Below are 140045 nucleotides of genomic sequence, written 5' to 3' on the forward strand. Positions count from 1 at the left end.
TTCATTACCTCCTTCACTTAATCTCTTTATCTTAATCTCTTGTCATCTCCTACCAACACAGAGGTCAGCTCTGAGTACATCCACATCCCCTCATTAGTCCACCACGGTACTGAAGGGAAGCCCCTGCTCCTGCCTGTTGAGACTCACTTCCAGTTGGATGAGGTGGAGATCCAGGGAACATGGTCTCACACCACGACGAGCGGCACCAGGACCACATTGGTGACATTCACCAAAAATGCCACGATCACTGACATGATGTATCGCAACCATATCCTCTTCCGGGAACCCAATGTTTCTTTGCTAATTCGGAAATTAAACCGGGATGATGAAGGCAATTATCACCTAAACCTCAACATACAGTTTCATAACAAGAAAGAACCGGTTATCAAAGAGAAAAGAACAGTGCAAGTAATGGTGGATGGTGAGTGTTTTAAAAGGTCTTTCCTCATGTGTCCATACTGACCTGTTGATGACACTTACATGACAAAATCCTAAACTTACCAATCCTTTTTTTCTCCTTAGTTCCAGTGTCCACTCCGGTCATTGAGAAGTACCCATCGTATGCAGTTGTTGAGGACAAGGGGAACGTTACTTGGACTTGTTCTGTTGAAAGAGGAACACGAGTTGTGTTTCAGTGGCTGAGGGACAATGTCCCTCTGGGTCCCCGTGAAAGATACCAATTCTCCCACAACAACTCCATGCTGTTTATCAGTCCTGTGAGAAAAGAGGACAAGGGAACTTATCGGTGTGTGGTCAGCAACCGAATCAGCCGAGCCCAGTCAAGCAAGGCCATGGAGCTCATTGTCTACTGTGAGTATATATCTGTGTTCTCATTCTTCCTCTCGTCCATCTTACCAATAAGATACATAAACCATATGGAAAATGTATGTAAACTTAGGACACATTCACACCATATATTTATCAAGCAGGATATTTAAACTATACAATTTCTTTAGCTCAGAACTGTCAAATTCCATGCCATTTGACTGAGGTGGCACTATATAACTACACCACCAACACCACCTGAAAAAGCATTTCTCAGAGCCAGCCGCTCCTGGAGATAAGAATGTCTGGCATAAAAAATGTATGCAAAATTGACCACTAAAGTTTTAAGTAACCACTGTGGACACCAGAGGTGATAAAAAACTGCAAATACTAGTCCAAAACACAGAGCACAAATTGGGACTGTACTGGATTAAAAAAGAAAATGCTCACTGGTTTCATGGTCTTTACATGCAAGGATCTGGACAACAAAGAGTATGAGGTACAGTGCTTTTGAGTCTATGCTACCTTTATTCACAAGTTACTGTCAACTTGTAATGAGGCAGGAGGAACCTCAATGAACCAAATACAGAAATGCCATAAAATCAAAAACACAATTTAGGAAAATCAACTGCTGGTATGATTGCTCTAATACAGGATTCTTCATATGGCACACATTGGACCAAGATACTATTACAAGGTCAGACTTTTCCTGCCCGTGAAGTTCAATTAGAATACCTCCTGCCCCCCACCCACCACCCCCAAATAATGCAGAGGCAGGGTGTAACTTTTTAATCAAATTAGTCAAAGAGGTCCTCCACTAATAACAATACATAGAATTCATGTTTTTTAAATTTTCTCTTTCACACTGGAAAGATTAGGTCATATGTAAATTCATGAGATCAGACTACATACTGACAACTGAAAACACACGTGGGTGCTATGGGGAGGTATTTGCATGGGAGGAGACTTATCTGACAGAGTGCCTCTGTTCTACCATAAAGGGTGTAGATATACTGATAAATCGGCTTAACGTTGTGAGCTGGAAGTTACACTGAGAACGTACCTATAATCTTTCCATGAATTAATTTGAATGTGTGGGTGTGGGTCATTTGAAGGCACATGTGTGTAACTTTCTTAATGTTTTTAGATCACTTAGAAAAGAGTGTTAAAAGAGTTGGTGTGTTAATACAATAACTGAGACACACACCTCTTGTAAATTTAAGATTGTCATAATTTGTGTTTGCACAGAAAGGGCATGTTTGTATTGGCACTTAGTGGGATCCTCCAGATCAACAGTTAAAATACGTCCTGCTCAGTTTCTACTGCAACTGATCTTTATTCATTCTGTTGAGTGTATGACTGACAATGATGCATACCTTTTCTCATTGTCATGTTTCCAGTATAAAACATGTCACATACACACATAAAAAAATATTGATGCCACTCACAGCACTAACCATCCTCATGGAGAGACTCATTTTAGGAGCAAAGTGTTCCATAAAAACTGAAATATTTGTGTTACCACATTGGTAGGAAATATTAGGTATGGTAGCATATTCCTGCCACCATGAAAACAATCTCATCTCAAGGGAAAAATCTTGTGAATACAGTTAAGGTTTTGAAGTTCCCAGGGAACATCTTAAAAGTAAGTTTTTTTCTCATTGATCATCTGAGCTGGGTTGTGCTGATTGAGGTCTTAATCTCACATTGAAGCACACAGTCTATGGTTGTAAAGCAAACAAAGAGCTTATATAAATGCAATGTGGTATCACCCTGGTATTATTAAAACCAGTTACCACTTACCAGTTCATTTTCAGTTTACTTTAATGACAAGTAATATGTTTGCTGAACATGAACACCCATTCAGCACTGCCCCATTTCACACTCAAAGCTACCCTCACTGTCATTGCTAAAGTTATTCAGTGCTACTGCTAGCTTTCTAAACTTCTGGCCACAGCACATATCCATTGGAGCTGTTTGGTTGGTTAAATGTCTTGTTCAAGGGCATCCAAACTCTAATTCAGGAGGGATTGCTGTTTCTATATAATGACTTATTCTGCTAGACTGTGGTTTGAACCTGTGACCTTTAAGCCCATGATGCATTAATATGAGACAACTCACATTAAACCATTCTCTATAATAAAGCACTCTATTACCAGCAAACTGTCATGTTTCCCTGACCCACTATTGGCCTCTGCAGATGGCCCCTACAACCTGGAGGTGAACTCGGGCCAAGGCCTGCGGACAGGGGAGGTGTTCACCATCAACCCTGGAGAACTGGTCTTCTTTGAGTGCCAGGCTGATTCCAACCCACCCAACAGCTACGTCTGGATCTCCAAGAGCCACAACACGACCCAGGTCATCAATGAGGGCCCGCGGCTTGAGGTGCTCTCCTACAGACTGGCCCAGGCTGAGGAGTACATGTGCCGCGCCTTCAACAACGTGACACAGAAGCAGGACGAGACCCAGTTTACTCTGGTGGTGGCCAGCTTAGGAACAGGTGGGTAGAGGGTGGATCGTGGCAACAAGGAGCAGAGCGTGGGTAGATTTTGGGAATCCTATGAGATAAACACTGTGTAAACAATGTGTCATGCCAAAAGCAGAATGAGCTAAGTGAGATATTGCTTGAAAGTGGCCAGCGTTTAGTAGAGTAGTTGCAGCAGTGTGTGCACAGCAGGCGAGAAGTGAAAACCAGATTATGGACATAGCATGAAATATACATGACTACTATGAAACTCACGTTTTATCTCTGTTGCTAGGTTCCAGCGCCTGCTGCCAGTATTAAAGATCAGTGGCTGGGAAAGTAAACAGAGGATAACAGCTGTTGTATTTGTTGACTAAGTTTTATAGCATGTTCGGTTTCTGTGTGACGAATGGGACATTGATATGTTGTCTTGGTGATACTGCGAAAGGCTGCTGATACTGGTTATGATTTAAGATGCTGTTTATTGAGTGAACAGAAAGTCGTGACAGCATTAATTTTCCTTTGACATCAAAAACTCAATTCAAACTTGACGACTAACCTTTTAAAAATGACTATAAATATCAATGTCCCTCCTGTGTTTGTTTACAGGGAAAGAGAAGCACATGCAGGAGGGCAGCTCTGTATCCCCCCTGGCAGCCATTACTGTCTGCTCTTTGTTCATCATCGGCTGCATGCTGCTCTTCTTATTCAAGAGAACCTGTCATCCAAAGAGAGGTTAGATGATTTGTTCTTTCTGCTGCTTTGAGCGCAAAGTCAGTCCTGCAACCAGTTTACTCTAATATGTCCTTTAGTTTAAATCTGGATGTTTGAATAGCCAACATCTGAATATTGTGCCTGTTAAATGATCAACCTTTTCTGGCATAAGATAACACCAACGGCTTGCTGCACCAAGCTCTCACATGTTGAAGGTAATCATAAATGTAAATCACTTGCAAATGTCAGTCATGTTGACGGTAACCAGTGCAAAGAGCACATATGAGGAAGTTAGGCTAATGAATATTGTCCATTTCTGCATCAGTGAATCATTATTTCCGTATGTCTCTTTCTTTTCATTATCAACAGTGCTGATGAGCATTTACAAAAGGTAAGAGCCTTGATTATGAAATTAAAACAGACACTAATAACCACAGTATTAACACACATATAAGCTTTAACTAACAATCTTTATTTGCCTGTTTTTTGTTTTTGTTTTTTTTTCTTCGGCAGACCGCTAGCAGAGCAGAAACAACCACATCGCTCAGGTAAGCTGCTGCTTGTTCACAGATATTTCTACCTGATTATGCCATCAAATGCTGCAGCCTAAAGTAGAAAGGTAAACAAAGTCAGCGTATTTCCATGTACTAGAGCTGAAAAGCAGGTCTTGGGTTTATGATGTCATTACATTCATGGTGTTACAATGAAATCTGTCAGAGAGTATACCTTATGTAAGTGTTGGTCTGATACTAACACCTCTGCATCAACAGGTCATGAGGATGCTTCAGAAGACTTTGGCATCTATGAGTTTGTCTCCATACCTGGGAAAATGGAATCGGCACAGGTATTTTTCTGACATAAATTCAGTGGAAAAAGTAGCAAGATTTTGAAACTTTTGTTCACCGTTGAGCAGTTTAGCATATTGTTTTCATTTTCTTTTTACGACTGTCCCTGCAGGCATCGTGCAGATCTCTGGCTCGCTTTGAGTCAGTTCAGGATATGCACACCACCATCTACGATGTGATCAGACATGTTCCTGAAACCCCCAGCCACAGTTTGCTCAAGTAACTTCAAACTGGAGGTTTGAGATGTTAACTTGCAGCTGTTTCACTTGAAGACTTATGTGTAGCTTTATTCTCTTCAGTCTCAGTTGTCAAAGCCCTGACTTTTTTGCACAAGGGATGGCAGAGACCTGGTCATGCACTGTTATTGTCAAGAGTTCAGGACAGATGTTTTTGAAATGAAAGTTTATGTATGGCTTGATATTTTTATGTGAAAGTTAAACTGAAGTTGAAACTGTGTCGTTTTTTTTTTTCTGTTCAAAAATGAAGTTGGATGATATGAAACCAAGCAAAATGGTAGTAGCTTTACTCACAAAACTCCCATTCCCACATCTTGATTGCTATTTAAAAACAGTTGAATTTAAATTAAGGTCTTAGTTGCCATCTCCATGTAGATTGATCTATATAATATAACTGGAATTTAAGAAACCCCCCCCCTCCAAAAAAAGAAAGCCTGTTTTGTGAAGAGACAAGTGTTATGATGAATGCATTATCCTTTATAAAATATACTGTGTTTAGTTCAAGGTTTTGATGAGCATCAAGTGTAAATATTATACATGAATTATATTGCAGATTCTTTATACATATTATTCTATTTCTATGTTTTACTCAAATCTATTTATTCCTATACAAACACTTAACCCTGTTTCCTGAAATGTAGCATTTTTCTGCTTGACATGGATATCATGAAATGCTGAAACAAAGAAAATTATTAATGATTCTTAAATTATTGTACAGTTTGCATTCAGATGTTTTTTTGTACTTTATTAAATATATAACTGTTTACTATTTTGGGCCATTTCTGAATACTTGTTTGTACAATTTATTGGGTCCTGCAAGAAATCTCTTTATATTTCGGGTGTTGGTAATAGTTTAATTCTTCTTCATAGAATACCAATAGCACAAAGCCTAAAGCCAGCAAAGATGGCAGTTGTTATGCCACATCATTTAATCTCTCACAAGTGTATGAGCTGTCGGAAAATTGCTGCAGAGTGCTTGTTCCCCTCAGCCTTGTTGTACTGGCATGCGGTGTACCTGGTGTGATACTGAGACAGGCAGCAACAGACGGATGGTTCAGCATGTGGCAGAGTGCCCTCCACCTGCTCCTGCTGGGACCTTGTCACTGGTAGATAAGAACCTGTGCGCTTGCTCCTAAACAGGCATGGAGAGAAGCAGACACAAAGACGTTTTGTTAAGAAAATAGAGGTCAAACTTTATCTGCAATTTGCAAAAGTGGTTATAGTTATTTTCCCACCTTGAACACTGTATTGCTGAAAAAGCTTTCTGTTGTGATTCAGCTTGTTATCAAAACATTGTTTTGTCTCCATTACGTCTCTTTTATGCCACTTCAATTTAAATTCATGACAAAGGCTGCTGCACAAAAATGTTCTAATTAACAAGCTAGTTTAAGGATTTTATATTAAAACTCCTGAACACTTTGTATCACTGTATATATGTTATATATCAGTATTTCTTTACCACATTATACATTTATAACTATGTAATTAAAGTAAAAAATTCTTAATCAAACGCTGAATCCTGATTGGTGCACGGATGTCTATGACATCACCTTTTTACAACTGACCCACTTCAAACCACTGACAGTCCCTGTGTGATCAAGTAAGAAAGCATTGATTACTGTATATTATGATGCTGATCGAGAAAACAGGTTTTCAGGTTGAAACAAGCAAATAGATTTAACACTTACGTGGAGTGTTTCCAAAGAGAATATTCAAATTTGGAGGATATTCAAAAAATAAAACATTATGATGAAACTACTGTTATAGTGATGATCTTAATTTTACAGTACTATTAGTTTTCCAAGGGCTCTTTTAAAAGATGAGAAAGTATATGGTATATCGTTACTCATTCCCTTGTTAAGGAAAACAATACTCTGAATTCCTACCCTTGGTCAAAGCTATGAAGTGCTGCTTATCAAGATGCCCACCTGCATAACAACAAGCAGTTTATTGAATAGAGCTCTAATTATAGCTTATGAACTGACCAGGTGAGTGTGCTGTGTCTTTGTGGTGGCATCTCCGGGTAGGGGCTGCCATCTGTTCCGTCTCAGTGTATGCTTTAAGGGAGGCTCCACACTGTGGATGAATGCCTAACAACAGTAAAGAAAATTCACCTAAGGAGAGCAACCTCACCTTCATTTGACTGGGAAATAGCCTGAAGCACCATTAACCAGGAACTAGAGCTCACAGTGCCCGCTGTCTGCTGCATGCTGCCTGCATTTTACCAAGTGCTGCTCAAAATAACACCTAAGGGAGCAATTACAAAGCAGGCACGGTGGATCTGCGTGAACCATTTTTGTAATGATTTGGAACAGTTTACAGTGTTTAGCCAGTTGTAATTGCTTGGCAGAGATAAAGCTACATGGCAGTGAGTCATGCACGGCATGACATGATAACATGATCACTCTGGCTCATGAAAACAAATGTGTTCTACTAATGGAGCCACATAAAGAATAAGGTCATAACTTGTTGACAGACCAGATGACATGTATGCTAAAAAGTCTATAAACAACAAAATATCATATATACAGGGAGCTGTCAGTGGTGGAAGTAAACTCATATGGTTTATTTTAGTGAAAGTTGCAATAATACAATGTGGAAATACTCCATGACAAGTGAAAATCTTAGTTTAGTTGTATTATCAGTGATATGCATGATATATTATTAGATGTTTCATATTATATGTATTGGATAATTATTTTCAGCACATCAAATCTAAGCAGATTTTTTATTTATTACTGTTAAAAGGTTTTATCAGTAACCATGCATCATATTGTATAAGAATATTTTTAAAAATAACTGCAAAGCAACTCATAAATAGCTCTCAGATAAATGTAGTGGAGTACAATATGTCCCTCTAAAATATGGTGAGTATGAGCAGGGAGTAGCATTAAAAGTAAATAATCGTGTGAAGTACACAAGAGTACACTATTGAGTCAATGTACTGTTTTATCACACCACTATAAAGACACAGCTATGTAATGGGGTGAATTAAGGTCACTGCAGTATATCCTGATTGGAGGTGGGTTGTCAGGCATGACATATGTGTTGTATTTGCTACGATAGGCCTTTTTCACAAAAGACAGTTTGACTTGAAATGAACTGAAATGAAAGTAGCTACACACCTGTGGTTCCCCTACCGTGTGTTGAACTTATGTCTCACCTAACACCTAGTGACACAACAAATACAGATCAAATTAAAGCCGCAAGCGGCGATGGCGGGCCCTCGCTCACCCATGCCACCGCGGGGCCTGAGGCATGGCGGGGCTGTGGCGTGAAGCAGAAAGTGAGAAAAAACCTGGAAGGAGGCCAAAAATGCAATGTTTCGTTCATCCAGTAGGGGGCAGTCACAGGTAGTTACACACATGGTCTGGTGTGGTCTGGTGTGTTCAGGGCGGCCACTCATCAGTCATGTGAAGTTTGGAGTGAATTGGACAAAGCATGAAGGAATTATGAGCAGTTAATGGTTCATCCACCAGGGGGCAGTCACCAAATGTGGTGTGGTGCGTTCAGGGGCAGCCCCTCATCACTCATGTGAAGTTTGGAGTGAATTGGACAAAGCATGAGGGAGTTATGAGCAGTTAATGATTCATCCACCAGGGGGCAGTCAGCACATGTGGTGTGGTGCGTTCAGGGGCGGCCCCTCATCACTCATGTGAAGTTTGGTGTGAATCAGACAAAGCAAGAGGGAGTTATGAGCATTTGATGGTTCATCCACCAGGGGGCAGTAATGGGATGCGTGCAGGTGTGTTCAGGGTCAGTCCCTCATCACACATGTGAAGTTTCGTGGAAATCAGACAATGTTGATGCAAAAAATGGCACTTCCTGTTTCCACTAGGGGGCGACATGAGCGACACCCCTATCAGATGGAAGAGGTCTCCACCCTGGACCTGTGTATCAATTTTCATGATGATACGTGTTCAATAAAGCCATCAAAAAGCCAAACGTATTTTCATGGCGAGGAATTGATGGTAGCCACGCCCCCACAGGGACGCCATTACTCGTAGCTTCACAGTGTTCATAATGTAGCTTCACCAACTGGTTCTGCATGTTTTAGAAGTGGAATGAGGTTGATGGGGTCAACTATGTATTTTTCATGAATTTAAGTTCACTTCCTGTTACCACCGGGGGGCGCTATGAGTTACGTGGGAAGTTAATATATCGGGACGTTCAGGGCGGAGCCATCATTGTGTCGAGCAAGTTTGAAGCTGATTGGATGAAGTATGTGGGCGTGAGAGCCACTCGTATGTACATGGCGAGCACGCCAAAGTTAGTTGAGCCCTGGCAGACACGCCCTTTGACCTACGGATGCGCAGAGCACAACTTAAGCTCAGCTAGGTCTGGAGATGTTGCGTACCTAATTTGAACTTGATCGGGCGAACGCTGTGGGAGGAGTTAATTTTAGGCGGGAAAAATCAAAACCAAAATGGCCGACTTCCTGTTGGGTTGAGGTCATGAGGTCAAGAGGCTTTTTTGCATATGTGGGTATAATACATATGTGTACCGAATTTTGTGAGCATAGGACAAAGTTAGCAAAATTCCCTATGGGCATTTTTGGACTTTGTAGGGGGCGCTATTCCGCCATTCTGCGTCGACCATGTGCGACCACCCAAAAATATTGAATTTCGGATGAGGCCGGACGTCCGTGCAAAAGTATAAGCATTTTCGCATTTGGGAAAGGGGCGAAATTGGGGCACGAAATGTCGGAATAATAATAATAATAATAATAATTAAAGCCGCAAGCGGCGATGGCGGGCCCTCGCTCACCCATGCCACCGCTGGGCCTGAGGCATGGCGGGGCTGTGGCGTGAAGCAGAAAGTGAGAAAAAACCTGGAAGGAGGCCAAAAATGCAATGTTTCGTTCATCCAGTAGGGGGCAGTCAAGGTAGTTACACATATGGTCTGGTGTGGTCTGGTGTGTTCAGGGCGGCCACTCATCAGTCATGTGAAGTTTGGAGTGAATTGGACAAAGCATGAGGGAGTTATGAGCAGTTAATGGTTCATCGACCAGGGGGCAGTCAGCACATGTGGTGTGGTGCGTTCAGGGGCGGCTCCTCATCACTCATGTGAAGTTTGGAGTGAATCGGACAAAGCAAGAGGGAGTTATGAGCATTTGATGGTTCATCCACCAGGGGGCAGTAATGGGATGCATTCAGGTGTGTTCAGGGTCAGTCCCTCATCACACATGTGAAGTTTCGTGGAAATCGGACAATGTTGATGCAAAAAATGGCAGTTCCTCTTTCCACTAGGGGGCGACATGAGCGACACCCCTATCAGATGGAAGAGGTCTCCACCCTGGACCTGTGTATCAATTTTCATGATGATACGTGTTCAATAAAGCCATCAAAAAGCCAAACGTATTTTCATGGCGAGGAATTGATGGTAGCCACGCCCCCACAGGGACGCCATTACTCGTAGCTTCACAGTGTTCATAATGTAGCTTCACCAACTGGTTCTGCATGTTTTAGAAGTGGAATGAAGTTGATGGGGTCAACTATGTATTTTTCATGAATTTAAGTTCACTTCCTGTTACCTGCGGGGGGCGCTATGAGTTACGTGGGAAGTCAATATATCGGGACGTTCAGGGCGGAGCCATCATCACGTCCAGCACGTTTGAAGCTGATTGGATGAAGTATGTGGGCGTGAGAGCCACTCCTATGTACATGGCGAGCACGCCAAAGTTAGTTGAGCCCTGGCAGACACGCCCTTTGACCTACGGATGCGCAGAGCACAACTTAAGCTCAGCTAGGTCTGGAGATGTTGCGTACCTAATTTGAACTTGATCGGGCGAACGCTGTGGGAGGAGTTAATTTTAGGCAGGAAAAATCAAAACCAAAATGGCCGACTTCCTGTTGGGTTGAGGTCATGAGGTCAAGAGGCTTTTTTGCATATGTGGGTATAATACATATGTGTACCGAATTTTGTGAGCATAGGACAAAGTTAGCAAAATTCCCTATGGGCATTTTTGGACTTTGTAGGGGGCGCTATTCCGCCATTCTGCGTCGACCATGTGCGACCACCCAAAAAAATCGAATTTCGGATGAGACCGGACGTCCGTGCAAAAGTATAAGCATTTTCGCATTTGGGAAAGGGGCGAAATTGGGGCACGAAATGTCGGAAGAATAATAATAATAATAAACATTACAATTTCAATAGGGCTTTCGCCAGGCGACTTGCAGTCGCCGCTCGGGCCCTAATAATAATAATAATAAACATTACAATTTCAATAGGGCTTTCGCTAGGCGACTTGCAGTCGCCGCTCGGGTCCTAATTACATCTTTTTATGAAGTCAAACCAACCACTGCTATTCAGTGATGTTAACACTACCATCCAGTGGTGTGTGATAGCAATACACGGATCACATTGTTCATTGCTTTACACTACTTTAAAACACACACACACGCACGCACGCACGCACACACACACACACACACACACACACACACACACACACACACACACACACACACACACACACACACACACACACACACACACACTATTATGTGTGTATGATAATAATACGAATAATAAGAATAATAAGAATTAAAAATGATAAAACACAACATTAAGAAAATTAGGTGGCGTTAAGATGAAGAAGCCTTTATAAATTCAAAAGTTTTTGCCCTTGTTTAAAAAAAAAAATCATGCAATCATAGAATATCTGAGTATAATATACTGTATACTCAGAACAACATATAGCCTACTTTCATGTTATATTTTAAGTTTAAAAAAAATGAGAGAGTCCCACAAATAAATAAAGAGCCTAATGATAAAAAAGCAAAACAGCAACTACATATCCCAGGATACTTTGGGATTCTTCGTCTCCTGGTTTACCGGTCACGTGACGATCAACTATGGCGTCCCTCTCGTAGTGATGGAGCCGCGTCGTTGTCATCAAAACACAGTTGTAGTTTAAAGTCATTCATTTGCCCATTGGACATATTTTGAACTGACGATGCAGAAGATCAAGTCTCTGATGGCCCGGCAGGTGAGCGAAGCGGCTCCACAGAAACTGCAGACTGCCTGTCTCTTGTATCTGACAGCTAGCTAAGCTAACTGGCTAATTTGACAGCTCATCGTGTAGTTAGCTCACCAAAAGGCTCATTTAGCAGATGTTGCAGCTGGTTTTTAAAGGCTACGTCGTTAGCTAAGACCTTTGTTTTTACTTCATGAAAAGAAAACACATGGGTATGGGCAGCTGTTTTCACGCCCTAGTAGAAAGAGTTTACTATTAAACAACCACAACAACAGGGCTCAACAGTGGAAAGTGGGCGTTTAGGGAAGTTGTGAGTTTGCAGAGCAGTAATGTTAGACTGAGTGGTTCCTCAATGAACACTACAAACACTATCGCTGTCACAGATCTCTCTGTCATTTCCACTTTTTGATGTATGCAGGAGTATAGCGGGGACAGGTTGCAACTTGGCCTAATTTTACATGAGTTTTGGGCTCTATTGAAGTCTGACAGTGGGTCTTATCTTGACAGGGTCTGAAAAGCCCCCAAGAGAGCATGGCAGACCTCAGTCCTGTGGAGAACCTGAGGATCCCGAGCAAGGTAAACTTCATGAAGCTGTTTATTTTACTGTGCATTTGGGCTGTTTGTAATTGTCACTGTAATACAACTTCATCAGACACAAGTAGTTCAAATAGGAGATGACAGTAAGTTGACACTAACTGTCCTATGTTTGTCTGTTTTGATTGTGTCGCAAGGTGTGTGTAGTTAGTAGCTATTCCATGCAAGCTATTCAAATGAAAAACCAACAAACTTTCTTCAGAAGTGTTATCTTCTTTGTAATAAAAGTGACACAGTAGGGTTGAATTATGTCAGGATGGTTTTAGAATCGAACCAAACTTATCGCATCATTTCTGGGTCATTGCGTCATCCACCGGGCATTATATTACATTTTTTAAATGGCATATGTATTTTTTGTTCTCAACTGTGTGCAGCACTTTTTGCGTTGGTGCACCACTGCATTGTCAGTTATGTATAATCGACTATGTATTGTATTGTCATGTATTGTTTGACTGCAGCTCTGTGTAGCACTTCTGCCCAAGACAAATTTCCCTCAAAACATTAAAGTATATCTTATCTTGTCTTAAAGATGGAATTACAGTAAAAAAAAAAAAATTCCCCTTGACCAATTGTTCAAGGACCCCACTAGAGAACCACTGACTTAAGGACTCACTTCACATCAGTCCTAACACCCCGACTGTGAAATACAGTTTGCTGTAATGGTATCTTAGCAGTTTGGCATTGCCGTGTTAGAAAATACAATCAGTCATGCTTAGTCACAGGGAAACAGTTGTCGTTCTCCGCTTGTACAACTTCAATTTGACAATAGCGGATGGAGCGGCTCAGCAGAGTATCTCTATATAACGTATAGTCACTTACTCACACCGCAATGCTCTGCTAGTTGCTGGCTTTGCTGTGACTTTGCCTCTTAGTGGTGACCTTCTACTAATATGTCTGAGTACAATTTGGAAGGCGGCCAACTCTATTTATTCACCGTGATATCAGCCAGGTTGATACAACCAGGCATTTTAATTTCTCTCTTTTCTTTCACGATTGACGTTCTTTTGATTAGTTTGGCCTGAACACTGAGTGAACTTTACTGTTGTGGCTTTTCTTCGCTTATTTTATCATATGAGTATTTGCCAGGCAGGTTGAAAAATACAGTAAAAGATAAGACTGAAAGCGTAAGTGCTTTTCTGTCAGTTGTGAAACATGAACCTGACAGAATTTTTAAATAATATCTTTCAATCTGCTGTTTATTTCAAAAGGTAACCCTCCCCCAAAAAACAAAACAAAACAAAACAGGCAGCAGCGTCTGATGAACACAGGCTCTTTCTCTCAAAATCAGAGCCAGTGCTTGGTATTGGTGTAACAATATACACTAAATACAGCCTCATAATAACCATAACAGTGGCATTATATAACAACCTTAATAATTTGAGGTCAGTCATTGTATCATATTGGTTATCGTACGGTTGTTGTCAGAGCTGTTATTCCAGAAAATCAGGCTTAGATATGATAAGGAGGCATGTATTCTCCTGGTGCAGTTGGAGCGTGAAAGAAAGATTAGTCTCTTTTCTCTGGATGAAGGTCTCCCTCTAGCTTTCAGATTGGTATCAGTCGATATGGCCAAACTGGATATACAGTAATCAAACACCCAACCTTTGTCCATGCTGGAGTTTTGCCCCCTGAGCATTACTGTGAATCCTGTCACATCTGTTGTTTTAGGCTCATGGCTCATGAGGCAGTATAGTTTAGAAAGATGGAAAAGTTTTAAGAGAGTATGGATTTAAAGTGTCTACATTATCTACACATCACCCATGAATTGAGTCTCCTGTGTGTGTTTGTGTGTGTGTGTACTGCAAACACCTGCCTATTGTGTGTTCAATCAAAACACAGGGCTTATTATTTGATGATATTGTGCTTTGACTTTATTTACTTTTCTGCTTGGGTACTTTCAGCTTTCAGGAAACCCACACAGGCCAGGCGTTATATACACTGAAACCTAAAGTCCATGTTGATTAAATGTGAATCATCCTCTCCATATGCCATGCCCAGTGCCACTGTGAAGGAACACTGCGTGACTTTAACACGCCGCTCCGTGTAAGAGAGTGAGACCGATGTGCTCGACTGTTCGTGCGTATCATTATACATACTTACTGCTTCATTTGTTAGCAACTGCATTAGGCGTGATTCGAACCATTTATCATCCTCCAGCAGCTGTCAGTAACATCTGGCTCACTGCAGGGGGGAGAACTGATTGACAAATGATGCTGTCGTGTCAACACATGGACACGACTTGAGGGTTTGATAGTGTTTGAGTAATAATAAGCTGGGAAAGATGAGCTTTTGTAGATTTGTGAGTGTGTGAGAAGGACAGCGGAATCACAGCAGGTTCAGTTAAGATCAAATCTCAATGTAGTGATGAAGCAGTAAATCAATTAGCTGATTGACCTGAAATTAATCAGCAACCATTTTGATAATGGAGTAATCATTTAAGTAATTATTATTAAAGTCCACCTCTACAAAAAAAAAAAGTGTTTTGCTTTTTGTTTCTTCACTTCGATGTTTGACCTTCACTACACAGAGTTTGACACTATAAAGCTGTTTTCACATCTGTTGAAAGTGGAAATTTTTTCTCTGTGCTCGCCTTAAATCGTACCTGGCAGCATGATTCGTGACATCACAAAGAGCTAGGAGCCGATCGTGGCCCGTTGTAGAAATTACACACGTGTGATGTGGAAAGTTGAAGCCTCCAGTGCACCAACACTGAGACGAAGTCTTTTCAGTGAAGTGAAAAACATTTCATTCAATTAGGAAGAAGGAGCAGACTATTTGAACAATTTCTAACCAGTAAATTGAACTTTGCTGTAGTAAAAATTATAGTGGAATATAAACATGTGTGCAGTGGACTTTTTGAAGAAATTTTTGCTGGTTCAAACATCCTAATTCCCATTTCATAATGTCACTCATCCATAAAACACAGACTCTATTTCACAAACTGTTTGGCATGCTACCATGCTCTGACTTTTAACAGAACAAGTTTACACCTGTTCTCTGCTGGTTTTCACAATCAGGCTGCAACCTTGTGCTTATAGAGGCAGCTTCGGTAGATCTACCTGCTTGCCCTGGCCGTGTGATTGACATTTAAATGACCGGAGTAAAATGTGCAGCAGGGTCTCTTGTTATGTAGCGCTACTCTATATAGCTGCTCAGGTGGAACATTTGATTTCACTCCTCCCACAGATGTCAGGCTGGTTATGTGTGCATCCAGAGATCAGACTCTTGGCTGAGGCAGCAGTTTACCCCTCAGGAGAAACCATAAAATCCTGCTGCTGTGTACCTCTAGACATTAAAATGCAAATCTGTGCCGCAATGGGCCAGGTCCTAAATTGAATGTAAGTTTGACCTTCAAGATGTCAAAGTGATTTCATCTCAAATATTCTGATAAAAAACGAGGTTGGCATCATTCAAACTTTGGATATTGATGGAAATATATAGAAACTGTTTATATCTTTCATGTCAAACCTAATTATGAAATATTAAACTAATTTTCACCAAAGCTTTTAATAAACTGCAATATTGGCAGATTTATTTATTTTCATTCAAATGGCTCCAAACGGCTTCAGGCTATTTTGGATGTTTTTGTTCCTTTTGTTAATCTCTCTGGGTTCCTGAGATGGTATAAGCTACTTTGTGGGTTCCCCACTATACACACACAAACAGACAAACCTTTTTCCCCCTTCCAGTTTTTGTTCAGAGCTGTTGTCTCTGTGAGTCAGTTCAATGATTTCCTCTGTAGGTGTTTTCGTGCGGTTATCTCACTAAACCTGTCAACACTACACAGAGCTTCCATCCTTATTGTCAAATGTCTGGCAAAGAATTGCTCAAATATACAAGACTTTATCTTTTTCTGGATGTGGAATATGTCACACTGACTTCCAGTGAACAGTATATAAACTGTTTGAGGCACAAAAATGAACCTGACCTGAATATAATAGAAACCGCATGATTTATTAATTTTGTAACTAAATCTAAGAGTGGTACAGGTTTAGTGATGCTTCGGAACCAGCTGGTACATAGTGTGTGTGTGTGTGTGTGTGTGTGTGTGTGTGTGTGTGTGTGTGTGTGTGTGTGTGTGTGTATGTGTATGTGTGTGTGTGAGAGACACTGAAGAAAAATGTCTTATTTAACTTAAACTCTTGAGGGAAATGTTTGGCACATCAGGTTGTGTTTTTTTCCTGGAGGCTACTCTTTCCCCGAGGCTCACAGTCTATAATACACATGCTGCTGAAGCTTCAGGCCAGCGCAGTTACCTTTTCCCACCAGCAGGGGTCACCCTCACTTTACCCATCACATAGATTTGAATATCTCCAGTAATATATGTTTATTGAAGATAGAGACTGAGGTCAAAGCTGCCATGCGTTTATATTAGCTCATGTGTTATGACCTAAGATGGCAGGTTTTTTTCCTCATATGATGATTATCTGAGCAATGTATACTATTTTACAAGATTGTTGTCACTATAGATCACAACATCCACATGTTATCACAGCCACAGAGAGCCTATACACTTTCCATTTTCGCATACTAAAAAGCTTGAAATTCAACTCAGCAGCTGACAGCAAGTAGCCTGGTTATTGCTGTTGGATGTGATTGTGTCCAAATGTTCCAGAAAACAGCAGCGTTAAACCCGTGTTTAGGAAGAGTGAGGCTTGCATACATATTCAACACTTGATTACAATGAGAAGGTTTTCATTCGTTCTTCTAATGAATGATCCCACAGTGGAAATAATTGGGCCCTTCGTCTCAGTCTCCTCACAACACTGTCTCTCTCTCTCTCTCTCTCTCTCTCTCTCTCTCTCTCTCTCTCTCTCTCTCTCTCTCTCTCTCTCTCTCTCTCTCTCTCTCTCTCTCTCTCTCTCTCAGGATTTTTCCACAAACCTCCTGTTGTTTATTCAGCCTTTTGTTTTACCAGGGCCCCCTTGCTGTCGAGCACCTTTTTTTCCCCTTCTCTTGCGCTTGATTTTCCACATTCAATGAGCACTACAGACCGATATCCACTTTGATTGTCTGATAAGGCTCGTTCAACGTTCACTTTGGATGCAAATAGATCTCTAATTTCCTGCAACGAGATGAGAAATTCATTAATTTGCACAGGGGATGAAGGGTTGTATGTTTGTCCCTCCATCCTTCAAAGTGAAATTTGATCAAAGCCCTCACAGTGGTTGATATTGGGTTTCACACGTGGGGCGCAGGGGGCGTCTGTTTTTGTTTTTGTGCCTGCGCAGCGGCAAGCAGGCAGAGGAGGGAATTAACCTAGCAAGTAGCCTCTCAATGATTCATTTCGCTTGAAGACGTTTGAGAGTTTTGCGTGTCCACTACAGGGGGAATTGCTCCAACAACGCACAACAACAAGTGGCTCTACAGGAGAGAGGAGAGACGCATCGTTCTCTTCCGCTTTGCTCTTTCCTCCGTCTTTTTCTGTTCTCCTCTAACTTTTACTATACCAATGAGTCATCCACCTCACTCCCCCTCCTCCTCCTTCTTTCGCTTTCCCTTTCATTTGACCTGATTTCCCACCCACCCTTTTTTGATGGCAGAGCTTGATCTCCTACCTCCACCCCTCCTTTTCAATCTCACGCATCCACCCACACTTTTCCCTCAGGGTGGGGGGTTGCCAGTCACTCCCTTACCTGATTCAAACATGGCAACATGCGCCTGAAGGATCTGTGCACGGAAGACGCATGCATTCAGACACATTTTAATGCCTTATTTACATCCAGCCAATTGCATTTTTATGAATTTTATGTAGAGTATAAAAGGGATTCTGCTGGTGTAATTGAATTAAACGAGGCTATATTTTACCCCCAACTCACAGCAGCGTCGCCTCATAAATGCCACTCAGCAAGACACGCTCGCAAACCCACAGATGCAGATTCAGATACACGGCTGGCACACTTTGTTGCCTTCCTGCACTTTTCTTGCTGATGGTAGATGGGAGAATATCTGTGGCCAGGCAGGTGTGTAACAAGGTTTTCTTGATCAGCGTCTGCTATCTAATGAAGTCTGTATGAGATGATCTGTGGAGATTTCTACACATTTTTTAATAGGATATGGATGAACAGGGTGAGATGGGTGGGGTGGGATGGGGTGGTAGGGGTCTATGGATTGCATTTATCCCATAATTCCTCATCCATCCTCATTGCCATGCCTTCGGTCTATTTTTAGCGCCATTATACTTGAATGTGCTGATGCCTCAATGTATTGATCCCACATAAGCAAAAAGTTGGACACAGTCAGCATTAACTTTTAAAAGGACTTTGACTCATGACATCTATAAATTGAAGCCCCTCGACATGAGAAGTTTCCTTTTTACTGGATGTCATTTTGATATATAAGATAGGATTTTGATAGGAGGAATTTTAAAGAGTAGAATAGGATTTTTAGCCGTACTAACGGCTTAGCTCTAGGAATGGAAATGTCACATCTGTCCACTATCTTTTATCAAAATATCTCATCAGCTATTGGATGGATTGCCATGTAATTCTATGCAGACATTCATGGTCCCCAGAGGATAAATCCCTCTGACTTTGATGATTCTCTGACCCTACCTTTAGCCATGATTTGCCATGATGATTGGTACAGATATTCCTAGTGCCCAAAGGATCGATCCTAATAATTTTGACCTTTCATCTAGAATATAGGTATATATCTCAACTTATACCTAATGGTTTGGCACAAACTTTGGTTGATATTCATAGTTCCCAGATTATGTATCATAACAACTTTGACTTCAGTGTAGTGCTACCAAAAATTAGATCTATTGCTTTAAAAGTTGGTGCACACATTCATATTCCCATGATAATGACATAGGATCCCCTGACTTTTCATCTAGTGCATTCATCAGGCCACAATTTGAATTTGTCCAGTACTTTATCAGAACAGTGGTTTATGTTGTTTACTCTCTTTATTGTTATTTTGCGTCAACACGGGCTGGTGTCCCACAACTCTAACTATGGGATTGTTAGCAGAAAGCAGAAGTAGTTTTTTTTGCTCCATAAATTTGTCAGGATAAATTTGACACCCAAATAAAACAGCGGAGGGTGAATATGGTGTACCGTAAACTAAATAGGAAGGCATATGGACACAGTTTTAGTCCTGTTATATTTATAATTTATTGCTCACCAACTTTTCCGAGTTGTAAACCGCTGTCAGAGTCATGACATCACACTCTGTTATTGACCTGTGACTACGTCTCGGCTCATTAAGGTGGTCAGATGGGATGTGGGCTTAAAACTCTTCATCTAAAAGACTCATTGCAGCAATAAGCCTCGAAGGACGCAGCACACGTTAATCAATATGGCTCTGATGTTTCTCAGAGATGCTCTGAAGGGGAATCTCTGTTGTATTTCTTTTTTTTCTTTCTTTCAGTCATTCATTTCTTCTCTTCTTTCCTCTTAAGACTCCTTGCCATCCCTCATGACAACCCTCCAACGAAACAAGCTGCAATCCTCTCCCAAACTCTGCGATTAATGTTTTCTCCTCTTTTCGTTCCCACTCCACTCATCAACCCCCCCTCCAGTTCCCCTCTTTTTGCCCCTCGTTCTCTATCTCATTTTTATTCTGTCCTCTCCTCACTTTGTCCTTCACCCTTGCCCTTGTGTTGAAACTTCTCTTCACTTCTTGTTCATCTAATCTTATCTCTCCTCCCTTTGTTGTTCCTCCCCCTGTCATCTCTCCTCTTTATTTTTTTCTCTGTCTCTTCAGGCTGATGTTTTTCTCTTGATGGTTTTTTTGTTTGTTTGTTGTTTTCATGACTTTGGAAGTGATGAAATTTGCTTTTTTGGACCTTTTCTGTTTATGTCCCAGTAACTTTCTGAATCGCTTACACGAAGAACATCTTTAAATGTCTTTCAATCTCTGTTTGTCGCTGTCTGTCTCTGTCTCACCATCATTTCAGGAGGAGCTGCGGGAGATGAGGGAGCAGCCCATTGACCCTCAGGCGGAGCAGGAGATTATCGACAGCATCGAGGAAGTCTACTTCTCTAACGACTCTTTCGACATGGTGCAGCACGAACTGGAGGTCAGATACTCTCTGTTTAAATGAGCGAATGCTTGCGTCGTCGACTGAACGAGCACCACTCACCTGTAAAATGATGACAAGAGCCTCAATCCCGAGTTCCCACGCCCCCTCTCCTGATATAATAATAATTCCATCAAACCCATCGCGTTTCGAGTATTTCTGATAACAGCAATATTGAATTCCTTGTGCGAATAAATATGGTTTCCTGCTCTTTGAAGCTCATCTGACTGGCAGAGTTAAATCTTTTTCTCACCTGAGCAGCGGTCTCTGATGCTGCTGCTGAGCCGTACGCACACCACGGACGTCCAGATTGATGGATTGCATGCGCTCGACAGGAGAAGGGTGTGAAATCTCATTAGATTTATCTTGGTTTTGCTACACCATCTTAAATGAGACTCTCAGTCAAGAGGAAAGTAATTACCTATAATCCTTTGGGCCATGGATTTGCAATATCTTCTTTCCTTTGCAGAGTTTGTTTGCTGTTTACTAAATAACGTCCTTCACCTTCTTCACCTATCTGACTTATGATCTGGCGATGTGTATTTATCGAGCCAATTCTTTTTTGTTTGTTTGTTTTTTTTTTGAATGGAGGAAGAGTTAGCTATCTTCAGTCACACCAGCTTAATCTGATATGTTTGAAAAACGAAGATGCTCAGGTAGAGCCCTATGAAATCTCTTTTTCCGGATTCCGTTTTTTTACCCACCCAAAATCCTATTTTTTCCATTTAAATTTTTCTGAATTCCGTGCTTTATGATTTAAGCACATTTTGTCATCACTAATAGTGTCTCAATCATGCGGTGGATGAATAAGATTTCAACAATTCAGTGAAGAAGTATTTAAAATGGAATTATACACTGAATGAAATTAATATATATCAATGAATGTCATGATACAACAGAACATTTTTTAACATATATAATATATCATACTCTCAGACACCTGCATGAAGAAGTGAAACAGATACATGTAAAGGCTACAGCCTGAAGTGAGTGATGGCACTGTGAGCCAAATTATTATTAACAAATAATGAGGCTTATGGTAAAGAGATTTGAACAGTGATTTGATCATCCTATCAAAGTCGGAGTGAAGCCACTAGCCAACTGTAAAGATGGATGTTTTAGGAATAGGATTTAACTTTATCTTATTAGTCTGGTTCATACTTTTACTGGTTCTTTTTCATTACTAAAGAAATGGAGTTTTGAATCATTATTTAAAAAAATAAATACATTCAGAGCAAGATTAGAGTTGATTTATATTTTAAATATAACTAAATATTGTTTCTAGACCAGTAACAGTTAATTTTACTACAGCAAAGTCACCATATATAGTCAATAATATCTAAACAAATCTAAAATATCAATGAAATAGATAACATTCCTGACATCAATCCAGCGAGTGAAGTTTAGAAAGAGTGAAGAACACAGACATCATCTGTCAGTGTCAGTGCTTCCTCCCTCTTCTCCTGTTGGAGGGAGGTGGGGCTGGTTTAGATGAGGGGGCTGCCATCTCAGCCAGCGGTTAAGTTTACAAGAATTTGACACATTCTAAGCTTCGTGGCAAGCTAAGCTAAACAGTTCGGCTACATACAGACAGCTTTTGTTTTAGCTTGTTAATAACAATTCGCTACGGACGAAGCAGCTGAAAATGTGGCTTCTCTACATGTTTATGCTTGTTGAACAGGTGTTTTGATAAATTACCCCTATTTACTTTTACTCATGAAGCTTTTATTTCATTTTGAGTAATGAACACCGTTGTCATCACTTCACCTGGTTCACTTTATCCACCGCGGTAGTGTGTGTGTGTGTGAGAGAGGATCTGAGCATGCCATCGATGAAACACCAACAGAGAGCAGAGAACAGAAGCAGCGCGCCCATGAATGACAGCAAAACAAGACTCTCAGCATGTTTTTTTTTCTGTTTATTTGGATGAGGCGCTGTGAAAAAACACTTAGGGGAAACTCAGATTTTTATAAAATGCATGCACATTTTGGCAAATTCAAATTTTACAGCTGGTTCCATTTTTATTATCATATTCTGCGATTCTGTCTGTGTTTTCTTCACTGTTGAATTCAAAGGACCCTACTGAGAAGTGAAGATTAGCTCTCTCAAGATAAACGAAATCCCTCTTATAGCCCTGAGCGCCAGAACTTCCATAGTTTTACTTCAAATACTATTCTGTCTGACACACACCCAGCAGGGACTTTTACTACTGTTGGGGAAGCAGCATGCAGCTGTATAAAATAGGAAGGTCTTAAAGACTGTGTGTTTGCAGATGTGCCTGAAAAAGTCTCGGGCACTCTCACCTGGGTAGGAGGATGTGTTGTAAACAAACAATAAGGTTGCATGTCTGCATCTGTGTGTGTGATTATAGAAACTCCCACCTGAGCTGAACCTGCAGGAGCTGGAGGAGTACAGAGACAAGCTGAAGAAACAGCAGGCAGCTGTAAGTATCTGTCACACACACACACACACACACCCACACACACACACACACACACACACACACACACACACACACACACACACACACACACACACACACACACACACACACACACACACTCTGGTGTTAGACCGTGCCAATGTATTTTAATCTCATTTCATGTATTGAAAAACTAAGTTGTCAAAAGAAGCCTTTCAAAAGTATTTATTTGAAAGTTAATGTGACCATGAAAACAGATGTTTGATGGAAAAATCAACTCACCAGCATTCAACCGTATCACATGGTCCTCATCTCCCTGGAGTTTGCTCCATTATCATTGGGATGGATATGTTTTTTATGTAGATAAAAAACTTTTTATATATTTCTTCATGCTTAAATATTTTTTGTGAGGCGTAATTTTACAACGAATTTAAGTCTGGTCTCCACATATCCGGAGTTTTTTGGTGCACTACCTGTGACAGGACAGCAGGCTCTTGAGACATCAGCGAGTGTTTTGCTCCTCTGACCACAGGAGGTGCATTTCCACAGTGGCAGTCATTCAGAGGTCAGCCAGGTACTGGCGGTTCCAGACCAGAGGGCTGGCCTGTCAACAAATTCTATTTATAGAAAGAGAAAGAGAAAAAAAAGCAGCTTTTTGAGAAAGCAGCTTTTTGCTCCCTAGGTCCCCACAGTCCCCTGCAGATTTCACCCATTTACGTTCCTTCTTGACATGCTTCTGTACTTTCACACACCTGTTTGTGTCCATCGCTCCCGCAGCTCGACATTTTGTTTATACTTTTCCACATCAATTCCCCCCATGCCTCCTTTTAGCCTTCTTTTTTCATACACGTCCCTCTTTCCCAACGTCCCTCCCTCTGAAAGTTATGCAGTTGCCCACAGAGCTGTCTGTTAAGTTGAGAGGATGTTCTAGACTTGGCATGGCAAGTGGCATGGTGAGATCTATTAGTTTGCAAAGCCTACGAGTACACATATGTACTCCCCCTATCCCTCTCTCTCTCTCTCTCTCTCTGGCTGTGAGCCTGCAGGCATCTCGTGGGAATAGCCATGGTAATTGCTCTAATGTGCCGTCAGGCAGAAAATCTGCAGCTATGTTTCTCAGCAAGCTTATCAATGCAAACCTGTAAGCCTGAGCCTATATGAACGCACTCTCTACCCGTTTGTCAAATTTAGTGCCCCGAGGCTTTTGGAAGTTCAATATGCTCATCTTTGATTTGTTTATATTTATTTTTTCAACCAATATTTGCTTTTTTTCAAGTCTCGTATCCTTGTTATGTGACCTGTGGTCTGCTGTTGTTGCAGTTGTACATATTAAATTGCGCACCATCATCCATCAACAAGAGAGCTGAGACAGGAAGTGAAATGTAAAGATAAGATCAAATCAAATAAAATACTAACACTAATTAGTACTGGCAATTAAAAGACAAAAGAGTGAAAAATGCACACGCCCCGTTTACAGTATCCTTTCCATGGGTTTACAAATATACTGTATAGCACAAAAATAGCACACATTAAACAGCTGTACTTATATGTACATATGATATGGGAGAAGCCAAAAACCACAAAACAAAGCAGATATTCTGAATTTGTGTTATTCCAGTTTCTCCCAAGACATCCTGCTGTTGAGTGAGATATTTCCAGTCTAATTAAATGGAGGCATGCATTACACTTGGTAGCCATTCATGAAAAATGACTTTCTTCTGCTTTTACTATTTCTGACCAGTAACCATGACTCCCATCCCTGCCAGATACTACAGACTTCGATTTTTTTTAATGATGACATAAGATTGTTGCCTTAATTGCTTTCATGCTGAAGCTTGATATCCAGTAGAATCAGTGTTTTCCTTCACATTACAAACGAAATACAGGAGGATGTTTGAAATATTCAAGTAGAGCACGGTTCAATGGGGCGGCTAATTTGACTATGTGCTGGAAAAAAATTTCAGTACACCTCATATACAGTGAAGTAAACATCATGTGAGATGCTTTGACTATATGGGGGAAGTCCTAGATGTTGAATGACTGGGTACGTGATGTGATGCTCATCTCCTGCTGTCACTGATTGAAAGACCATCTCCACAGGTGGGCAATTTATTCCTATGTATCTTCACTGTACACATACCTCCCCCACACACACACATCAGCGCCTACTGAGACACGCAGTTAGCCATGTGTGAAATAGAGCATAGCCCTTCGAAGAAGCGATAATAGTATTTTCACTTTCTCACCATGGGGCAGTCCTGTGACAGCCGTTCCTCCGCTCGGATGATGCGGAGGGGTCTCCACACACTTTATCTGTGACGCCATTAGTTAAACTGTAAATCAGTTTGACTTTAGTGTGTGTGTGTTCCTGTGTATGTATGTGTGTGTACCGTAGTGGGGGTATACGTACATGAGATGAAAGTGAAGAAGATGCAATATTGTGTGCTGTCTCTTTTCCATCCTTTTTTCACTCCTTCTGTGTGTATGTGTGATCTGGTGTGTCGACATAAAAACATCCCCTCTATTTCTTTATTTTGCTCTCTTTCTCCCCTACTCACCTGAATCATCTGTATCAGAGAAAACAATACTTTTTTTTGGTGGTATCACAGAGGAAAACAATTACTCCGTCTCTCTGCGACAGTATCCGAGCTTATTTGACATCCCTGACACACGCCTGGCTGAGGCTCATATCATGGCTAATTGCCTTTTCGTGCTGTGAGAGTTGTGCTCATGAAAAATGTCAGGACCTAGAGGCACAGTTTGGCTATGCGTGTACCCACGTAACCTCACAAATGCTAGAAAGTCTTAATTAATGTGGACCCTAACCCTAACCCTTCATTGATATTATTCGTCACCTGTTCCAAAACCTAAACTTCTATCTTCATTAACACTTTGCCCAGCCTAAACCTAATCCTAGTTCTAGTTTTAAAGAACTTACAATAAATTAACCCTATATTCAGTGATGATCCTCACATTGCTTCACACCTGATTTTTTTTTAAGTACAAGCCAGCAGCAGGTATTACAACATATTGCATTACGGCTCATCCATCTGAAGGTGACTTTCAATCACAGGCTGCAGAGATGTTGGAAGATGCGATGTTAATAATGCGATTGAACATATTTAATTTTTAATGAAACTTGAAAGCTCAGGATGACTATCCCTCCTGGAGCCGTAATGAATTCTCTCCCCTCTCTTAGTTTGCTTATGCAACCTTTTGCCTAAACCCTGCCTGGCTGCTCAGTCTCTGCCCATGTGTAAATCAGGCTGAAACAATGTCACGCTGTGCACGGGGAGTTTCAGGTAGAAAGTGTGTGTGTGTGTGTGTGTATGTGTGTATGTGTCTGAGTGTAAAAATGGAGTAGCACATCATCTCATGAACACAGACACGCACAGATAGCTTCAAAGCGGGGGTGCAGTGGTGTTCTGAAAAGAAGGGAAATGCCTCACTCCCGATTTAGAAGTCAGTCCGACAGCATATCCCACATACGAACCGCTTGAAATGCATTTTTTGTTTTCATCGGGCAATTTGGATCCTTTTCGGCAGCATCACAAACAAAATGACCTCTCCTTCGACGTGAAGAACTAGCACATTACACCACTGCTTCACAGTAAATATGGGTTACACTGCTCTGTTTTAGCAGTGGAAACCTTCGCTGTTGAGTTCATTGTGTCTCCCTGCTGAGCTCTGTTAATCAGGAGGACTGACCCTTACGATTAGTTAGCTACTCAATACTTTTTACCGCTACCGACCTTAATTAACATGAGCTAATTTAGCCCTAATTGACTCATACATCTTAATAAAAACCCTCAAGGAGTCTCAAATATGCTCTTTTTCAGACACATTTATTATAAGCCTAACATATCTATAGCTTTCAGCCCTTTTGCTAATGAGACTAATCTAAACACTATATATGTTCACATTCTGTGAGTATATTTTTCATTTCTTCTTGATAATGTGTGTGAGCTGCAGAGTGCTATCCGTCTTCTCCTGTGACAGTAATTCCTTCCCTCATTTTTCTCTCATTTTTTTATTCTCTATTCATGGCACTTGTCAGCATCCCCATGAGAAAACATGCATTCTTTTTCCTGCTGTGTGTCTCAGCTAATTATTGTTCATCGTGGGTTATTAATTTTGGATAACATTTACTCCATCTGCAGTTCAAGTTTTACATGAACTGTGCTCACTTTGCAACAGTATCACTGCATAATCAGTCTCCATTTGTGTGTGTGTGAAGGCGAGCTGAGAACTAATGACTTTGGCCTTGTGGCTCAGGTAAGAGGGTTTGATTGCTCTCTCACCTTTAAAAAAAAAAAAAAAAAAAAAAGTATGTTTTATATTCAGTAGGTTGCCAATAGGTGGCGTTATGACCTTATTTTGGGGCAGTTTGGTGACTAGTTGAGTGTCTATGAGGTCTTCTTTAATGTGATTCCACCCTATTTTCTTTTTCTCCACCATTCCATTTCCCAATCCCCCTTTTTTTCCCCCCCAGTGCAGAATACGTTTGTCTCTTTGACCATCTTATTCATGTTTATTATTCACTGTTCAGACGGACCCTGTGGAATGAACGATTTCAGCTGACCTGCATTCACCATCTGTTCAGGTCTCCAGTTGGCCACCATGCATACTTAACAAATGCTGAAATGTCATCCCCACCCTCTAGACTCGTCTACTGCATACAAGCAGATATGAACTCCTCCTCACTGCTCTGAATATACTTAAAACATACACATACTTTGTGTGTGTGTGTGTGTGTGTGTGTGTGTGTGTGTGTGTGTGTGTGTGTGTGTGTGTGTGTGTGTGTGTGTGTGTGTGTGTGTGTGTGTGTGTGTGTGTGTGTGTGTGTGTGTGTGTGTAGTTACACAGTAATGAGACCGCTCAGTGACAGCGGAAGAAAGAGGGTTGATCTCCTGGATTTGTTCTTACTGTAGCTGCTGGAGGCTTATCCTTCACTTTTATGATAGTGCTCTTGAGTGTAGTGTCATTATATATTGAGCAGCATATTGATTTTCATCTCATGTATTGGCTGTAAAATTTGAAAGGCTCATGCTTGACATTGAAACTGAAATTGATTTTTCGTCTTGCCCATGAGCGCTAGAAAAGAGCTCTTAATGAACAACCATTAGGATGTAAATTCTTTTTATTTAAAAAAAAAAAAGAAGTACCCCTTCATGTTACACTGGGGATCCTGTTTTTAAAGAGGCACTCTCACGCAACTTAGTTTACTCCTCATCGTTAGTACCATTCAGCCTGTGAAAGTTATGGTGTTATGTCCTCTGTGGCTCTGGAGGTGCTTTGTCAAATGATGCAATCATGATGTCACCATGATTATCTCAGTTTGGGTTAGAAAGTCTGCATTACGACCCGTGGGTGTGAAGTTTGAAAGATGTGGGCGTTTAACAGACAGGAAAGGTTCTGATGAAAGATGCCTGTTTGAGCTGCAGTATGGGAAAATACAGCCTTTTTGACTCATGCTAGGGACTATTATGTAGATAGATAGATAGATAACAGCTTTATTGATCTCGAGGGAAATGATGTGTATAGAATGTCAGAATATGAAATTTGCCGTTTTGAGATCACAGTAGGTCAGATTTGAGGAGAATTGGTTAACTTTAACCTTAGCAAAACAAATCTTTGGTTTGGAGCATTGAAATGACACTTGTGACCATGACAACAGCAAAACAACAAACGAGCAAAATGAGAAACAGCTGGATTTCTATTGTTTCCTCCTTTGCAATAGCATTCTTTTTTCATAGTTTTATTGTAGTATTATTATAGTAAACAAAGTCAAATGTTGGAATTCATGTTTGCATGTATGTTACATGCCACATGTAATTATGCATATAGACTAAATGTAACATTTTTATGAATATTACCAATTACATGCCTGATAGTGGAAAAGTGTTAATAAAGAAGCTATAAGCAGACTTTCAGCATACTTTAAAAATAAAATCTTGTTGTTGTCATCTTGTTTTTGTCTTGTTGATGTATTCAGCTCCTGCATCTTTTATGTATTTTATATAGGGTTGATTTACCCCATACTGGCTTTTAGAATTAGTTTTGAGGCAGATGCAAATATACTTCAAAATGAGAATGTAATGAGAATGGGAACATGACCTTGGCCCCCTAGTTGTGGCAGGTTTTCTTTATTTATGCAACGTTCTCACGCTTTTTTTTACCCCTTTTAATGGTCGTATGAACAGGATGAATGATTACAGTGAGAAAAACCTGTTTTGGTGTTCATATGGGCACCTGACTTTTAGACAGACTTGAAATATTCTGTACATTAGCCTTCATTTAGATTACTGCCACCACTTGATATTCATTTCCAGATTAGAATGTGAACTGGAAAGCGATCACTAACTCACTGTTCAATTTAGATTTCCGTATGCACATTTAGTATAATCGTATAGGATGGAGTAGAGGAAAAAAAACATAGCACCCCTTCCATGTCCTGTTTCACCTTGTGTGTGTGTGTGTGGTCTTTCACCTTGTGTGGCAACGATGCACTTAATTCCCAATGACCCTCAGCGTTCTTGAGCTTTTTCCCTCTTCACTAAAAGCAGCAGTGGGCTACACTCATGACAGAGTGTCACACTGATGTCATGGCCCTACTCAATATAATGCCTAATGCCATAAGAAGGGCACATACTTTTCAAATAATTGCAATTTCACCTCAGCTATGAGTAAAATTGGTAAAAAGGTACAAAAGAGGGGACAGAACACAATACAATAGGAGCAGACAGAATAGAGATTGTCTGAAATAAACAAGAGTGGTATTGAGAAAGACGTTGAATGAAATGAAACTGAGAAAGGGAGACATTCTTAAAAGGCTTTGGCTATATTGTGTTTTAGATACAGACATACTGTGTGTGATTGTTCTTCTCGTTCCATTTTCCAAAGCAAATTTACACTGCTCAAGCTGTTTTGTAGGAAGAGCATCAAAAATGCCGTTTCACTTTTTTTCCCTTTTTTTTCCTATCCCATTTCTCATCTTTGCTCTTTCTCTGTCTCTCTGTAGGTTTCTAAAAAGGTCGCCGATCTCATTCTGGAAAAACAGCCTGCTTATGTCAAGGTAAGCTTCCAGTGTCAACTGAAGACAACATCAAACAAATGTTTTTGTCTTTTCTTGTCCCACACAGTCAATTTCATTGCCTGTGTGTTTTCTTTTTTTTTTTTGGCATCTCAAATTATGATATGTTGTTATTGGGAATCAGGTTAGTTTGATGCTTTGTCAACTGTTGACGGCCATCCAGACAAGGTAGAATTTTCATAACCATTGCAATAGGAAAAGAAGGAAGATGGGGCGATTGTGAATTAAAGTCCATAAAATCCATCCTTTGATTCTGTAGTGATGTTGCAATGAACTGAAATGAACCTGTGTGTGTGTGTGTGTGTGTGTGTGTGTGTGTGTGTGTGTGTGTGTGTGTGTGTGTGTGTGTGTGTGTGTGTGTGTGTGTGTGTGTGTGTGTGTGTGTGTGTGTGTGTGTGTGTGTGTGTGTGTGTGTGTGTGTGTGTGTGTGTGTGTGTGTGTGTGTGTGTGTGACTGTCTTTTTTATCAAGTAAGCTCTTATTCAGTCCATTTGGGTCAGATCCAGTAGGGACTAGAGATTACAGGAGACCATATTTGCTGTAGTGATGAATCAGAATGATTCTTTGAACTGATTTTTTAAATCTGAGTAAGTAATGAAATGCTCTAAACCAATACACCTCATTCTGTTTAGAAATAAATCTCACAGCAAAAGCAATTTTCTTGACCTTTCAAAACATTAAAGTCATGGGTAGTTTGCTAAACCCAACGCCACACAGAAAAGGCGAGAAATGCAGTGCAGTGTTAGTGTCTGCCAGGACTAGGTAAACATGTCTGTGTGTTAGTGTGCTGTACGTAATTTGTAGCTGCATGAAATGAACTTCAAAATCACTTTGGAATGAAAGCACCAAATAGTTGCGCATATGCCAAAATCTCTATGTGTGTGTATGCTTTTATTTTTTTATTTTATATAAATGAGTTGGTCTTCTGACTTTTTTTGATAAAGGAATTAAACATAACTGGTCCCATCAGATATATTCTTCGCGCTTAGTCAGTGAAGCTTTGATCCCAGCGACATGCAGCAGGCGAGTGACAGCTTTAACAAATTTGGTATGAAGTGAAATTGCAGTTAAATTATTGCCATTGTTAAGCCATTTGAAGGTTAGTCTATGAATAGTAAATTGATCATTATTTCTGACCTTCCCTGTGACTCTGGGAGTCAAAATGACAGCAGGGCTTATTAGTAGACTTTGCCGGGGATTTCAGGGCATTTCCATTGACCTATCTCCGCCCATATTCTGTTGGTCTACAAATGCCCAGTGGAGTTCAGAGGGCACTTCAGTTTCTACATAAACTGCATTAATGTCACAATTGGCTGCAAGACACATTTGTATTAGTTTTACTGCTTACTACTACAATGATATTACTTTCTCCACTATTTTTCTTCCCAAACTCCCCTTATCTTCTCTTTGTGATATTTCATCAAACATGTACACAGAAACACACACTGCCACAGAAATGCACAGTCGCAGGGCCCAATGCTGCCTTTCTGCAGTGCTCGGGCGTTGTGTGTAACACATCATTGGACACATAAATTGTGTAGACGCATATGCTCCTCCTGGCTTAGAGCCTGCGAAGCATCTGATGTGATTCATAGCTATGTAGTGACTAACCTCTCTTCTGTTGGGGCCTGTGTCTGATCACTGTTGTTGCCCTCTAGTGACTCATGGCCTCCCCTTGCACTCAGAAAGGGTAAAAAGTGTGATCAAGATACCTCGTGGAAGGTTACACAGAGGCCAGAGTCATTATTATCTTTTGATTCATTTACAACGGTTGGTTATTAAATGTATTTTTTTCTGGTGCCCCCATTTTGCTGGTCTTGTCTTTTATTTGTCAAACTGTGTTTGAGTTTGATATTTTAAGGTTCACAGACGTAACATTATTGTCCATGACTTGCTGGAATGAAGCAATAAAACAGGTAGTGGGGTGATTTAAAAAATAAGTGCCCTCTCTTATCTCCCCAGTTTGAAAGAGGCAGTTTAGAATTGAGTGGCGAAACTGCATGGCCCTTCAACTTGTCAGGAAAGAGAGATCACCTTGCAGTAGTCCAAGCTGTAATGAATTTGTAGCAGGTAGCCCTGACTAGGTCACTTAATACCTTTGAAAAGGAATGGACTTGGACTGGTATTCAATTATTTTCCACTGGAAACACTTATTCATCACAGTCACTGCTCGCACCTTTGTTTGTGTTCCCTAGTTCCTTTTAAAAGAGATTGGTAATTTTTCCAACCTTGGTGGTCATAGCCGCCAATTACAAGGAGGTCTTGAGGTTGTTTCATTGGGGAGACTAGAAATTGACAGGAAATGGATGTGGCAGGGAGGCTAATATGTGTAGAGATGTGCGGATAAGCTCACATATGCTTTAGGTAATTGTGTGTGAATGTGGAGGCACAAAACTACCATTCATGAAACAATGTAAACTCCAGGCATGTGTCCATGCATTCCTAAATACTATCCAACTTTTTTCCCATTCCCCTTACTGTACAAAGTGATTCGGGCAGGGTTCAACCCATTAGAGTGTGTAGGCGGGATGTGGAACAGGGAGCCAGTGCATAGTCAATGTGCTTGGGGGGTCGCATGGAAGACCTTTTATGAATATATGAATAAAAAAGCCTTAAAAAAGTCTCCTTTGCCACTAAACATCTCTTCCTCTTTGGCCTTCACTTCCCACACCAGGGCTTGTGTTTGTGGGCATTGTAAGAGTTGGGTTATATTGTTTAATTGCACTACAGAAGGTTCACCTTTCCTGTATGTGTACAGAACATACTAGCCCATATATGTATTTGGGTTTTCATTGTGGACTAGAGCCTCTGTTTACTTGAAGTCTTGCTCGATGTAGCGTTTTGCATGCTAACTGTTTAACCTCTTTTATCCACCGGAACCCGATTGACCAAATGTTCAACAGTTTGGGTATTTCCTATTACACAAACTGATTGAGCCATCCGTCTGTCAGGTTAACTGTAACTTACAGACAGATCAGACAACTCATAGCTGTGGTATAACAACAAATTGGAGCCTCAGGCTACATATTGAGCGCTCAGCATGGTGAGCATGTGATTCTGTTTGAAGCTGCATGTGTGTATTAAGGCCAAAGTGTATTGCTTTCTGTTGGATGCAGGGTAGAAAAGGCTCCTTCCTCGACTGGGTTTGCTCCTGAGTGCATGTTTTTTTTGTAATGACACTGAATGTTACTGACTATTACTGTAGACTAATGAGTCTGGCTTCAATGAATTTTGCTCTATTACGAAGTCTATACATAGTAGTGGTCTACAATTGTTAACAGTGTAGGTGCTAAAGATGCTGCACTGTTCTCGAAGTGTAAATCAATCTGGTGGATTTAGTGTCCAAATTATTCCTCAGCTGAACCCCGTGAGTCAGCCCAGTCTCAGCCAGTTCCTGCTGTTTAGCGAACAAGGGCATACTCTGAGGACACATTTTAATGCACGTCTGAATGCACAGAGGCCACTGTGGCACTTTTATGCATTAATAAACTCTGTCGACTAGTAAAAAATGAGTGGAAAAAGCATCAATGTGAGTGTTTTATCAAGTCCATGTGTACCTTGACCATGTGAAATCAAACTACTGATGAAGATGTTCATAGTATTGGCTCTACTAACACGTGGTACCAATACCAGCACATTAACAGAACATACAGATTTGGTTAACAAAAACTATATGGACATCAAAATTTGCTTAAGATTTTAGTCCCGGACGATTTGGCAATATCTGTGGTTACCGTGGTGACAGCAAGTATGATATAATACTACAGCAAACTCGCTGAGCAGCTAATTTGACAGAAATGCAACAAAAAACAACTGATGTAGCATTTTTAGTGAACGTACATTGACGGGAAGCTATTGCCCCAAAGGATTACATTGCATCCTGTTTCAAGTATGCTGGCTGAAACGCTCTCTCTCAATACTGGACCAGTTTCAAAAATCATTGTCCCCAATTTAAAGTACATTCAGGTGTAAGGAGTTTCTTTCTGCTACTATTAACCTGTTTGATTGGATAAAACATCTGTAAAAGTCTTCATGGAATAATTTCTCTGGATAAACATGGTAATGTTGTCTAACAGACCCAATTTCATAGTTGCTGAGCAGAAACGCATCAGAGTCTCATGGTAAATGTCCCCTCAGAGAAAACCTTTTCTATTGAATAAACCTTTACAACTGTTCTGAGGACTTGTCAAGGCCTTCGACAACACTCAACATCATGAGGGGAGATTGGTTTGAATGGGATCATTGATCTCGTACCCACAGCTGAAGTGCCACTTTGAGGTTGTTGTTGTTTTTTTTATTACCGTTGAAAATTAATTTCCCCAGACCATATTCTGTTGGTAAATGGTTGTTTTATATCTGACAGTGTTATGAGGTCATATTTGTGAATGCTGGAACAAGCCTGTCCCACCTCAGGCATGACATCTGGTAGATCAAGAAAATAAAAACTAAAAGAGGAAAAGTTGTAAATATAACAGCAGTGCAATTTGTCCCTTGGATCTGCGATGGATGAGGGTGTATTTGTTCTCTGCGGAGGTCATTGGAGTGGCTTAATAACGGAACTCTGGGAGCTAAGTGCTCATTGATCCTTTTATAAATGTCAAAGCTCTGAAGAAATGAAGGTTTTTTTCTGAGAATTTTTGTGTTTTTTTTGTTCTCTTGAACTACAGTTCATTGCCTTTTGGCACTGATGATTCATGCATACCCTAAACCATCTCTGATATCTAACTTCATTAAATGTTCACAGCAGGATGCACCTCTCAGAGGAGTGCCCTCATATACAGTATGCGTGCCTGCGTGAGCATTGCTGTTAATGTGTATATGGAGTGCTCAGAGGGGAAAGTGATTTGCTTGGTAAATGGCATCATTAGAGACATTTCTCACTGACAGCATTGAACCAATTGAACAATGTCTTTGTGTCCTACAGATATTACAAGAACTGGATATGGTTTCTTAGCACAAAATTCCTGGGAAAAAATACTTTTAAAATGTCTTGGTATTTATACATATCCTGTGCTGTCTTTTACAGTCATTTTTACTGCTAACTTGTTCCTTGTTCACAGGAACTGGAGAGAGTGACGGCGTTGCAGACCAACCTGCAGCTGGCAGCTGTCATTTGCACTAATGCGAGGAGGTAATAGTGTTCTATTCTACACTTTGTTTAAATGAAATAGCGGTTGAAACAGGCTATTCACACTGCATCTGCATACAAAGTGTTTTTCTCAGACCCGAGATAACAGTTTCTTCCCTTCATATATTTTCAGTCTGTCAGAGATGTCACAAATGACAAATTGTATTGTTTTGTTTACCTGTGAAATGAACTTACTGCTACACATGATAGGATCCGTCCTAACTCTGATAACACGTTATTTCTCTTGTATTAGGATTGTTGTGGGCAATATTACAGGAAACTTTGCATAGTAACACTAAACTATATATTGCAGTTCCATTTCTTTAGCTCAATTACTTACATATTTATAATTACAGACAGCATGAACTTCCCCTGTAGGTGGAGCTGGCATATTAAAAGATTAAAATATTCATGCTGCAACTAGGTTTTGCCTTTGGGTGATAAAATAGGTTTCTGGTACATTAATTGCAACAATGACTCTAATGAAAAACAGTGCTACAATGTTATAATTTTGTTTAGTAATATAGATATAGTTACATCAGTTCTGGACCCATTCTGTACTTAACACATAGGTGTTTTCTTCACCACAATGTATTGGGCTTCTAACTGCCCAACTGTGAATATTTTTAAATCCAGGTTAAAAACACTTCTTTTCTCCTGTGCTTATGATTGAGCTCTTTCAAAGCACTTTAAATTTTAATCTTTCATTTGCACTCTATGTCCTTTTAATGATTTTAAAGCAAATCATTATTTTATGCTGCAATCTTATTTTTAATACTCAATATTATAGTATTTTATTCTCTCTTTCTATGTTTCTGTACTTTGTTTTTATTATTAGTGTGTGTGTGTGTGTGTGTGTGGGGGGGGGGGGGGGTATGTATGTGTTGGATGATTGGGTTTTATTTTTATTTCTCAAATTCCATGTTTTTTCAATTTTTTCTGTTAAATGTTTCTTTTATGTAAAGCACATTGAGTTGCCACTGTGTATGAAATGCGCTATATAAATAAAACTGCCTTGCCTTGCCTTGCCTAAATGCTTGTTAACCATAGTATAATCAACCTGTATTGAGCGCTATGTACTCTCTGCTCTCTGACTTCTTTTGTAAAGGCAACTGAGCGTGTCAAAGGAAGGATTCACAGAGGCCAGCCTGGGCCTATTGGCCAATCAGAGAAGACGACAATTGCTGACAAGCCTGCTCAAGTCGCTGAGGACCATCAAGACGCTGGTAAAGTTAACACACAAAAACACAAACAGGTTCCTGTTCTGAACGGCTTCTAATGATACTGAAACATTAGACCAACTTTAAACCACAAGTAGTAAAGAAACAGCTTCTCCTGTTTGAGTGTTTAATTAAGATGCTGAATCCATACAAGCTCGAGGTGGGTTTCTTTCTCAGTTAGTCTAACCTCTGACCTCATATTGTTTCAGCATCCTCCAGCAACCATGGCAATTCAATTAAATAAAAGTTGTATCAATTACAGAAGGACATAATTCATGTAGTAATCTCCAGACTATCCTTTAATAAAATAATTGTGTAAAAGTTGGCTATGTAATGAACAAATCAGTAACCTGACTTCAACATAATGTAAGTATGCAATACGTAATGCAATTCTTTTTGCTTTCAGAATTAGCTTGTACACTTATTGTTATGATACAGAAAATACATTTAACAACATGCACATAGCTGAAAAGCCAATAACTAGTGTTGAGCTAATTATCACTCAATATTTTGACTTGTTTGTGATTATATTCCATGTTCACGTCTCGCTGTTGTAATTCTTCCTCTTGCAGCAAAGAACAGATGTAAGACTGAGCGAGATGCTTGAGGTAATCTCCCCTACACACACACACACACACACACACACAGACACACACACACACACACACACACACACACACACACACACACACACACACACACACACACACACACACACACACACACACACACACACACACACACACAACACACACACACACGCACGCACGCGTGGCAATATGTTTATAATTGACTTCAAAGGTCAAACTTCAGTATGAATTCAACATTGAAAGCTATTTATAAAGTGTTCACAGACTGTACTGCACATCATGAAATGCCAGTGAATATGCTGTTTTTTTTAAATTTATTTTTTTAACATACTATTAAATGATGTCACCTTTGTGTTGCTACAGGAGGAAGACTATCCAGGTGCTATCCAGCTCTGTCTGGAATGCCAGAAGGCTGCCAGCACCTTCAAACACTACAGCTGCATCAGGTAGAGCATGAACAGACTGATTGAGTGATATTTAGACATATCCAAATGGGAGAAAGCATGGTCTGCATTTTGTACAGGTGGAAGATGTTTTAATCTTCATAGATTAAAGTATGATTTAGATATAATCAGTAAGACTGGTCTGAAATCATCTGTAAAACTCTTCAGTACGGGAACAAGAAAAATTAGTCTCCTTTAAAGTGTTGAAGCTGTCTTGTTCTCTAAATGCAGATAGAAGAATGCCATCAGTGTTTTCTCACAAGGTTGGAGCTGAATTGCTTTGTTCTGAGAATTCTTATTAAGAGTCTTTTAGTTGCCTCTGATTTAGTTGACTCATTTCCTTGTGCAGTGCCATTATACTGGCTATGATGTCAAAGTAGTTTTTACCATCTGCTGATATTGGGCTTTTTTTAGAAAAGTCTCAGTGTGAGCTAGCGAACACTGTTGTATTTAATAAGTTTGGGGCTCGAGTGATTGGAATATGTTTGAATGCAGCTGCCAGCTTGAAGCATATTGCTTATCTCCTATCGCAAAGGCCTTTAGTTTTAAAGTAGCCGATGGATCAAAAGGTATCCATTCACAAGATAACGAGAGACATGCAAGCAGCTGGCGAGTCATGCCATACACACGGTTAAGCAGAAAAAAAAAGCGGACAACAGGCAGTCAAAATCACTTAAAAATGCTTTGCTGTGTTGTTTTTTAAGCACAGCAGGGTGTTTGTCTGTTTGTGGAGCAGGCACTGGCATCACAAAACAATGTGTTTGTCCATGCAAACAGAGCGCCTTGTAAACGCCTGACCTTGCCAACATTGTCAACATTTCCTGCAGTGGTTTCACAGTAAAAGCTAGAACACTGCCTTCATGCTAAAGCACATTTATAGTGACGTACGTGCAAGAAGTATATAGGGCTTACGCTGTCTTTCAGTTTGAGAGTATGATTTATTGATTTCACATTCCGATTTTGTGGTTTTTCTTCCCCTCGAACCTTGCAATCGCACTCATATAACCTCTGCTTGCACTTAGGTTTGCTCTACTGCCAATCAAACTGTTTGCTTACACTCAGATATATCGTTGCTTGCACAGATTTCCTGCTCCAGCTTCGGCTCTTCTCCTTGTATCCTGGCTGTTTCTATGCATATATGAAACCTCTGCTCTCAGTTTTCTGCTCTGCTCTCTGTTATTTTTTTTATACCACAACCTTGTCAAAATCCTAATCATAGAATGCCAGGTGTAATGTTGACCAATGAAATGAGGTCATCCTCCTCAGTGGTTCGCTTTACTTCTTGATCGTCCTTGTACAGGAGGTTACTCTTTAATCAGGTTCATTCACATTCTCCCTCCAAGACTTTTATTAAGTGTACTTCTCTTGCTTTCTTGTATGACTTTTGGAATAAAAGGACAGTTACTATATACACCAGCTCATACCTTTCACTATAATAGCTACACATAATAGTACCTGTATGGGTGTGCTAGAGGGGAAAAAGACATCACCTTTTTTATTTGAGTGCGATGAGCAGGACTTTGGGGGAAAGAATTACAGAATCCGAACATGAAATCAATCAATCAATCAATCCATCTGAATAATGATCTCAAATTGAAAGGCTGTGCTATTGAATATAGGAAAAAAGCAGTTAGTATCACCAGTAACATTAACAGCACTCGCATACCACAGAATATTAACAGAGCAAAAAGGACAACAATGGGACTCTGGCTGTTACGATGCTGTTTGAGTGACAGATTGACTGCTGTGAAATGCTGATCAGTAAGGAAAATTCCTCCCATTTCTCACTCCCACTTGCAGCTGCTGTTTATTTGTGTGGATATCACTTGTCTTCATTTATCATTAATGTTGCAGCTGAATGACAGCAGAGTGTGGCTACGTCCAGAATAGACCCGTTTAGTTTTCCCACCAATGGTACCTCCCACTGTGACGAGCCAATCAGCAAGGAAATGCGACGGTCATAAAATGTTATAGCCATCAGTGTGGCTGCTATGCACACGCGATCCAGATGTGTAATCGAACCTGTGTCGGTGGCAGCTGGATAGAAAGTCGATTGCCCTCCTCACCTATGCTTTCCTTTGCATTATGCTAATACCAATTGCTGAATTTTGCAGTAGTTTTTAACATTAGTGCATTGATCACGCATCTGTCACACCTCACATTAGCATGCATGCACACTGTGCTCCAGCTTTCCCAAAAATTGCTAGAACCTTGACTGCAGCATTGCCGCCTTGTAAGCAGCTAGTTGACGGTCTGATGCACTCTGATTTAATCTTGTAGCAATGTTTTTCCACGCACTGCTGAATGTCCGACATGGAGGCTTTGTTTTATTCCTGCCCTTCCTGTCTTACTGTCACTAACCTCTTAAAAGTCAATAACATTTTCCCAAGAAGGCAGTTACACAGCGTCATGCCCTGTCTCAGTGCATTTTCATCCGGCAGTCCACATGGGTAGCCGTTAGGCAGATTAAGACCCCTCACCGGGAAAAGGGTTAGGGTTAGAAAAAAAATGCATGTTTCAATTACTTGAAGCTCAAGGTGAGATCTTCAGATGTCTTGTTTCGTCTGATCGACATTTGAGAAGCTACAACGACTGAATATTTGGTATTTTTGCTTTAAAAAATTACTAATACGATTATTAGATTATCTGAATTAGAATCGACTAATCGATGATTTGACTCATTGTTGCAGCTCTACCACCAACTCTTGCTCCTCACTTTCACTATGATAATAAATGAGAGGTTGTTCTTTGCAAGGATTTTGGATATGAAGATGCAATATGTGCTGTAATTTTCTATCTATGTAATCATTTGAATTTACTGTCAATCCTTATAAATAAATATGCTACATGTAGCTTTTATACAGAAATGTTCTTAAATTATAATGATAATCTAATTTCTGTGTGAGGAAAATCCATGTTTGTAGGATTTAATCATGATGTACAAGTAAAGTAGTATAGCTATATATATATATATACTAGTTATTTCATATAACTATGAAAAGTTATTTCATATATATATATAAGATATATATGAAATAACTAGTATATATATATATATATATATATATACATACTAGTTATTTCATACAGTTGTCATACAAACTGTCAATGGGTTATTCTAGGTGAAACTCCTCTAGATCTCCACTTCAGCTAATTGGCTCCTTAGTATTGAGGCAGGTAGTTCATTTTAATTTATGCACAGGGTAGTGTGGATCAAGAGGTGCAAAGTGCAGAAAGCAGGCCACAGGGCTGCTCCATTAATTTCTGTGTCACCATCTCAAACACACAAACAATTTTGGGCAGGCAGCCCTAACATGACACTGTAAGAGCTGCAGCAGTTCACAAAGTTATTCTGAACCATGGTACCATCCTTCTCCACTTTGTAATTGTAGTATATTCTTTCTTTTGGAAGAGGTGTGGGTGATCGTGCACCACTGCAGATTTCCATATTTATCAGCTGGATCTTAAGATTTATTCAAAGTCAACTATATGCTGTTTTGGGGGTGTTCTTTTTTCACTCTGGCAGATTGCTTTCATAAATACAAATCGGGTGAACCAGTGTGCATTTGTTTATCACCAATTAGGTTTTTTTTCAGTCATGCTTGGAAGAAAGCAGACATTTTATATATATTTGTTTTTAATTGCCGCCACACTTTTTTTCATTTTTTTTTTCACGATAAGCTCCGAGTCATGCTGGGTTGCAATCATTTCTCCAGGTATCCCGCTTTAGTCAGACATGTTATCTTCTTGGAATTAATTTCTTCATTAAATTGCAATTAATTTCAAAATGCAAACTAATTGGACATTCACATAAACTACTAAATTAGAAAGTCACTGTAACAGCAGACCCGCACGCTATTCTATTAGTAGACCAGCAATTATTACACATAACGGTATTGAGACTGAACAGAGTGTATTTCTATAATAAGAAATTACCTGAAATATTCTAATTGGCTAATGTTGATTGGACTGTTATGTTTGATGGAACTGGCACAAAGCCGGCAACAGGCGCCAGTTGTCTTGTGAATTACAATCAAACAAACAAAAACAGATGGAGCGATGGGAACCTAACAGAATGGATTTTTAAGTGTCCTTCGAGAGATGTCAGTTTTACAGCCCATGTAAAACTGGGGCCTGTAAATGAGAGTTGTATAGATAAAGAAATAACCACAACACCACTAGAGATGCCAGAACTAAAAGTCTAAATATCACACAAGATCTTGCACTTCAAGAAAACAAGAAAATAATCCAACATTCCCACAGCATCCTCCCCAGACTTTCTTCTTTGAATAGTTCTCTTAGTACCATGTCCCTTTTTTAACTCTGCTTTCCAACCTGCATAATTATAGCTGCAGTTGTCCCTCCTTGCTGTGTTTCACTCTTCAAAGCCTTTCCCCTGCCACTCTGTTGCTTCTCCGCCTGCCTTGTAACAGCAGGTTTCATGTCTCTGGCAAAAACAGCATTTTCACAAAATCTGAGCATCCGGCCGGACCCTCGAAGCCACACATTGCCTATTTATCGAGTCAGCGAGCCACTGTGGAGGGACTTGCCTCAAGGCCCCATGGACACCTATTGCCAGTGATAATTGAAAACCAGCTGAACTTCACACACACCCCCCCCCCCCCCCCACTTTCCACGTACCCACGTACTACTTTAATCCTTGCTTTACCTGCAGGAAACAGATTTTGTGTTTTTTTTAAAACACATGTTTTTGGGTATTATTTGCCTGTATTGGGTAAGCAGACAGGAATCAAGGGAAGAGAGTGGGGCATGACATGCAGCAGGGCCCCCAAGCTGGACTCAAACCAGGGACATTGCGGTTGTGTGGGATGCGTTGTAACCATTCAGCTATCAGGGCGCCTCGGGAACAGATTGTTAATTAGGTTTTTCTTCTCATCTGTTATTTATGTATTCTGTCTGATCATGGAAGGGTGCCAGTATGGGAGGATCTGCATGTGTACACAAATGCACAATCACTGGACAGTGCCATTTCGTAACAAGGATAAAATAACAGGAGGACTGGATGATATGCACCTGGATGACTTGGAGTTGACTTCAGGTGCATTAATACTCTGCAACCGAAGTGTTTGCAGGGTAACTAACGCCTTTAGTCTCTTTTTTTTTTCTTTCGTATGCTTTTCCAGTACTGTTCAGTTTGCAGGTTAGCTCTCGTTACACTACCAAGCTATGGCGTGGGAGTGCACAAGAATGTTCTAAAGATGAAGCGAGCGTTTATCCTGTTGACCTCTGGCCCGCTAGTGCATCTCCTAGACTAGCTGCCAGAACTGCTAGCCTTTATTTAGCACTCTCCTGGGGTCTTGCATATGGACAATCCATGTATTTCTCCAGAAGTCAGGATCTCTCATTGATCATTGCACCCTTCTGTAGCTGAGCCGAGTTACTTTGTATGCTTTCTTTATCTTGACCTCCAATTTTTGTTCCCACTGAGAATACGGTCTATGACTTTTCCTCAATGATCTTACAGCGTACAATTTCTGGTATTACTATTTCTGAAGCAACTCAGTCATTTTTACATTGTAGTAATGGAGAATGTAAGTGATCTGGTGGTATCTCTTTTTGTTTTAAAGGTAAACTCTCACAGCTGTTTTGCTCATATGTTAATAGTAAAGTCAGCATTTTGGCGTTTGTGTTGGTCATCCTTCCTTGTTTTTTTTCTACAGTTTATGAGAATTATCCTCCTCGTAGTGATATTTCCTTCACGCTGCCCCAGCCTCCTGTTGTTCTCTTGACTATATTTGAACATTTAGATTAAATATTCCCGTCTATTACCCCTCCATAGAGTTTTTCACACTCATACACACACATACACACACACACAAAAGGATATATGGGGGGGGGGGGGGGTCACAGATCATCACAATTTGACGTGCTCATTTTCTTACCTGTTTGCAAACACACAGGACTCAATCTGTTGTCTCCTCTCACTTTCTCTGCTCCCTCCTCCTCACTCTCGATCCCCAGCTGAAGCCAAGATGCTTAATTAGCAATTTGTTAAGGACATTCTTTCCCCTGGGCGACCGTGGTCTCACAAGGCACAACATAAGAGCGAGCTGACCTGAAAAAGACCCCGAGCAATGCAGGGACAGAGGCAGGGAGACGGTGGAGGAACAGAGGATGATTATGAATGGGTGCAGTGCAGGGGGGGGGGGAGTCACAAGGGAAATGAAGTGGCATCTTGGGATGGGTTAAATAGTCACGATTTGTGTTGCTACTTCTCATCTTTTGAGTTGAAAGCGTTTTCTAGGATGAGGTAAAACCGGAGGATGCTCCACGGATGTGTAGGCGTTTTGTAGTCGTGTTAGACTGGTTCATGCACATACACACACTCACACTAATATAACTTCTAAAGTCAATTCCGCTGTAGAAATTCAGAAAGGTCTCTTCCTCTTAAAATATTTGTTGGAAATAAATCCATCAGGTGGAAGAACAGATTTGTGGGACACAAGGCTGCAGCTTGTTAATGAGGTGGTTTGTTTGTGTGTTTGTGCAATGCTTGCTTTGGTATTAAATGTGTCATAGACAACCAATTAATTGTAATTTTTATAATTAAAATAATAGAATTTATTCCATTTATTGGTTAAAAAATATATAACTTTTGATGTTTACAGTTTTTTGAATGTCATGGTTTCCTTGTTCTTGTTTCATATCATTTGAAGTTCAGTATTTTTCAACTTTTGACTGGTGGTCAATCATACTAATACTTTTTTAAAATTCTCTCTAACTCCAGTAGGTTGTTGTGACCATTTTTCTTTATTATTGTAAATAAATATTGATAGTTAAATCAATAATGAAAGTCATTTGCTTCCATGGTCTGCTTCAGGATTTAGTAATGTACCCTCAATAATCTCTGTTTTTCCCCCACAGTGAATTGAATTCCAAACTACAAGACACTTTGGAGCAAATAGAGGTATGTGCTTCTCTGCTTTATCTCTAATTCCATTATTTGAGAGCGATATCTGTAAAAAGACCGTTAGTGGTTTATAATATTTTGCTGTAACCCTGTAATTTTCTAGGAGCTCTCATCTGAAAGAAGCAATTTATGCTTCATTTTGACATTTTGATAGTTTGTCTCTCTCACTCTGGGTCTCCCAAATATTGACTCATTCAGAAAGTCATTATTGTTAGTGCGCAAGCATGTAAATTATATCTGTTTCATCTCTAGCTGTGCTGTGATACTTGCGTGTGATAAATGGTATGCAAAGCAATTTTCTCTGCACCGCTGCTGCTGCTGCGCTTGAGTAGATTAATTACTTATGGTTTTGTCTGTACACAAGAAGCAGGGCGTGCATGTGCGCAGACATGTTCCAAGGTGCTCATTTGTTTACCTGTCAGCTTGAGTTTTCAATACGTAATGCAAAATCCTCTAAAATCATATAGGTAAACACTCGCACAAAGTATACATCAAGAGCACGGTTTTGGTCTGCATAGTTCACAGCCATATTGCCACTATCTCAAGTGCTAAGCTGGAGTGCTAAGAGCTCAATACAAGCATTTAAGTATATATAAGCTGCATGTACACACGAACATGCGCTGCAGTATACATACATTAACATGCACATACAAGCCCTGCAATAGTGAAGAGACTTTTCAATCCAAACATGCTTCACACAACAGAGATGTCATTTGTTTGTGGTCAGTGTAGTGTCCAACATTTGTGTACAGGCAACACCGCACACACACACACACACACACACACACACACACACACACACACACACACACACACACACACACACACACACACACACACACACACACACACACACACACACATATTACTCTTTGCAGCGTAGTAACCATCTCTGTCCAGGCACTATATATAAAAGCAACCGACCAGTCAAGTGTGTTGAGCAATTTCTCAATAAATAAAAACACAATGAAGCATCACTCTCTCCTCTCTAGATGTGACCAGGCATAGCAGGAATAGAGACATGTCACTAGTGAATTTATGTTGTGAAAGTACTAATGTTTGGTGTATTCAACATTGGGCGTCACACCAAGAGGGCAGAGTTTTGACTGAATAAAGCTTAAATCCATCTTCTCAGTGTATTTTCCAGCCATTTTCCTACTGTAAATCTTGTACTTAAAGCCACTACATGTGGATTTTTTAAGAGGAAAATGGAAAATGGAACAATCTTGTTGAAAAATTGGCACAATCTATATTTGGCCTTCAGCTCATTTAAACTGTGTCCTCGGGCACCTGCATTGCTTTTTGCCACAGTGTCTTTATTGGTACTACCACTAGGGGGCACCAAAGAGAAGAGATGCTAATTCACAAGTTCTACATATAATGGTTTAAATTTAAATTAGTTATCTTAAAGTATCGTTAAAATTCAATCTGTGCTGTTATATAAGTTGGAAGCATTTGGGGAGATAGAGATATCTGGGTGGTCACTCAAGCAAATAATTAATCAATTCACCATAGTTTCTCCTAATATTTTATATTTCCATTTATTTTCTTTTTCTACGAGAAAAATACATTATCAGATGTATTGTGATCATATGAAATCAGTTTATAGTTTGTTCTTCCACACCATACTTTGGACTGTGAAATAAGTTGTAGAATGTTCAGCTGTAGCCTTTGCGTCAAGCACATGTTCAGCTTAGATATAGGCGTGAGAAGATGCGGGGCGATGCAAAATGTCTGATAAATTAGCTTTTTTCAGCGCCATTTTCTTTGAGGTCGGCTTAGTGTGTCAGGGTCATTCCACATCCACGTACTTCCTAACTTCCCACTATCCTTGTCTTACTTTCTCACCCCTCTTTTTTTATCTCTTTGACTTATACAGACACACACAGTCCAATTACCTGCCTTTGGCCTGGAGTAGTAGCTGTACATCTGCACATCTATATCTTAATCCCTGGTCTTAACGTTGATAATCCCTCTCTTTTTTTCCTTCCCCTCAATTTCCCCCCTTTTTCCCTTTGTCATCCATCTATTTCTGGCTCCAGGAGCAGCTTGATGTCGCCCTGTCGAAGACTTGCAAGCACTTTGATGTTGCGCACTACACCAAGGTCCAGCTGGCCTACAAACTCCTGGGCAAAACACAGGTCAGTGGTTTGACTCTTCTACAAAGTCAGTGGGAATGGAAAAAAACATGACTATGATGTCCTCTTGTTGTTTTCATGTACTGCATGTGTCATTTTGCTTATTTCCTTACTTTCGGTATCTTTGGCCACCATTTTGACTATAATAGTATAAAAAACTGTCAGATGGGTTAAACATCACAGAAAACATGAAAGTGTAATTAGGTTTAGTCAAGTTTCTTTTTGTTATTATTATCTTCTTATTGGAGTAGAGAATATTTTAGGCTCGTTGATTGAATGAGTGAGGCCACAGGGCATGCATGTCATCTTTTGTGATTAAGTTACACTCTTCTTACTGTCAATCAACTCATACCCACAGAAAACACCCACAAAAAGAAACACATTTCTCCAAGATAATCCGTAGGATAATATGAACTTACTGTCAAAACATCAAAAAGGCAGAAATGAAAGTGTCACAAATAACAAATTATACAGTATACTTTTTTTTCCTTTTTCTTTTGTTTTTTTGCCAGCACAGCGGCTAATTTTGAAGCTGCCATATTAAGAACAAACATTTTTTTTGTAAATTTCGTACTGTACAGCTGTTAACTATTATAGGACCAGTGTGATTTCTGTTAATTAATGGGAGGGCCATTATAAAACAACAACATAAACAAAAAAATAAAAGTTATATCACCTTCTCCACATTACACTTGGCAATCCTAATGTGAGAAGGGTATTTGACTAGTTATAGTAGAAACTGGAAATCATAGTGTACTTGTTAACTTAGAACAAATGGACAGAGCACCATTGTTATCGCACACTTGAGCCAATGTTGATGTTAATAAATGCTCTGTACGCCACTTGACATTAATAGCCATCCTCGAGTTGGGGACCGCATCGTCAAGAATGGTTGAGAAAGAGTAATGTTTTTCTCGTTACTGTGACAACGAGCATTTTCAGACTCAAAAGCTAACGAGGGAGCTGCTATTGACTGCCTCTTGCCATCTTCCCTAAGTGCTTGTTGTTGTTCCAATTCTTGCCTTTTTTTCCTTTTGCTCCAAATGAATTTGTTCGTCACAGCCACTCTGTATCTGTTTGTCGCAGTCAGCATTGTTGATTATCTGAATCTTCGCTCTAGATGTTTTTTTCTTTTACTGCAGCGCACATACTTCCACTGAGCACACATGAACACTTGATTTGACTCATCACTTGGAAACATTAACTAACTGAGTCATCCAAGTGTTAGTCAGAATCGCAAGGCCTTTGACATACAATAACATATCATCTCACCATTTGTATTGTCTTTCTCCTTACAGTGGTCTCTTGGCTCATTACCTGGTTCAGATGCACTGGTTGCCCTTAGCCTAATGAACCTGAAACCCAGTTTGCTTGTCCACCATTTGTCCGAATGAAACATCTTTGTGTTTAATACAGTTAGCTGCAGAAAAATAAGTTTATCTGCTTGTGCAATTGATTAGTAATTTTGTCTAAAACTTGGTCCTGGCCATTCTACTTATTATTATGAGAGGTGCCACAGCCGCCTCCTTTCCCTTTTCTACAATCCCTGGTTTGTACAGCCAGCGATTTGATCTAGTGTTTTTAGGACAGATGAAGTGAATTTCACTCTGCAAAGAGGGAAAACATGTTTAAATTACTTTTCTGGCAGCGGGCAGTCAGAATGGATGGGGGCAACATTTTGTGGTCAATTGCACTGCAGCACCCATTGCCTATAGGGCTTTGCTCAATGTGCTAATGTCTCTCACGACTCTGCTGTCCTCAATTCACTCGAGAGCCACTGCAAGACTGCGGGTGTGAGCCGGAAAACAGAAAATGATGGTTAATGTAATTCAACCTTAAAAGAGAATAAGGGGGAAGACACTTATGAAGGCGCAAAAAGACAACAGTGCGGTAGAGTAAGATTGTACTGCAGATTTGTTTTGTGTAATCATGGTTACAGTAAGAGCAATTTTTGGGTTAGCCTGATGATAAAAGAATGACAGCAGTTAGTCATTTAAGGTTATATAACTGAAAAATCCAATTTTTGCTATTAAGTTGTAATATTATTAAAGGAAAAAGCACATACTTTTGTTTTTCTCCATAAGTCCCATTTAAAGACCAATGAACAGTGTGTGAATCTGTTTTTCTGACTCAGCCCATAACTAATTTTTCCCTATTGGAAACATAAATGTTTAAAATGGGTCACACAAATATACTTTAAATTTTAAATAAGGCAAAATGATTTCCTGAAACAGGTTGGCACCATAGTTTTTAGAAAACATTATTAAACATGAGTAAATAGAGTCTCTGTAGGGGACTATTTTCAGCTGTAGATTTAGTGCTGTAATGAGTGTATACAGCAGCAGTATGGTGGATGTGAGATTGACTGACAAAACTACAGTGCTCACGTTCATCATAATGAAGAAGCATGTCACACTGTAAAAGGATGTGGCTTGCTGATGTGTTTTTAATAGACTTTGGGTAACAATGGAAGTCGAGGACTAAATATGAAATTGAAAATCATTTTTCAATGCATTCTCTGGTTGAAAGTTTCATATTTCTTGCGGCTGTAACCACAGCCGACAATTATGTCACGGTGATCTGACATCCCCTGGAGCACACTTCTGCATTACCTACATTCACTGAGAAGTTTAATGATCTCCTCCTGACATGGCATAAGATGTATTTAGGACTCTACTTTGAATAATAATTTTCATCTGATATGGGTTTCCCACAAAAAAAGTTGATTAGCCAAGTCCAATAATCTTGTTAAAATCCCTAAAATGACATCTACTCATTCTGCCTCATTAAAAGTTCCAGACTCTATAAATATGTAAATGTTTTTCAGTTCATAAGTTTAACTGCTGGACATAAGATGTCTCCTACTTGACTGTAAAGTTCATTTGCAGTGTGTGTGCACCGGAGGCTTCAAGTTTCCACATCACACTGTAAATTGAATATTAGACAACAATTAGCTCCGGACTATTTGTGATGTCGCAAATCCTGCTCAAAGGCCCATCGATTTTCAATGAGAATCTTACTTCAGAAGATGGATGTGAAGCTTTCTAGTGTAATGCACACACATAATTCTACACAGTGAGGTGCAAACATTCAACTGTAGGAACAGACTGGAGGGCTATTTGTATTCAGTTTCTCTTTCAGCAATTTCATGAACTGTCTCTGGTTGTCAGAAACAGAAAACAAAAAACTTTTGAAAATGCAATAAATCCAAAGTCATAATGGAAAAGACTGGTTGGGAGAAAACATGGATACACCAAAATCTATTTTCATAGAGGACATGTAATATGGATTCTCCTTTGAGTCAGAGTGCTTTGATAAGGGATCATTATATTGATGAAATTCCTTGAGGTTTCACATGAAATGAAAGATGCTATGAGTGAACAGAGCTGGAGGCAGTTAGCTGTGCTACCATACCATACCATACCATACATGTCATTAGTATGTCTCTGTCATAGTGTTCTCTGTTTGTTCTTCTTTGCCCTTAGTGCCTCATTAATGACATCTTCCTCAACTGAGCAGGTTTCAGAGATGTGAATCATGGAAACTGTTGGAGCAAATTTGCCCATTTTCACTTGGACCAGAATATTTCAGTTTCCAGGGTAGACAGCTATCCTCATTTCCCCTTATGCCACCTTATGTAACTAACATAATACGTCTGAAAATGACCTAATATCAAGTATACAGTATGTGTCTCCAAGAAGTTTGATTTGCAGCATCCCTGCTGTTCGCCCTTTTCACAGATCCACACTGGCAGATGACAGTGACATCTTGACACAATAGTTTTTCATAATAGTGTGTCTCTTTGGTTCTCTCTACAGACCGCCATGGACCAGCTGCACATGCACTTCACTCAGGCCATCCACAACACTGTGTTCCAAGTGGTGTTGGGATATGTGGAGCTGTGTGCCGGTAATGCTGATACCAAGTTCCAGAAAATGCAGTACAAGGACCTGTGCACGGTGAGAAGTGTTTGTGTGTGTGTGTGTGGTTAATCTATTCCACTGATATTCATCCATTCTGTATGGAGTTTTGGTTGGATTCCAATCTGAAGACTAACCACTTCTTCACACTGGCATATGACTAACCGCTTTTTTACTTAGCTAAGTGAAAGCTTGAATAAAAAATACCACCTGTATAGTATTGTGGCGTGTGTACTGCCAGACACACACACACACACACACACACACACACACACACACACACACACACACACACACACACACACACACACACACACACACACACCTCCTCTAGCTTACTTATTGCCTTGTAGCCAAGCGAAATATGCCCTGTTTCATGACAAGGGATTCTACAGATTCTTCATAATGGAGTGAAATGAAGGAGGAGAGTGTGGAGAAAGTGATTGAGAGAAATAAAATAAAAAAGGTCCTGCTGTAGTGAGATGCTTGCTATATCGTTGCCTGTGAGATAATTAATCTTGCTCATGCACTGCAGCACTTTTTGACTGGGGATTCCATATTGGCTTTTAGCTTTCCTTTTCCTTCCCTCTTTCATTTTCTCTTTCTGTCTCCGATGTCTGTCTTTTTGTCTCTCCCTTCCAGTTAAAAATAAATCACATTTGCATAGCCAGCAAGTCATAACTTGAACAATTCAGTTTGAACTGTTGGGATTAGGTTGTTGTCCCCCAGGAACTGTGTTACAGCCTGACCTACAGTACTATAGGTCCTGCACAGGGGTATGTAGAGGTATTGGTAAAGGTTACCCCTGCCTGATTGGAGGGTACAGTTTGTTACTTTACCATCTTTTAGCTCCATGTTTGGCCTAGCTGTTTGACTGCACTGCTTTTACCAGGGGCATTGCCTGCTGTGTTCATATCTACAATACCCTGCCCTTTACCTCTTACCTTTGCGCTGCCTCTCCTCCTCGCTTCATGCTCTTTATTTCTTTCTGTTTATGCATGTTTTCCTACCCCAGTTGGTCAGTGGCCTGGAAAAAGGAACATTCCTTTCATAAAGGCAGGGGGTTCCAGGTCAAAGCATCTTTTGGTTGGACCTGGGTGTAGATCCAGGGGCGTCTGTGGTAGCCTGAATTTCAGGGCCGGAGTGATATTGCAAAAGCTGCATAATTGATCAAAATAGGCTCAGATTATTCTCAAATCTACTTTCTTGACTTTATTTGCCTTTTAGGTGACTGAATGGTTTCACTCCATGGATGTATTACAAGAGCTTGCTACAGTGCTACCATTTTTTCCTTCTTGGGCCCCTGCGGCCCAAGAAGCATTTTCTTCATAGACCACCATTGTAAAAGAAACATCTGTAAAACTGTTGAAAGGACACTTCGAACTGCAAACAAGACCAATTATGACTCGTTCTATAATTAAATTTTGATCTATGGAGGTTTTATGTTTGTAAAACTTTCTTTGAGCTGAGAAAAACAATCTGTGTTAAAAATCTGTGACATCATCACAATGTTAAGTCTATGGGCTGAGCGGGAACTGGCAGGCGGGGTCAGTGGGGGAAACAACTGCGCATATTCAGTGGGCTGCCTTTAGCAGAAGCAAAACCAAAAGCTAGAAAGTTTTTTTGCCATATGTGCCAGCTGAGCAATTCTTATAGGACTGAATAGGCATAGTTTTTGGTCATTTTTCTCTTATAATACATTGATTATTCACTCATAGCATACATCCATCCATCCACTAAACAGAACATTTTTATACAGAACAAAACTTTGGGCGATGATGATAATGATGATGATGAAGTGATACTATTTAAGTATTACTAGACTCTAAGTTGTGGTCTGAGGGAAATGTTTTCTTACTGTTAAGGGGTAAAAGCTTGTTGGCTCGACACATGTGGGTGCAGTAATGAATTATGCAATTATGCATACGGCTCTGCCTCTGCCTGCCAGAGACAACACGGGGGTCTTGAAAGCATCAAAACAGTAACACTATACATGTACTGACAGGCACACTGACAGTATTTCCAGTTCTCCTGCAGTCCAGTTTTGATTTATTGACATATGTTTTAAGTGCATGATATGTCAAGCTATCAGTGCAAGTGCTGTATAATCCACTTTATTTATATTGCACTGGTTTTAAAGTGGAGTAGGTGCCTTTTGGAAAGTGTGTCTGAGAACAACAGCTTTTAACATTGAATAAAGTAACATTTTTTATTCTAGACTATTTCTTTGGAGATCAGCTCAGAATAATTTATCTTAACCATAACCTGAGATTGAGTTATGGTGAAAAATAATCTAATAAATAATAAACCTTATTTCCATATAGAAAGTATGCCTCTTTTCAAACGGTCAATGTTTTATGTAAATTGATTTTGATAACAAGACACAAGGATGTTTGAATAAATGGTGTATAAGAATTGTTGTGTTTTCGTTACCTTAGAATGAGCCCTTTATATCTACTTAAGGAGCAGACCCTGTTCCACAGAGCCCGCCATGTTGCACCGCCATGTTTCCACAGTAGCCCAGAACAAACCAAACACTGGCTCCAGAGATTTTTTCGCAAGTTTCATGACATGCTTGGATGGGGAAGGGGGGGGGGTTCATTTGGTTGCCATCTTCAACCTCACCACTAAATGTCACTAAATCCTACACACTGCACCTTTTAGCTGAAATGACTTACTTGAATGTCCATACCCTGTCGTTCTGGACTTCTTTTTTGTTTTTTCTGTGGAGCTAACACTTATTAGGCTTACTGGAAATCTGTGTCATGGATCCCCTTAAAATACTGCTTGCATGGAACTATATGCTAGTTAAAGACATGTCCTAAGGTTTACTTGTGTTGATAGATACCCTGTCAACATGCTGTGTTGCCTGGATGATCCCACTGAAACTACAAACACACATATACTTTACAACTGCTCTCATCGACTTAAGATTGATGGGATGTGTCATTACATTCTTGGCTGTGTGATCATGATTGATAGGGCAGCACATACACACATATAGGCAGGCACACGCCTAAATGAAGAGATATGTGTACATCCACACACAGTTCATCCGTGTCGCTGACTGTATTTTCAGCCTGTCTACAGTGACTTTTATGGAAAGATCAAGTGTTGAGCTTATTCATTTTGGTGGATAATTTTATATGAGGCTGGTTTTTATTTTAGCACATTCTATACCTAACATGGGCAATTATCTACCTGCTGTAAAAATGTCCAAAGGAGGACTAACTGAAGTACCTTCGTGAAATAAATGTCTATGTAGCTTATATGGTCTAGACACTGGAGTGAGATGGTTATAGAGATGGTAGAAATATAAAGATTGGCTAAAAAAAAAACATAATTTTTTACCTTTCTGAGTGTGAAATGCCTTTCACACTTAAGAAAAACAATTTTGTGATGTTTCACCTTGGATTGTGACTGTTGCTTGCAACAAAACCAAGACATTTGAGGTTGCATCTTGGGCTTCTAGAAACATTGAATGACATTTTTCACCATTTAAAGACCAAGCATGTAATCAGTCATTCGAGAAAATAATCAGCAGACTAATCAATAATGAAAATAATGGTTTATTGCAGTCCTAGTGACAAATTGTTTCCAGTTCAAATCAATAGCAAGGCGCAGTCACTTGCTCAGTAGAGAATGTGTTAAAAGTATCAATTTTGTAGTATTGTATAAATTGGGTTGTTTGTTCAGAAGAGCAAACTTAATTAGTTGCTATTCTCCTGGTAAATTAAGTTTAAAAATGTCAGAGCCCACATTATACCCTCTGAACTTATGCAACTCCTCTTACTTATGCAACTTAACATTCAAGAGAAAAGGGAACACTCTGAAAGGTCAGCTCTGATTGTGAAAGGGTCTTATTAATTTTACATCAACATCTCATCATTATTGGCTAGCCTCACTCCCTATCAATCCCCTGGTCTGTCTGACTTCTCTCCTGACCGAAATAGGACAATTTACTCCCAGAATCATAGGAAGTTCTCATCTCAGAGGAGATGACTGTAAAAGCTGGACTATATACATTATTTATAGTTATACTATTCCAGACAACTGGTGGTTTGCCAGAATAAAAAAATAGCTGCAGATATTTTTGTTAAGAATAAGAGATTCACTATTTTGTTTTTTGTTCCCCCAAGCTCAAAATGTCATATTGTGTGGGGTACCTTTGGGGCCTCTAGAATCTTTTAGAGCTTCGAGCTTAAGCCTATCCCCATTATTTTTACCTGTGTTGATTAAAGCCATTAGTTTTACTGATGATAGAGAAATAACCAACAATATATCAAACAGCTGCTCATCTGTTACCCAAAGGGATTCATTCCACTCTCTATTGTGCAGCGTCATATTTTGACAGGGGCTGACCTTTAGTTCCATTGTATATGTGAAGGATGGACCATTTTGCGAGGCTGTGGTTTGAGTGGATGCTTTTTCTTATTAAGCAGTGCCGTGATCCAAGGCCAGCTTTTTGTGTTTAGTCAACCGTGGTTGCAGATAACTTCATTACAGAATGAAACTAATCACTGTGCAATGTATCACCCTAGCTTGATGGAAATTGGTCTCATGTAGTTTTTAATCACTCTGGTAAAAGAATACTTCACTTTGATACACTGCAATTTTTGTTCTTGTTTTCAGAGATTATGATGATTTCAGGTGAACTATTGTAAGCTTTTGACATAATTGATTATAGATTAGTACCAGGTGTGAGATGTGTACTGTATATCCAAAGCTGTATGTGACACTATTGAACTTGTCTTGAGAAGGACCAAATGTGGACGGAACATCGGTTATATAATAAAACCATTGGCGCTTCCTGTATAGTCATCTTTTCTTTGATATACACTATTGCCATAACCAGCATCTATTTTTGGCATTTTTATTACTCTGCCACAGTAATGATAGACATATTAGGACTGCAGCTGTTACTCATGAAGAGGAATGTTTTGTTTGATGAATGACCCTCAAGCAAGGAAGCCTGATTGATCTTTTACTTTTTTGTTACTTGGGAGATTGTTGTGTTTTTCTGGTGAGTCAATGGTTTAAAAGAAACAAAAAATCCATGGATTTTTTCCATGGAAACTTTGTCAGTGCCTGTGACAAATTTTCCATGTGCTTGTTTTGGCGTGTGGCAGGTTTTTTGTGATGATGCACATTTAAGGTAATACAACATGAAACATGGAGCGGATCATCTAAAACATGTTCCTGTGTCAAATCGCCATTCTCCAATTTGGTTTTGGGCCTGGTCAAATTCATTAGCTATTTATTCACTTATCAAAAGCTTTTTGCATGGTGAACGTTTGCTTTCTTTTTGATAGGCTTAATAGGTAATGGCTTCAACAACGGTATTGATAAGTTGTTTCATTCCTACCTGAGGAACAGAACTCAAGCAGTAGTGGTAAATTCCGTACGGAGTCCTGCACTTTACATTATATATGAAATAGGTGTCTTCTATTTTATGCTGATGATACCTTTACATAAATTGTACAGCATATTAAATGTTGGAGGCAATTATTAGATTGCAGACTGAATTTAAGCCATCCAGAATGCCAGAGATTGAAGCTTAAGTGACATTGTCTCTACCACTCGTAGATTAATTAGGAGTTGCAGGGTGGTTATACGATTTTTACATTGAAAAGTGTAGTTATTCAGGGTCAAATGGCACCTTACATGAACTCTCAATCAAAAATGTCAAAGAAAGAGGAACTTTAAAATAGTTTTTTTTCTCCAATGGAATAACCATTTTCTTTCCAAGTCTGCAAGATTAGAATATTAATGTTACAATAAAAAGCCACCTTCTGTTTGTCAAGATGTGTGAAATTGTTTCTATTCTGGCTCCATACGAGTCAGTATATACAGTACATTTGTCACTGTCTAGAGTTGCCCCACCCCACCACCCTCCACCCCCACCCAACAGTAAACTGGACATTTACTATCTCACACAGTTGTTGAAAGTTACCGTGGGAATCTATCTGGGTCTCTTTAAGTTGAAATGAAATGTATAATTAATTACAAATCTCATAGCACTGTAACTAATTGCCTAGATGTTTTGTTGAGGGCATACAGCATGTTGGCTCAGAGTTAATCCAGACAGGCACTGCAGGCCTGTACACCAAGTTGTGTTTAAGAGAGTGTGTGTGTGTGTGTGTGTGTGTGTGTGTGTGTGTGTGTGTGTGTGTGTGTGTGTGTGTGTGTGTGTGTGAGTGTGTGTGTGTGTGTGTGTGTGTGTGTGTGTGTGTGTGTGTGTGTGTGTGTGAGAAAGACAGAATCATCTTTAGGAGAGTGTACTTCCTTTCTTTGCTGGCACAGCATGTCTGCAGATCGCTGACACAGTGGATATAAAAAGTCTGCACACCATTATGAAATTGCAGGTTTTTGAAATGTAAAGACAGAAATAACACCAATTTAAATCTCAGACTTGTTCCACCTGATGTTTCATGTGATCTTCCATAAACAAAATTCCAGAGAAAAAACAAATAGTTCATTATAAGGAACAATTTAAATAAAAAAAACAATAATAACCTGACTGTATCCTTAATTAGACTGTCCAAATCTCCAGCAAGATCCGAAATCCTGTCTGCGACAGAGTTTCTCATCAGACTGATGGTGGTAAAAGACTGTCGTTTATCGGGAGACACTGCAGCCTTCAGCATTCATGTCTTCACAAACTCACCCTCTCACCCTCGCTAATGTCTCGGCTACGGCTAAAAAGAGACTGTTGTTTCCTCAAACCCACCAACAATTCATTTATCTTGTCTGTTCTCAGTTATGCTTGCGAGTTCTTGTATTTTTCGCCATGATAAGTCTGACAGTGACACCGAATATTATATTTCTTGAGCACTGAGAGGTGCTGTGAACACACCAAGCCCACTGGCTTCCCATTTATCTCCATGAATAGATGAAAACTGGTCCATTTTTCTTGGAAAACTCGACACCATGTTCCACTTTTCTCCTCTTCGATAAAGACAGCGGGCTGTGTGTTTGACACCCCCGATCTATAAGGTTGAAAATATGGCATCACAAAGACATTGCAAAAATCAGGACGACCCTCCAAAGTTAATCAAAGGATGTCAAGAAAAACCTATCAGGGACACTACCAAGAGGCCAACAGCAACAGGAATTTCTGGCAGGTACTAGTCACTCCTTGCATGTGACCATCAACTTTTGTATTCTGTGCAAGTCTGGGATATGGGGTAGGGTGGAAAGGAATATCCATGCTCAAAAATACATTCAGTCACCCCAAACCATGTGGGAAATTGTGTTATAGTCTCACAAGACAAAGGTTGAATTTTTTGGCCCTAATTGCATTTCAGCCCAAGTCAGGGGCTCTTGTCAATATTTACGTGATAATGAATACCAACAACTATCAGCATATTTTGGCACAGAACCTGCTGGCCTTTGTCAGAAAGCTGACGATGAAGAGGAATTTCACATTCCAACATGATAATGACCCAAAGCACACATCAAAGTCGACCAAGAGATGGCTTCATAAAAGGAAATTCTAAAGTCTAGGAATGGCCCAGTCAGAGCCCAGACCTCAATCCCATCAAAACCATGCCGAATGACAGCTAAGGAGAAGTATACACAGGAGATCCCCTTTAAATTTGAAGGAACTTGAACTTTTTTTAAAAGAGGAATGGGATAAAGTTCCACGTCTAGATGTGCAAAGTTTATAGAGATGTATACACAAAGATTTGCTGCTGTAATAAAGGCAAAAGGTGCTTCCACATAGTATTAGTTGGTGTGTGCAGATTTTTGCAATCAGCGTGTTGTCTAAAAAAACAAAAAATCCCTAATAATTAACGGTGATGGTTTTTGTTTGTTGGAGGATCTGTGTAGACTTTTTATATCCACAGTTTTATTTTGATCTCTTGCAACATAATCTGGGGGGAGGGGGGGTTGTCATGAAGTGAAATGAATCTGCTAAATTAAGGGTACCTTCATATTTTTTCTGTTGAACGGGCATTTCTTTCATGTTCATTCCTCCACTCGCCCACACACAAACTTCAAAGAGATGCACTTCTTTTTCTTCTTAAAACCTCACTTACAAAGCCTGACATATGTTATGTTTATAATGATGGGTAACTGTCTTTAAAAAAAAAAACACACACATATTGGTGCATACACACACATATTAGATCATGGTCACTTTTGGGGACATTCCATAAACTTACATTCATTCTTTGCCCATAAACTAACCCTAACCTTAACCACTGACCCAAAAAACAGCTTTTCCCCAAATTGGGTACATAACTTAAATCCTAAGTCTGAAATTTGTCCTTAAAAGTAGCCTATGACAGACCTCACACACACACACACACACAAACAGGGCAGAAGTTGTGTGTAGGCGCAACTGAAATTACATTTTCCTCACATACTCAAAGCTCTTACCCCCACATCCTCTTCCCTCACCCCAGTTGCTTGGCAACATACTGCTGTGATACGGTTGGCTGGTGGAGAACATAGAGTGTCAAACGTAAGACTGGTTTTGTCAGATCTGGTTCATTAGCTTACCTATCTGACCAGAGCTGCTGGAGCCTGTTTGTAACTTTATCTGTATTTATTTATTTTAGGTTGGTTCCCTAAGCACTGGTGCTCACTTACTTTGATTGATCATACACACTCTAATAATGCTAATCATGGTGTAAAATTCTTTGTTGTAGTCATAGCAGAAAGCATAGTAATATGTTGAAAGTATGCTCAAGTAGTATATTCAAATTGATAATGTTAGTTAAGGCAATAAAGAAGCAAGGGTTACTTGACTGATATGTAGTACCAATATTCAGCTGTATTAATCATTTAATCCAATATGGGGAATTTTACTAAGACTGGAACAAGAAAGCTGTAATTATAATTGACAAAACTACTATTTTATAAGGTATTACCTTTATAAAATCACTGAACTTTGGCTTCCTAGATATAACTCAAAAGGCAATCCTGTATATGCTCTATGACAGTGTGATTATAGTTAATCAACACTATTATTAGCCCTCGTGGTTTTGAATCTCACTTTTTCATACTGATTTTTTAATGTCTCCTTTTAATATTTTACTTCACTAGAATTATGAATATTTTAGTTGCTGGCTAAAGATGTTAAAGAAGTTGAAGATGCTGGCTGGTTGTGGTTTGTGGTTTTCGTAGCTCAGATGGCGCTTGTAGTCAGTGCAAACAGGAGGAGTAATGCAATGTTCTTGTAGTCGACACAACTCATAAATGATACCCAGTCTGTGTGGTTACAAAGAATGTCTCACAGTAGATACATTGCAGTTGCCATTGAAGCCATATATGGCTTTTAAAAACAAAACATTGTATAAGGTGACGTTTATTATTCATTTCTGTGAATATTTTTCTCTGTGGATGCAGAGTTGTACACATTTATTTTTGTCATTAAAATGTTGCTTTTGCGGATGAGTTTGCCACATTTCATGGTTACAAAAACACCCTCTGGAGAAAAAAAAACCCAACAAAAAATGCAGATTAATGTCCATTGCATCAAAGGTATTAAAACCTCTCAAGTTATGTCGTTTTAATGTGCTGTTGTGAATGGATTGTTAAAAATCTAATGCCCATTAAAAGTAAAATGTGGATGAAATCATCACATTACCTCTAGTATTCTTTGTTTTATACACTGGCGTACATAACTAACTGGGTTTTCCCACTTTTACATTGATTTCTGAGATGTGGCTGTTGAACTAATAGCGTTTCATCCTTTCAACACCAAGTCATCTCTAACAATAGTACTTGACACCAGTGGATCCTGTTAAGCAGTTTATCTATCTATCTAAGCAGGCAACAGCCCCATCATCTTTTGAGATCAAACGTACTTACCGATGGTTTATGGGATTAAATCTACCTCAGACTGTCTCACTCACAGAAATGTTGTGTTGAGAGATTGTCCTGGCTAGCAGTGGTCTGTCACTCAGAGACTTGGACACGCCACAAGAAAAAGCCAGGAAAAGGTGTGGGACTTTACTCATGTTAGTTTTTGCACAGTTGGGGTCTGTATTGATCTGCACTGTTTTCTCTCTCAGCGTGTGTGAGGCTACTGGCATGCAATTTACAACGCTTTTGTGAGAAGTAGCGGGGGTCTAGAAACACTCATTCATAATCGTGGTTTAAAGAAAGTGAAATGCGGCTAGTGTCGACAGCACAGTTTCATCCGTCAGCGATGAATTTTTCTCAGAACATGTTGACAGGGCTCGATTGGTGAGTTGTTCTGCAGAGCCTTGAACTGTCAGTGACCACTGTTGTGCAAGTTCAAATTTTCTTAGGTAAGCCAAATTTGAATCTAACACATGTATGCAATTGTGTTCATAGATGTGTGCAGGAAAAGGAAGGATTTTTTGTCTTGGACCATTGTGATTATTAACAAAGCTCTATGCCGGTATTGCAGATATTGTCAGATAGCTTAGTAGATAACACTTTTGACATTTTACAGGGAGCATTATCATTAATTTTTACTCCAGTCTATAATTACAGTCTCATAATATGTAGAAATAATAAAGTTACCATTTCATGAAAGCAATAACTGACTTCCCACCTTTGACATATGAAAATTATGTAACAGCTGACGCATAGACATTGATTGATTACATATCTGCATAGGCATATTATACAGTACAGTGTGTATTATGTAGTAATTATAAGTAGTTGGATAATATTAAACCGTCAAAGATAATGCTTATGAACCAAGACAACCATATATTACATTATTGACTGAAGTGAAAAACTCTGACATCCAAGCAGGGTCCAAAATGTATTCTTTGTCAATGGCAGATTAATTGACTAAGACTAATTACCTTGAGTTTTCAGTATGTAAACTCATATTTAGCATCACTTTAACAAGACAATTGAATAGATAACATTGGATGTACAACATTTATTCTGTACCTTTTCAATAAAAGAAAATCAATACTATAAAAAAAAAGTGTAACACAGATGTTTCTTACAGCAAAATCATAGACAGACATTGTGTAGAAATAGATAAATAGTAGTAAGCTGATTTGATTTGATTCACTCTGGTCACGATAGGTACAGTGGACAGTGAGGGTCAGATTAGTCTCAGCTGGACTCAACCATCTAAGCACATAAAAATACACAATGACGCAATACGGGACCTACGCTTTGTTCCCATATTATTTACCAGCCAACTGGCCAGTGACCCCAATTTATTTTTCCACCAAACCCAAAATTTACCTGCATTTGGTGCTTGGCGGGTGTTCATTTTAAACTTCGTACAGGTCTTCAGTTTAATCCAATTATAACAATATAGAATTATCATTCTGTGCTAATTTGGAACTCATTAACAAAGTTGTTGGAGGCAATATAGTTTAATACTTTATCTAATGCTCCTGTCAGAGATAATTTTATATCTATTATCTACGTATTAGCATTGCATGCTTTTAATAACATCTTCATTTTAATCAGTCTTTACATAAATCAGCTCTTACATACAGTAACATGAAAGGGTTTCTTGTGACACAGACTAGATGTTTTTCAACACTGTCCTTGAATGATGAGTGTGAGCAGGCATTAATTAGATATAATGTCGAGGACAGATGAGCAGCTTTTTATTTTTTTGTCTCTGCTGAATCAGGTCAAAGCACACAGAAAGATTGACATGACACAGAGGTGGAATTATAAAAACTATCAAGGAATTCATACAGAAATAATCATCAGTAACCTTGTCTTCATTACCTCTCTGTTTGCAGCATATCACCCCAGACAGCTACATTCCCTGCCTGACAGACCTATGCAAGGCATTGTGGGAGGTGATGCTGAGCTACCACCGCACCATGCAGTGGCACGAAGAGCATGACAAATTGGAGACCACACCCACCCCAGGTAAGAGATTTATTTAACCCAGTGACCTTCATCATTTTGTAAAATTAGTTTTTACTAGGCACAACACTGTTCTGATGTACCTCCATGCCAGGAGAAGGCAAAAAGTGCACAGCAACCCGTCTGCACAATTACAGATTCAGAAATAAAAGACTGAGTAACGACCTCTCACATAAACCCGATGACTCAGATGACACAAGAGACTACCATATTCTTCACAGTCGTCACATTTTTTCATTTTCGATCCCTTTGTCACCTGATTTCTTGCTCACGTTGTACCCTAAGCCGAGGAGGTAACTCACAGAATCAATTACTGTACAAAGACTCAGTGAGAATGGAATGAACTTTTCTAGACATTCTCAGTAGTACCAGTCCCACCTGGCTGTTTGATATCAACATAGTGTACAGTAGGTTTACTGGCTTTATTGAACTTACAGAGAGGAATTACTCAACCTCAGTGTATGAAAAGAGAAGAGTGTTCAATGTGTACTAGTTATTCAATGTGGACAGCAAAGTAGTATGGGTTCTGAAGTGGCTTATATTTTACAGCATTTTCTAAGTTCCCTTTCACAGTGTAGAGGTCATTAAATGTGTCAGTAGCAGAAATAATCACTTCTGATGACAGTCATCCTCTGTGCAACAGTACCAAGAGATGCAATATGGTTTTGCAGTTATAGCTCTGTTGCAAGATAATACAGTGTTTTGTATGTATTGATTTTTGCAGCATTATCAAATTTAAATTGGGTTGACAGTCTGACCTAATTACATGAATATAAATTATAGGTACACATTGTTGAATTTACATAGTGAAAATGATTTGACCCAGACGTGTCGTATACTTTCAAGGATAAATAAATGTGCAGCTGATGAACCATGAATGATGCATTTTTTTCTTATGGAAATGTGTCATGTGTGACTTTGAATTAGCCCCTTTTCCATGCTAATACAAACAGGACTTTCAGATCCAGTGTTGGCAGTGCTTGTCGATGCTGATTACAAAATTCTGACTTTTTCCCCTCATCATATGCATTTTATGGTGTCTTCAGTGACTTTCCATCATTTTCTACCTGCTATTGTCATTTTAGAAAATGAGTAACAGCCCCTTGTTATTTTTCTACATTTTATGACCATAACAGTTTAACGTTCACTGACTCTCCACTGGAAACTGAGTATAACCGCACTCAAGTTACGGCCCATTGAGAACAGCAAGATGGCTGTACACTGTGTCTGTCCAAACCCAAAGCTTATGTCTGGATCAACAAGAAAAGTCTTGGTTGTTTTGCTACTTCTATCCATCCTGCTGTCACTCAACCAGATGTAAAAACATCGGCCTTGAGAAGCTCAGTTGTCAAGGCAATACATGCTTTGCGGTTTAGTGCTAAGCTCCACTAAAAGTTGAATTTCTTTCCAAGATGATAAAAGAAACCATACTGGATTTAGTTTATGACACTTTTCACTGTTTTATTGTTTATATAATTTATCTCGGTGAAGACGTTGTCAGGTATTGGCTGCTGATGCAGAAATGTCAAATTAACTGATACCTGCTTACTGTGTATTGAAAGATGGCTTATTACCATTCACTGTACTGTACAGAACTCATTAGGTGAATGGATGAGGACATGAGGATGTCCTACAGCCTCTGAATGTTTGCTGACATGCTCAGGATCCTTCATTAGATGCCATCCTACTCGCAAAGGCAAAGGACACACACCTCATTCCATCTTCACCCATCTATCATCTCACTACCTGATTGGTTGTCACCTCTGTCCTTTGTGTAAAGGTGTCCCCGACCCTGGCATTGTCCTGGCTTTCACCTTTCTCTCTCTCCATCAGATTAGTGATTTACAATACGCGGGTTATCTCATTTGTTGAAAGGGTACTTTGAGGTGACAGTGACCTCCATCTTACCCTAGCGGCCATCAGAGTTGAAATGGTCAGACCCTCTAAAGACACTCTCTTCCCCCCTCTTTCTGACACGAACTCACTCACAGTCACGGTTCTCCCTTCAGTGAGAAAGTAAAAAGTGCATCCCGTTGAATTTAGCGCTATGGCCACTCAATATAGCAGTATAATGTTTCAGTAATCAATCTCGCCACTTGATGACAAAGGAAAAGAAAGGTTGTTTCAGGAAGCAGCATTGACCAGGGTCGTCTCCCCGCCTGACAAAACAGATTTGCTGCTGTGACACATACCCCGTCATGTTTGATCAGCGCTGATGGACGTCAGCTCAATACGTGTGAGAGCACTTGAGGGTGTGAAAGTAAATAACCATGGCCAGTTTGTGCATACAGAGCATGGGCGTGAGCCATGAGGCTAATATTGAAATGTATAGAGGCTGTCTGCTCTGCTGTGATAAAGAAAGCCATCAGTTTTCATCACTCAGGGTGAGAATTGGCCTTCGCACCTCGTTAGTTTTCAGTAGTAAAATAACATATAGGGAACAAGCTATGTGAAATAATCTATGGGTGACTGACTTCTCCCAGTACTGATCCGATTGCAAATTTGTATTTCTTTTAATTTATTTAACTATTTCAACATGTTTTTGCATTGGATTGCATACCTCTCTTCCCGTGTGTCAACATAACACCAATATAATTTCATTTGGCCAATAATTTTATTTATTTATTTATTTTAATACAGCTAAATAAGCTTATAGAACTGCCTTATAGATTATACTGTGCATGCAGTAAGCGGATTTGCCCTTCAAGCCCTTCAACTGCATCTCCTTCCAAGCATGTTAAGGTTGGACAACATACGATCAAGCTTTTCAACACATAAAAGTGTACATGTGAATAAAATAAATCATATTTTTTTTAAGGCTAAGACCACCAAAACATCACTGAAGAAATATATTAAAAATGTATATGGTACAGAATGTGATGGAATGTAATCCATTTAAATTAAGTTGGATTTAAAAGCATATTGTATAGTGTGCCACAAGCCAATACTGCCTTGCTGTGCAAAACGAGGGGGGGAGTTTTTAAAAAAACAATTTGGCTTCCCTTCACTCTGCATCATCTGTAGGAAAGTTCAGATTATAATTGAAATTCCATGTACAGTATAATGATGATTTTCCATCTAATTATCAATGTCAAAGCAGTGTGTTGAAAGCCTGTATATTACTGGCTGTCATTACTCACTCTTCAGATTCCTCGCCAATTTCTGTTAACAGAGCCGTGTTTTGATTCTTCTCATGCTCAACTTTTACAGATTTTTACAAAGTCAGGCACACGCTGCTTTTTTATGAGTCATAGTCTAAAACCGATGGGGAGCTACAGGGCCCCTGTGGCTGTTCATCCTGTGATTCACCAAGAAATCTGTTACCCATAATGCCAGAATAAGGTCAAACACTGGTACCTACCACCCACAGATGGGCTAAAGGTGGCTTTCCCTATCATTTATCTTTTCCTCCATCTCTTTAATAACACTCTTTAATATCTATCATTAGGGCTTTCCCATAAGTGAACCAGGAGAGCATATCTACACCCTCACCAAGTCAACAGGGAGAGTCGGTGGTGACAAGACCTGCACTGACAACAACTGTGGTGCATTAGAAATGGACTGTTTCAACAACTGCAGAGGATTTTAAATAGGATAAAAAAGTTATATATTGAGAGATTCAATGTAAAGTCCCCAAAGGTTGTCCTTTAAAGGGGACACAACATGCTTTTTGTAATCTTCTGTCATATATGTAATGTTATAATGTCTATGTTAAACAACGGTCAAAGTTCCAAAACCAGAGGTGAACTTGTATATAAAATGCTGCCGTCAATTCAAAAGCGAGGGCAACAGCCTGAGCTGAATGCTCTGCCTGCAAAGTTACCTTCCCCATAGAGCTGACATCACATTGTTGGTACATGCTCACAAATGGCTGCCGTTCCATAGCCTTTGTTGCTAAGGTTGTTCCGTGAGTTGTTCATGTTGTCTATTCGCATATTTTGGATCAGATTCACAATCGAACATGTACAGATGTATTTGAGAAGCTTCCATTTTGAGTTAAGAACAAGAAAAATAAATGAAATCCTACTACTGCTGATTGTTGGTGTAGCCTACAGAGCTTTTGGACGTTGGCCGAGAAACCAATCAGAAAAGAGTGGGCTTAGAGGAGGACCTTTAAAGACAGGAGCTGAGACAGCTTGTTTCAGGCAGAAGTTGAACTGAGGGGCTGCATAAAGAACCAGTATAAGATAAATAAGGAATTTTTTGAACTGTAAGTCATGCAAAGATATTCCAGTAGAGCCCCAGAATAGAAATGTGTAGACCTGAAAGGGTGCCCTCAGTAGAACTCTCTGATGTGTATTAAAGATCAATTAAACTTGACCCAATACTATCTGCTGGGACTATTAAGATAAGGATATCACCCATTGCCAGATAGTATAAAGTGGAAAATAATTCAGAGTAAAAAAGCAGGGTCAGGGGTGTGAAAGTAGGTAGAAAATTTAAGAGAGAATATAAATAAGGACTTCAAAAATATCAATCACAGTGATGAATGGGATGTTTTTTTACCACAACACACTGTATAATAACTATGAACATACAGCAACTAGGCAGTGTTCAAATACTATACATGATAAATGGGAAATGGACTGCACTTGTGTAGTGCCTTTCTCATCTTCTGACCACTCAAAGCGCTTTTACATTACAAGCCACATTCCCCCATTCACACACACACACTCCCACAAAGATGGTGGCAATCTACCATGCAGGGTGCTGCCATTGGGAGTAATTTTGGCTTCAGTATCCTCCCCAAGACAGCATTAAACAGATGTGTCATCCTTTATTGTGATTAATTCCTGCTTGTCTTTCTTTTTCTGTTGATATAACCTCACTCTCTCTGGTACACCCATTGTTCCCAACTTTTTAAGTCATCAGAAAATCAGTCCCGGTGTCTGCTCTCTCACCTGCGACAGGGCTCTCAGCTTTTACCACTCAGATTCACTTTCTCTTCTATACATTTTTTGCTCTCCCTTCCTCATACCCCCTCACTCTCACTGTTGTCCTTGTCCTCATTAAATGAAACCCAGATATATCAAGTTGCAGTATCATGTTTTTTTCCAAGGCCTCTGCTGTTTTGTCCTTTAGTGAGTGATGCATTCATTTTAAATTGCTCTGTTCTTACTAAGGACTATTACAAACAGGGTTAACAGGGGTCCCAATGACATTCATTGAAACACTCCCACAATGCCATAATTAAAAAGTCATGGCCATAATAATATATAATAATATAATAATATCCATAACTCAACATTAGTAGCTGTGCCGGTAATATGAAGAGATGGTGATGGCTTGAATTTAAAAAGCATCATAATTGCGCTGTCAGTGAAAGTGTGAATCTGAGATGCACAAGAACTGCACGTTTCATATCAATCCAAACGCAGGAAAAGTGTGAGAGGTGTCACTCACTGTCACATCTACTTCTGATTCCAATCAGCTGGTGGGAGGAGAAGATGAGCGTTCCTGATAGCCAGGTGCAAAAGTCGTCTTGCTAGACTGAATTTAAATTTGATCTGCTGTTATGAAAGTGATATCTTCTTGTCTGCCAAACATTCTTGCCGGTTTGGTTCCCAAGACAGCCATTTCCCATTCTTGGTAGCAGCAAAGGCTTTTTCCCCCCTCTGGCTCCCTGGGGATAAGACATACTTGACATTTGAAGCGACATGACTAAATGATTTTTACTACATCTCATTGAGGGTTTAACAGTGCAGTTAGCTCATGAGAGGATACGTCACACAGAGTTTACAGTTCAATGCACTGACATAACTGTTGGAAACTGCAACAAACATGTTAGCTTCTATCCAGCCTTCAAGACTTTTTAAAATAACAAAACGACTAGATGAGTGTTAGTGAAAGATGTAAATAATGAAGGAAAATGAAAGAAAATTAAATATAATTCTGGATAATTTCTAATACAAGCTATTTTTTATTGGAATTGGATGAATTAATCTTGCACAATGTTTGAAGAAAAAAAAAATGGTTGGGTATAATTTGCTAACAGGGTAGCAGGTTTGATAACTGGGACGTTTCAGCAATGGACAAATGAGACATTGGCTTACACAGTAATGACTTTAAAGGGAAATGTATTGTTCCGAGCCAGCTATTGCAACAGATAAAACTTGACACAAATTCCCCTTGTGTATTTTTGTCTTTCTTTTGGTGTATTGAGCTTTTTATCAGAATCCACAGTAAAGCTGGACCTTTCTGCTCTTAATTGTGTGCCTTGAGGTTTGAGTGACGCATGTCCTATGGTGGAAAGTACAGGTCAAACTGATGGAAAAAAATACAATGTAAGGTACAGTAAATGTGAAGTGGAGTACAAAATTAGACATTTGTGCAGCCCGAGTGGTTTTTTAGCTGTCAAGAACATCTTACTGATCAATGTTTTCTTTTATTGTACTTTTCTTTCTATATCACTGTAAAAGAATACCCTCTCAGACTCAGAGTTTTTCATGAGCTTTGATTAATCCAGGTTCACTGATCCGCACTGAGCACAATGTCGGAAGTCTTTTACACTTGTTCTGACGTGACTCTGACTCTGACTCTACCTATCTGTACTCACAACATCTTGCTTGTGAAAGTTTTCTTCTACTAATCCCTCCTTATATCTGTGTAATGTGTCATTATGAAAAACACCAACACAATAGCAGGGAGGATTTTTTTATATGTAGTTTCGTTATGATTCTGTTATTTTTTTTTCACTTTTGAAAGCATGTGAAAAATATGTAGACTTCACCTGTTCTCTATTCCCTTGCTCAGGTTCAGCGGGTTCAGTGCTCTGTTTTGATTACAGTTTGAAGGTGTCAAGTGAAATGGAGTGAAATTATGTGTTTGTATGTGAAACCTTTCGGATGGTTGAAAGGCCCACTTCAGAAGGAGAAAAAACTACCCATGATTCATGCCTTTCTCATCTTAAAGTTGTATAAAACCACTGTGTGCTTAATGGACAGTGTGTGTGTGTGTGGTCTCAAAACACAATGAGCTCCACACATAACCTGTCAGTGACACATCTGTTTTTACTTAAAGCGGCTATTGTATACTGAATTCTGGTGACTTGTAAATTCTCCTCTTGAAACTCACATCATTAATCTGTTCCCCTGCTAGTGTTTGGTGCATACAGTTATGGAGATGGATTTCTTGTTTTTTCAGCTTTTGTCTCTAGGACTATAACCAGTTATTTGTTTCTCTCCTGTGCTGGGAATGAGTTGGTTATCAGGGTCGTGCAGTGGGTAGGGAGACCTTCCTTCCTGTAACCAGCATTTAAGCTCCTGTGTCTACAAGAATCCATCCTGCCAAAGCATTTTTGAGACACTAAATCCCTAGAAGGAGCATATCTGCAGCTGACCCTGGCAGCTGGCCTCACTGTTGAGTGGAGAAACTTAACAAAAGAATTCCATTAACAGGACCTATAAAGTAAGCAATGTGGTGTACAAGAGTCCAGTTTTTTTCCCCCCTGTCAGTAATTCAAAAGGTAAAATGATTGGAGAATGAACAAGATTATTAATATAATAATTCCAGATAGATTTTAGATTCATTTTCCTGTCTCCAATATATTCAATTTAACGTGGGTTTGTCATCTACCTGCCTGATAGCTCACAGGCTCAGTGCTGCCAGGGAAGAACTGCAGCAACTATGATATTGTAGCCTCTTTAGTGTCTGCACCACATGGTATTCTATTTGAGCATCTTGAAACAAAAAACACAAGTGAGGATAGTGAGTTAATAATAGAGGAGAAATGAGGGTCACTGAAGAAAAGGGTTTCATTGTTTTGACTCCTGACAGCAAAAAGGACACCAACACCTTATTCAGCTGTCATCCAGTATTGTCTTACTGGGCTCCAGGTTGCTGTCAGTCTTGGATTGACTATGTGTCCTTCACTCCTGTCACATGCTGAGTGACAACCACTTCTGGACCGAAGGTCTCACGGCTCAGCTGTCTCTATCCATGGTCAAACTTACAATGAAAGACTTATGCTAAACGTGTCAGATCTGCAGGTCAATGAGAGCACATGTCCTTGTTAATATTAGAATACACGAGAGGAATTATATTTTACTATTATAAAAAGGAATATTGTTCATCTGCTTCTTCATCAACTGTAAGCAAGATTTTTTTTTAAACATTTGTGTGGATTCTAATCTGCATCTGCTCTTGCCTCCATTTTGTGCCCATTGAAATAGGTACATGAATTTTCTCCAGTCGTGTGGAAAACACATGATCAAACAATAGATACATGAAATAGATAAGAAGAAAGAGAATTTTATCCGTTTCTTTATTAGTTTCTTAATTTGCCCCCATGTCTTGGTTGAATACCCACAGATGGTGCGGCAGCAGCAGAATCTGACGAGTTGGTGGTGGACCGCAGCTATGTGAAGAAGAAGCTGGAGCATGGACTGACCCGGATCTGGCAGGTTGGAATGAAGAGTCTACTTTGCTGTTTCTCCATTTTTTTTTCTTTGCAGGATGTGAAACTCTTTCCACTCCTAGTTTTTCTTTTCTTTTCTTTTCCCTAAGGTTTCTGCTCAACTCACAGTTGCTCAATCATAAATTCTCCTCCCACGAATCACCCTCTCCCTCTCATTACTCCCTTCAGGATGTCCAGTTGAAAGTGAAGGCCTTCATCCTGGGGACAGACATGTCTAACTTCAAGTACGACGATTTCATAGTGGTGCTGGATGTCATCAGCAGGTATGCCGCAGGGCCAGAGCAGCCAGCTTATCCTTGTTCCCACTAATTGGTCTTCATTATCTGGCTGTCTCTGTCTCCTCGTTGTCGTTTTGTCTCTTTTTCAGATTGATCTGCTTTCACATGTAGCCTCTCTTTTTTTGCTCTTTTGTTTCTCGCAGCACTCATTTGTGACTTACTCAGTAACTGACTCACTGCTCTTATTGACTTGCATATCTAAATTGAAATTATAATGCTAGTATGCACCCATTTAAACAACACATTCTGATTATATTAACTGAATGATAATGTGTTTAATTTGACTTAATTGACAGCAAATAGAATTATAAACACTTCAATAACATTCCTTGAAATGTGGTCATGTTGAGCTCATTAAAATAACTCTAGTCTGTACTCGGCTAGAACAAGCTTGTGGGCGGAAGGAGTCAGCTTTTATGAGTTTCAAAGAGACAAGGTTGTAAATGTGTTTTCAAATCCAACTGAAATTAATGCATATTTATCAGACATCATATTTTAGATATATCATATACATTCATCGTGCTCTTTTTTAGGAACACCTGTAAACCTGCTTATTCATGCAATTAATCAGTCAGCCAATCAAGGTGGCAGCAGTGCCATGTATAAAATCATGCAGGTTCAGGTCAGGACCTTCAGTCAATGTTTACATCAAACATCAGAATGGGGGAAAATTGTCATCTCAGTGACTTTGTCTGTACATGGTTGTTGGTGCCAGATGGGCTAGTAAGAGTATTTCTGAATCTGCTGATCTCCTGGGAATTTGATACAGCAGTGTCTACAGTTTACTCAGAATGATGCGAAAAACTACAAACATCCAGAGAGATGCAGTACTGGGGATGGAAGCGCCTTGTTGATTAGAGAAGCCAGACTGGTTCAAAGTGACAGAAAGGCTATGGTAATTTACATAACCACATAACCACATGAGGCAGATGGGCTACAACAGCAGAAGACCATGGTGGGTTTCACTCCTGCCAGCCAAGAACAGAAATCTGAGGCTGTAGTGGGCACAAGCTTCCTAAAACTGGACAGTTGAAGACTAGAACATATCCTGGTCTGATGAATATTGATTTCTGCATAGGCATGCAGATGGCAGGGTCAGAATTTGGCATCAACAACATGAATCCATGGACCCAACCTGCCTTGTGTCAACACTCCAGACTGCTCATGGGTTTTTAATGGTGTGTGGAATGCTTTCATGGCAAACTGTTGGCCCCATAATACACATCAATCATTGTTTGAATGCCACAGCCTGTCTGAGTATTGTTGCTGACCATGTGAATCCCTTTACGGCCACAATTGAACAATGTTCTGCTGGCTATTTCCAGCATGATAATACCCCATGCCACAAAGCAAAAGTCACTTCAAACTGGTTTCATGAACAATAAGTTCAGTGTACCACAATGGTTTCCCAGTCATCAGATATGAACACTTTTGTGATGTGATAGAATGGGAGATTGTTATATAGACAATAGAGGCTGTTTTGGGAGCAAAGGGAGGCCCTACCCAGTATTAGTATGGTGTTTGTAATAAAGTGTTCGTGCTCGGTGAAAGTATTTGTGTCACAGAACCTCAAGTTTACAGAACAAATTTATTTTCTGTAAACTTGTCCCTTCATTCTCCCAAATAAATTCCCCAAAAAGGAGAGAAATTGATCTAATGTTTTTTTTGGGCTTGTAAGCCACCCTGTCTATTGTGATGGTCAGTCACTTTAGATGAGACACATGGTCTGGTTCTTTTTTGCTCAACACCAACCTCTAACACTGCACTGTCCCTTGACTGGAAGTTCCTGTTACCAGAGCACGTCCATGTACATTGTGTCTTTTTTCCCCTGCTGGCTCAGCTGTCAGTCCAGCATACACCCACACACTCAATGGCTCTCACTCCAGAGAGCTGAAGGCTCTTCGCTTTTTGATATATAACTGAAGTAAAATAATATAAAATATCTTAAAAACACTTTTAAATGTTTTACTTCATAATCACACATTTTTTGGCTCAGAAAAATATACATTTTAAAGATGGTGTATATATATATATATTTGAAAAGCATACACTACATAGGTATAGAGTGAAATATATATTTATTTATGCAATAAAACCTTAAAATAACTACATAATCGCTTAAGTCATCACTTTGTACACTGTAAATTAAGTCATTATCAAGCACTGTCACCAAGAGGTGGCCTTAAAAGTAAAATTGGCAGCTATCACTGAGTCCACTTGTTCTCCTTACACTTGGTATACTCACTACACATGCAATCAGATAACTGCCCAAGTGATTCAATCCTGCCGTCAGTGACAAAGGAGTTTTGGTTACCAGAGTTTTCAAGGCTGCATTCACTGAAATACCTCGTTGGGTTCTTAAGCCTGGTGTCTTGTGCAGGGGATTCATCTTTACAGTGTGAGCTAACTGGATGTATTCATATTTTATTCTGTCCTCTTTGTTAACCCATTTATCTCATTCATATTTTATTCTGTCCTCTTTGTTAACCCATTTATCTCAACAACTTCCCACTCACTCCTTTCCGTCCTCTGTCCTTGTACTTTCTTAATTGTTGTTTCTGCCATCATCCTTTCTTCCAGGTTGATGCAGGTGGGCGAGGAGTTCTGTGGCAGTAAATCGGAGGTCCTGCAAGAGTCTATCAAACGCCAGAGTGTAAACTACTTTAAAAACTATCACAGGTGAGATGTGTTGCTGTCACACTCATTAGCTGCCTCGAACACACTTTATTCCAGTAACACTCTATGGAGTATATGTGTCATTACACTTTACACCAAACATTTTTCTTGTCAACTAATAGTTGAGTAAGTAAAATTTACTTTGGAAGTGCACCAAGCGTACCGCCTGTTAACGACAATGCTAACAGCAAGTGTCAGTGGTCCTGAATGTGCCAGAACAACCAGGGTTAGCCCATTAAGCTATCTAGAGTGGCTATGCTAGATGGCTAACATTAGGCTACTTTCATGTTTCAGATGATAGTCATGTTTGTGGTTGACGAATAATGGATGAATCTTTGCATGCAGAGTTTACATATCAGCTTCTTGGGGTCGTCCTTATCGCTTCAAATTATCCGACACTTTGGATGGTTTCCCCGTCTGACATAGTCTACTAGCTTTTTAACGACAAGACGCCTCCAGAATGGAGTTTGAGGTCGGGTGTTGGAACTTCCTGTGTCTGTTGTTATAAATTATAAGCCCCTTAGCATTTCATACCTAGTCCAGCCATATTCTAGGTTTTGACCTAGTTTTTCCTTTTCTTTTTTTCTGCAACTAACCGACCGCTCTAGCTGTAAGGCCATTTACATCTCGATTACATAACCCCCAACCACATCAATATGTATGCTTTCCCACAGACAGCACCACATCATCAGAGGTGATTTGCATTTATCTGTCTTGTGATTACCTGTCAAGAGTCATTGAAAGGATGTTCAAATATTAGAATGCTAACAAACTCTATTACTATGACAGAAAAAAGGCAAAGGAGGGAGACATACAGGCATGATGGGATACATGCTTGGATTAGCTGTGATGAGAGCTTTAAATAAAGAGAGTAAGAGGTGACAGACCTGCACAGAGAGAGAAGAAGAGACTGTCTTGCTCACCAGACCATCTGTGATCAAATCTTTACCTATCCCAGCACATCTTAACACACCCGACAGCAATGTGAAGGCGCATTACCTCTGTGCAGACACACACGTGCACACATATCCTCCGTTGGCCGGGAGGCATCCAGTGTGCATCATCTTTACATTAGCGTTGATTCATTTTCCAGCCGGGTGTCATTCCCAAAGAGATTACCCAATCAATGAACTTTGACTGCTTGATGCCTGAATTTGTCTGTCAGTTGCCTGCAGTAACACACTCAGTCATCAGGAAGGGTGTATCTGTGTCCTGCGGGTGCAGCGGACAGGATGACATTTTCAGGGTTCGCACATGATAAATATCCACCGTTGGTAATCTCTGCTTTTTTTTCTTCCCGAAACTCATTTTCTCAGCATGATTGAAATGTTTTAATGTCATTTAATGCTGGATGCATTAGAATTGAGAAACATAACTTTAGGGAAATGGATCGAGTGTTTACAAAATGGACTTGTTGAATTAAGTTCACTGAGCAAAAAAGTCGAAAAGAGTTCAAATGCAACTGCTACCGCTTCATTACTACTGTGCAACAGCGCTTCGCTGTCTCTCACCTCCATGTTCTATTACCTGCTCATACTTCAAACAACTTTTAATACAAGCAGCGAGGGATGCTGAAGTGTTTGAAGTCAACACTGCACTGACATTTTACACAGAGACCTGATGTTGACCTACAGTAACAGGTGAACAGCAGGGTGGCTGTCTTCAGCTGTGATCACAGTTAACATGGAAACACGTTACACACACCCATTCACACACACACACACACACACCACTTCCTTTTCACGGTACATCAGTGACCTTTGCAGGCTGTGTTTGCATCAGCACTTTTGATCTGAATCATCAGAACCGGGGAGCTGCTGGAATCTATGAAATGGCATGAGGTCACTAATGGACAGATGTTGACTCCTTCTTCTTCTTTTTCTCTTTTTAAAAATCTTTTTCTACTACATCTCCATTCCTTTTCTTCTCTTCACAATCCCTCAGGGCACGACTGGAAGAGCTGAGAATGTTTCTGGAAAATGAGACGTGGGAACTTTGTCCAGTCAAGTCCAACTTTAACATCGCTCAGCTCCACGTGAGTAAGAATCACATCAGTGAGGCGAGAAAGTGAGGCAAATTTATTTGACATTGTCACTCATCACACACCCCCAGCACTGTGAAATTTGCATAGTGTTATGAAACACAGGGAATTCAACTCAATGCTGTGTGTGTGTGTGTGTGTGTGTGTGTGTGTGTGTGTGTGTGTGTGTGTGTGTGTGTGTGTGTGTGTGTGTGTGTGTGTGTGTGTGTGTGTGTGTGTGTGTGTGTGTGTGTGTGTCAGCTTGTGTTTCAACATAGGAGCAGTAAAGTTCACTGCACGTTATATAACACAGATGAAGATAAAAAGGCTCTTGTCCCTTGTGGCGTGCATGTGAGATCATCTTATTTACCACACTCATGAACAGCAGTTAAATAAACCTCGAACATCAGAGCCCAATGTAGTTCATGCACAACAAAACCACAACAAAGCTGTTATCTCAGGAATATATACTATAATCAACTCCAAGAAAAGCTACAACATGTTCACTTCACTTCACTTCACATGGAAGCAGGAATGATAAATGGAAAGAAAGAAATGTCAAAAAGATAAATGAGGTTCATTCAAAGTCTGTTTTCTCATTTTCACACATCTTGTTTTTCCCTTCGTCCTTGTCTTGCTTGGGCACTTCTTACAAAAAAATACAAGTCAGAATATTCAGAATGAACCTGCTGGTGTGAGAATGTTGTGTGTGTATATTACAGTGTAGTAAGCAGGCAATGTACAGCCAAACCTTACTAAAAGATGAAAGCTTGCTTTTTTGAATGCCAAAAGGTGCATTGTTTGCTGTTTTTCCTTTTTTTCTTTTTTTTGATACTATGATTACTAGAACAGGTCAATTTCCAAAAAGCTGAAGTTTTAAAATGATTCAGTTATTATTGAATTACGATATATTAAATGCAAAACTTCTTTCCATCATTTCCTTTCCTTTGTCTCATCTTTATCAAATGCTAGTTTACATCTGTTGTGCCTCTAAAAGTGTCTAAATTATCCCATCTTCTTTATCCAGGAGTTTAAGTTCATGGGCCAGTGCCGCTCCCCGTCTGTTTCCCCGAGCAGACAGGCTGTGTCGTCGACCAGCCAGGCCCAGGAGGAGCTGTATCTCTTCCAGCAGTTTCTTCAGGAGGGAAACCCCTTTGAGATGCACATTGAGAACAAAGAGGAGGAGACGGAGGATGTGCTGGCATCTAACGGGGTAAGCACCAAGGGATGTCAATTTCAGTGTCTCTTCAGTTCAATGTGCTGCCCAGTCATATTGTCTATAGTGTAGCAACAGATCATATCCACTGATTCAGGCTTAAGCTTTGCTGTAAATGCACAAAGCTACATGAGGTTCAGCACCAAACAAGTTAATAAAGAAACAGGGTGATGAATTTTGGCATAATCAGTGTGAGCCATTAAATGGTTTATATCAGCCCTCAAGCTGCCATTACGTGGGTTATAACTAACTTTTAATAACATGTAGGGCCAGCAGTGCAGAACCTGCCATGATTATTATATCACTTTGATGCATTGCCTGGTATGTAATATAAGCTGTTGAATAGCAAATTAAATCTGTGGATCCAGCGGAGGATCCAGCGGCAGGGTAAACTTGAGAATGTATGTATGTAATCTTTGTCAAGATGAGGGTCGCTGGCATTTTGTGTCCAGGCCTGAGCTTGTGCACCATAGCTGGGTCAAGTTAAATCACATTATCTTTAAGTAATTGTTTTGCTAATATCCATGTCGTCATAATCAGAGTTCAGTAGCCTGTTCTTCAGCAGTGCAGTAATACCTTGTATGCTATTTTTTGTGTATTATTTAGTAACAAGTTCTCCAATATTAGAAACCTTTTCATATCGTAGAAAGACATTTTCTACTCTGTGTTGTGTGTTAAATATAAATAGGGAGCACTCTTCCTCGAAATAAACATTTTACAGATAACAGTGTTAGGTTTTTCTGGCAGTCTACAGTATGAAACTGAAAGCAAGCAGTTACTGTATGCTTGCCTGACAAATATGAAAACACAAGCATAGTTGGATATCACTGGGGGGGGGCAACTGGAGTACAAACAAGACAGGCCTCTACTCGTGATCATGGTCTTGGTTAGCTGTGCTGCTGCTGTAGCACTACTAAATTTGAGTCAACCGTGGATTTGAGCGCACATGCCCTAATGGATCCTCCATCTGTCAACACCACTTGTACAAACCACGTGTTGTCACTACAGGGCTTAAGTCTGTTACTACATGATCTGACTGTTTATATGCTGTAAGAAATGCATATAAAGTCCACAGTTGACAATCAGACCGTGTAGTGACAACGTGCGGTGAGAATAATCGGTGTTGCCCTACCTAGCTGACCAAGATGGCAGATCACTCACGCATGGGCGACTGAAATTCACGGCTGACTAAAATCCTGTAGCATCACGGTTGCTGCTAGCTGGACAGCTTCGCTAGCTACATGCTAAATGGCACTGCTGCAGGCAACCTCTGCTTCTCTGTCTTCATTTTCATTGTCAGCAGTGGACAACATGTTTGAACATGTGAAATAATTCATGATAACATCTGTGCATACAATCTGATAGTATAAAATTGTTGTCCAAAGGTTCACAGCTGTGATAGCAGACTGAACTGAAGTGACTCCACAAGAAAGACAGAAAAAAAAAAAAACTTAACTTTTTCATTTTGTCCTTGTAAAGCACTCAAGTAATCTCTGGTTTTGATAAGTGGTAGCAAATAAAAGCTTTATTCTACCAGATATCTATATGATTATCACTGTGATCCAGAAAATATTGCCTACTAGTATTGTGGATTTTATATAGTGTATATATGGTCCACCTTTTGTTTGGTATAAGGTAGAAAGCTAGTTGTTCCTTCAAGTCTTATTTGTGAACAAAATAGTATTCCTCCTCAGAATCAAAGGAAGACATTACACAGGTGACCTGATACATCACCCAGTTTTTATATTGATATATTTTCCTTTCAGGCTCAACATCAAAAGTGTTATTGCACTATCTAACATATCAGGCTTACAGAAGCCCTAGCTTGCTTCGTTCTTTGGCGTGTAATCCTTTCTATATGGCTGTTATGTTGCCTGAGCTTGCTGCTAAGGACAGAGAAAATATTGTGTTACTTCAGGGATGCTTTAACTGAACTCTCCTCTGGGAGGTGAATGAATTTTTTGCTGTCATTTCATGGTTCAAGGCTGAAATATGAAGACTGCACTTACATACACCTATACTTTGTTTTTGTTGTTTAATTTCATAGTGCATTGTTATTACATCCAAAGACAATACAAATGGATGTACAAGCAATGAGAAAAAAATGATGTACATTTTCAAAGTCAAGAATTTAAAAAAGGGGTAAGAAAGTATCTTGTACCAAATATATAGTCTCAGCCTTTTTCTTTTAGACTGACTTAGTCTATTTCTTTTCATTTTTAAGGGTTCGCTTTGAAAAAAGACACACAACATAACTACCCAGGTGTCCCTCTTTAAGTTTAAAGAGACAACTTTTCTGTCATGTAACTCCATTGTCACATCTATCCAGTTATTTATGGTAGTCCCAACATGCATCATTCATCTTTTAGTCTTTGAGCCTTTTTCCCTGCTGTCAGCAGTACACCCATTACATATTTATCAATACCTTATTCTTCTGGGGGGAACATAGACTTGTGAATAACAGTATATATGTGTATTAAAGATGGTCTGTATAGACTAATGTATTTCCCTCCAGTAATTCTGTATGTTTTGGCATTCTCAAAGAAATATGGTAGTGCTTTGCATCTTGACAGCCACAATTTCTCCAATACTAAGGATTACCATTATCATGGTGTGCCTTCATGAGGCAAGTGATAAAAAATTGAACTCTGCGGCTGCGTTGACAAAATCTTGAGTAAAGACACACACTAGGTCTGCACATGCTGTCTAGGACTGCAACAAGCCTGGCGGGTCCTTAAAGACCCCAGTTCATATAGGCACTGTGCCTTCTTCACTATCAAGGGTCTTTGACGACTTACATTTAAAGAGTAAAGCAACTGAGTCTGTAAAATGTAAATGTCCATCACAAGAAATATTTTGTATTTTAGGCCTCTGACTATCAAAGAAATTGGTGGAAAAGAGGGAAATAATACCACCTTAATCAAGTCTGTCTTGCACTTTATTGTTCATTTCCCCTGTATAAATTTCCCCTTTCATTAAGAGTAATCAAACCTGTAGATTTTTCAGATTGTATATGTTACCTTATGTGTGGGCTTTCATTTGTTGTTCATCTTGTTTTTTAATGGGGGGAACACTTGTTTCACTTCATTGCATTTTTTTCGCTTGCTCAGTACTGTAGCCATTTAATCATTAGCAAAATAGATTTTCTGGTTGGTTAGGAGAATCTCCTTCCATTCCTAAACTTTACGTAGGACTTCTTCCTTTGTTTTGTACCAGTGGAATGTAATTACGATTGATCTGCGTTTGCCAGTAGCTGTGTGTTTTGGGGCTGGTGCAATATGTGCTCTCTCATTATGAAGGTCTATTGTTTGTCTCTTAGGTGTGCCTCCTCCTCGTTTTCTGGAACGTTATATATTCTGATATTCTCTCTCCTTAATCTTCCTTCTTGATTGATGAGCTAAACCTCATGTTGAGTTGCTTTACTTGCTTTATTGTTTGCAATCTGGTTTCCACTATGTCAGTGCGGTCTTCTTCCTCCCTCATTGTCTGGTTTGTCTTTTTGAGCTTGTCTTTGATATCATCCAGCTAGTGTTTGTTCTCTTTTCGGAACTCTTGGATCCTCTTTAAGTTGACCTTTTTCGTTGCACTTCTGGCTTCTGACGTCTTTCCCATTAGCACTGGCTTGTGCACCTCGTGGTTCTTCATCATTCTCCTTTAATCCTGTCGTATATTTTTTACTATTTTTCTCTCGTTTCCATCATTATCCTGCTGTGTGACTGCTTTTAATACTAAATTGGGTTCATTCTCCAATTAGCAGGATATTTTAAAATGATGTCGCTGGACACTGCGTTCTAGGCTGCTAGTGGTTGAAACGGAAATGGTACAGTTTGTTTTCAATGAACTTTTAGATGATTTAATCACAGCCCTCCAACACAATTTGATTTTACACCTTTTTCTCTTTGAGTTGCCGGTTTGTATTTCATGTTATTGTCAAAAAGCCTGAAGCATGTTTTAATTAACTGTGTTATCTGATAAACAGCAGTGACACAATTCCCCCATGGTGTTAACTTTCTTCCACTTGTTTTCTGCAACTAGTGATGTTTCAACAAAGTTTCAATGTGTTCCAACTGTATTTGACTTGTTTGTATCCCTCTTATTCACTTCATCTTTACTGCATCTCTCATTTGCACAGTCCATTGGTTTGTTATTTTCCATGATCCTCATTCCTGATCTTTCTCTTTTTCTAACACAATCATTTTTCAAGTATGAATCCGATGAGCTGGAGAAGAGTGTGTACCAGGATTACGACAGTGACAGCGATGTCCCAGAGGAGCTCAAGCAGGACTATGTGGATGAACAGACGGGTGATGCCCCCCTCAAGAGGTCAGTTCCTATTCAAATTGTTTTGTGTCACGCCGCTCTGATGACAGACAGCTCAGGGTATGACAAGTGAAGTGACATGGTCAGCCCAGTTGTCCATCCTTTCTACGCCCAGCTATTTGAAATCTAAGCCAGCCAAGAGCAACCTAAGTTAAGACACCAAATAAAATCGTCACTCTGAATCTTTATTTTCAGGAAGCTCAAAAACGATGTGAAGTTCTGCATTATGCGATTTCTATGCATATAGAGGCTATAATTTTAGCTCACCTGAAGCTAGCTGAAAAATTCTCTTTCTTCCCACTTCTGCCTAGATAATTGGTGACTAGCGAAACGATTAGGCGCTGTTTAATAAATAGGAATGCAATCATGCACTTCTGCTCTTTGTGCAAAATGATTCATTTTCACTTAAAAGAGAAATTTAAATGGAATTGAGTTTTTTTGTTTTTGTTTGTTTTATTATCAGGGTGTATAGAAACATCATTAAAATGCTTAGGCCCAGGAAACATATGGTACATGAATTCTAAGGTTCATTTAATGTATGTAGGAACCATTATTGCATGTCTTAGCTGTGATTATTATTATTACTGCTATAATTAATCTCTCGATGATGTGTGTCATGGATAACCACATAAAATTAGATGGTTTTGATGAAGCATGATGGAACTTTATAACCCTTCTTGTTCAGTTCGGAGTGTCCTTGTTGGATTGTGTATGTGGTGGACTGAATAACTGAGAAAATAATGTGTGTATGTGTGTGTCTCTATGTATCAGAAAGCTGACATCACATTGTTCACCGGATTTTCATGAGAAACAAAACATACAATGCTATTACTTATTTAGCAGCTCCTCATTACAGAGGCATTGTTATAATGAACGTTTCCTGCCATGTAATGAACAATGACATATTAATGCTATCATGATGTTTGTGCTCAGTGTTGAGTCTCAATATTTCACCGGTCTGACATGGCTGATATTTTGCCTTAACTCTCACCCCATTTCCTAGTCATTTCCCCACCATGTGTATTAACCTGACATTAGCCTAAAGCCACTAAAATGCTAATTTCCTATTCTTATAAGCAGGGATCACTAATGGTTAATTATTGAATGGGTCACGTAGTCACATCCAGAAATTAGACAGCCTGTGTAGCGATTGCTGGCTAATATAGTTTAGTGATCAGTGTCAGGGGTCTGGTTCTCCAGATCACCAGTTCAGAGACTTTACCATCGGGGTCCTTCTGTGTCTCCTGCATCGTGTAATGGGTTCTGATTGATCAATTACACAACTTTGACCTCCACTGAGGTTTTGAACCTGCCCGATCATTGCAGAGGATTAGTAATGTTAACACTTATTACTTTACATAATCTCCCTTCCTCTACTGACTTTGCCCTACTTTCTCTTTTACTCCTACTTCCTGCACGCATCAGTGCATCCCGAGAGACTATGAGAAGCAAGAAAAAGTCAGACTACAACCTTAATAAGACCAATGCACCAATCCTCACCAACACCACCCTCAACGTCATCCGGCTTGTCGGTAAGTCCCACACACTCACACATTTGACCAGTTACCTCTCCCTGAGAGCAGCGCAGGTACGACCACAGTGGGTGACCTCCCTGGCCTACTCAGATTTCCAATTATTCACCAAATAAGCCGGCAGCTCATTCCAAATCGGCGCACTCAGGTCTCTGCTGCTACCTGTGTGACTGAGCTGCAATAATAATGGTTAGCCTTCACCCTGAGCTCTGACCCTCTGTTTCCAAAGAGGTGCTTACATCTCTTTGTGACGTCATGAAGTGATTTCCAAGTGTGAAAAGGAATTAAACTTAGCAGTTATCTTTTCTGTGTGAGTCATACATTGGATAAATCTTTTTCTATATGAATTCATTTATCTCTCTGATATAGATCTGCTGTTTTCTTCACATTTAAAACAGTAAATCATTTCTGGTTATTACTGGGTGTTTTCAGTTAATCTGTTTGCCCCTGCTCTGTTCATCAAAACGTTCCTGCACATGCAGTACAAAACAAAATAATGCTATTTTCTTTTCTTTTCACACGATAGGTAATATTGATTTACTGCCGTCTGGAAAAACTATAAGTGGGGAAACTGAGTGAAAACCCAAAGTTTGATTCCAGGCAATCACTTCTAATTCAGTCTCTGAAGCTCTTCCCTGAGTTTGTGGTGCAGCGTTCAAAAGAAATGGCGTGAAAAATGAGTGTGACTGAAATAGTGCTGTCTCAGTGGCAAAGCCAGCTCGATTGAGCGTATTTCTTTTTTTTCTCCTCCATTCATCAGTTCTGAGTCAATGGTAACCTTGTTACACCCCTGTACTCCTGTACTTATTGCTTTTATTACCTTCTTGGTAAATGAAATCCTTGCCCTCGAGTGTAGACTAATGCAATGTGCTCCAGCTAAAGTCCCTCCCTAAAGGACGTGTTTCCACCATGATTAACTTATTGTAGTTAAACAATTAATCTCTTGCAAGATTTACTTAAGAGCAGAACCATTTCATTCACTGTAGACTGACACTGGTTTGAAAAATGTTCCTCCCAGTGTTCTCTGTGTCATACCCAGATACTATGTGTAATCAGGAATTTGAAAAGTATGTCCAACAAACCTTTTGGTAACTGTTGATGTTTTTCGTGTCATCTCCACACAGGGAAGTACATGCAGATGATGAATATTCTGAAGCCGATCGCCTTTGATGTCATCCACTGTGTGTCCCAGCTCTTTGACTACTACCTGTATGCTGTATACACCTTCTTTGGACGCAATGACATGGTACAGTATTTCTGAGTCACTCTTCTGTTTGATTACACACTGGCAAGATAAACACACTTGGTAAATTGAAAATGGATTTGCAGCAAAACTGAATCCATTTTGGTAATTTTGGTGTGACTGCTGTAATGTTAACTATGTTTTTTATAAATGTGACAGTCATCATACTGTAAATTAGACAGAAGTTATAACTTTGAGTGCAACACACACCAGCCACATTTGTAGTGTCACATTATTTGATGCATGATGAAATTGTCAAACTATAATACTGTTATTTGCCAATCTGGGGGGGAAATGTGCTAAAAAAAAATTGCTGCTTTTGTGGAGAACTGACGTGCATTGAAACCATCAGGACAATGACGTATCCAGAAGCATTGGTATTCTTCACGATGCTGCCTGTGTGAGAGCTTACACTGACAACAAAAGGCATTGGCGTATTCATGCACATCATATTCGAAGTGTGTTGTTCTTTACATCGTGGTCAAAAATAAATGGTAAATGGACTGTACTTATTTAGCGCTTTTCTAGGCGTTATGAACACTCAAAGCGCTTTTACACTACATGTCTCATTCAACCATTCACACACATTCATACACTGATGGCAGGGGCTACCATGCAGAATGCCAACCTGCTCATCAGGAGGAAACTAACCATTCATACACATTGACACACTGTTGGCACAGCAACGGGAGCAATTTGGGGCTAAGTATCTTGCCCAAGGACACAACGACACGTGGACTGGAGGAGCCAGGAATCAAACTGCCAATCTTTCCAATTGGTTGACAACTGCGCTACCTCCTGAGCCACAAAAAATAAAATAAAATAGAAAAATAAAGATTAGCTAGACTAGACAGGTAATATTCAGTTTTTGTCCTTTTTCTGTTCTTTTTCCCATTATAATAAATGTAGTTTTGGTGTTGTTGTGTAGATATTTGTTTTTTTTATAAATGTATAAGCACCAAAGATCGATTTTTTCATGTTTGTATGTTTATTGGATGTATACAGTGAAGTGGGAATAGCCACAGCTTTCATCTTTTTGTGATTGCTGTCCATCCCAGTAAAAATCCCAGCTGAATGATGGGTTATGTCTGCAAGCCAAGACCCCCACTCCATCTTAAGACTATTGTGTCATTTATACTGTGCCTCGCTAAGAAAGAAAACAGCTTTTTTGTGTCAGCATCACTCTGAGGGAGGTGGTAATGATAGCAACAAAATGACTTGTGTCCCATCGAGGTGGAAGAGATAAAGAGGATGAATGGTCCGTGGGGGCAGCTCCAGCACAGATATTATTGGTGTGTTTGTGTGTATATGTGTCTGTGTGAGTGTGTCATGGGGAGATGAGAGAAGATGACACACCGGTTGCGAGCTGACAACTTGTCAGCGGTGTCTCTTTTCTCATGTGTCTCAATATGACCAGTGTGGGTCTATCTGCAGTATACGAGTGTGTTTTTATGACATTTTCACACCTTAATTCATATAAGTCATCCCCTGCATCACTGTCTCCCTTGTCTTAAAATGTATTTTTTACATAAATGTAATTTTTCTCAGTCAAGGCTGCTCCTTCTGTTTCTTATTCTTTTTCATCTTGTGTGCCATGTCCTTAATCTTCCCATGTTCTGCTCCCTTCACATTAGCATAGATTTTCTGTCATTCCTCCTCTTTTTTCCCTCATTATTCCCATGCCACTCTCTATCTCTCTGCATCTCTTTATAATTCTCACTTTGTTACTTTTTTCTACTGATCCTCTGTTCCTCATTAAGTGCCATTTTATTAACCATTTCAGGCACCTAGAGTAAAATGCTAATGTCTCCATGAATCTTTTAAAAGCTCGTGGAAATTGCTATGCAAATATGCTGGTATTTTGACCTAGGCAGTGCTCTCTTTACACTGCTGGAATCAAGATGGAGCAGCTTGACTTCTCTTAAAGAGTAATGGGTGACATTCATATTCAAAAGGGTAAATACCCCATTATGTGTGTATATTGGCCCTGTCAAGTCAAGCTGCACTATTGACTGTCACACATATGCTAAAGATGCATTATGTGCTATGCTCACAGATTCTCCATCACCATCAATAATCAGGCTTTCAACTGTTGGACTGAGAGGGACAATCATAAAAATCCTTTTGGGAAAGTGATTGATATTTTAAAACTATGGAATACTGTCTCCCCTGGGATGGACTTGGACATCTCACATAAATGCCTACTTTGGGAAATAAAAACAAGAAGGATATAGTGGGGAACAAAGAGCAAGGCAGAGAGAGAGAGAGATGGAGATATGTGAAGGGAAGATGAAGATGGGAGAGAGAGCACTGTATCACTCTGTTTGGCAGTATGATGGCAGAATTAGGGAAGGAAAGAGGCCGGCTACCAAAACAATGAATAAGAAAAGAGGTGAAAGAGAGTTGCACAGAAAAAGAGAGAGCAGATCAGGACGTTTGAATAGATGGCTTCTCTGAAAAATGTGCAGTAACGCAAGAAATAATTCTTTTTCATTCTCAACTCCAGACACCCGCAGACCGTTCTTCACAGTGAATGTTATTCATCTTGCACGCACATGTTCAAGCCAGAGTGTTTATACCAACAGAGTCAATTTTGAACAACACAGAACAGCTTTTGCTATTGCATTCTGTCTTCTTTCAAGTAATTGTTGAATAGCTCTTAAGACTATAATCGGAGTCTTTTAATGGTATCCATGTTAACTCGTAGGTGGAGTTACAAATTCCTCCTCTAATTAGTTCTTCCAGGAAGTCACGATCTTGCGGTCATGATGGTAAATGCAAATTCAACCAATGGCCACAATACTTGAGGGGGCTTGCAATTTTGCTTAATTCCCGCAATTTTTACACATTATGATCATAAATTGTCCATAGGATTTCCATACCTTGCGATAAAAAATGAAAGAGTTTTGCAACAAATCCATCAGGAGCTGTGCTGAAGGCATCATGGCACAAAGTAAGCCTTTCAAAATAAGAATAACTCCTTATAGTCAGCAAAGCTCTTCCATCAAGCGAATCTCATGCTGGTTGACCATAAAAAAACTGCAAAACAGTAATTGATAGGTTTTATACGAAATGTTGTCTCAAAGACATTGCACTTTTTATCCACACAGAATGTGTTCAATTATTATTACTTAAAATGCATTTAAAGCACCTATTTTGTCATGGAAAATGTAGACTGTATTGCAGTCACAGACCATTATGTAAAGCTACGTTGTATTTATGACTAATGATAAATAACAAAAAGAAGCTGGGAATTAAAATGTTTCCAGCTATTTCTGTGATGTGCAGTATACATCAATATATCATATCATGAAAGTGATTACATCTTACTCTTTCTTCATTAGGAAGTAGTGTTTGAGAAGAAAATAATTCTTAAAATGACCACCAGCACACCTATTTGAGCGCCTGAATTTAGCAATTGAGACCATAATGACTAATTGTAAAAAAAATGAATGAGTTAGGATTAGGTTAGTTGCTGCTTGTTCCAGCCACAGAAGACGCTACACAAATAGTACTCGTAATGAGTAAACAAAACTTCATGTGTAAGATCAGTAGAATGCCAGTGGACAGTGGAAAGTAGATACCCACATGCCTCCTGTAGTCTTGTTGTGGACTACACAAGCTGGTGCATTCTCTCCTCTTTTTTAAATGGATGTCAAGATAAGAGTTTGTTTTGAATGGATCTTACTGCATAAATGATTTTGGATGCCCTACAGGACAGCGGTTGGTCACTTTGTGAAATTAATAATTAGCAGAGATCCCTTGATGCAACTAAAACTCCATTGAGATGACAAGAGAGGCCCACATGTAGGGCTTGCCAAAGTATATCAAAGCTTTGGAAATCTAATTTGGAAGTTTCAAAATATTCAATCCAACTTGAAAGCTTTTTAACATGTTAGACGTTGACTTCGAACTCATTGCTCTTTGCTCATCGAGTCTTTGAAACAGACAATAAGGACAAACACACAAGTGAAACTTCATTTTCAGCCTTCATGACGTTTTTTTGGTCACATATGAGATGTAACTGGGACACTGTTGCGCTGGAGGAAGTGTATCACTCAGTTACCACAACACAGACACAAACAGTGCCTCCTCAGTTTCAGAACAATTTCATGTTCAATTATGGGTAGATGAAACTAAACAACAAGACACTGTCAAAGAATCTACCATGTGCCATGTTAATGAGGTTGAACAGCTATTGAATATTGAAATGTAGACCTGAACAAGAGTAATTTCACCCATTATTTCCATTAATCTTATTCTGTTAGTTCCTTTCTTTCCTGATGACCCCCCCAAGTCTCTAATACTTCCTCCTTTGTGTTATTTCTTTTTAATTTGAGATTTTGCTTCTTGTTTTTCCTTTCTGCTGTCCATCCGTCATCCGTAGCCTGTCCCAAGCCCGTCTTTGCCAGTTCATGGTGGCAGAGAGGCTGGCCCTGCCAGGGTGGTGGGCCCTGCATGCTTGGTAAGAGTAGATGTAGTAGATGAAGTATTATGACTAGTGCACAAGGCCGTGCCCACCTTGTGAGTTCAAATGCTAGTCAACACTTTTGCTGTGGTGATTTGAAGCCCTTTAGGTGTGCCTGACCTGCTTTCTCAAGTCACATCAAGTGCATCTGAAAGTGATTTCAGAGGTATTTGGATGTTGAGTTTGCCCGTGCTTTCACCATCTCGACCATCCTCCTTTTACCTCTCGTCTGTCATTTACTGTAGTCGGCGCGAATGTCTGATTTGGATGTCTGTTCTTCCCTTTTGAAAGCACAAAGTAGAAATTCTCTCGGACTACGTGAGATGAGAGCAGATGTTGCTCTGTGTGTGTGTGTGTGTGTGGCGTGCCTTCACATTTTGCTCAAGTGTGTGTTCTTATAGAGGAAGGAGTTTGTGCCTTTTGCAGACACTTACCTTGTGTATATGTGTGTGTGTGTGTGTGTTTCCCACAGTATGAGTCATCGGGTCTGGGCCTTATCAGCAGCAGACTGAGAACCACACTGAACCGGATCCAGGAGAGCCTTATTGACATGGTAAGACTGTAACCCTCTCTCTCTTTCTCCACTCTCCTTCTCACGTTCTCTACTACTCTCTCTTTCCCTTTTACCAGCACTCGTTAACTCATCACCTGTCTCATTTTCTGACATAAACATGCACTCTCCACTCTATCCCTGACTATACTTATGTGCATCTCTCCTCTTTATGTTTTTTTTTTTCTGTCCATCTACTTCAGCCACCCAAACCATGCATGTGGTCTTATTTTTGAGAGAGCCCACAGCATGCATTGCCACAAAATGCATTATGGGTCACGATTATCTGGTGGCCAGTGGTCACTCACACACACACACGTCTCCCTGTGTTTAAGTGACCATACCAGGATGGATGTGTGTGTGTGTTATTCCATTAGGGCTCTCAATCACCATCCCTTTACTACATAGCAACAATTAGTCTGGTGCCGTTCACACTCTCCTCTATTTTTCTCTGATACTGGATCTCTCCGCTGTCTGCCTCTGTTACATGATGATGCGAGTGTCATTTCTCGCTTTGTCTCCATATTAAACAGCCTTCTTGGCCTGTTTTTAATTTGCCCTTAATCTGCAATGCCACTGAAATGTGGCTCCCCTGGGAGTAAATATGAAGTTCTGTTGATATTTTGGCTTGTCTTTCTGTTTTTAGCATGGCAAAGTTGTGTCCCTCGAGTCTAATTAGGGTAGAAATGTAAGTGAATGGCTCACTGAACTCTTATTTTTAGTCTTTCTGACTTGAATATAAATTTGAACACACAGGATCAACATGTTATTGATGTGTGTTGTCAGTCGTGGACATTATTAACAACATTGACTCAACTTTAAATCAGACAAATCTAAAGCCCAGAGCTGCTGTGTGGGGAAAAATAAAAAAGCCATGATTGCTTATGCATAGTTAAATTAGATTTTAATCATATGCCACAAATTTTGACTTGCAATATTCTATCAGCTCTGAAAATGAAAAAGAAAATGTATTCTTTTCCCATGGTGAAATCCTGAATAATTTTATTTTAACTTTCATTTTCCGAGAACCTATGGGGCTTTCTGTGTCTTCTCAAATATTCTCTCCAATGTTATCCGTATGGAGCTGTACGTTCACAAAAAACACCACAGACCAGGCCACAGGACAAAGTATTAAAATGTGACATTTAGTATTTTTCTCTTTGGGGTTGAATTATTTTTTGCCGCTTTAAGAAAAGAGTCGATAGATGGAGAGATAGAGAGGGAGGTAGAGAAATAGATGGGTAGATAGAGGGAGAGAGAGAGATATAGAGAGATAGATTGATAGAGAGAGAGGTAGAGAGATAGATACAAAGATGCGGTGGGTAGGACTGACCTCCTGTAATGACCATCATGTAATTATTGAAGCGGAGATGAAGACACTCTGTTGTCTGACTAGCAGGTTGTGTACAGGTGTGTCATGTTGTCCATTATGTTTAGTAATGTGTTCATAATCCTCCTCTTCACAACTAAGCCTCTAGAGCACAGTCCTCAGCACAGAGCTCACCTTCTTCATCAGTTTGTTGAGTTTCATAGAGTCGCCGGCTCTGATGCTGCTGCCCCAACAGACGGCTGCAAAGAAAACTTCACTTGCCACATTAGACAAGTAGAAGATATGAAACATCTTGCTGCTCACATTTAAGGACCTAAACTTTCTCAAGAAGTAAAATCTGCTGTTGTCTCTGATGTCAAGGTGAGCCACCACGTGTCTGTAGCCCTCCAACACCTGCTTGGTGGTAATCTATAAAGTTCTGAGCATACAGTGTGTATAATTTAAAGTGTCAACTGGCTGTCACTGGAAGTAACAAACTAATGACAAGCTGGCATGGCAACCATCAAGGCCAGACTGACCTTTAATAGACATCACACCAGAATGTAAAGTAAGGCGAGTACAAAGAATTTGTTCAGCACTGCCTTTGCATGGGGGTATAATCAGCAGTTTTCCACAGTTGGGAACACACAGAATCCAAATCAACATCTAAAAACAAAGCATTTATTTGACGAAAAAATGTCATTTTGCTGTGATAGCAGTGCTGGCTACTTTGCTGTTATGTTTATAGTTTAGCAGTTTGAAGGTGGCTTGAGGAGAAGGAGGGAACAAAAGAACAATCAAAAAAGAAAACGAAATGAAGAAAACCAATAAAAGTTTAAAAAAAAAACACGAAATAGAATGACGAACTATCAAAACTTTAAATTGTGTTAAGCTGTGCAATGCAGCGACATGTTTTCTCCCCTGAGGTGGTACTATAGCAACTCAGTAATTTTCTGGCTAAATTGTGAGCTGTTTTTAAATGTCAGACAGGCTGCGTCTGACATGCTCGGTGCTCAGCTGCCTTCTGTGGAGAATGTGTTTATCCTCTGAACTGTTTAACTGATCAGATGGACCAATGTACAGACCAAGAGGAGATGGAAAGAGAGAGAGAGAGGGGACTGTAATGCCGCGTGGGAATTCTGTGAGTGAGCTCTCTCTGGAGACAAAATTGTGCTAAAACACTTGCATGCACACACACGCAGTTCAAATGAGCATAATCATATCGCTTTGCGGCCATCTAAGGCTGCCTGATTAGGAGCTATTTAAAATCACCTCAGAGGGGAGGACACAGAGAGCAAGTCCGGCTTTGTAACTACATCCATCCTCCCTCTAATATATTGGCAAATGCTTTTAGTGTGTCCTGTCTCATATGTAAAACTATTTTAGCTCATCTCAATAAATCATTCAGTGTTGGAAAATGCCCTGTTTTCCAAACTAACACAGCCCTCCCTTATTTATTTTTTTATTTTTCATCTCTCTTTTGCTCTCCTTCTGCTTTTCTGTATTTCACATCATGACCCGCACACATAAATCTGACGGACGCACGCTGTTCCATTAAAAGTATCAGTGCGTATTGTGCATACGTGTGGTGTTTGTATAGGGCTCTGATTTCCAGAGCTCATGTACATTGTTGTTATATTTATTGCAGCTTATTTCCAGTTTCCATGGTTTTATTTGACGTGGAGGCAAAAAGTCTTGATTTTTTTTTTTATATATGTGATTTCACTCCAAAGTGAAAATGTATTCATGTAGAGTACACAAATGCACATCACACCTGCATACTAATACACACATCCACACACTTCCACTCCAGAGATTGCAGCAGGGTAGACCTCATTTGTGAACAGATTATAAAGTTAATTGCATACTGCATTTCAATCGAGCTGCCGAATCCTTGTGGTTTTGTTCCCCTGCTTTGCCGTCGCAACTGTTTGATTCCGAAACCAATGTGCTGATAATGACTCATGGTCCCTTATGAACAGCGGCGAGATTCCATCTCATCTCGTCTCAGAGACAACGTGGCTTCAGCTTAGATTGGGAGCCCCGCAGGGAAAAAGTAAAAGATCATCCCCTAGTTTATGTTCTATTTCCTTGCCTCTCTTATTCTTGATTACCTTTCTGAAACCTTGTCGGTTGTCTGGGTTTGATGATTTTCATTTCAGGTTCACTCACTTATGATTCTGAATATTTAATGTGAAGTGTTTGGAAGGTTGCAAAGTTAGGGAGGAACTTCTAAGAGTGGCAAAGACTTAATTGCCTTGCTGAAATATGCATTGTTTTCCACAAAACACTCGTTACTCAATGTTTAATCACATGTGCTGTCATCTTTACCCAAATGTGAAGCTCTTGCTGGTGTTATTTGGAAGGAATCAGTTGTTATCTCTATTCTGTGAAATGATGATTTCATTCCTTTGGTGATATTGCTTGGGGCATGTTTGATGACAGTGCCATGTCAGAGTAATGCCATGAACCCCATCTGCGGCCATATTGTCACTGGCAAGAAAGTTCAGCTGTGACAGCTGTTGAGAGGTATTGCTGCAGGCAACATTGTGAAGAGAGTTGACACAGGCCAGGATTTCCAATGATCGCTACCTCTGGTACACCATCTTATTACTTCTCTCTACTTTAACTTACATTAAAAAAAAGTATTTACTCTTTCAAGGAGTCAACCCATTTTTCATACTTATTTTTGTAACTTTTTCCTTTCTCATTCCCCTCGCGTCTTCCTTTACTTGTCCTCCTTCAATCTTATCTGTTAGTCCTATCGCCTCATTCTCTTGTGCAGCTGTGTGCCAGTGATTACATGTCTTCTCAACTTTCAACACAAACAAGCGCTTATATGGTTCCACACACTTTATCGGTGCTTTTGACTGAATATAAAATGGTGTGTTTGAATGTGTGTTTATTTCAGTGTTCGCCATCAGCCCATGCATGAAGATAAGATCACAGGGCTGGAAATGATGTTTGACTTCCTTTTTTTCCCCTGTTCTGGTCTCGCTGTTGCTGAAGTCAACCCACAATTATGAGTTGAGTTGTGTGTGTGTGTGTGTGTGTGTGTGTGTGTGTGTGTGTGTGTGTGTGTGTGTGTGTGTGTGTGTGTGTGTGTGTGTGTGTGTGTGTGTGTGTGTGTGTGTGTGTGTGTGTGTGTGTGTGTGTGTGTGTGTGTGTTCATGTGTTTACTTATGGGTACTCGGCTTTAGCGGAGAGTGGGGCTCAGGATTTTTCAGGGCTGGCACTGAAACAGGAATTGGAAGCCGGGTAATTTCTCTGTTGGCATCAGTAATCAGCAAGCGTTCCTGCGGAAATGTACACAGAAACACACACTGACAGACAAGAAAACCCACAAAACAATATGAAGTTTAACAGACATATTAACCCACATATATAGGTTTTTAGTCGTGCTATACATCACTCTCTACATTGAACACTTCCTGTCCAACACAGTTTTCATATTCTGTTCCTATCTGTCCTCCAGTAGCTGGGTGATAATCCGTAAGCATGTGTTGCGGTTGTGGTCCGCTACACTGGCTTGGCAAAGCTAACACACACTGGCACGCTGCTTCTCTTGAGAAGCACTGGCTAATGTCACACATACACACACACACACACACACACACAGACACACACACACACACACACACACACACAGACACACACACACACACACGTACACACAGAAGACATTTTCTGTCACACAAGCACACGCTGCACACACTGAACCCAGTCATTAGTTCTGCACTCCTCGCAGGGGCACATCACTGTCCAGACTGGTCTCTTTGTTGCCGCCTGCTGTCTCGCTCTGTGAGTGGTGCAACAAGCCAGAGGGGATTGCCATTTGACAGGGATTATAGGTCATAATTAAGCTCCATGGTGTGTTTATACTGTAGATGTCAGAGCATCACAAGTATCGACATTTTGTTGGGGGGTTTCAGTGGAACACACGCACAGCCCTCATATTGAAGGGCCCAGCTGCAGGTCACGCTTCTCAGCCATGTGGAGGAGACAGTTGATCCCCTTGGATACAGCTTCCTGTCTACAGCTTCTCCTAAACTTCTGCTAATGACTCATCAGATTGCCCAGTGGGACAGACACAGTGATGAGAAGAATTAAGCACTTTAATTTAAATCTTTATTTTTCTCCCAAGCTCCTTATAATTTGATGTATTTCATTCATGTTGAGCTTTCATAACCCAAGTACATCGATACAGGAAGAGAAGCATTTTCTTTCTTCCTGTTTCTCAGCTTTTTTCATCATCCCAGAGCAGGTGACCAGACCAGCAGCTCTGGGAAACGAGGTTTCAAGAGATAGGTTTAGAAGGGCCGTGCGTGTCGCACAAAATAAATGAAGGCCCTAATTCCATTTGACATTAATCTAATGAGAACCAAATTTTTAGTATCAGAGTGACAAAGAGGTGCAATACGATCCACTTGACAGTAATTGCCTAGCAGCCAGTCCACTCGGATTGGCCATAAATCTCTATGGAATGGATCAGAGAGGAGTAAGCAGTCAATCACGACAGATTGAAACACTTCACCTGAGCGATGACTTTTCAACACTCAGCTGAAAGCTTCCTTCATGATAAGGATTATTACAGAATTGTAAAGCTGTTAATAGTTTACTGAACTTTTTACTGAACTTTTCAAATCGGGTATCAGGGATCTTTTCTAATTTTCCTGAGGAATAACATTTGGAACTTCTTTTTACCTGCAAACGGTGGTTTCAGAAAGGTCATAATTCTAATGTCAAAACTTTGCTTTGTTAGTCTCCAGGACTTCTCTCTGCAGTCTTTTCCTTTGGTAACTGATATAGATGTTTCCCACTCAAACTTTGTTTCAAAATAAGACTCAATTATGCCTGATGGTGTTATGTGAAAATGTAATCAGTGTAGATCTGCAAATAATCTTATCAATCATTTGGTTTCTAAAATATAAAAAAATCTTCAAATGTCTTGTTTCGTCCAACCAACAGCCCAAAACCAAAGGCACTCAGTTTACTATTACATAAGACTATAAAAACCAGCAAACATTTGAGAGGTTGGAACCAGTGTTGGCATTTTTGCTCACAGAATGGCTTCAATTTAAAAATAGGTTATCAAAACGGTTGCTGCTTCATTTTCTGTTGATGCACTAAATGATTAGTCGACTGATTGTTTCCGTTCTAGATGAATAGTTATGCTTGAATGAGGCTAAGTTAAATAAATCATCAGCTTAATTACATTGTCAGATGTTAATTTACTAGATCAGTATATCTGTTGTCTTGTATTAACTGTATTTTGATATTTCTTCTTATAGCAGCCATTTAAGTTGAGGACGATTTCTTATCCATCCTCCTGAGGGGAATAAAACGTTACTTGACACATTTCCTTGACGCATCAGGCAGACTTGATACAGGAAGGGAGTTCCTGTCACTCCTTGGGTGCTGCTGCTGACAGATAGAGCCTCCCATACACAACACAAAACTACCTCAGGCTGTAACTCAAAATTGAGCCGCTCACAATATATCACTCGGTGGACGTGAAGGGAAAGCCCAATAACAAAACAGTGGCTCCAGCAAAGGTGGTCTGACTCAGCAGTTCTAGAAAAACAGAGAATTTGTTCGAGCCAAGTGAAAGTCACGGCCCCGCACTGCAGATTGTGGCTATTTAAGTGTAATAAGTGAGCCACCAGCGCACAGAAATAAGCTTTTTGGGTGATTTGTGTTTAAGAAACACCAAGTAAGTTATGTTAAGTTGGCCTTTACGAGAATTAAACTTAGGCAGAGCGATGAGACTGTGGACCTGCAGTCCTGCACTGTTCTTCCTGATCGATGCTGAGCTGAATACCATAAAGCAGAGCACAAAGCAGTCATACTTTACACACAAACACAGTACATGATGTACATATACAACTGGGTAAATATCTCATTCTCTTGTCTTTTGATCTGTTTGAGGAAAAAACAGTAGGGATACATAGTTGTCATGCTACTGATGACTCCCCATTTTCCATTCTTATTCAAAGCTTTGCTCTTATCTGGTTTTAAATTCCTCCCTGGACGTTCATTTTTATAAGTTTTCTTTTCAATGGGAATTGCAGGGCTTAATTTCTAATCATTACACCAGGGTAGATAAGCTCCTTGGCTTTGATGTTTGATGTCTTCATACTTAACCACGCTGTCGGTCCACATGGGGGAAAACCGTTTTTGGCATTAAAACCTTGCAGCCAGAAACAAAATTTGTACTCCCCTTTGCCTGTCCACAGAAGGTCCTCAAGGACACTGAAGTCGATCTTTAGGCAAGCTGTTCTTCTTCCACTACTGGATGTTACCAAAAGCTGACAGAATCAAGTAAAAAATTCTTCCCGAAGGCTTTTGGGGTGATGCTGCTCTCCAAAATTCCCAATCAAATTATGGCTTGGCTCCGAAAACATTTTATAAACTGTAATGCAGTTGCGGTGAAATGTCTCTTGAAACACTGATAATCCTTTCCATCCTTTTGTATGCTCTGTGCTCTGTTTTTGTCTTGGCATGTGTGTTTATTTTCTGCAACAACCAGAAATATCTTTGTATATTTATATCTAACACCCCCCCACCTTCCCTACCATTTCTGGCTCACTCTATTCTGTCTCTAGTGTATTCTGTAACATTCACATTAATTATTGATCACTGATGAAGTCTTATCACCCTGACAGTGAAGACACACACAACTGTATTTATATTACAGGCTTGAAAAATGACAAAGATACAAAGACAGCTAGAGAACAGCTTGTCCTTAACTGCAACTTGTGTGACTGCAGACAGAAAGGAAGACATTTTAGGTCAGAAATTAAACAGAAGACCATACGCATGAATAAACTTGTCAGATATGTTTAGGTATTAAGACAGATGTATTTGGTTTGAATGATGGCTGCTGGCCAGTTTTAATAACATTGTCAGCCAAAGTTTTGTCAAGTGTGTTAAGAGCAAATATGAGCATAAGTCCAGAAGAGAGATAGAACAAGAATGTATGCAATCTGTTTATGCAATTCACATATTTTCCATTCATTCGCTCATTTTCTATAAATATATAATTGTCTTGGCCTGTTATATTGCTGTTTTGTTTCACGTTATGAAACATGATGGGAATTCTAGCTTTTCTTTTGTGGTGGCTGTAACAGTTTAATGTCTGCTGCCACCTACATTAAGAGAGTTCATTTATGATCATAAGAGTCAAAATTTCCTAAAGTTAATATATTTGGGTTTTTAATGGTTAAGCGATTTGAAGACATCAACTTGGGCTGTGGGTTAGGGTTAGTTAGTAACTTAAGCCTTCAGTTATATCTGTAACACAAGCACAGTATGTCAACATCATGTCAATCAAAGGTTTGCATTACTTCAATGCTTGGGGGAATTACGTGTTAAATGTCATCCAGGAGCAGAGTGGTTAGTTTAAAAGGGAAAAAAAAAACTAACAAAAGACTGACGCTATCTGCCTGTCACAGGGAGGCTTTAGGTCCCTTTTTACTCATCAATAAGCAAAAAGGTCTTTAAAATGGTTCATTAACTGAAGAAGCACTTCTATCTAAGCTCCAGTGCCAGGCAGATAATTAAAACACCGTGAGCTCACAAAGAAGAGCTCCAGTCCTGCTATTTCGCCCCCGTTTTGTCACTTCAACTCAGATTATACTGAGCATTCACACACCCACACAGAGATTTCCTTTCCTCTAACACAATGGGCAGAAATATATTCTTTCATTCAAAACGCACTGATTAACTTTGATTATGTTTCAAAGTAAGTGTTCATTAAGTGTAATAAAATGGATTATATTGGCTGTGGCTATGGGCAGGTGAGATGAAAAAGATGCTTTGATTTGGACGTGGTTGTAACTTTCCGTGATGCTTAGCCAGTCCTGTGCAGTTTAATGTGAGGCTTGTTAGCCATGCTTGCAGTGAACTACTAGCACAGGCTAAAAGACCACATTTAATGTTGGTGTGATTAGCTCTAATAGCATGTATATGTGGCTTTTCCACAAGTAGAATAGTAAATTATGAAAAAATTATGAAAATGCCTCGAGTGTAAGTTCAAGTGAAATCTTAATTATTGTTTTATGAGTAAAGACCTCTTACAGCCACTGCCCTGATTAATTAACATAATTGTATAGATTACACCCAAACTGATAGATGGAAATACTTAGCATTCATTCATTAACATTCAGTCTGCTCCTCTACAGTTGGCTCATTTAATAGGGCTTCTTTAAAGAAAGCGAGACTGTGGATGGAATTGCAAAACACATTTTCTAAAGGATCTACTCTACTTTCTGTCATTGAGGTCACCAGTGAACATTTTCCAAGCACAACTTCAAAGTAACAGGCTTCAGTGGGCCTCGCAGCTTGTTTTTGTATATCAGTAACTCGATTGAGCGTCTTTTATCAGTTGACCGCCTTCTGTTCCTCTGTACCAGTGTTGAACAAATTATACCCTGCAGTGCATCCTCCTTGGAGAATGCCAAATCTGTGTATTGCCTGCCAGGAAATCCACTTTTGGCCTTACTTGCTAATGTGGCTATTGGTCTGTAGAATTGCCAGCTTTTTAAATGTACTAAAACACAAATATAATAATTAAAGAAACTGAATCTAATACTTCTTTAATTGAATCAGCTTTTCTAACCATATTTGTATAATAGAATATGAATGGATTAAATTATATGATTTGTAAATTCTTTTTTATTTTGTATTTTACCACCTACATATAAAACACTAAATTTGTGACTAAATAACACTTTATTTTTTACTACTGAAACCACAGAATGAAGAGAAGCTCACCAGCTGTTGCATTTTATGCGTCTGTGCTGATCATATTTCAAATTACAGGCTTTGATTACATTCTATGCCAGGTTTTTATGAATGTTGCTGAAATCTGGAAACATTACAGTACTTTGTGTATAAAAAATTTGAAGGAGGATAACAGGTTCTAATCTGTTTTTAACCTTTATTTTTTTAGAGGAGTTTCTCTTTTTCAGGTTTGGTGTGTTTCAATCACACATTTATACCTGGAAGCTCCACTGGAGCAGGCAAAAGCAGGCTTTAGGCCACCACTGCCCCAGACTGATTTAAATTTGGGGTTACACCTTTACATTTGGATCAACTGTTGTACCTTGTACATTATTCATACTGACAAAGCCATGTGCAGTCAACAGTGATTGTGAGTGATTTGTGATGTGAGACGGTGTGTGAGCTATAAAGAGAAATACATGTCAGTTGTCTATGATGTGGGGGCAGGTTACTCGAAGAAGAAATGCATACATTAGTTATTGCAACAAAATGGTTCAGCAAGGCTTTATACAGGAATGGCACAGTCATGGTTGGCTACACTGCTTATGCATGATTATTTTCATTTATTCATTTATTTTTACTCAGTCAGAGGTTGATGACCATTGAACTTATAACACTAGGGTGAATGTTCTCATGGTGTGAACGAAAAACAATCATATTTATCTTCCCATAAAATAGCAAATTGATGTCAGCTGTGCAGTATAAAGAGTAAGCAGCCTTAGGCTATTTTGTAAAAGTCCTCTGAAAAGTTGTGTGATTTGTGAGGATCTGCTGAGTGTGTGTACTCAGCACTTGGCTCGGACTTTGAGATCGCTCTGGCAAATGCAACAGATGCAATTTGAGAGCATTTTATTGTAGAACTGTTTTACCAGGCTTGGATGCACATGACATAATTCCAGATTCATGGTCATTTGGCGTTTGTCAAAAGTTTGATTTCTTTTCCTTCTTGCTAACAGGAAACTACTAACAATAAATTAACTTACTAAGGGACTTGCTAATGACCAAAGCTCAACTTGTCAACCATAAACTGATGGAGCATGATTGAAGGTAGCACATTGAAAGTTAAATGAGTGTCTTTTAGGGCAATTATGTATTGTGTGAATTGTATATTCTATGATTTCTTAGAATATGTGCATAAACTCTATATAGCCACATACATAGAGACATATATGCATTTCTTACATCATCAGCATGCCAGAAATGTTACCAAAAGTGATAAGTAGAGCAGAGAAACTCGAGGTTTAAAATCTAAATAACTTCAGCAGCTGCAGGATTTAAATCAAATGAAGTAAAAACCTCTCCACTATAAGTCATGCTATATGGAAAGGTCTGCTTCGTCCCCCATTCTTCAGCCCCTTGTATGACTTTGAAATATCTATCAGTGAGGCTTAATTTGTACAATATGGCGTTCTTTTGCACGGACTAGTACTTGGCAGTACAGCAGGCACATGGAGTTGGTTTGCTTTAATCTCACTGAAATCATTTGTCATTTCGATCGACTTTCATCACAATCAAAGTGAACTCAAAATGCTTTTTACAGTCGTATCTTTCAGGATATCAAATAACAGAGTTTAAACTGCAATTGGTTCGTCTCCATGGTGATGACTGAAGAGTTGTCGCCATTTTTACTGTATATGTGAAGCTATTTTGAGATGTTTCAGATTAATGAAGTTAAATTGTACCTGTGTTTTGTGATTCATCTGATGAATCATACAGTTACAGTTCGGCGCATGTCTGCCAACAACCATTAAGATTAGTGTTCTTGAGTCATAATTTCCACAAAAATATACTTAATCTCTCATTTGTTGGAATTAATTTATGCAGAGAAATGAGCTCTTGATTATAGCCTATATTGAATTTATTTCCAAATTATAACAGGCAGAAGCAATTGAATTTATTTATTTTATCCATTACATTAACATGCTAGATGTCAACCAATGTATCAGCAATGATTTGCATGTTTATTCCACAAAATCATTTAAAATACTCAGGGGTTCCAAAGGGCTGCAACAGCAGGAAATTATGTTAATGCTATTCTACCAAATCATGTTTGCCACCATTAGCATATAATGATTGTAGATCAAGCATCTAATGAACTAATAAACATGAGGCAGCAAATCAAGGCGTATGCTGCATGTGTGTCACCTTAAAACCCTGCTGATGTTGCTACTAAAGCTTGGTTGGAGCACGTCTAAAAGCATTTTCTTGCCTCAGAATTGAAGAAAATGGATATGTCAAATTTTAAATGTCATGGAAGGTGCTTGGTTTTTGATTTTTGATTTTTGATTTTTTTTTTTTTTTTTTCACCTTTTGCGTTACGCACGGTCAGAACAGAAAAACAACTTTCTCCTGACTGTCTATCAGGAGCCTGCTTTTTCCTTTTTTTGTATAAAGTGTTTATGCTGCAGGGGTACAGTCAATGAAAGGTCAAGCCTCATGTGGTGTGATTAAAAATAGAAACAACCAGACTTTGCTGCAATGCAACACAAGTGTAATTGATAGGATTCATGCTAAGGAGAATGTATGACTACCAGTGTGACTTTAATATTGCAACTCAGTGATAGAAGTCAGTGTGATGTAGCAGAATTAAAGGGAACACTGTATTGGGAGCAAGTAAAGAGATAAGAGACAAGAAATGCAAATGGTTGCTCCGGAGCAGTGATGGCTGCTCAAAAGGGGCATCTAGGACGAGAATGAAACACCTGCTGATATATATATAGATATATTTTATTTATTTTTTACGTCATTTGTGCATACACATAATTTTAGATGTCATAGAGTATTTTGCTTTCCTCCTAGGGGTGTATTTGGAGGCTGGCTTCCAAGTAATGAGGTATTTCTCACATTGAAAATCCTCTTGGTTTACCTTTTGTAAACTCTACCTTGTGTCCCCAACAGGAGCGAGCTCACAGACAAAACTTTAAAAAAAGTTATTAGTGGTTTTGCTGTCCTGATGTAACCAGCTGCATATTACGACCAGAGTATGGTACCACTCTCATGATTTGAGGGTATTTGAATTTGAGAGAAGAAGGGGGAAAAAAAGGATTTAATACCTACTGAAAGAAAAAGGGATTGGTATTTTTTCTTTATTTACTCATCTATTATTGGCTATTGTTTACCACCATCAACTGGTTTGCAACAGTTTTCATCATGTTCTACATCTTCAATCATTTATCACTGTTTGAATCAGGCCCTAATGGCCTTTCTGGATTAACTCCATAACTGCTGTGAGTTGTCATGTCTATGCTGCTGTGAAGTGTTCTTTGAGTGGCTTTAACCCTTCACAGTGATTGGTGACCTGACATTACTGACGTTGTAGCTTCGAGTGGATTTGTTTACACACAGTGCTGTCGTTCATAAAGCAAGGGCGAGAATGACTGTAGGATAAATTCATATTAGCTTAGGCAGACTAAAAGAGTGTTGGGATACGGGAAATGATCAACTTTCCAGTATTGTTGAGGAATGTTTTCCTAGCTTGAAATGATTTAAATTGCAGCATGAAGGTCTTAACAACAATCCCGATTGAGTGTTTCAATTTGTGATATGAGGTCGCCTGCCTGTTAGACTCATTTCCTCAACAAGTACCAGTGCAAACTTTTTAACGCACGTTCTTGAAAACACAAGTGTACTGAATAAAGCATCAACACAGTTCACTGATTAAAGTAATAAGTTAGAAGTGTCTCTTCAATTTGGAGCTAAAGTTGTACTTTCTTTGCACTGGGTTTAGAATAAATACTCTCTGTCTCAGCTTGTGTACAAGCCAGAGTTTGGGTGCTTTGGTGTAGATGAGAGATGCTACAGTTCAGTGTGGATACACTGCAGCTTCTTGACATAAAAGAGAAAGTTTGCAGTGTATGAAAGATCAGTGTTTTATCTTTTTACTCTCCTTTCATCTCTGTTTTTGTAAATGGCAGAACAGGGAAATTTGCTGCTGGTGAATCAGACAGTAACGATGCACTAATCGTGTTTTTTATGTGCAAACAGATGTTGCGTGTGGTTTAAAATGTAAGACATATCCTTATTAAATGTCATTATTAGTATTATTCACTTAACCATAATGAACTTGCTGTTAAAAGCGTGTTACATTTCATTTTACCATCTGCGCCAAGGAGTGTGTCATACCATTTCATGTCTTGTTTTATTCATGGCTCTGAGTCTAACACATGAAATGGTTTATATTTGCAAAGAGTTGCACTTAGGAGAGATATATTGCACCATCCATAGGGAAACCATTTGAATCCCTGCGCCGTAAAAGTAATATAATTAATGTGTTTCTTCTGAACGTGATAAAATTTTCTTTCAGACTGATAATGGTCTCTGCAACAGTGAAGGTGTGATTGAGTGCAGAGAGATAACGTAGAGGTTCTGGAAAGGTTGCATTTTTCACATAGGAGGAGACAGTATAGTTCCAGCAGGTCTTAACCATAAATTGTTTAAGGAGCTGCATACTGTGCATTTTTGTACTGTGTGCTGAGCTGCTCATATATCTTTAGTGGATAGATGGCTGTTAGAGGGACTTAAGATTTCATCTTCTTAAAACTGTACACTTCACTGCCTGTTTTACAACAAAGCACAGATATTTTTCCTATTTTCCATGTATTAACTTTCTTGATAAACTAGTGACATGAAGTCTTATTATGTGTTTCAGATGAATTAGAAGTGATATAACCATTTACTTCTACATTAGGCTTTGTTTTGCACATTTCCTTATTCTATAACAGCTTGTCTCTACTCTGTGTACTTAGTGCAGTCTCAGTAACAAAAGCTTTCCCCTGGTTGTCTGTTATAATGGTGCTCGTATACAAAATTAGACCCAGATTGCACAAGAGTGTGGTTTGTAAGTGGGAGATATGGTACAGCATTAATAGCCCTCAGTTGTTCATTACCTGTGTGATTGCTATTGATCTGCCACAGGCTGTTTTTGGGGGCTAATGCCAACGTGTTACATCACCTAGGAAGATTTTATAGAAAATAATCCGCCCTGCTGTATGGAATCTCAGTGCTTTGCATGTAGATACCGATTATTATGACTGATGGGAAAGGATTTAGTTTCAAATATTTGTCTTTCTTTTTTCAATTGTTTTTCAAATGAAAGGATAAAAGCATTGCTGGATGGAGAGGTAAAGCAGAATACATCAAAAGGAAGATAAATGCTGGCTGTTGAGTGTATGGTCAGCAAAATTTCAGAGTGTGCACGCTCTGGATGTGACTGAGTTCCACAAGGTCGATTGAATTTCAGATTATGCTTACATTCGAGCATATATCTGTAGTTTGTCTTCATTTTGCAAGAGAAACATTTAGGTCAGGTAAATCTGAATTCAACTGTTGGACAGTGAACTCGCACAGCAGCTCTGCCTAAGAAACCTAGACAGAGGATCACAATTAACACTGTTAGTAACAGTTGATTTAAGTCATTTATTTCTAATAACCATAATATTAATAATAATAATAACTAGACGTCCCAGGTAAGTATATAGGGGTCCAAAAACCCCGTGCAGTTTGAAACCAGAGGTTAATTAACCTCACGTGATTGGGAAAGCCTTAAACATTTAGTTTAATATACATTTGCCTGAATGTTTGTAGGTTTTCCACTGCATGCTAACTTGCTCATTCATCTGTGTGTTTTCCAGGAGGCAGTGGGGGAAAATGCAGGAGTGCACGGCCCCACAGAGGACAAGAAGGAGAAAGTTCCCAGCCCCCATCTCAGCCAACTAGTGGTCCTCACTAACAGTGGGACTCTTTATGGGCTGGCACAGAGAGTGGTGGCCACTGAGTCTCTGTAAGTACTCTCTACAACACCCAAGTACAACCACAAATAATTACTGTGCATAATAACCTAAATAAGTAAACACAGAGTAATTACACATTAGGACAGCACAAAGCAGTATCAGTGATTATTCCTCTGCTGCCACTACTACTTAACTTAGTGAATATGACAGCATTGCTTGTCCCATGTCATCACTTGTGTGTCCTGTGATGTAACGTGTCAGTTACATCACTTTGTTGTTCAACAAAGCGTTTTCTCTGATCAAGTGAAGAGGCTGTTTCACCGCTCGCTGCCTCACCTCAAGGTGGTCCTTATTTCATTAGGCAGTGTTATACAGCCTAGCCTTCAAGGATCAAACTGCAGTGTGTGGCATTATTGTTTTCAACATGAAGCCTGTTTAACTGAAAAGAAGAAAAAAAAATGACATTGAGATCCCTTTAATTTGTTACTTGTGTTTAACTCTACTTGCTGTGTCTGTGTAGTACTTCTTCCTCTCTTTCTATCTAGTGGATCTAAATACGCTACTCATAGCGCCATCATATAATTAGGTCAAAACATAATGAGTGCCTCTCCTCCTGGACCCTGAAAAGACTTCATAATGAAAGCTTTATAATGAAAGTCTGAGGGCCCAGATGACACTGCTGCAAAAATGCTGAATCGACTTACACTCCCATAAAGTTTTTTAAGTATCGGAGGAAGGAAACAAGCTGGGAAGAAAGTGAATGAAAGTAGAAGAGCTAAAGTACAGAGGTGAAGATGCTACTTTGGTAAAGTTTGAAAGGAAATGAGTCTCCTGGGGGAGAAAGGAGACAGACTTGTTCTGGGTAGGATGGCATGAGACATTTCTCTCTGCTATTAGAAAAGGTACCGCACCAGCTAACCTCAGTGTGTACTGTGAGCACCTCTGCCATCTACAGCTTATTCAATTTTAAACATCATCTTTAAAAAAAAAAAAAAAGCTGCTGGGAGTTGTTCAGCCCTGGAGTGGACAAAACAGCAAAGCATGCAAGACCTCTGAGCACAACATATGAGTGCTGTGAAGTGACACTCCTGCTGTTGTTCATCCTTTTAGCTGTTCAGCAGTGTCATATTTAAACAAGCGTGATTAGATAAGTATGAACTGCAGGGTGTGCTTTTATTCCACAACCACACCATGTTGCAGAGCTAAACACTCACTGTTCAAGCTAACCTTAATTAGATTCTCTTAGCTCTGTGGAAAGAACTAATGTGGTTTATTTATGCAGTGCACTCTCAGATTTAGTGGTATTCACACAGCACAGATTAATTCTTGCTGTCAATATAAGGATTTCTATTAGGTTCTGAGCATCCACAACAAATTGCATACTACAAATCCAAAAAGTATCTTTTCTTTTTTTCTTTTTTTAAGACTTAAAAGAGGCTACTGAGAGTTGTTATATCCACATGCATACAAACATTTCCTGCTGCAAAAAGATATTAATGCTCAGTTTAGAGTTGTCTTCCTGTGTCGATAACAGCTCAGAAAAGGTTTGTGATTAGTTGAAAGTGGAAAGAGAAATAACTGGTGGCCCATTCCTACCAAGTATAAAATGTTCTGCTCATTATATATTGGGATCACAATTCTTTAAAAAAGTAAATAAAGGGAGTATTATCAAAATGTTTAATTGTGTGTATATATATATATAAAAGAAATGACTATTGGCCAAAGTATGATATTGGATTTTTTCAGATTTCTTATCGTTGGTGTCTGACTGTTTTATAAATACACTTAAAACCCTGCTCTCATATTTTTAGTGTCCATTCATCAGCTAAACCCTTGTGCTAAAACATCCTGCCAACTTACTGTGCTGTACATTCTGCTCCAGCCCACCCAGTTGGTTTCAGCTGGACCTAGATTGTTTATCAGCTGATTAAGGAGCTGATGATGTTCAAAGGGACAGGGACAGCTTTCAGCCCCGATGGAGAGAGTGTATTATATAACATTGGTTGCTCAGTTGCTGAGTCATGGTGTAAACACCGCAAATCTGTTGACAGATGGCAACTCGACGTATCCCATTCATTTTCTATGGAGAGCAGGAGATCCAGCCTCGTGGTGCATGATGGATACAGCGCAACGAGTTGACAGACCAACCACTGTATCTGAATTTGCATAATCACGACTCCACCTCAATTTAATGCAAAGGAGATCCATCCAGTGCAACACAACCGGCTCGAAAACTCAGATCAAACTGTCAAACTAGGCAGTGCTGATCAAATATGAATCAATATTCTGTTACTGCATTGCCTAGTTCTCACCTCAAATGTTTTCAGAAACATACTGCTTACTCTGATTGTTGGTTTTGGAAAGTTGGAGTCAGCCCCACCAATTCCATCATCAGAAATGTGTGGGGATAATGGGTTTTTGAAGCAGTTCTGCTGGAGAATACTGCAGTTTTTCTGGCTTATTCAGTATATTTCTTCTCCTTAATTAATACCTAGTCTGAAGCTAAGTCGTCGTACTTTGGCATTCTCAGTCCAACCCAATTGCACCAACTAGGCTTAAGCCTTCTTGTCTCTAAGACTAAGAATCAATCTTATGCCTAGTCAGGGGCAAGTGTGAAGTCAAAATCTAGGATGTTTCTATAGTAACGACCTAAACCACACACATTATAATACTGATCAGCATTGTAACGACAATAGCACATCTCGTACATCAACTGTACAGCAATAGATGGCAGAGAGTTATTAGGGACAGAAGCAATTCATGGGACATATAACAATGAGGAGCTGATTGTAAAGTTTTGATCCTGTAGCAGAAATCTGTTTGAAGAGCTTATTGAAGCTGTCACTGGACTTTATGTGGGACCACAACGTTTGTCTTTGTCTGCAGGTATTGTCACCTGCATTGCAGCTTTTAACAAAAAATGTACCTTGTACAGTAACTATAATTAGTCTTTCTTCCATTACTCCCAATTAAACTTCAATAATTGTCTGTATGCTGTATTTATAGAGAATTATTCATTTCCTGCCTAAAATTGTCTGCAAATATATGCAAAAACTGAACAAAATCTTGAAAATGCAGGATAAAGATAAATCAAGTGGAAAAGAAGGTTACAAATAAATAAAACAAAAAAAGTCTTAAAGAAAAGGCAATTTGATTGTCTCTTTTATATTTAGAATTGACCTGAGGTGATGATATGAAAGGAAGAAAAAGTGAATGGGTTAAAGTCCTAAAATTGGTGCCCATCTTGTCAGCTCTACTTTATGATGTGATCTGTCCTGATCAATGTTTCAGCACCATGGATAGTCATTTTTTGTCTCCCGCTCCCCCTTTGGCGCATGTCGCTATCCATGGTGCTGAAACATTGATCAGGACAGATCACCACACAAAGCAGAGCTGACCAAGGTAGGCGCAAATTTTAGGACTTTAATCCATTCACCTTTTAATTCCTTTTATATCATCATCTGAATTTTAGAGACAATCAAATTGCCTTTTTTCTTCTTTAGTCCTCCATAATGTCGCCGCAAATTAGAAATGATTAACTACAAATTAGCAGGACAGCGGGAGATTGTTAACAATGTATCCTAGCAACATGTGCTGCAAGGCAATAGCCATAGTCGTGTGTCCATTCACATGGCCGTGCATGCTTAGACCCGATGTAGTTAAGACCGGGCTCAAGTGTAATTGGAGTAATTGACGTAATGTCCATTCTAAAGACTGGTTTTAACAAAGACTGACTTAGCAGTTAGGACCAGGCTTGATAAATACCAGTTGCCCAACCCATCCCAGCCCACTGTAACTTTCTGCTGCAGTTTTTATTTAGTGTACGTTAACACTTCATTGATCAGCCTGAATCAAAAGGTTTTTATTTAGTCAGAGCTGGATTCACAGTAGAATAGGAGGATTAGTTTTGACTGAATTGATTTTTTGGTTTTGGGGTTATTTTGTCCTGTATTTCTGTCTCTGCTGCTTCACTTACTTTTCAAGGATAATTGAAATCCATTCATTGTAAAAAATAAAATAAAAACATAAACATAAAAAACATAAATCAGACTTTGTCTTATGAGTTGGGAATCAGGAGGAGTTTTCAGAAGGTGCAAAATGACCATAGAGTCAAGAGACCGGAGGATAATTGTGACAACATAACATGTTGTGACAAGGCCTGAGTTTAATCTGTAATAAAATGTGAACATGAGAAATATTAGATTACTGCAATTGCAGCTATTCCAATTTACAGAACTTGCTCAGAGGTTACAGGGAAGCCTAAATATAAGTGAAAATTTGTCTAGATTTTACAAATGAGCATTTTATGTCTTTTTATATTTTTAAATGAACAAATCTGAATGTGAAAAACCTGAGTATCCAAATATTTTTCTTTCTCTTTCAAACATTTTGCTGATGTGGCAAATAAGAAAAACATTAAAAAAAAGCCCAACTACAATCATTCCAATTCAGGTCATTAAACCGGAATCAATAATTTAGAAGAAATAAATTAATAATAATATTGTGTTTATATATAAACAATGTTGTGTTTTTCGATGTCATTGCACTGAGCAAAATAAGAATTCATTCAAAAGTAATACCAGCTCTTCTAAATAGAAGTGCCACTCTTGAGTAATAGAAAAACAAGACATAGGAAAGATGATTTTATGTGCCAAACATTTTGTAGACCTCATCATGCTGCTACTGTGAATTAAATGGGTGTCTTAATTTTTTCGCAGTGTGTTTTTGGCTGAACAATTTGAGTCCCTTCAATCCCACCTGGACACAATGATGCCTGCAGCCAAGAAGCCCTTCCTGCAACAGTTTTATTCCCAGGTATTGTAAACTTAATAGTCATGATTGCAGTAACTGTTAATCATGTTGTGAGATACAGGTAGGGTTGTACCAAACATCTAACTACAGCATTACCAAACCTGTCATCATGATTTATTGTAATCATACAACAGCTCTTAAACAGTGTCTGTATTAGCCTTTTGGTTATATGAAAAATTGTATTGTATGAAGGAGTGGATTTCTCTGTAAGCACGCCATAAGCCTGCTTTAAAGTTCAGCTCAATTATAAAAGGACACACATCTTCTAACTAAAATTTAGTGTGACATATTGACAGGGTCTTTGATGTACTTCCTATAAAAATATTTCAGTGGCATTCACTTATTTGCAGCCATCATTCTGGCTTTTGGTTTTCCTTTAAAAGCCAATTTCTCCTTCGCCAGACAAATGACTGTATCTGCAGCCCAGCATTCAGTCCTGTTCCTGATCAACAAAGGAGAAAATTGTCTGTCACTCGTAACCAAAGCACGTCGCTCTTTTTTATACAGGCTTTTCTTTTTTTTCCTTTTTTTTTGGCCACTTGACATTTGAAATGTTCAGGTGCACACACAGGTCCATTTTCCCCAAACATCAAATGAATGTCATGTCCTATGATTTCACTCTCAGAAATGTTGCAATTTTGCATTGTGCAATCGATGATGTTATGTTGCCTGAGCATCATATTCGTCTCAGAAGAAACATTGACTTCATAACTGCCTCATCACATGTGACGTTCAAGAACATGTGGAACATAATACATGTACATCTATTCTCCCCTCCTCCATTCAGACGGTGTCCACAGCCAGTGAACTGCGGAAACCAATATACTGGATTGTGGCAGCCAAGGCCATTGACTATGAACAAATGTTGCTGATGATGGCTGGAGTTAAATGGGACATTAGGGAGATAATGTCACAGCACAATGTATATGTGGACGTTCTGTTAAAGGTAATGTTGCATAAGAGGTGTGTAGGTGAGTGTTGATGTAACATGTGAAGTGATGTGTGTTATACGAAAAGAGGACAACTTTTTGTGGTTAGCCAACAACAACTTTACTGACGGCTGCCATGCTCAACGACAATAACATCAGTAACCATACAGCTCAGCTCCACCCCCGAACATCTCTTCTAAGACCTTCACAATAAAAGCACTTTACACTTCTCCCTAATACATAACGTATATTCCAGACTGTTACCAGACAGGATATACCACAACCAGCACATAAATATTAACATCTGAGACTTAACAATGTGCTTTTGGTTAATGATTGGTTTATGAATAAGCGTCACAAATTATTAATTCAATTTAATAAAAAAAAGATTTTGTTCTTAAAATCATGTAAATGGAATTAATAAAGAAGCATTAATTGATATAGACACAGCAAAACAAGCTGTAAACATACAGTAATAGTGTCACCTTGTAAAGTTGATAAGGCCAACATGTTAGCAACAGTTGCTTATTTAGACATCTGCAGACACCGATAACATTAGCTTTCATTCAACAATTGCAAGTCAAATATTCAGTCTCCTCCTCTTTCTTTGGTCCCCACCAATTCAAAGAGGGAAATATATGGCTCTTCTAAATGCTTTACTATGTTCACCAGCAAGTGGCTAACTGCATACATTAGGTTTATCAAAGCCTTTTCACCGAAAACAGCTACCTGCCGAGGCTGAGCAGAAAAGTTACAGGCCAGAAAACCAAAACAGTGAGCTAAAATATGCTAATACACTCTCATTTTGTATATGTTTATCACTATAAGCCACCACTTTCACATTCATTTTACTAATTCGATATATTATTAATTAAAAAGAACAAACTTTGTCTTGTTGCATGTGATAAAGTTTTCACAAGTAAATGTAACTTTCCCACAAAAACAAAATGGTTTTATCCTAATTTGTGCAACTTAATCTTATGTTCAAAAACCAAACATGATTGCTGCAGCCATTTTATAGAGATAATATGCAAACATCTTCCCATTAAGCTTGTTGCATCATTTATGCCACTGAGACTCTTTGTCAGTTGAATATAAATGATGATCCAATGTCTGCTAGTGTCCATATTTAAATCCCTCTTTCTGTTTTTGTATATTAAGCATTTTGGAAGAGTTCAAAATTGTCCCAGTTTTTATTATTCTTCCCAAACAAATAATTGTCCACTGCATCCTGTTAGTGTAATGCAATATCTACAATATGCAGAAAGTAGAACACAGAAAAGGCAGCAGTTATAGACTTTTCTTCTATCTAGCAGGGATTTTTCCTCACGTAGTGTTTTTGTTGTACTTGTGAAATACAAACTGGGTTATACTTTTAACATCTGTGCCATTTACATAAAGTATAACTCGTTATTCCACTTAAATTCTACAGCTCTGGACTTTCTTGTTAAAATTCATTTGGGGACCTTTAATATCAATTATTTGGGACGGGGTGAATAATTCAGTACATGTGTGAGCTGTTGAGAGTGCTGATCTCTCCTGAAGTTTTCAGTTTTCTCAAAGACATTTGAGCTTGCAGGCGCCAGAAGTATTTTTGGAATTGGAAGTTTAACACTTAATGTGTGTCTTTATGCATGCTGGCTTTTTATCCCAGCATGCATTTTGCATGGAGGGGAAGCACTAGTTTTGTCACCTCTGACATTCAGAGACAGAAAGGTCTTAGTTGCTCACTCCAAGAAGGGAGATCATGAACAGACCAAACTGGTACAAATCCCCATATATAATATGCACCACTATGTCTTTAGATGCCATTGATGAAATGTTAAATTATGGTGCTGAAATCCTACTAAATAAATACATAACTAAATACAAGCATCCAATCACAGCAAAAAGTTATTGGCTTATGAAAAAGAACTGAAACTCACCTTGTGATTTTCGAATGGCTCATAGATCTTTGTCTGGCTCTGGCAGCTCTGCACTTAAGCCTTACTAATTTAGCTCATGAGCTAAATTGCCTGAGGGACAAATCTCTGACTCACTAGCCTGGTTTTAATACCTCGCTGTGTCAAAACGGTCCTCCTGATGGACTGATGTGGCGCATATTGCAGCTAGCATGTACTTTTCCTCATCAGGTGCTAATAGCCTGCTCTGACAACTTGTCAGACACACATAATGCATATGTATTGTGTTATGTGCATTGATTGAAAAGAGTGTGCATTTTTTTTCATTGTAATGCACACTAGAGAATATTTTATTCATGAATTCAGGTTGATCACTTGCATTCAACAATGGCAATAATTTGCATATAAAGTGGCAAAGAAATGCTGGAGCCCCCAGAATGACTTCATTGACAAAATGCTTAGGTCAGAAAGTATTATGGGACTGTTTATGAATGAATAACATTTTACTCTTGGGTGCAAAATTAATGGAAGTTGTGTACGCCTTATATTAAAATGCAATTTGAATTGCAGTCATCAGACGTACATTTGCTAACACTGGAGCGCACACTCTTGGGACAAATCCATCACATGTGTATACTGTCGTTACCTACTGCAATTAATTTCTCTTATAAACAGCAATATTATATCCTATATTTTTCATCCATAATTTAACACATCAGAGAGAGCAGTAAATTCAACACTTAGGTTGGAATAGCTTTTTACCTTTAGACACAAGCTGTAAAAACACCCTCATGACTGGTGTCCTTTTTTTGTGATGTCATGGAATGATGAGATGTTTGCAATGCTGAGATGTTACCGCAGATGTTAAAGGTCACCTTAAATATGTTTGAGAAGTTACAACTTTAAAATGGCCCAAACGGATTTGCAGATGATGAATATAGTGTAAGAGGGTTAGGGTTAGTGTGTAAATGTTTCCAGTAGGAATGGTTTCAAACCTGAATACAACATTCAGCAGTACACAGATGATGAACGTTTAACGCATGAGTTGCTGCTTGGATTCATATTTCCTATGTCGCGTCTGTGACTGTGCATCAGGACTTTATGTGTCCATCACTCCAGAGTGCTATATCATTAAACTAGCTTAGTTAAAGCGGAGTAAAATATCACACTGACACTGTAAGCTGCTTTCTCCAGGGAAAAAATAATTTAGCCTTTTACTGCTTCATCTGTTTTACTTTTCTTTTTTACTTATACCAATATGTGCAGTTTTCACAGTATGTAATGACCAAAGTATTTACAAAAAGAGGTTGATACTTTATCTTGCGAGGCAGCTGGATTCACAAGATCACAACATCACAAGATTATATAAGAATCAGTCAGGCTTCAAGTTACGCGCTTGTGTCTGAACCACGGGTAATTCGAACCAATCGGCATCGAGAATCCAGCTGCCTCGCAAGGTGAAAGTGTGATAGACGATGACTGACAGATGGTTCTTCCAATCACCTGCAAAGTTTTTTACCAAAACAGTTTCCAAGAATCGTCTTCTTCGATGGTTCCGTGTAACAAACCATCTCGTGCGTCAGGTTAGTTGATACACGCCCCTTCTTCAGTTTAATCTTTACAGACTGTAAATAATTATGTTGTGCAATTCACAGCAATAGTAGTTGTATAACACTGCTCAGCTTCTCCAAGTTAAGATTTGGGGAGCTGGTGTTGGGCGTCATCCAGTAACGCAGGGGAGCCGTGAAGGAGTCAAAGGAAATTTATTGTTGCTCATAAAGACTTTGTCATTGTTTATGACTTTCAGTCGGGAAAGCAAACCAAACCTTACCCCCAGTGTTTCCCTTTTTTGGTTGCAGTTATGTCTATAAGTGACTTATATTGCATGTAGGTTTATGTTTGTTAAATAGGTCTTAGAGTAGTTTATAGCCAGTCTTACCTTTCTTCTTTATAATATAACATATCATTTACAGCATTCAGAATAGAGATCCCACCATCTTCTCTGAGAGCACTTAAGCATCAGATATTGTTGGTACATTGATAGCACTGTAATTAACTCATGAAAGCTGTTGTCTTTGTTTTCTCCTCCACCTTCCCAGGAATTCGAGCAGTTTAACAAGCGACTTGGTGATGTTTCCAGACATGTGCGCATCCCACTGCCCGTGTCTAACGTCCTGTGGGAGCACTGCATTCGCTTGGCCAACAGGACTCTTGTAGAGGGGTAAGAAAGTCATAAAACAACTGTGCAGAAGTTGTGGACAGAGCTCTTTGTCGTCACTATTCATTTTTTATAAATTTCATTCGGAAAATATTATTTGGCAGAAGGAGGGCGCTGTCAAATTACCCATTACCAGATTTTAATAGACTTTAGTGGCAGCAGGAGTCAAGATAAATCTGATTTCTGCTCATGTAACTTTAGCTAAGCATTGTGGACACTCTGTACACTTTGTGGATTTCTATTTACTGTGGCTAAGAGCACTTGAAGAGTAAAAGAGTCTAGACTGCAAGTTGCCCTTGATTCATTTAGTCACGCTACTCTTCTCAACACAAGTAACATCCATCTCTCTATGTCTACAAAAGCATGTGCATATCCAAGTTTGAGTCAGAGGTTTTATCCACCCAAACAAATTGAATTTAAAGTTGTAAGAGCTCTGAAGGTCAAAATGTACTATAAACATCTTGGCGCAAATGCACATTTGGTACAACTCTACTCAATTTTTGTTTTTTAAGTGTGTTGTCGTGTGGAAATAATACAAATTGGATAGCGGTTCCTACCTTATTAAATGCATTTATTCATAAATGTAGAATACATTTTTGAAAAAAAAGACAATCTGCATCTTAAAATTATTGAATGTAGCTATTATTGATAGTTTGTCAGTATGCCCCAGTCAGCAGTCAGGTTCTATGTATGAAATATTTATTCAGGATGTGTCAGCAATTGTACTGTGTACTGAATGCCAAATTGTGGCAGGGAGGAAAGAAATCTAAAAGGAAAGTACTAAGATTGCTCAATTCACATTTTTTCATTATGGATTTTTCTATAGAGCAGTGTAACTCAGCTGAGACACTAAATGCATCGCAGACCTGCAGAATAGTGGCTTTATTTCTTAGAAACCGTGAAGGGTTTGGAAGATTCCTGGAAGTGTCTGGTCTTGTTTTGACAGCTGGAAAAGGTTTCTTTCAGGTTAAAGTTGTAAATGGCATCCCAAAGCTTATGTCATGTATGGTGACCAAACAGACTTTTTTGAGTTATGGCATTGCAGTGATTTTGGGCGCCCCCCACTCCAATCCATTTGCGTCTCCTCAAGAAAGTCTGTGGAGATGCTGAATAAAAGATAAAATGCTGTTTTTCTTTCCTTTCCGTTTATTGCTCAGTTTTAACATCTGCACAACATAAATTAGCAAATTTCTTTCCAAAGCATGTTGTCAGACACCATTAAGACCAAGGGGGAATTACCTGCAGTACATAAGAGACCTGGAGACTCGCTTTGTTGCCAGGTTCCTTTTTGGACAAAAAATCCTTCGAGAGAACCACCTCTAAATTCTTGCCATCTCCTCTTCATTCTAGCAACCCTCTGTGCCACTCACATCTTTTCAGCTTCACCAAGAGGATTGCATGACACAAGCCAATCACGTAAAACATTCTTGACACATCCCTTGTAATGGCTTTCACCATGTTCTGCTTTGTAAGCGAGAGATATAGGCTGTCATAGGTGACAGAGTGGGTTCTTCAGCACCTGCGTCCCCCCTGTCTCCTCACTCAGAGTCTGCATGTCGGGTGTACGTGTGAAGTAGGTTTTTAGATCGGAGGTGTGATGAACGCCAGGCAGGCTTGGAGCGGCAGTGAGTCTGACCAGCTGTATGATGACAAAGTGAGTGAAAGCTCACTAGCTGCTAATTTGTACAGGTAACGGTTAAAGTGTTGTTGGTTCTGTGATGGCAGGCACAGAAAATGGTTTAAAAACAAATGCTGAAGTGGTTCAGTGCTTGCCAAATGTTTTTAAGAGGGAGAACAGTGGACATTAAGCATAGGTTCCCCTTACCCACTGACAAAAGGGAACATGTTTATCTTTCTACACATTCACTGAGCTCTTCCCGTTGCGTAAGAGAACTTTTGAACCCTTTCCAATGAGAAGCGCTAGGCAAATTTAAGCTGCTGTGGCAGTCTTGTACTGTCTGCCTGGTTCTCCCAGCTTGTTCCCTCCACACACATAAACTCACACATACTCCTAACCCTCTGGCACATGAAGACGGAGTGGTCCAATTTGTTTGTTTGTACTCCAGCTCGCTCAGTCTGTTATTCATTTTCTCTGTCCAGCACTCGTCTCCCCTTAGAGACTCAGAAATGGCTCCGTTAGCATTCTGATCCAAAGCTCAAACATTCAGCACCGAAGTCTGGCAGGCCTGACAAGCAAAACAGAGGCAGGATGAGAGAGGTGACGAAAGAGTGAATGAGGGTGAGGCAGAAAATGGGAAGAGAAGAAAGGAAAGAAGAGGAGAACGTTGAAGTGTGAGACAGAGAGAGTTTACAGAGAGTGTACCTGTCTGTGTGGCGTGCTAATGTACTGTAAATGTCACAGACAATGACCTGCCAGTGGACAATAGCCCTCACTGGCAAACACATAAAACACAAAACAGGAACACACACACTGTAATACATGTGCACTCTGGCAGGCAGCTGTGCACACCAGCCGACCTTAATATTGAGTATGAGACCCATATACATGACAAACACACACAAACACACATGCATGAATGTCATTTTAATACATAAAAACTGCAGTATGTCTAATGACTTAATGGATAATTTAGCAAGTGTCATGAATAACATACACATAACAAATTTGTCCAAATATTCACAAAACAAAATAGAAAGAAAAGAGGCAAAAACAAAACAAAAAAATTTATTTGATGAATTGCACTGGATAAAATAAACATAAAAATGTTATGCATCTTATTTCCATAGTGTTTCTGGCCCTCATTAAATTATAACATGACCTTCTGCTACTTAAATCAAAGTTGACGCATTATATAAATAGTACGTTTACTGAAATATTCAGTACAAATTGTCCTGAAAGCTGAATGAAGTCTCAGGCGTTTTCACATTTTTAGAAACCATCTGGCTACCTTGTGTACTTTGTTGTGATGATATGCAATACACAATGATCCTTTCAGGTTTGTCAAGACCAATCCAAGCTGCAGCCTGCTTGTGTCGTGTCCACAAGGGTGACAGTGATTGACCTGTCCACCGTTTCAATGCTCCTTTTTTATTTAAATGATTTAGTTATATTAGGTAGCTGTATACAGTACCATCTGCACAATTTGGCTGGCTAGCTCGAATTGAGTCATTCGAGGGTGGAAAACGTACAATGTGAAAAATTCCCCTCAGGCAAAACACATATGAACAACACCTGTGTTAAATTTCATAACTCAAAAAATGAAAAATGACACTATTCAAATACCTCAGGAAATACTGAGCTCCTTTTTCCTTTTCTGCTGCTCTCTTCTCTTTTGTAGCTATGCTAATGTGAAGAAATGCAGCAATGAGGGCCGGGCCCTGATGCAGCTGGACTTTCAACAGTTCCTGATGAAGCTGGAGAAGCTGACCGACCTGCGGCCAATCCCCGATAAGGAGTTTGTTGAGACCTACATCAAGGCCTACTACCTGACTGAGAACGATATGGAGCAGTTCATCAAGAATCACAGGGTACTAAATATGAAGTTTCTTTTTTTTAATTCCAAAATGTGAACATCTGCATTTCTCTGAAAGCCTCGTATTGAATGTCACCATGTGTGTTTTTCTGACTGACTCTTGCATTTTTCTGCAGGAGTACTCCATGAAGCAGCTAGCCAACTTGGTGAACGTTTGCCTGGGTTCACATATAAACAAGAAGGCCCGCCAGAAACTTCTGGCAGCCATTGATGACATTGACAGACCCAAGAGATAGACTGATGGACAGACCACCAAATAGTATAAACCAGCCCACAGAGACGGACACTCCAACAGAGAAACTCCCATAGCTACACTCGAGGTGGAGCTCAGCCTAGAATGTCTTCACTTTCAGTTTAGAAAACACATACAGGAGTTGAGGTGCGTTCAACGAGCTGCACACAGTACATACAGTAGTAGAGCTACTGTATACAACGATTTAAAGCTCAAATGTTAGCTTATTGCTAATTTACCGTCAATCTACAGTCTTTTTCTGGCCAAAACTCACTTGTTGAATGCACCTCATGACATAATGATGGACATAATACTAAAACTGTATTTAACGCTCAAGCATGCTGCAGTTACTCTGTTCATTGATGTACCATAATGCATGCCTTCATATTTCCATGCTACAAACATGCCGCTTACAAAGTCTTTCTGCAAACTGTCTGTAAGTACGATATCATAAAGCACTTCGGTGACAAGAAACAGAAATTTGGTTTGTTTTTCAGATAAACTACTAGAAATACATCTAACAGTGAAGTGTGAAGTGGCTCTTGACCACATGGCTGTTCATGGCATTCCATCTGTTTTTTACCAAATGTGCTCAATTGCTGACACAACCCTTACCTTGAGATAAATAAAATAAAAAATGAGAGAACATTTGCTACAGTAAATTTGATGGCAGTGTAATGTTAGGATTTGTGATTTAAAACATGTCCCAATTACAGATCCAAGAGAAGTTTTTAGTAGTTAAAAAACATGTATTATCTAATGTAAAGCCTTGATCACATGATTGAATGTGTTCTCCTGATGGGGATAGAGTAGATCTGGGTTATTGTTCACTTTAATCATTGATTATCCATTATCCCAGCTGATGTATTTGCTGTTTATTGTTTCACTTCAGGGTATTTTTTGTGCCTGACTGGATTCTGTGCTTCTTTGTTTTGTTTGTTTTTTCCACGAATGACATAAATCTAATATAATGATGATTCTGAAAATAATATAAATTGCTATAGTTAGCTATTTAGATTGTATCTGCACCAGCTGCACTTGTTTGTTTGCCATCTGTCATATCTGAGGATGAAATTACTTTTCTATCCTGGGGTGAGTCTCAGGCCTTCTTGTTGAACAGTGAAACATTGGCTTATTTTTTTGTTTATCAGTTTTGCAGGTTAGTGCAGTCAGGCACTGATTATGTGATTTCTCATGAGTTAATAGTTGAACTGCGTCGACTACAAGAGCCCATCCACCCCTATACCCCAGTCATCTCCATTAGTTTAACTTGACTAATTCTGTAGAGAGGGCAGATTGGATTAACGTCAAAAGGAGAAAAAAATGAAGTTACAGTTTTCAATACTACTTCATATTTTGTGTGTAACTATTCCAAGAAGAATACTGTAAATGTGAATGTTTTGAGCAATGTCTATATTTATTTCTTGCTTTGTGTCTTGTTTGGGTTTTTATATAATTATTACTGGAAGTGTGCTGTCATTTATCACCTCTCAGTATCGTGTAACTTATCAACCGAGGCAAATGCAAATATTTAAACATTGTCAAAATGATGTTAAGGGTCAAGTGCACTATAGTGAAAATCAGTAATCAGTGTTAGAATTGTAGGTTGAACCAAAATGATTCTAACATAATAAACACACTAACTAACTACATGTATTGTCTGTTATTCATTTTTGTCTTTTGTCCTTACTTCCATAAATCATATCCAACCTTTAAAATATCCACGGTACAGCAGCAGTAGAGGTGGTGATGCTGTTAATCAGAATATATGAGCATTACCTTTCAACAGTTCTGCTGTCCATTCTAATGATGCTTTTCTCAGCCAGGAGCAGGACGCTGTCAGACTAATTAATGTGGCTTCCTGTGTGGTTACAAGCCGCCAGCGTTCCTGTTTGGGAGGTTCCTACTGATCAGCCTAAACTGAAAAAAGCTGTGAAGGACTCATTATAACTTTGACAACTCACTTTTTAAAAATTATACACTATTTATAATTGTTAGTTTTTCCTGTTATTCCTGCTGGTTGGTTTGATATCAAAGACGCCACTGGTTTAATTATAATGAAACCCCTGAGGGATGATGCTAGAAATGAACACATTGACTTGTTAAACACTGTAAAGGGGTAACAAGACTTGTTAAATCTTCTTTTAAAGACCTGCTTTTATGGGATATCAAAGTGCTGTTAACCATGTTTAAAGTGAAGTCTCCTTAATTGATTCTTGAAGCACTTTGCCAACCATATTAAAGCAGGAAAGCACCTGAAATGTTTTGCTGATGAAGTGAGGATAATGTTCAGATGATCAGAGGTCGAGTCACACAGCGTTCTAGATCATATGATATTGGTCTCATGCTGCCACTATCAGCATCATGCAGATTCCCCTTCATCCATCATCCACCTGTGGGCTATAGTCCTTCATACTGTATCAACCCTCCTGCAGATGCCTCAGGGGATTGGCACACAATATATATATAAATATATATATAGTATGTATTTCAAATAATGTTTTCTTAGACACGCACTTTAAACCTCTGTCCTCCGGTTTCTGTGTTTTTACAGCTTGCAACATTTACACTTTGACAGTATTTAACACTGAAACTTAAAACAGCCTTTTATCTCTCTCTGTCTCTTTATCTCTGATTCATGACCCTCCTGACACCAGTGTTCCCACTGTCCTTGTACAACACGCTCGGGTGCCCGGCTGGATCGTACCGCTCCTGCGATGGCATGGCCCAGTTCCCTTTTCAGATAAAAGACCAGACGTTCTTTGCTTCTGCGTGTCTGCCCCTTTGTCAATTTTCATGAGCTCATAGAAATCCCTATCACTGACCTAAATGGCCTCCGTTCTCTCACTGGTCTGTTCATATTCATAGACACAGACTTCATTCATGTTTATTCAACTGAGAATAATTGCTGGAACAGCCCATTAGTAATTTTTACTTTACTGATGATTGATAAGATGTGACAGTGGATAAGTGTAAAAGTTAGTGTGGAAACCAGGAGAGATTCTGATGGGCTTTGCTGATTGTACATGAAACAGAACATTTTTACTTAAGTAGGAGATGAAACACAGACGGTATTTAGATAAATTATAATAAATTCTCCAAGACAAGGTCAGTGAAAGTTTCTTTTTAAATCAGTAGTCATCATCTATTTATAAAAAATGATATATTTTCTCAGGCATCCTGAGCTTTGATATAGTGATTAAAGAACTCAGGTTAAAAACCTGATTGCCATCCATCGTTTACAGCCCTATAAATCCAGACCTTATATTATTTAAATAGCTGTATGTTCACTTTGCTCAACTGTTTTAAATTGTAGAAAAGGAGGAGGAATAAGTAGAAATAAGATTAAGTCTTTGATGACCCTACTGGGAGGAAAGAATAGCTTGTCTTCCCCATCAGACCACTTCTCACTTATCTGACAGAAGGTTCATCTCAAGAGATATAGCAGTGGAAAATACATTTGGGCCTGACACAGGCCCTGGGCCACAGGGTGTAAAGGGCCGTTTCCACTGCAGGAATGTCGGGGGAATTTTACAGGCCGTCTCCATAGCAGGAACCGCCCCTGATGGATAATCTCCCAGAACTTTTACGGGGGTGGAACAAGTCTCTGCCTCGGGGTATGTACTCCATGCAGCCCTGAAAAATTCCTTCGTGGGGCTTGACTCGGTGCTGATTGGGTATACTTGCGTCGCCTCGGTGACGTCATGGTCAAAACTGTCGCACAACAAATATGCGATGATCAAAACTGTTGCAGCATGATTACGTCACCTCCAGAGTCTGGTGGGTCCTATAAAGGTCCTAATCTGCAATGGGGCCACAACCGCTGAGAGGACGGAGTGAGAGGACATTTCTGTAAAGTTCCCACCTTCTAAATTTTACCCGGAACTTCCTTAATGGAAACAGGGCTTATGAGGCAAATGGGTATGGACACCAACAGGGAGAGAAAGGGCTTTAATGATCAAATCCAAAACACAGGTTTACAGGTTAGGAGCAAGGAGGCAGTCAAGTGAAGCAAACAAGTCCAAAGGGAAGGCAGGCAGGTCACAAACAGGCAGAAGGTCTTAACCACAGGTCAAGGCAGGAACAGACTACAGAATCACTGGACTGCAAGTGTGCACCAAAATAACATAGGTGAATGTGCTGTACTGGGACTGATGGGCTAATAATAATAGGCAGCAGGTGAAGCCTACTGGGGAGTGGTAACAGGTGAGCAGGTGGGTGTGAGAACCAGGCAGAAAAGTCCAGGGGCATCTGGTGGACAGGTGGAGAATGGTGAGGGGCTAAAGGCAGGGACAGTGGCAGAAAGGACAAGGGAAACATAAATAGGACCAAGGCGGGAATCATGACAACCTGTGTCAGGAAAAGCGGAGCCCACATACACACATAAAGACCTTGTAATCTTTGTGTCTCACTCTGAAAGCGCAAAAAAATCGAAAACTGCAACAAGGGAATTTGTGCACAGTTTAGACAAACCTACTCCCCCTCTCACAATGACAGCCAAGTGTATTCACAGAGCTTTTCAATGAAGCAGTCTTATTGATTCAACCCTATCACCAAACAAACCAAAGGAACAGGGATGCATTTTCCCTAAAGAAATAGCAGACATGTCTATTGCTGTGCAGATAAAGAGGGTAAAAAATGCTCATGGCATCTGAATCAAAATGAGCATGCTGCTTGCTGTTACATTGTGCAAATTGGCAATGCTAACAAAATAGTTGAACTTGCTGTAGAAGCCAAACAATAAAAACTGCAGACACCAAATTACTTCAAGCCAATGCAAATATAGGCTTTTTAGTGCTCTGAAATAGTTTAATGTAATGCATGAAAGGGAAACATTTTATTAAGAGAAACACCTCAGTAACTTAATAAACATAGCTGTTTATCAGTATTTAATGTACACCAGCTTTTTCCTGTCTTATTGACTGGCATTATGGATTCAAGCAGCTAATTGGATCTCGACTCCGCTGCATAAACTTTCATGACAGCCCTCTGAGAATCTTGTTCGATCAGTTGCTGCTAATTTGTTGCTTGACTAGCTGTGCCTCGGCAAAACAAATGTGCGTGGTCGTAAACATGAGCAGGGCAGGAAGGCCTCCCAAACTTTATGCTCCACTTAAGCAGACAGAACGAGGTAACAGCTGTTACCCTGCAAAGGCGATCTATTCAAAGTCCAACTTGAAGTTAAAGTGATTTAGAATAACGGCAAGGGTAATAGGGATGTTTAATTGGATGGTGTAACATTTCATGGTAGAAAGAAAATAAAGCTCTTTCCTCAAAAACAGAATTATTGACTCTGTTTTGAGTGAAGGTATTTCCTCCCTCATTTTCAACTGAAGTGGATCTCTTTTTGTGAAACAAGATGAATATGTACTTGTGCACCTCTATCCATACACACAGGATTAATCTTTTTCTTCCAGTCCACATGATGTAATAATATGCATCTCATCAGCAGCGCTCTCAGGTCCTCTTGGAATTGCCTCAACACAAAACACAAAGTCAATACTCCTGTCTTTGAGGAATGGGTATTGATTTTTTTCCCCCTCTGGATTTATATTTGGGTTTAAATTACCGGTTTTCACACAGTTTATGGGTATCTAGCAATGGTGAAGGTTTATTTCTCTACCGTGCAACTCATGCAAAGGTGGTCTTAATTGATGCCGCCATAGCGTTTCACTTTACCGCTTGTAAGTGTGTCAACCTATGTCACACTTGGCCTCTGTGTTCTACCACCTTTAGATAAATAAAATGTGCTTATTGATTCTCCATTTCTCTCCAACGTAACATTGCTAGAGGACAGAGGATATATGATGTTGCTGCAGTCTGTACTCTTATTATTCAGTAGAAAATATTCTTGAATTATGCTTAACATTTTGTATGTTTCAAATCTAATGTGAAGCTTGTACACAAAAGAACAACAAGGCTATTTTAAACTAAATACTAAACATTGCAATGAAAATGCTGACAGGCTGTTTAGCACGTAATGTTTACCATGTTCACCATCTTAGTTTAGAGTGATGATGACTTTTCTTAATAAATCACTGAATACAAATGTCAGTTTTGCAGGTATTTGGTCATAAATCAAATAATCATTTTAATTTTAACTTTTGACCAGATGACAGTGCTAGATGAAAAGGAATCACCAAAGTCAATACAATTCATCCTGAGGTGAATGAATTTGTGTACAATAGTCCATGGCAATCCAGCCCAAATCTTTGAGATATTTCACTCATAACCACAAGTCAATCTCATAATAGGGCTGTAGGAAAACTCAGGGGACCAACAGAGTTATAAGTAATCATCCTCTGGGGACTGTACAACATTTTGCACCAATCTGACTGATGAGTCCACAGATAGATGTACTTGGTAGATGTCTGCATTTGCAAGCCTGAACTGCTGCTGTCACTTGTCCTCTCTGTAGCAGGTGCTGGTGGCACTAACGCTGCAGGTTCAAAGTTGCAGTTATGAGACCACTCATACTGCAGCTCTGCAGTTGTATAATGGTTACAGTTGCTTTGCATCAGTGACACTGCGTCTCCTTGTTATTCTTCCTTTATTATGTATTTGTTTAATGGCTTCCCTGTTTGAGGAACCAAAAACAACACTGCCCTGCGGCTGCTTTGCAAAACAGAATATTCATTGGGTTTTAATATCCTTGCATAGGAATAATTTCACGTTCCTGATAACAAATGACTCATATCCAACACGCCTAATAAGTGAGCTATAAATGAGTAATGTATACTGTAGCAGGAGAGTGTGAATCACACTAATAAGCTGAAAATGTATTCTGGTGAACAAAACAAAATCTTTGTATCCACATAATTTCATGGGTCTTGGCCTCTCGTGTCAGCCTTTAGCATCAGTACAAACATTGATGCCTTTTCAGTACTGAGACAGATGAGTAACACATGAGAGAGTCTCCGTATTTCATTAGTTAAATCTAATTGAGTCTCTGGCTTATTTATGGTCTCACAGTGTGCAAATATTTCTGGTGATATGTGTCCAATCAGATGTATTGTTGACTTAGAGTACAATCAAAGCGCAGTGTTATCTTTCAGCTTCCTGTTTACGTAAGAGTAACCAATGCCCTCAGATTGCCTCACTTGTTTGTACTGTGAGGAGACTTTAGCATACAATAAGGGTCAATATTTATTATCTATCAGTAGGATTGAAAGTATATATCACAATGCAGGCAAACAATCTGCTGTGTATGATTAAGAAACATGTTTGACATTGGGCTTGAAACCGACTCACCATTACTTCACGTTTCAATTAAATTAACATTGTGCCTATTGATCTCAAGAGCTCAAAGATAAAACAAGCTTTTTGATCTACATACAGTTATGACATTTTGCCCTTCAGATAACACTAATACTGACAGAATACAGCATAATGTCACTGTAAAAGGTCACTTTTGTCATAGTGGAAGTGAACTGTGTGTAGCGCAGTGAAAATATAACACAAATAGCTGAACCAGGTCTCAAAGAATATCTATAACCCCAAAGAGTGACCTAGAAATTATTACATTGTATTTTCATTTTTACTGGATTGCAAAATACTGAGAGCATTACATCACTCAAAGGAAAGTAAACCTGCTCACATTCTCTTTGTTCTGTGGAAAATGTGTGTATCTACCAGAATTACCATTTAAACCAATATTTCACACACCGATTAGTTAAGGTTCCTATGCGTTGCTTTTAGTAACTCCATTTCAATCACTAGGTTATCATAAGGCTCAGCAGGCTACCCAAGGCGTTCCATGCTTCTCATTACTCAGAGGAGAGCTGTGGCCTACAGATCAGGGAGTTTTAAAGAAGTCAGAATGAAGGTGATGGCAAATGAAAGGTTTAACAGGACCTGAGCTAACCTCAAACCATGACAGCTTTTCTTTCAAAAGTAATTGCACACCGTCTTTGCTCTGCTGCCACACCGAGAGTATGAAGTGTGTGTGTGTGTTGAAGAGATCCAGAGAGGGAGAAGGGGACAAACACATATGACGTACTAGTAATATATTATATAAAAGTAGTTTGTAACATAATAATACATGTAGTGCGCACACCACAATTAATGCTAATGCTTTAATGTGTCAAACCACTGTTCCTCTGCAGTAAGATTATTATGGTTTACTTTGTACTTTTGACCATGAGATAAATAAAATTGTTCTCACCAAATTTACTGCTGAAATCTGGGAACAAGGTGACACTGATATAATGATATAATCTCACTACAAGTCTGAGTTCTCTGGTCTTGAGAATCTTTTTTAAAATCAGTTAAGAACCATCTGCTCAGACAGGCATTCAAGTAGCTATTATTAAAATATGTTATTTTATGTTTTTAACTTGGTTTTTATGCTTGGTTTTTTTGACCCTCTTTATTGATTGGTTTTTGTTTTGTGTGTGTGTGTGCCTGTGAACCACGTGGTGTCTGTGAAAGGTGCCATATAAATTAACTTTACATCCTTACAGAAAAGTCCGATCACAACATTCAAAAGTCAAAAACACAACAATCAGACAGATTGTAAACAAGTTCATCCATACCATTTACTTTAGAGGTAGTGGAAATGAATCCTCCTATGGTAAGTACAGGTCAATAGGAAAGACAGCTTAATTGAAAGAGAACAGATATAGCCCCATAGCAATAGCAGCCAATCAGAGATCCCGCCCTAGGGAGCCATAGACGGGGTCTTGACACTGGTGGCACTGGGGTAGTGAAATAACGAGGCTGCAAAGTGACACTTCAATGACAGCAGAGGGACTAAACTGCTATGGTGGTTTAAATATGCTTTAGTTAAAATGATCACTGGATGGTGGGAAAGCTTCCAAACAAATCTCAGTGAAATCTATGGATAATACCTGAAGAGGTGAAGTGATGACAAAAGAGAATGATAATTGTCTTCTTGAAACTGACAAGTTTGAACAAGGATGTCGGTCTGTAGACTCTCTTTTGTTTTCTCTCCCACATCATTTTGGATAAGCTATCTGATAGATTGACCACAGGTGTATTTTGCACAGTGGGGTCAGACATCCTTTAAGCCATGTTGTCACATTCCCAGATGTCAGCAATTACAATGTTATTATTACCATTAGGAATAATGACCAAATATGATAAAAGCTGTGAAAATAATCTCATCCCAAAGTCCATTTAGAAGCTTTTCTCGAGGTTTCTGTATCACATGTTCCTCATCGACAGTCTGAGTTTACTAAATAGTAAAAGGAGCTGCACATGTTCAAAGTTTCCGTGATTGTCAGCAGCTCTAGAAATTGTGATCCATGTTGACTTTGAAGTTTACATTGTTGCATGCTGTTTCAGAAGGTCATAAAATTAACTTTAAACCATAACTATTATTATCCAAAGCCTAACAAACAATAATAGATTAATAATAGAGTATATAAGGAAGCATTTCTATACAAAACACCAATCCAGCAGCAGTGTTGCAGAAACACACAGACCGTGTTACAAACGTTTACAGTCTGTTGACATTGCTTTTGGCAAACCCCAGCTTCATGACAGTTTTGGAGGAGATGAGGTTTTGTGCCCTTTTAGCCTCCTGTCATCTGTTTTCTCACGCTAACACTTGCCTTGAGACAGTCTGAACAAGATGACCATCAGCCCTTGTGATTGCCTGTTTGATGTGGCGTTCAGGATTTACCATTTTTGATCTTGATGTTGGTAATCCTAAGGGTTTTAGGTGTGTGCCCAGAGAGTGAGGCTTATATGCAGACTGTTGGCAGAGCTCAGTGCTGGTTAACTGAGCGCTGACAGGTTTTTTGTGGATCTCCCCCTGGATACCACTAGGATGATAGAAACTGCAGACAGAGGGCTCGTAGACCTGCTTCGGATAATTCATCCCTGCCAATCCCGCTTGGGCTTCAGCCAGTGTTATTTACATATTCAAATTAACTGCAGGATTAACTTGAGGTTTGCATCGTGGACTCGCTAAAGCGGATGCATTATGCATCTGTCTTGTGCATGTGCTTGAATTTTCCCCAATTATTTAATATTTGCACTGGTGGCAGCCATCAAAAAGTGAAAAGCAACTGTTTACTTTCTGCTTTTAAAAAAATCCTTAACCTCCTCCTCTTTGTTTGTTTCTCTCATCATCTTCCTCTACTCATTCATCGTCAGAATTATAATTTATTATCCTGTCAGAGTCTCTGTGAGCAAATTGCTTGCATATACTCAACCAGTCACACAATTTAGGCAAAACACAAGAAAATGATTTTACAAAACATGGCAAATCTGATGCTGATCAACTTTGCCTCTGTTTGCCTCCTTGCAAGAGAGCCCTGTCTCTATCTGTGCTAATGCTCCAGGATGCTCTGGTCTGTCTTGTTTCAGGTTCATTTTTCATGGTTGTGTGTGTTGCTGCTGTTTGTGTTTATGGCGCTCTCTGATCTTTATCATCCACTTCAGTAGACATCCTAAAACCTTTGGAGTGAGACAGATTGGTGCTATCCGGGTTTGATTTAAGCTTGATAGGTGATATAGGAGTGTGTGCTGGCTATAGGGTGCCACAGGCAAGTTTGAATGACAGTAAACAATACCTTATCAGTGGCTGGAAAGTGGCTGGCTGTCCCTTCCTAACCTGCTCTGGTGTATATTATCCCCTGAGGGTGAAACACACACTTCTTCTTAAGTGTGTGACTTAGAGCCTGAGCACATGAAGAGCCTTGAAGTATGAGAGTGTGTGTGGGCTGTGTATGTTGGACCAATTAAATGATCCATTTGTGTTTAAACCACCTAAATCCTATATAAACACACACACACACAAATCACACATGATTTATTAGCAGTGGAACAATGGTTTAGGCTTTTTTTTTTTTAAATGGGAGGTGAGCGTGTTTAAGATGAGATGGGGTGTTATAACATATGTTCTTTTAAGATTTTTCTTGTTTACTTTAATATAATACTCAAATGTTGAATCTATATTTAAAGTGTTATTGGTTGCCGAAATTGTTTCTCCAGTTTTTCATTTCTTTGTTGTGAAGGCTCACGACACAAGGATGTTCACCTGTGTTCTTTTTCTACAGGATGTAAGCAAATCACTGTGAAAGACATTGTTGGATTCTAGGGGACATAGGAAGGAGCTGTGATGCTAAAAAAGAAAGGGCTCAGAACTGGGAAATATTTAAATTCATGCAAATTAGGTCACAATTTGCCTGGTGGCTACTCAGTGATTGGCTAAAAAAGACAATTAAAAAGTGATGCAATGGTGGGACAGGATATTTAGCCTTTACCTCCTGCAGATAAATGTATGTGGGGGAGAAGATCAAAAAAACAAAAGGCCTGAAATTGCTGTAAATTGTTAACTATGATGATTGTCACATTGTTTGCTGATGATCAAGTGACTTCCTAGCTTGTGTTCGCTGATACATCCACAGACTCCTTGTTCTTTCAAAAATACATTAGTCCTGTCAAAGGCTGAGGCTTTAGCAGTGTGAGTTAGTTAAATTTGGGGAGTATCTTCTGAAGTTTTGGTCTACTTAGTTTGAAGTTCACTTCTTGCGTTTCCACAGATTTCCTTAATGATTCATGGTGGAAAATACCTTCAGTGGCATGCGGGTTTGTGACTGGGACAAAAAAACAGCAATAAACTGATATGGAACTTTAAGGACAAGGATAACCACGTGATTTTCACAACAAGCATGTCAGAAACAACACAGGTGGAATCAGTAGCATTAATGAAGGCTGCATTCAATTGTTACAGTATGTGTATGTTCACTGGCCATGGTTTGTTAGTACAATAACAGATTTGATCATCCCCATATGTTTGCTGCTATGTGAAGGTAAAATATCTTTAGTTAACATAAAGAGTGGGTGGCTGTTTTCTTGTAAATATAGGATGGAGCACAGTCTCTCCTGGAATACTGTTGCACTCACATGAAAAAGAACAAATAGTGGTATCAAGATTGAAAAAAGGGAGCTAGAGTGAGAGAGAGGTTGATTCCTTTATCACCTACGCACAGTGTGATGTAGGTGTGACTGTCGAAACGTCAATTTTAGAAAGTTACAGAAATGGGTCCACACAGCCCCCCCCCCCCCCCCCCCCAAATCTGACGTCAGAAAAGTATTTTCAGAAGCCATCTGACTGTCCGACAAACAGTTCTGACGAAGTAAACAGGCCCCTAAACTTGCGCTAACCTCTGTTTCACTGTAAAACAGACGTGATAATCAATAATCCAAACCCATTCCCCTTGAGGTTGCTCTCTAAAGTGGAAAGTGATGTGGAAGCAAATAGTCTGCACTTATATTCTTTCGATTGTATCTGCGGAAATGTAATCCAGGTTTTGAAAAGTGCTAAGGGAATCCATTTTGACATTAACTCGGTTTTACATGTATGTGAACAAAAAGATAAAATATTTGTAAGAACATCAGCTGCCTGTCTCTTGCAGACTCCTCTCAAAGCTGTATCTCTTCAAACCACAGTTAAATAAATTCACACTGCAGGGATAATAAAACAGAAATAAGTTAGTGCTGATCCTGCTGTGCCGGGACCTCTCATAAAATGCTTTGAGTACCGTGAAAAATCCGAACTCGCAGCCATTGCAAGGGAGGGAAACGTTGGCTGTTAACCCAGCGTTTAACGAGGCTCTGTGGTGCCTTAACTTTAAACACTTTTGGTTTTTCGGCTGTGTCACCGTAATCTCTGTGTGTCAGAGAATTACAACACAGATGCATATCCGCATTTCTGCAAAGTACATGTTGAAATTTGCGGCTCAGGGGTAATGGATACTTGCATGCTAGCCGCGAGGGATCAGAGGTTTGTGTACGCTGACTGAAACAAACAGCCTAGTAAACTTTTCCCTGCACAGTTCCAGCAGGATATTCAAGTTAGAATGTTACACCCATGTAGACACAATCAGCCAAACTTGTGATAGAATCTGGTTGACGACTTGGTCTCAAAGGGAAAATTACCTTTTTGGTATTTGATGAAGTCAACAGGAGGTCTGATTAAATTTAACAATGTCCTTCAGTTTGAATCTACATCAAATTGTTCTCAATCCTTGAAGACTCTTTGTGTACTCCTCACTCTAGTAAAAATTTAAAAAAAATAATACGTGCTCCTGGTTTGTGTAAATGTACACTGGATGTTTCAAGCATTCCACATCACTGAGTAATACCTCCTGCATATTAAGACTGACCATTTGTGGATAGAGCGAAATAACAATGCAGGACTTGTAAGACTTTTACCAAGGAATACATTATAAACACTCCAATATACAAGCAGACAAACAAGTAAAAGCACACTGTTCTGCCACCCAAGGATGTATGAAATTGCATTTTTTGTGTCTGCATTATTGTTTTGACACTGTGAATAATTGCAATTTAGCTGTCGAAAGTGCAAAAATATGTAGCATAAAAAAACAGCTGTGCTTTGAAACAAGATGTGAATTTAAGCACCAAATGAAGAGAACGGAAGCAACAAATTGCTGTTTCATGGAAAGCCTCTCCACTGTCACAGCATGTACTCTATCAAGGACCCTGATAATTAATAATTCTCCTCACAAATCTCATTAGTGTATAATGAGGGAACAAGTGCTATTAGAAAGACATGACTGAGGCGGTTATCTTGTAAGACGTATTATAAGCCCTGGGCTCACCCCTGCTTCTATGACAAACAAGACGTTAAGGGAAGTCTTTTTGTTATGTTGTTTGATGCACCCGGGAGGCGATTTCAACTTCACTCCATCAGGTCGTGTTGTGCTTCTACTATAATTTAACAGATATCCACTGGTGCCTTTCAGGGTTTCCTTGGAAGCAGCATGACTCAGTTGTTTAGGGAGGTGAGAAGCTGTGCCATGCCTCTGAAGTTGAGTGGCGGTAAGCACAGTGCAGCAGTGTTCATTACTTACAGATTAGTCTGTTCTCATCCCTGCCAGTTTAGAAAAATATAATTTCCAGCTCTCTCTCTCTCTCTCTCTCTCTCTCTCTCTCTCTCTCTCTCTCTCTCTCTCTCTCTCTCTCTCTCTCTGTTGCCCTCTTTTTCATTTTGCAACTGTATGAGTGACGCTTCATGTTTCTCATTCCTCTGCTTCACCGCAAAATAAGACACTTCAATGAATACGCAGTAACTATTGTTGCACGAGTGGATCAGTGATCTGCTGTAGGGCATTGCTGTGGCACTTCAAGCTTAATATCAAAGGGGTTTAAATCAAGAGGGTGTAGATAATTATCATGCAGAGAGCATTGTCTACCAATAATACATCAAAGGGCTTGAAAACACAAAGCTCATTTAAGATTATAATTTATGAGTGTTGCAATGTAATCCTGAAGGAGGAGTTATTTCATTAGGTAATCTCTACTCCTCTCACTGTAGACTTCTGGGGGATGCTAATTTCCTGAAGATGCAAACACCATCAAGTGTAATTTAAAAATCCAATAAAATGTTTGATTGTTCTGGGCTTTGTGAATAAATTGACTTGGCCTTAAAATGTGGAATAGTGCTGTAAGCGCATCATGTTGAGAACAGAGTACAGATGACACTGGTTTCCATGAGGGATGATGTGCCAATCATGAACTAATGAGTGTAAAAGCAGATTTTTCTCCTCCTGTTAAATTATCATGAAAAGTTTTTCCTTTTATATTCCTCCATGAAATGCTCCACAAAAGCACTTCATGCAATTTATAATGTTTCATAGCAGTCACTACTGCTAAATCCCATCTCAACTCAGATGTCCTATCTCTCATGAGCAGATAGAAACGATGCTGCAGATTAGTCACTGAATGAGAGGAGATTTGATGATTTATTTTCTATGAAGCAATTGAGCATCACTTTAATCACACAAAGATGCAGGCATACAGTATACAAGCACACATTCATACACAGCATGAAATTATATTGCACATACCCACATACAAACCAGTTTGATCCAGCAGCTGGGTCTTATGGCATATGTCTGTTGAGACACAGAGAAACAGCAACAACAACACCTGAAAGACACATTCATATTTTGTGTTGCAGTCGTGTACACGTGCACTCCCTTGGTGATCACCTGCCTTTTCCTCTAGCACAGCAGACATTTGTGGTTTTGAGTGAAATGTCACAGCTATTGAATAAACAGATACATTTGTCACTGTTGTAACTGTTGACATATTAACATGCTAATTTAAGACAGTGAACATTGTAAACATTATTCCTGCTGAAGATTAGCACTGTCATTGTGAGCCATGTTTGCTGGCTTTAGAATCAAACTAAAAAACCCACAGACCTGCTAGTGTGGTTGCTCTTAATCTGTCTTTATTTGCAAAGCTGCTATTTATATGTATTTTTAAAAGTCTTGCACAAAATTTTGTGTCATGTATAGGCCACGGTCGTAGAAACAGAAGTCAGTGAAGATACTGAAGGGGTCCATTCATTTTCTATGGTATTTCTTTTTGTATTAAGGTGTCTCTAAGTACTGATTCCTTTCCTTCATATTAATATCTATAGGTTATATTGACATTAATTACATTTGGCCTTGTCCCCATGTCATTCTTTTTTATACAGTTGTGATCATACTTTAATATAACTTGCAGTTATTCGGCCAGAAAGGTGAGGTGGGAAGGAAGGGGCCACAATGGGTCCTGGAGCGTTTTTAAGGGAAGGTGCCCTTGAACTATTTTTACCACAAAGAGGAAGAAGTAGAAATGGACCACTGTCATATTTTGTTTTAACACCGCTGAGTGAAACCACACACAAGATCGCTTTTACTGCTGATGTCAGAGCACATGACACATTTTTGGATTGGTTCAGTGTACTGTGAGATTGTCGCTGGCAGGGAACGTTCTCAAATGCCAGAAATAGCCAGCCGATGACATTGTCCTGAAGTTTCACAGGCCAACGTGATCCCAGGATGGAAGCTGTTCAAAGCACTTCACGCTGTCTTCCTCAAACTTTCTGCAGTATTGTTCCATTCAATATACAGAAGAAAAGATGACAGGGGGGGCCCGATGACAATTATGGAGATTCCACCCTCATTGTGTCCTGATTAGTACATAACTCCTCCATCTCTGCTTGCATTCACAATACAGTTTGCATATGATTGTAGATTTTGCATTGAAATTTTAATTTTAAGTCTCCATTTGATGAATTTGGCGTTATGCTGATGGGAAGGGACGATATTTATCAGAAGAATAACGAAGACTTCATACTTATATTATTATCTCAGCCTCAGACGGCCTGTGAAATTGGAGGACAGAACATTTTCACTTGGCTGTACCATTAAGATGCAGCAGAGCCTGAAATTGCATATTATATAGTAGCTCAGTTAGCAAGGCTAAAAATATTCATATAAAAGGGAGAACTCAGCCTTGTTAGTGCAATACCAGCCTTAATTTGTTGTAGGGTGTGTGCGGCCATCCATCTTTGAGGCAAAGTGTGTCAATCGAGTCATTCTTGCTACACAATCCAGCACAATTACACAATTACACAATTACAGCACAATCCACAGCCAGTTGACCACCTACCCCGCTCCATGTCCCGAACCTGGGCCCCCCCTAACCACTGGTAAATCCTTCTCCACCTTTGCTACCATCACCTCCTCTGATCTCTCCTCCACAGTCTCAACCATGAAACCATCAACCTGCAACCTTGACCCGCTTCCCACCGCACTTCTAAAGGCCTGTCTCCCTGCTCTCACCACCCTCATCACAACCACTGTAAACTCCTCTCTTTCCTCTGGCCATGTCCCCTCCTCCCTAAAGCTTGCATCAGTCACCCCCGTACTAAAGAAACCCGGCCTTGATCCTGATTCCCCTAACAACTACCGCCCCATTTCCAATCTGCCTTTTCTATCAAAAATCCTCGAACGTGTTGTTGCCAAACAACTCATCACCTACCTAGACTCAAACGACTTCTTCGAACTCTTCCAATCTGGTTTCCGCTCTAAACACAGTACAGAAACTGCCCTCCTCAAAGTGACAAATGACCTTCTGCTATCCTCTGACACTGGCTCCCTCAACATCCTCATCCTCCTTGACCTCAGTGCTGCCTTTGACACGATCCACCACTCCATTCTCATCTCCCGTCTTCAATCCACCACCTCGGCATCACTGGCACCGTCCTCTCCTGGCTCTGATCCTATCTCTCCGACAGACACCAATTCATTGCCATCAACAACTGCCAATCAGCCACTGCTCCTCTCATCCACGGTGTCCCCCAGGGCTCTGTGCTTGGTCCACTCCTCTTCATTCTATACATGCTTCCACTTGGTCAGATCCTCCGTCACCATGGTCTCCAGTTCCACTGCTACGCCGATGACACACAGCTTTACCTCCCCTCCAAAACCATCACTGCCTCCACCCTCTCAACCCTCTCCAACTGTCTGACTGCCATTAAGACCTGGATGCAAAATAACTTCCTCAAACTCAACTCCAACAAATCCGAAGTCTTCATCATTGGTCCTGACTCCCTCACCCACTCCACTCAGAACTTCTCCCTCAACATTGACGGCTCCACCATCACCCCCTCCACCAAAATCCGTAACCTTGGAGTTATCCTGGATCCCACTCTCTCCTTCCTCCCCCATGTCAACCATATCACCAAAACCGCCTTTTTCCACCTCCGAAACATCGCCCGCCTCCGCCCCAACCTGTCTACTACCGCTGCTGAGACACTCATTCATGCTTTCATTACATCAAGGCTCGATTACTGCAACAGTCTTCTCTACGGCACCACCACCAAAGTCCTCAATAAACTCCAATACGTCCAGAACTCTGCTGCACGCCTCCTCACCGGTACCCGCTCCAGAGAACACATCACACCTGTCCTCCGTGAACTTCACTGGCTTCCAATCAAACACAGAATCAACTTTAAAATCCTCCTCACCACCTACAAGGCCCTCAACAACTTAGCACCCCCCTACCTTGCTGACCTCCTTCATCACCACGCCCCCTCCCGATCCCTCAGGTCCGTCTCTGCCAACCTGCTACAAGTCCCCCGGACTAAGTGCCGGACCTGGGGTGATCGGGCCTTCTCTGTTGCTGCCCCCACCCTATGGAATTCACTCCCCCCTCACATCAAAATCTCCCCAACCCTCTCCTCTTTCAAATCTGCACTAAAAACACACCTTTTCTTACTAGCCTTCAACTCCTAGCTCCCACTGGACTCGTCATGTTTTTAACCTTTGTTTTTGTCTTCTTTTGTTTGTTTGTTTTTTAACCTTTTATAACTTATAAACATTTGTTTCATAGCTTTAAATAGGGAAATAGGGAAATTGTAAAGCGTCTTTGAGCACCGCATAAAGCGCTATATAAGTTTGATTATTTTATTATTATTATTATTATTATTACACACATCAGGCGCTGGTACAGTATGTGATTTGAGCTGAACCTTTAGAATAAAAAGGGCTGCATGGCACTGCCAAACCCAAGGGTTGACAAAGCTATAACTAAATGGAGTAAGTCTCCCTTTGTTTTCCCTGCACACTCATTATACAAAATCTCTCAACCCTAAAACATTGACAAGAATGGTGTCGGTAGGGAAAGTGCTGCTGAATCATCAGTGTTGCAGAAATGCTCAAAAAAAATGTTGTGCTGGTTTTGTTGGAAAAATATCTCTGATTTCTTCAATTTAGAGTAGATAATCTCATTAAATCGTTTATAAACTACACAATGAAATATACCTCATCATCAAATCGTAAGTGCTGCGAATTGGCCATTTTCATTGGACTTCTTCAATCTATTTTCCTCCTTTCCAAAAACATGTTTCTCTGATTGCTCAGGAAATAAAAGCAACACCAAATCACCTTTTACGTCTGTATTCTTGTCTGAAGTACTTTTCTTTAATTGGAAAAGAAAAACAACAAGCAATTTGGCTTTTACAAAATGCATTTTTTATCAGCTTTGAGATGATACCAGTCCGAGCTGAGAGAGAGAGGAAAAAAAGACAAACATGAGCCAAAAAATGAATGACAGGAATGTAACAAAAATAGCTGTCAGAGTATTTCACAGTGCAAAAATCTATTATATACACAGTGTCTGCTTGTATTTACATGGGCATGAACATACAAAATATACAGAATCTGTCTTCCCCAAACCAAAATATCAATAATATGACTTACAGTGTGCACCACATCCAAGACAAACACCATTTTTAAAGATGTAATTTCATACTAAAATAAATAATATACTTTAGGATTACACATGAGAACATGTGTTGCAGTAACCTACTTTACTATTGTAGGATGATGATGTCATTCTCTCACATTGATTGTCACTCTCAGTTTCTTTCCTATAGCTTGCAACAACAACAGAGTAGTCACTGAAATAGAGTATTACAAATAGATACATCGTATTTTAATGACGTCATTAGTGAAGCTACAAAACCAGCTTTCAGCTTATGTGGCTGATGTGTTTCCTGTTGGCTAAACTGCAACTTTACAGCTAGTAAAGATACAGACCAAGAGTTGCATCTGTAACAGTGTTTGATGACTTGATTGACATGACTTGATTTTGGTGATGAGATTAATCATCTTATTAAACAAATTGATTTGCAGTGCAGAGTGTTCAAATTTCTTCCTAGATAAAACTCCATTATATATTTGAATTTGATTTTTGAGTGTGATCGTATTTATTTTGTTATATAACAGAAAGCACATGTTCACATATTATCTTTAATTATACTAATTGTTTAAATTTGATGTTATATTAGTAGTATTAATAAGCCAATTATTACAACATGCATCATTACTGTAAAGACCAATTTAAGAGCGTTATTCTATGTGGCTAAATGTGCAGGTGGCATCTTGTCTTCCACTCCATAGGTCCATGGAAATGTGCATTTTCAACTATTCTGTATCATAACCAATTGGTGTCTCATGAATCGCACACAAATCCAAACAGTTATTCCAGTTGACAATGACAAGAAAACCTAAAAAATCACCACACATACTGTACAGTGACCACACATAATGAAACAGCTATGTAGACAGAAAATGTTAAGTGAGTCTGTAAGGAAAGGTCAAAACACAATCACAAATAGCCAAATTAGATTTAGCAGCAACTTTGAGTCATTTTAAGAAGCTCTTTTCTCAAAATTGAGTTAAACTTTTTTGTGGGAATTTTCTTTGAAGTGGTCCATAAATAAATCACTGCTGTTTGAGCCTGCTTGAGGCTCTTTTGGCTATTGGCTATATGTTCTGGGATAATAAATGTAATTCAGAGTTGTTTATTTTTTGACCAATCCCTGGAGCTTACTGGGCTTTCAGGTAACTTTGATAGGTTAATGCAAGATACATTACTCATCCAAGTTATAAAGAGTTTGCCTGTTCCTATGCAAATTCAGTCTGCTACATTGTTTATGTAGACCTTGAACTTGGAGACTGTTAATGCAAATTCCTATGGCAAAATTATAAATGAAGCAACAGAAAAAAGGCAGTAGAGTAATATGAATGTGTTTATGTTTTGGACAGTCAATAAATTATTTGCATGTCTATCCAAGATGTGAAGAAAGCCTTTAAGATATGAATCTACATATGTGCATACAGTAAGGATGTGATCGTACCGTCATGTCATCTGTAGCAAGTCCTTTGCCATATAGATGCTCATTTGTACCAAAGGCTACAAAATTCATGAATACATATGCATGGAGCGCAGAATATCTTTTAAAAACAGAAATTATATTAAAGGTATCATGAGCATGAAAAAGGATGACTGTAAATAAAGTCAGAAAGGGCAGCTTATAGAGAACCTGCTTCTTTGTCAGAATCATTGGCACAACTGATAGCACATTAACATCATACACAGTGAAATAACTCTGTTACAAATTAAAATAAAGTTGTTTTTTTATTTAAATGTTTTTTTTGTTTTGTTGTGTGTGTGTGTGTGTGTGTGTGTGTGTGTGTGTGTGTGTGTGTGTGTGTGTGTGTGTGCATTTAGCTTCTTTTTGCTTCTCAGCCCCGTGATGTTTGGCATTGGCACAAATAGAGCAACTGCATAACAACAAAGCAGTCAGGAGTGCAGCATCACAGGACAGACACTTGGCAAGAATAAAATATTAATCGAAAACAAAAATAAAATCCTTTAAAAACATTTAAACACTTTTCTTTTCAAATGAAACATGGTGGACAAACATTATGTACACAATTCCAGAGCTTTAAGCACAGAGGGTCTTCTAAAATGTGACTTCTCTCGTGACACAAGCGATCAGGTTTGTGATGTTGGTTAATGTGTGTGTGTGTGAATGTGTATGTGTGTGTGTTGCTTCAGGGCACTGCATCTGTGCTCAGCTGGCCAACCCTTCCCAGCTGTGACCAATATACAGTATAGTACCTTTTGGTATCGGTGAGGTTCTGAAGAAATTGGTTCTTCTACTTCACCTTAAAGATCATCATCATCACACCATCATAATTATCTGTCATGTGTACATCATATCAGTTGTGACGGCATTATCACCATCAATCACCATCGCATCTTCTCCTACAGAAAACATCACCACCCTCACAGTTATTTCTGTCTCCGCACCATCACGAGGCTTCGGCGCTGTGAACGCACTTCCACAGTTTAGCAGCCTTAGAAAATGACACATGTCAAAAGCAGCTCTTGTCTCATGCCACGAGTTCTCAGCATCAAAAGTTCCCAAAAAGCAGCCGCAGCAGCAAT

At 39.5% G+C, this 140045-nt stretch overlaps 2 protein-coding genes across 2 annotated transcripts in view; both read left to right on the top strand.

Annotated features, from left to right (window-relative positions):
* hepacam2 (HEPACAM family member 2) overlaps positions 1–5067 on the top strand; it is an 8238-nt gene extending 3171 nt beyond the window's left edge. The window contains exons 2-9 of the mRNA XM_062436296.1: positions 62–421; positions 523–810; positions 2966–3265; positions 3839–3964; positions 4313–4334; positions 4457–4491; positions 4714–4787; positions 4901–5067. Coding sequence (XP_062292280.1) covers positions 62–421; positions 523–810; positions 2966–3265; positions 3839–3964; positions 4313–4334; positions 4457–4491; positions 4714–4787; positions 4901–5011 — 1316 coding nt within the window. The 3' untranslated portion in view covers positions 5012–5067. The remainder of the gene's footprint in view (positions 1–61; positions 422–522; positions 811–2965; positions 3266–3838; positions 3965–4312; positions 4335–4456; positions 4492–4713; positions 4788–4900) is intronic.
* Positions 5068–11874: 6807 nt separating this feature from the next.
* vps50 (VPS50 EARP/GARPII complex subunit) lies at positions 11875–120090 on the top strand. Its single transcript, XM_062435924.1, has 28 exons — positions 11875–12015; positions 12511–12579; positions 20501–20623; positions 22995–23066; positions 30067–30120; positions 35198–35268; positions 36374–36491; positions 37058–37093; positions 37439–37521; positions 44404–44446; positions 46492–46590; positions 50406–50546; positions 62213–62345; positions 70653–70744; positions 70927–71021; positions 73617–73715; positions 75657–75747; positions 76760–76945; positions 81153–81271; positions 82694–82800; positions 83925–84046; positions 88984–89064; positions 104785–104933; positions 109602–109698; positions 110483–110641; positions 114625–114746; positions 118043–118232; positions 118354–120090. Exons 1-28 carry the CDS (start codon positions 11983–11985, stop codon positions 118471–118473), a joined length of 2904 nt encoding a protein of 967 aa, XP_062291908.1. The 5' UTR covers positions 11875–11982; the 3' UTR covers positions 118474–120090.
* Positions 120091–140045: the final 19955 nt, after the last annotated feature.

This window comes from Scomber scombrus, chromosome 16, assembly GCF_963691925.1.
Source record: "Scomber scombrus chromosome 16, fScoSco1.1, whole genome shotgun sequence".
Taxonomy (NCBI): Eukaryota; Metazoa; Chordata; class Actinopteri; order Scombriformes; family Scombridae; genus Scomber; species Scomber scombrus.

Coding starts and splice junctions, on each gene's coding strand:
- vps50 (XM_062435924.1), top strand. CDS start 11,983: ATGCAGAAGATCAAGTCTCTGATGGCCCGGCAG. Junction 84,047..88,983: donor TCTTTGGACGCAATGACATG/GTACAGTATTTC, acceptor TGTTTCCCACAG/TATGAGTCATCGGGTCTGGG. Junction 118,233..118,353: donor AGTTCATCAAGAATCACAGG/GTACTAAATATG, acceptor ATTTTTCTGCAG/GAGTACTCCATGAAGCAGCT.